Raw genomic sequence first — 107,324 nt, 5'->3', positions numbered from 1 at the left:
GTGAATTTTTTAAATTTACTTTATTCACAACACACACGCACACACACATACCACAATCACTGTGCGGCATCATGTCACTGAGCTGCATCGGGCCACATCACCTCATCCACATCGCAGGCTATATTGTGTCTTGCCAGGCACCGTGGGAAAAACGCCCTGGAATGGCGAATCCATCCTTGTAAGGCCTCCGCAGGGATGTCACCACAGGCCAGCTCCATTGCCCTTAGGAGGTTCTTTCTAGTGTATGGTTGTCTGTCATAAACCTTCCATCTCCACGATGAGAAGAACTCCTCTATAGGGTTCAGGAAAGGGGAGTAGGGTGGCAGACAGACGTTTAAAAAGTGGTTACTGTTGGTGGTGAAGCACTCTCTGATTTGGTTTGTTCTGTGGAAGCGGACATTGTCCCAAATGATCACATAAATGTGATGTGCGGGCCCAGGATGGTGTTGTTGGCGGTCCAGGAGGATGTCTTTTAGCTCCTCTAGGAAGGTGAGGAGATGTGGTCACAGCATTAGCAACAACTGTCTTCAATTTTGAGTGGTTGTGTGTAATGAAAGACGACTGGTGTGTTCATTGTGTTCAGTCAGTGCTGACTGTGGCAAGCATTTGGCATCACATGAGCTTTCATTTGAGAATATGAGAAGAGTTCTTTTGCAACTTGTGTTTTAGCAAGGAAAAATGCGTTTAGATTTATGAGAACGGAGGATTGTGTTTTGTGAATTGTGTCTTCATGTGAAATGCATTTATGATGTTGGAAAATGATGGCTAGATTTAGTAAATGTGTTTAGACAACTGGTCATTTGGTTTAGAGGATTGACTTTTGTGTTTTAGCATTTGAGAAAAACTGTTATGTCAGGGTGGAGAACAGGTCCATGGTTTTCTTTATACATCGTTGCCATCTAGTGGAGTATCAAGTTATTACTGTAATATAACTGAAATAAATGGGATCTTTGGGATCTTTATAATACACAAATCAAATAATAATACTCCAAACTGGTTTATTCTTTCTTAATTTTACCTTTTAAGTATCTGTAGTGAAATCAGCTGACACTTATCTTGAAAATGGGGAATAATTGTTAACATTTAGAGATTCACTGGTTCTATTTTTTTGGGCAGATACTGATTTCCACATTTACATTCTTGAAAATTTCTGATCTGTCGATACCCATATTGTCTGATAATGTTTTATCTTAAAGATCTGTAACCAAAACAATGGTCTTTAAAATACTGATTCCCAAATAAAAAATGTTCAAATGAAAATTCTCTTTTTGCTTCAGTGTAACTGACAAAGCACGAACTGGACAGGAGGTGTACATTTATCGTCAATAAAAATAAAATAAAATAACAAAACTTTTTGTTCTTTTTTTCAGCTATTAACTGAATCATGTTAAATATTGGCCAGTCCTGATCAACTTTTAACGTGTTTGTTGATGTGAGAGCCTAAAGAGTTGATTTGTATTGTTTAGACCCTTAAAGGTCCAATAGTTATTTCACAGTGAAATAATCACAAAACTGGCTTGGGGGTTGTCAATTTTTCTCATTTTAAGAAGACCAAAGCGGGGTAGGGCCCAATCCCAAAACACCCATTTCCTTTTTTTTTTCCACCTTAGCGCCTTTCAATTGTGCAATCCCGTCCTGAAGCGCAAGTGCAAAGGGTGCCCTGATTCTGAAGTGCAGAAGTTGGCCACGTTCCATTTGCACCCTTGATCCACACTTTGCCCAACTCCGCATCGATGTGGACTTGGGCGAAGGGTATTACCCACAATCCATAGCTGCAAGGAGATTTTGAGAAGGAGGAAAAAAGGCTCAAGTGCCTTTCTGATTTTCAAATGAAAAAAGTTTATTTTAAGAAGATTATTGCCATTCATTGATCCTCTTGAGTGTTTTATACTAAAATTTAATGTGAACAACAATGAATATAACTTTTCTCAAGAAATTGTTTGATTGCTTGAAAGTTGTCAAATGTTTTTTTTTAGGAAAAACAGTGACTGGCATGCTTTGCAGTCGATGATGCAATGCTCACGCTCCCAATTCAGCAATTATTTGCTGAATTTGTGTACTATGCACTTGAAGGCTTACTGAGCACTTCCTCAAAGTGCCTTTGTTGAAGACCGTAGGGTGCAGTTCAAGGATTGGGTCGTATTCTTTGTTTACAGTCAGTCCCGCCTCCATACTTCCTGTTTCCAGATTCAATCATATGGGTGCCAACTTGGTTGCCAAGTGTGTGCCAACATTTGTAAACTGACACAGGGCCGGCATAAAGCGCCATAGTTGTCGAAGGAACTGAAGCCAGTAAAAGGAGTGACCCATAAGTTATTATTTTAAGGCTAAAAAGCCACCACATCCCTTTTGTTTTAATCTAATATCTGGCGACCAGCTCAGTGCCTAGTGGTGCGGGTGCCAGCCCTGAGACTGGGAGGTCAGGGTTCAAATCCTGGTCAGGTCACACCAAAGGCCCAATCCCAACACTCGCACTTGCACCCTCGCGCACTTCAATTGCGCATTCCCGGACAGGGGTGCGAGTGCGTAGGGTGTCCCTAATCTCAAGTGCGGAAGTTGACCATGCCCCCATTGCACCCTTAATTTGCACTTCACCCAAGTCTGCAGCGATGCAGACCTTGGGCAAGGGTATTTCCCACAAGTCATTGCTGCGGGAGAAAAGGCTCAAGCTCCCTTTCTGAAAATATACATTTTCTAATGAAATTAGTTAATTTTCGGATGATTGGTTGATGCTCTGAATGTTTTAGTCAAAGCAGCAATGAAGTAAAATGTATTTCAAATAATTGCTTTGATTTTTGTTTTAAAGTTGTTAATAAAGGTTTTTGAAAAAAGTTTCACAGCAACCAGCATCCCGGCATGCGTTGCGATCGATGACGCAATGCTCCCCATCTCAATTTGGCAGTTATTTGCACACTTGTGTGCTACGCATTTGAACTCTACTGCACACCTTCTCCAAGTGCACTTTGCTGAAGACCGCAGGGCGCAGTGTGAGTATTGGTATTGGGCCAAAGACTTTGAAAAATGGGACACAACACCTCCCTGCTTGACACTCAGTATTAAGGGATTGGATTGGGGGTTAAATCACCAAATGTTTCCCGAGCGCAGCCACAGCTGCAGCTTACTGCTTACCACGGGCATGGGTCAATTGCAGAGAACAAATTTCATACACACATAAGTTTGTTTGTGAAAACTAATGGGACTTAAACTTTAACTTTCAAATCCGGTGAAAAAAACTGAAGGCTAATGTTTAGCTAACAATGCTAACAGTTGATTAGAAGTTTATCCGCGGGCAACAGAGGACGTTGTCGCCCTCTGCTGCCCGCTTATACAAAAGATGGATAAAGGAAGCTATAGAGATAAGGAGGTGTGGATGTGGGACCATGAACAGAGACGATGGAGTTTACTCATTGGAGGGGAGAGCGGGCAGCAGAGGGCTGTCACATTGAGGGTGTGGATGGCGGCAGACCAGTTGTGGAGGGCCCTCTACTGCCCGCAGATAAACAGAGAAGGAAGTGACGCGCCACCATCAGCGTCAGCCTGAAGAAGCCGGCAGCCGTCGGCGAAACTGTAGCTACAAAACAGGTAAACAAAACTGTTTCTGTGTTTAAAAAGAACGAAAGCATGGAATTAGAACCACGACACAGCAAGAACACACCTAAGACTTATTAAAGAAGTTTGATTTAATTAATTCACACAGTGTGAATATTTTGTTTTTAAAAAAAAGTAAGTTTTTTTTTTTATTAGGATCGTGCCCAAGTCTTCATTTTCCCTGCCCTTACTCCCTGGCTCTTTGTGCTGTGTTGTTTTTGTTCTGTTTAGATTATTTGTAGCTTTTACTTCATTCAGTCTTTTAGTTCTAGCTTCATCTTAGTTGACTGTGCTATATATTAATCCTTCTTCTTCTTCTTCCTTTCCGGTTAAATGGCGGGTGGCAACCAACTTAAGATGCATTACCGCCACCTACTGTGCAGGAGTGTATATATTATCCTGTTCAGTTAGTCTGTGTTTTATCCTCTCTACTCAGTTAACTAGTCACACCTGGTCGTCATTGTAATCAGTAATCATCACACCTGGTCCCTGTCTCCACTCACCTCCTCTGTCTATTTAAACCCAGCTCTGTCCATTCCTCTTTGTTGGTTCCTTGTGTTTGTTTGCATCCCTGTGTTTTGCTCCTCATGTTTTTGTCGTCCTGTTCCTGCTCCATACCACAGCGTCTAAACAGTTTTACTTTTTGAACCATACCTGGTTGCCTCAGGATTAACCTGCATTTTGGGTCCTACTACAACTTCCATTCCATGACACTAACAAGAACTAGATCAATTGCATTTCTTGCAGAAATGCTGTTAGAATGCTGGATAGCTTAAACTGTTAGCTGAATCAGCTTATTAGCTGAACTGAAGCTGAAATTAAGCAAAACTGTCAAAATGAGCTGAATGTATTGAAAGATGTAGAAGCAAAAAGCACCAACCTAGTAAAGCACAAAAAGTAAGTGAATAATAGAGAAAAATAATCCTAAACATCAGAAAACGGAAATCTGTGAACACTGTATGACAAGAAACTTTTAACTGTCTGAAGCCGATCAGAGGAGAAAATCTCTTTCCTTTAACATGGGTTTCAATGAGACAGAATCAGGGTCTCTCCTCCTTCTGAGGCTTGTAGAGAAAGAACCGTAACACATGCAGATAAAATGAAACCCATTCTGAAAAGCTGATAAAAATCCTACTTTTTGAGACATAATTTGTTTCGGTACTCCAAACGGTCTGGGTGTTGGAAAGAGTTGTTTCCAGAAAATGTGAAGGTCAAAAGTTAGAGTGCGGAATTTTCAGTTTAGAGTGGTGAGAGACATTTTTTTTTATTTAAATATTCTCAAACAAATGAACCGTACGACCACAATGTTTGGAGTACATTCATGATTTATAGCTCAAAACAAAGGTATATCCGTTAGCTGCAAGCCAGTGTGTGTCTCATTTCAATCGGACTTACGGTTTTCTCAGGACAATGCCAGAAATGAAGCAAGGGAGGGTCATTGCTTCTTTCTCTGCCCATTATAATTTTTGTCATTTTTTCTGAAAATCTCAAGCCGTACCTCAACTTCTACCTGTGATTTCAGAAAAACTGTAATAGATATGTAAAAGATTTTTTAAACGGAGGACACCAGGTGGTTAAAAGAGGTTTGCCTCGACCAGAGCGGAGAAACAAGCGTCTGGTCTGAACTGAGGAGCAGCGAGCAGCGGCCGAATTTCGTGAGCACTTTGCGGCGCTTTGGCGGCCGTTGTGTCCCCGGCGTCACGCTTCTACTAGAGACGGTGCAGGCGTCAACCTGCGATCTCTGGTTCTGCAGCCATCAGACACTTTGGCTTTTCCTGCATTTGGCAAATAAAGTCAGCGGGAGTTTCAACTACCATCCTGTTTACACACGCAGCTCTGTGGCTCATCTGAATTTCCTTCAGTGACACAGGGATGGTTATACCATGAGACACCCGCTCCCTTTTGCTCAGTGCACCGTTATGCCGTTATTATCACGATGGAGAGGATACACAACAGAGAAGTTGAGAAACTATGAGGTGTAAAAAAAACTGCTTTTTAGGAAAATGTCTGTGAGAATGAGGAGAGCAAGAGATCTGAGTTATATCCTACAACAGAGCTATTTGGATCACCACACCATATCTGTCTTAATGTCGCTATATTGAGACTTTTAGAATTTATTGTACATATCAAAGCAATTTGGGCCATTTTAATTTTACTACTTAATAACTTTAACACATAAAATACTTTTTATTTTCCTCCCCTTTAGTCATATATATATATATATATATATATATATATATATTTATATATATATATATATATATATATATATATATATATATGTATATATCTTTTGGATGTTGTGGGGAAAATGAACACCACTGTGGCGTGATGACGTCATCAATAAGTAAATTTGCACGTGAAGTTATCTGTCTACATCTAGCAACTTTTGGGGGAACTTCAGCTACTTTCAGTAAAAAAAACAGTTGGCAACACTGGTTTTACAACCCTTTGAGGTGCTTCACACACACATTTACATGTGTCACACAACCTCCCTCTCAGCCGTCAACCTCCTCTAGGGAGGCACCGCAGAGCCGCTCAGACTCCATTACCCAACATCCCTAGCGCCAGGCTTCCGTTTCACGTCACCCGCCAAACCTATATAAGGAAGTGCCGCACAACGCCGGCTCACTCAGTCATCGTTCTCACCGAACTACACCTAGAGTCTTAACCAGATCAGCTCAGATCACGAAGCCTGTTCAGATCAGACCAACCAGATCAGACCAGCCAGATCTCAGAATCCTGCCTGCTCGTACAGATCAGCTTCAGACCAGGAGTCGCCGTGTTCAGCTGTGTCATCATACAGCTGCGCACCCGGCTCCCAGATTAAACAGCGTGTCCATTCAACCCGGCGTCAGTCACTCCGCGCTTGGGTTAAAAGCCACGCCACATCCAAACTCTCGCCCCGCTCGAGTCACCCCGTTACAGGATGACTGAGTCCACAGTTAACCCAGCGGAGTTTGATAACCTGCGTACTCAGGTCAACCGGATGGAAGTCACAGTGGAACGCCTGGCCGCCAAGGTGGATTCCATCGCCACGGTGGTTCTCCAGCTCTCTGCTGCGCAGCAGCAGCAGACCTCCAGAGACCGAGACCAACCTGTATTCAGCCTCCCGGAGAAATGGGATGGAACGCATGGCTCACCTGAAGGACTGTTAGCCATGTTAGCCATGACGTTCGAATGTCAGCCACACCGATATGCCACACCCCGCTCCCGGGTGGCAATGCTGGTCTCCCTCCTCACTGGCCGAGCTCAGGAGTGGGCAGCCGCCATGTACAATAAGAAATCGGAAGTCTGCAATGACTATGATATGTTCGTGAACGAACTCAGGAGGGTTTTCGTTCCCCCCAGTGGCGAGACGTCAACGGAGACGCAACTCCTCCAGCTCCGGCAAGGAAACCAGACGGTAGCGCAGTACACGTCTCGGTTCCGGACCAAGGCGGCCAAGCTGAGATGGGGAGACGACGCGCTAAAGGCGATCTACCTGGAGGGGCTCTCCTCCCGCATCAGAGACGGGATGATCGGACGGGAGACCCCCGGGACCCTGGACGAGGCAGCCGACCTCGCTCTCCAAATGGATTTGCGCCTCTTGACGCGCCGACCTGCTGAGCCCGCGGCAGCGGCAACCAACGATCGGTCCCGCTCAGTCAGCCCACTCACTGATGAGCCCATGCAGCTGGGACACTTAAACCCAGAGGAGAGGGAGAGGCGCTATAAGGAGGGGCTATGCGCCAATTGCGGCGCACCGGGACATCGGCGCTTCTCTTGTCCTTCCCGGCCGGGAAACGCCGTCTCCAAGTAGGCAGCAGCAGAGGGGTCCTACTTGGGTCGGCCGGAACCCCCTCGACCCGCACCATGCTCCCAGTAACACTTCATCTCGCCCAGGGGCCCGTTGAGCTGGAGGCGCTTTTGGATTCTGGAGCAGCGGACTGTTTCATGGATAAGGATCTGGCGGCCCGCCTACACATTCCCCTGTCCGCTCTCCACCGAACCATTCCCGTTACCTCCGTGGATGGTACTCCTCTCCAGCCCTATCCCATCCACCAGGAGACGGTGGACCTCCGTATGGACGTACCTCCCCATTCTGAGACCCTCCGGTTCCTGATTATCACAGCCCCTTTATCTCCACTGATCCTGGGTCACTCCTGGTTCTTACGTCATAACCCCCAGATCTCCTGGTCAACTGGGCGGGTGCTCACCTGGGGAGCGGCTTGTCATTCCCATGTACCTTCTCAACCTGACTCTGAACCTGAACCCCCCAGATGTCGATGTCTCTCAGATCCCCTCCTGCTACCATGACCTGGCCCGGGTCTTCTCAAAGACACCTACCACCACCCTGCCTCCTCACCGACCATATGACCTGGAAATAAAGCTCCAGCCTGGCACAGTTCCACCCCGGGGTCGCCTGTACTCCTTATCCCCGGCTGAGACCCAGGCCATGGAGGCGTACATAACGGAGGCTCTCCAACAGGGGTTTATCCGACCCTCCACCTCGCCTGGAGCGGCGGGGTTCTTCTTCGTAATAAAGAAGGAGGGGGGTCTTCGACCCTGCATCGACTATAGGGGTCTGAATAAGATCACGGTCCGCGACCGTCACCCTCTGCCCTCGATGTCCACCGCCCTGGATGTAGTGTCCCAATCCGCCATATTCACCAAGTTGGACCTGCGCAGCACCTACAACTTGGTCAGGATAAAACAAGGCGAGGAGTGGAAAACCGCTTTCATCACCCCGACAGGCCACTGAGAGTACCCGGTCATGCCCTTTGGCTTGTGTAACAGTCCTGCGGTTTTCCAACGGCTAATCACTGACGTCCTGAGGGACATGCTGGGCCGGTGGGTGTTTGTTTACCTCGACGACATCCTGATCTACTCCCGAACCCTGAACGAACACATCACACACGTGCGAGCCGTTCTTTCCCGGCTGCTGGAGAACGGTCTCTACTGTAAACTGGAGAAATGTGCCTTCCATCAGGAGACCATCTCCTTCCTGGGTTTCGTCGTGTCGTCAAGAGGATTTTCAATGGACCCCCAGAAGGTCCAGGCTGTCACCCAATGGCCACAACCCACTTCCCTAAAACAGCTCCAGAGCTTCCTCGGATTCGCGAACTTCTACCGCCGCTTTATTCGCGGTTTCAGTTCCATCGCTGCGCCCCTCACTGCCTTAACCAAGTCATCCAACCAGACTCACCCTTTCCGTTTCACTCCTGAGGCCACACAGGCATTCCACACCCTGGTGCTCCGATTCACGACCGCTCCCCTCCTCGTTCATCCGGACACAACAAAGCCATTCATCGTGGAAGTGGATGCGTCCGAGGCGGGTGCAGGGGCGGTCCTATCTCAACGCGGTCCAGACTCCAAACTCCACCCCTGTGCCTATTTCTCCAGGAAATTCACACCAACCCAGAGGAATTACGGGGTGGGGGACAGGGAGCTCCTGGCTATTAAATGGGCGCAGGAGGAGTGGAGGCAGTGGCTATTGGGTGCCCAGGACCCGTTTACCATATGGACAGACCACCAAAACCTAATTCATATCCAGAATGCTCGCCAACTCAACCCCCGTCAAGCCCGGTGGGCTCTGTTTTTCGAATCCTACCACTTTCATCTGGCCTATCGCCCTGGTTCTAAGAATCTGAAGGTGGACGCCCTTTCCCGCCATCACGCCCAATCTGCACCCGTCAAGGAACCACCGCCTATTTTACCTGCCCAGAGGTTCGTTGCAGCCCTTCACTGGCCAGTGGAGGACGCCATCCGAGCTGCTCTACCCACCGAGCCCGCACCGGCTGACACACCCTCCAACCGACTGTATGTGCCATCCACCTGCCGGTCTGAGGCCCTAGCATGGGGACATGCTTCCCGTTTGGCTGGCCACCAGGGGGAGACCCGCACCCTCCAGTTCCTACGTCGGGCCCTGTGGTGGCCCTCCATGGCTAAGGATGTCCATGAATACGTGGCTGCATGTTCCACCTGCGCCCGTTCCAAGACTCCGAACCAACCCCCGGCTGGCGACCTCCACCCTCTTCCTGTTCCCCACAGACCCTGGTCCCACATAGGCCTGGACTTCGTCACGGGGTTGCCTCCCGTCAACCAGCTCGACACCGTCCTGACCATCGTGGACAGGTTTTCCAAGGCGGTCCACCTGGTGGCTCTTTCCGGCCTGCCCACCGCTAAGCAGACGGCCGAAGTCCTTCTGGAGCAGGTGGTCCGTCTCCATGGGTTCCCTCAGGACATTGTCTCGGATAGAGGGCCCCAATTCATGTCCAGGTTCTGGAAAGCCTTATGCCGGCTGGTTGGTGCCAGTAGCAGCCTCTCGTCTGGCTACCATCCCCAGACCAATGGACAGACTGAACGCGCCAATCAGCAGCTCGGGCGGTACCTGCGCTGCTGGCCAAAGCATCTCTTGTGGGCGGAGATGTCCCATAACCTCCACGTCTCCTCGGCTACTGGTCTTTCCCCGTTCGAGCTGTGTAATGGTTACCAGCCCCCTCTGTTCCCTCACCAGGAACCGGAGACGGAGGTTCCTGCGGCCCAGCTCCTAGTTCGACATTGCCGTCTCGCTTGGATCCGTGCTCGGGCTGCCATCACACGAGCTAACACGGAGTACTCACGCCAGCATAAGCGCCGCCACCGGCCTGGTCCGACCTTTCAGCCGGGCGATAACGTGTGGGTGTCTACTCGTAACATGCGTCTGCCCGCCGGCTCCAAGAAACTCAGCCCACGGTTTCTGGGTCCTTACCCCGTGGAAAGGGTCATTAACCCCGTGGCTTACCGCATCCGCCTGCCCAGGTCTCTCAAGGTTCACCCCGTCTTCCACGTTTCCCAGCTGAGACCGGTTAGGACCTCTCCTCTCGCTCCCCCCCCCCCTGTGCCCGCTTCACCGCCTCGTGGGGTGTGCGGCGATGGTGTTTATGCTGTGCGCCGCCTGCTGGATGCTCGTCGCCGTGGCAGGGGATGGCAATACCTGGTGGACTGGGCGGATTACGGACCGGAGGAGCGCTCATGGGAACCGTCGAGGGTCATCTTGGACCCCTCTCTCATAACGTACTTCTGGGCTCGCCGCTCTGGGACTTCTGGGGCCGTCCCTCGGGTGGGGGGTCCTGTCACACAACCTCCCTCTCAGCCGTCAACCTCCTCTAGGGAGGCACCGCAGAGCTGCTCAGACTCCATTACCCAACATCCCTAGCGCCAGTCTTCCGTTTCACGTCACCCGCCAAACCTATATGGAAGTGCCGCACAACGCCGGCTCACTCAGTCATCGTTCTCACCGAACTTAACCTAGAGTCTTAACCAGATCAGCTCAGATCACGAAGCCTGTTCAGATCAGACCAACCAGATCAGACCAGCCAGATCTCAGAATCCTGCCTGCTCGTACAGATCAGCTTCAGACCAGGAGTCGCCGTGTTCAGCTGTGTCATCATACAGCTGCGCACCCGGCTCCCAGATTAAACAGCGTGTCCATTCAACCCGGCGTCAGTCACTCCGCGCTTGGGTTAAAAGCCACGCCACATCCAAACTCTCGCCCCGCTCTAGTCACCCCGTTACAACATGCTGGTGAGGATGAGCTATGGTGTAGCCAGCTGCCCTTCATGGGGCTCACTGACAGAGGTGAGGCTGCTGAACACCGGCGCCACTGGTCCCTGTGACCACCATCAGCAGGCAAGGTGGGTTAAAAGTCTTGCCCAAGGACACAACAGCAGCATTCTCTGGTCTGAGCCAGGAAAAAACTTGCAACCTTCCAATTACTGGACAACCCGCTTTGACTCCTGAGCAATTATTGTCCCAAAGTTACTTTAGAAATAAAGTTGTATTTGCTTACAAAATCAAATCTACAAAACATTTAAAAATGGAATTGTTAAATATCTTATACCACAAAACATCTACCAAATAATAAGTTTCGTCTTTTGATAATGTAGGCAACTAAAAAGCACATTTTTGGTCTCATATAAATAAGGGAGTTCTGAAATGTGTTCAGACTGGCAGGAGGTGTGTTAAACTCTTTAGTTGTCCTAAACAAAATAGCAGATAATCCAGAAGCTGATTTTCTTGCAGGAGTTCAGTTTCCTCGATCAGTCAGCCTGGAGGATTTCACCATCTGTTCAGAACCAAGTTTGTGGGATATTCAAGTCAATCATCCACCATCATGAGTTTGTTTAATTTTAAAATATTGCAAATTTCTATTCATATCAATGAGGTTTAAATTTGCTGTCACATAAGAAAATATGTATTTCAGACTGTTGATCATTAAAGTGCAATCATTAACTTCTCCAGATTTGGGACTTACTTCTCTTTCCATTGCTCCCATAGATTTTAGCTCAAATGTCCTTGTCCAAAACATGCGCTAGACCCCTGCCCCCTTTCATTTTCAAATCTGCTCCAACCCTCATAAATCAGTGTAACTGTGTCCTGCTCAAGAGCTGGAGGGACCAAATACTGACCTAAAGGATCAGAGCAAAGCCTTTGAGTGGGTAGCTAATTCCTCCTTTAGCCCTCATCAGCTGTCCTCTGGGCGAGGCTGCAAGAGTGAGCGACAAGTTCAAACTGCACCCATCTGGCAAAAATATTCAAAATTAGGAGATAAAATGGGTGAGAACAATATGATAACAACAACATTTTATTATTTAACTATACGTTTTTTTTTCCCTTCAAAGTTATTATTGTTGAGGTAGAAACTGTCCCAACTTCAGATTGCACGGCCCTCTGCTGACCAGAAACCACACTTACCTGCATTACGGCTGTTAGCTGTTTACTGCAGTGAGAACTATAATAACAATAAATAAATAAGGATAAACAGGCACACTATAGACTTAATGACGTAAACCCCCACACATGCAGCAGTCAGCCAAATATAAAAATAGCTGTTTGTAATTTTGAAACAAAACCTGTTCTACACAGTGTTGTCTCTTATGTAAGCTTTCAGGCTTTTTACTTTATTTTTCTTATACTTTATGCTGCTACATTTTGCAAGACAATGCAAACTAAATATCATTCTTAAAGAAAGACACTCTGCAGAAAAAGAAGATCTTCTGGTTTTCCTTTTATCAACACCTTAAGAAATTGCATTAACTAACAAAGAAATGCATGGAATATCTTGTTGGAAGCATGTATTTATTACAACTCTAAGCAGTAAAAGCTATAAAAGGGATGCCCCTGTTACTTACACTGCCTGTGACTCTGTTGCCCCGTTGCCCCAATTGAGCAGTAATACACGATAAATTGACACGAGGCCCGATTTCATCTTGACGTGCAGGCTGATGTGCTTCTGTTTAGATTGGTAGCCTAACCTATCTGTTAGCCTTAATGGAGCCCAATATATAGATAAGTGTGTCTTGCCACAAGAATCAATATCAATGTGGCCTCTGATGGTTTTTGAGTTGAAGTGCTTTGTTTTCTGCCCCTGCCCCGAAACAAAGAGCCTGGCGCCTTCTATTAACAATTCCCAGTCAACCTTGAGACAGAACTGGAGAGTGGAGGCAAAGATATAAAGATGGAGAGGTGGTGAAGGGTGGCAGCGTTGGTACTCAAGCGTTAGATTTGGTGGAGGGTAGAAAGCCTCATCAATGGGGCACGAACACAAGCTTTGCGGTAGAAGAATGTGATGGAGTGCAACGAAACAGAGACGGTGTAGAAAGGGACAAAATGATCTTTTAATGATGTCATCAGAAATAGACATTTTAGAAAGAGCACGCGATTCCAAAGAGCAAATATAAACTTGGCCAAAGTAATGTTTTTTCATATTCGTCATTAACGCTGAAGAGACTGATGAAGATAAAAGCAAAATCACTTCGTATTTCAGCTATACCTGGTCAGTGTGGAGCACGATGCAAGGTGAGAAACAAGATTTTACATTTACCTCTACATTTTCAATTTCTTTATAAACACCTTTTCTATTTTTGCTAGAAAAAGTCCTTTTCTCTTTCAGATGAGTCTAACCAGAATAACCATCTAAACTCTGATCATGATGAAGCATTTTATGTACATACCTCTTTTCAGCAAAACTGCTTGGGCTATACAACAAAAACAAAAGCTTCATAACTTTAATGGACAGGACGTTTATGTCTCTCATCTGGTCAGGGAACACCTTGGGATTCCTCAGAGGAGCTGGCCCAAGTGGCTGGGAAGAGGGAAGTCTGGGCCTCCCTGCCTAGGCTGCTGCCCCTGCAACCTGTCCCCGGACAAGCGGAGGAAAATGGATGGATGGATGGACAGATAGACGGAGGGATGGACGGATAGGTGGGTGGATGGATGGATGGATGGATGGATGGATGGACAAAAACCAATCAGATAAAACACATTTTTGCACAATCTTTATACCCGTACTCAAAGGATTTTCACATGAAATAACTAATTCCTATCTCAGCAGTTTTCGTATTATGTCTTCATCAATAAAATCAAACAAAATCCTGATGTTACATTTACGGCACGGTACAAAAGAATGTACAGCTGTTTTACTTTTGTTCTAGGAGCTAGGACACTGATGCTTCAGGATCAGAAGTTTGGGGGAGTGTTGCTGGCTCCAACGATGAAAAATTCCCTGTATTGATGCTTGACAGTGAAGGATTTGAGTGACTGGAATCAATTTGTATGGTTTCCGTGGCAACCGCTGACACCATAGAGCACTCGTACCCTCTGTTGTGTTTGGACAACGTTCCTGGGTCTTCAGATGAAGGGCTGGTGCCTGACAATCAAATAATATCAGAAATTATACAAATGGTTAGGAAGTAGGCTGAAATGTTTCATGTCATATAGAACAGATAAAAGAAGTATGGCACTTGTTTCTGAAGAGCAGGATGGACAGGCAGCTCTCCTTGGACATCCCAGCACCGGAATGGTCTTTCCTTCCATCTTGGTTTCTGACATGGTGCAGTACTGTTGATGCCAACAACAACCCAGTAATTTTTAAAGCTCACATTCAATAGTTTTTTTTTTTCAATAAATCTGCAGTGTCTACCATAAATAAATTCCTTGTGAGTTGTTCTCTGTGGGAAAAAAAAGCTCTGGCGCTCCTGTTTTCAGGAGGAGGTAGGTTGAAGGTGAGGGAGCAGAAAACAGCAAGAATATTTGGACTCTTTATGTCCTGGTATTTGGACATCGCCCCAGATTGGCAAACATCAACACCACTCTTCGACTGCCTCCACAAATAACACATGCCTGAAGGAATGCTGCCATGTTGTAGAGTTGCTTATGCTAACAGTTAGCTTCTACTGGTCGAGTCGTAGTCTGCTCTCTCCTGGATGTTAAAGCAACCAAAGCCTTCCCAGGTCATGAGCCAAGATGTGTGAGTCCATGAATGATCATCTACAGCGTGACATAGAGCTGCGTGACTTTTTTCCATCGGAAGCTATAGCAGGAAAGAGGGGTAGAAGACTGCCAACTTTTGAAATTTTGAAAGCGTGATAGCAGGAGTGGGGGTTGGTTGTTGATTCTTCAGTGTGAGATGTTGGAGGTGTGGAGTGAGTGCATGTGAAGAGGGTCAAATGCGTGTGCCTCATGTTCAATGCGTGAGTGTTGGCAGCTCTCTGATGGCCATGTTGAAATTCAGCCTTCACGTTAAACTCAGAGATTGATCCTATTTCCAAAATAACAAGTAAAAAAAAAAAGGTTTCTCAGTAAAGTTGGTCTAATTTTATGTTAAATATTTGCACATCAACATTAACTTGCTGCCCATGCTATGCATCAGACAATGAGAGAGTGGGATATGAGTGTGATATGATCCTCAGATTGCATATTATAAAGCTGGATTAAATTATTCTCACCTGAGGAATACTAGTAGTGGTGGTCTCCAACATGCTGGCCTCTGCCACACTAGTCTCACTGATGTTGTCCACGGGGGACTGCTTATGTATGCATGTTCTGGTTCTGTGAAAGACACACACACACACACACACACACACACACACACACACACACACACACACACACACACACACACACACACACGTGAAAGTACCCCTTTTAAACCTTACATAGATATTAAGGGGGTTGTTTTAAGTTCAAACAAATCATTTAGTATTTGTGCATCTAAGACTCAGGTCTGGCAGAAATCTTAGATATTGTGTCTGACACACTAATGCAAAAGTGATGGCAGTACAGAGTTTTATTCAAATGAATACTGAAAGTGCCTTAATATTTGAGAGTTTGGGGTTGTTTAGCAGGTCAGAAACCCATTTTAAGACAGAACAGTCCAGACAATTCACTCTTTAGCTAGTCAGTGCAATCTGATTTGGTACAATTCCAAAGTGGATTACTGTTATCTTTAAACAATTTCAAGTTAAACGTTTGGATCATCATAAAGTTGTATTGTCAGGTTATTTCAGATGAAAATGTAAGAAATTCCTGCTGGATCATGCCTCAGAAACTTTGCACTTAACTGCTGCTCTTTTTATTTCAAGCATAAAAAAAATTACAAGTAAGAAAATAACCATGCAATGGAAATGCGACATTGTTGTAGAGGTTCATACAAGACATGTAGCACACTGCTATGAAATGTTGAAGACTGAAGATTGTTTAAGAAAACAGCTTATCATATTTGGACTTGGCTGAACTCAGACTAGCCATTAGCTTGTCAGTCCTGAAAGTCATAATCTCTATTTCTCCAACCTGAAGCTGTTCAGGAGCTACAGTCAGGTCCATAAATATTAGGACATCGACACAAAAGTGCTATCATTTTTGGCTCTATACACCACCACAATGGATACCAAATGAAATGAACAAGATGTGCTTTAACTGCAGACTGTCAGCTTTTATTTGAGGGTATTTACATCCAAATCAGGTGAACGGTGTAGGAATTACTACAGTTGGCAGATGTGCCTCCCTCTTGTTAAGGGACCAAAAGTAATGGGACAGAATAAGAACCATAAATCAAACTTATACATTTCAATACTTGGTTGCAAATCCTTTGCAGTCAATTACAGCCTGAAGTCTGGAACACATCACCAGACGTTGGGTTTCATCGCTGGTGATGCTCTGCCAGGCCTCTACTGCAACAGTCTTCAGTTCCTGCTTGTTCCTGGGGCATTTTCCCTTCAGTTTTGTCTTCAGCAAGAGAAATGCATGCTCAGTCGGATTCAGGTCAGGTGATTGACTTGGCCATTGCAAAACAGTCCACTTCTTTACCTTCAAAAACTCTTTGGTTGCTTTTGCAGTATGCTTTGGGTCATTGTCCATCTGCACTGTGAAGCGCCGTCCAATGAGTTCTGAGGCATTTTGCTGAATATGAGCAGATAATATTGCCGAAACACTTCAGAATTCATCGTGCTGCTTTTGTCAGCAGTCACATCATCAATAAATACAAGAGAACCAGTTCCACTGGCAGCCATACATGCCCACGCCATGACACTTCCAGCACCATGCTTCACTGATGAGGTGGTATGCATTTTCTTCTCCTCCCATCACTCTGGTACTAGTTGATCTTGGTCTCATCTGTCCGTAGGATGTTGTTCCAGAACTGTGAAGGCTTTTTTAGATGTTGTTTGGCAAACTCTAATCTGGCCTTCCTGTTTTGGGGGCTCACCAATGGTTTACATCTTGTGGTGAACCCTCTGTATTCACACTGGTGGAGTCTTCTCTTGATTGTTGACTTTGACACAGATACACCTACCTCCTGGAGCGTGTTCTTGGTCTGGCCAACTGTTGTGAAGGGTGTTCTCCTCACCAGGGAAAGGATTCTTCGGTCATTCACCACAATTGTTTTCCATGGTTTTCCAGGTCTTTTGGTGTTGCTGAGCTCACCGGTGCGTTCCTTCTTTTTGAGAATGTTCCAAACTGTTGTTTTGGCCACGCCTAATGTTTTCGCTATCTCTCTGATAGGTTTCTTTTGTTTTTTCAGCCTAATGATGGCTTGCTTCACTGATAGTGACAGCTCTTTGGATCTCATCTTGACAGTTGACAGCAACAGATTCCAAATGCAAATAGTACACCTGAAATGAAATCTGGACCTTTTATCTGTTCATTGTAATTGGGATAATGAGGGAATAACACACACCTGGCCAGGGGAGGATTAAGGTGTACAGGGGCCCATAGGCTACACTTGTTCGGAACCAAAAATGCTTGATCGAAGCGAAATATTCATCCTATATTCTTATCTGCAGATATTTATAAAAATGTTAATCTAATTAATCATAGGGTATTTGTGAAATATCCTAACCCTAACCATGATTTACCAATATTTTCTGGCATTTTCATCGATTTCACCCCAGCAGCCAGGATCCGGGTTTAAGTTAGCATCCACCATCAGCGTCACCTGGCTAGGACCTTCTGCCAGGTTCCCATCAGAAACTACTTGAAGCAGATCTGCCTCTGCCCCCAAGTGGACAATATCAGCTTCTCTGTGACTGCTCGTTCCCTCCTTTGAGCTAACAGCATGAACCTCTGCCGCTCCAGCTAGCATTGCTCCGTCGCCTTCATGTGAACGTCTTCCTTTTCTATAACCTGCTGTTGGGTCCAGAAGCAGGTTTAAAATATCCTGACAATTTTGGGATTTTCTGCTGAAGATTTTTGTGCTTTTGTTCTTTGATTCTCTCCATTTTTCTTTTCTGAGCGCCACTATCATATTTTCTGTCTGACATTTTTTTCATTTTCCCTCGTTAAGTGCAGCAGCCTATGATACATGAATATGACGTGTCACGTGACACGTTACTTAACTCAAGACCGCTACAATGTTTACCCAGTCAGTCTCGCTTATGATTTTGTCGGCCAATACAGTTGAAGACTATGCTTGCATGCAAATTTAAATAAATCACATATTTTTAGCTGGCCAATGGGGGCCCCAGAACACACTAGTGGTGTGCATCTCTACCTGCCTCACGATTCGATCCGATTCCGATTATCTGCCTAACGATTCGATTTGACTCTGACATGCATCACGATTCTTCACACAAAAATTTTCATTACTTAATAAAAGCAGTAGAATAGTTTTCAATTTCTTTTTGATTTCGAAATCCCTGAAAAACCAAACATTCATCTATTCACTATAGTGAGCAATAATTTTTAAAGTGTGCTGCCTATAATTACTTAAATAATATAAGAAATAATGTTTTGGTATAGCTTTAAGAAAGAATATTACTGAACTTAAAAATAGTAAACAAATACTGTGTTCAGTGATTCTTTCACATCAAGGATCCCAAAACCGAAATTAGCCCAGACATCCGATTTAAATGTAACGGGTACATCTTTGATTACTGGTAATGTTGGCCCTGTATCCCTGTCCAATTGCTTCTAGGACAACGCAGCGCATGCCATTGCAACTCTGCCCCCAGAAGTAATACCTCAAAGTTTTATTGTCCTCGCATAGACATAGACCAGGGGTCGGCAACCTGTTCCCATCAAAGAGCCATTATTACCCGTTTCCCACAGTAAAGAAAACACCGCAGCAGCCGCGGCGTTGTGGGCGGGGCCTACCCTCAGACAGCAGAGAGCTGCTTTAACCAATCACAACAGGTGACAGCAGCCAGTACCGGTCGCTCGTGTACGTCAAAGTTATCTGTCTTGAGAAGATAATCAATAAAATGATTTATATAAAGTGGATCCAGAAGTTGTAGCCCGTCTCTGCCTACAATATTTTGATATTTTTCACCCTGTTGGTGGTTTTACTGAGCAGGTGCCACTTTTGTCATACGTTTCTTTTTAAAACATGTTTAGACTGTTCAGAATACAAATCCAGGCTCTGTCACGTTTGATTGTTGTTATTAAACTTTGTAGGTGGGGAAGGTCAGAAAAGGATCTGATCAATCTGTTTTTCCCTCATTTACAGTGACGGAGATAATGGCGCAGTGCGCCTGGCTCTGGTGTTAATCAAGTTTAATTTGATCTCTTTGTAACAATTTTCACAAGAAAACAGAACAGTTAAAAACAGGGCTTGTGTTGACTGGATGGTTCCCGTATTTGACCGTTTATTTTGACGGAGAAAGAACAGAAAGAATTACCCCGACGCATGCAGACGAACTGACATTTTATTCGTTTCGCACAGATGTAGCTAAATCACTCAAGAAAAGATTCCCATCTGAACATCTGAGCTGGACATGGAGCTCAGTGCTTCTCACTGTCAGCGCGTATATATGGTGCACAGCGAGCTGAAGATGTGGAGAGGGACTTGGAGCACGTCGCAGAACCAGAGCGCATGCAGGAAGATTCCTCCGACTGAAGAGAGACTTGTCACTTAGAAAATGTTCCCTGATTATGAAACTTTGGCTGAATAGTGCTTGTTCCTGTCTCCAATGTGGCGACACATCCAGGAGCCTGTCTGAGGAGAAGCCCAGAATCTCACATCGTCTTCAGCTCAGCAAGCGCCTATGATTACGCACAAGTGTGACCCGTCAACCTGGTCTCACAGTAAGACCGGGTTGGAACTGTTCAGGTTTACGCAGAAAATCTTTACATAGAATTGGCATACAGATGTAAAATTAATGCAGTAAAATATAAAGCATTTTATTTAAACATCAATTCATTATTTTACAAGCACAGAGAGCCGCATCAGATGGATGGAAGAGCTGCATGCGGCTCCAGAGCCACGGGTTGCCAACCCCCGACATAGACATAGGGAGAGAATCTCATTATGTCACGTTGCTGCATCGATGCAGAATCATGCACGGCTGAATCGCGATGCATCTTAGAATCGATCATTTTTCCCACCTCTAGAACACACGTGGGCCCCTAGGCTTAAGCCATATCAAGCCTGTGCATTAATCTGGGCCTGCACCTGGCCATGGAACAGCTGACAAGCCAATTGTCCCATTACTTTTGGTCCCTTAACAAGTGGGAGGCACATATGCAAACTGTTTAATTCCTACACCATTCACCTGATTTGGATGTAAATACCCTCAAATAAAAGCTGACAGTCTGCAGTTAAAGCAGATCTTGTTCATTTCATTTGATATCCATTGCGGTGGTGTATAGAGCCAAAAATGTTAGCATTGTGTCGATGTCCCAATATTTATGGACCTGACTGTATCTCCATTCAATTATTCAGTCATTATTTGTAACTTTTACACAGAAACACAACAAAACGAACCCAAAAACGACTTAGAAGTCATCTTGGTTGTCAGATTTAAACTTGTGTACTATGTTTTGTTATTATTCATAAAGGCATTCTATAACTTTCATAACATATTTGTATTACATGAAAGCAGATGTAGCTGACATTGTTGTGTATTTCCTCAGTAACTATAACTTTCCTCCACCTGTTTGTAGGCAGCAGGCAACAAACACAACAAACAACACAGTCAAGTTCAGAAGGCAATTTATGGCGGTGCTATTGGCAACCATGTAGCGTTACCATGGGGGTCATACCTCACCAGCTTCATTTAGTGGCTGAGAAATGACCTATTTTTATGTGTAATTGCTGTAGAACAAGCCAAACCAACCATGTAATTGAAAGCGTGCCACTTCCACCAGGAAACCAAGAGTGTGAGTGCTGGGACACAGTAGGCTGAGGGGAGGGTGCGTTTCATGAGACAACAAAAAACAAAGCAGAGGTTGCCAGAAGACTTGTCCCTAAGCCAGCAAAACAAATAAGCTCCCTAAATACATCACAGGTGGAAATCAAACATAGGCGTCACAGCGTGTGGTTTAGGTATGCTCTTCACTCGGCTAATCAGGGCTGCATGTCAGTAGTTCTGTATGTGATCCGACTTCCTGCTGTCAGGCTGAGACCCACATTACATGGCTCCTGCCACCTTGTGTTTGATCGGCACCTCTAAACGCGGTGCACTCAGTCCTAAGAGCAGGGCCTCGCCGCTGCTGCTCCCACAGAAACTGAACTCAAGACAGCTTGTGTTCTGCATCATTACTGCACTGCAAACACCAGTATGTTGAGAATAAATGGGCCTTCTCAGATGATTTTAGCCATTATGGTGGAAACGTCAGGGAAATCCTCCTAATGTCCTTTCACAATTCTCAGATTTACCTTTTCAATCAATTCTGGATACAAGAAGTTCTGCATGGATCCAATCAAATGGTTCCTTTTTCAGATGTGTTAGCCTATAGTTTTAACAAAATGTTTGATAACATTTGGCTAAATTTGCCTTCCTTCTCACCTGAAACAGTAGGTGGCACAGGCAATGATGGAGAGTAGGAAAATGAGCACCACCAAGTTGCCTGCAATGAAAATATTCCTTCTCTTCTCCTTTTCGGCCCGCTGAAGCTCCAACCATTCCAGGTCACTGAACTGACAGCGCTCCCCCGTGTAGCCCGGCACACAGCTGCAGCAAGGAAAGAAGGGCATGTCTAAAGATTATCAAGTTTTAAGGTTGAATCTGATCAGAGGAAATTGTTTAGCTGAAGCAAATGTTGAAATAAATTAGAAATCTTTAAAAAATATCTGCTTTTGATCAGATGAGTTCAGAGGACTGTATGTAAGGTGATAATACATGTCACAGTGAGAAAATAAAATACAGGACAGTTTGAAGTAAAAATGAGTAAATTAAAAAAAAACAAATAGGAAGGTGGATTTAAAAACGTTCCAGCTTGTTCCATGAAAAGGCCCACTTATTAAAGCAACAAAGCGTTTTAACACTTAAAGCTACTGCTTCAAAACTGGTTTCAGTGATTCTTGAACTAGAAAGTGAAGCAGATTCACATCAAACAGCACTCTGCTGCCCTCTGCTGACCAGAAACTGCACTAAACTACTTTGGTGGTTAGGTTAGGCACACACAGAAGGTGGAGCAATGGCCAAGATGGACTTTACTGTCAGTAGCTCATTAAAATGATAGCAGTTAGCTTTTTTTAAAGTTCAACAATATTCATTAAAAAGAGCAAGAAGAAGAAGTTCTCTGAAAGTGAAAGGAAGAGAGTGATGTCTGGAGGTGAAGCAAAGAGCTAAAACCAGGGTGGCCTTCACTGTAATTCTGCTTTCAACCAGTAGGGGTAGAAATGGAAAACTTAATTGTCACTTCAATTAATTTGTGATGTTTATAGACTTGGATGCCTTCCTGCTGAGGTGTGCTGGCCAATCCAGAGAAGACCCAGGACAGACTGGAGGATCCATTCCTCAGCTGGCCTGGAAACACCTTGGATCCCACCCCCACCCCAGACTAGCAGGCCTAATGTAGCATGGAAATCTAGACAAAACCATGAGACATACTATATTTACTTTTTATACGCAAATCTCATCTCTCCTGCCATCTGTAATTTAACTAAAAGTAAAACATTTTGTACAACAAATTCTGCTTAAATAAAAAATAGCTTCATTGAAAATATTTGTGTATTCAACAAAATATTCTAAATTTCCATACAATAAATAATAGTGGGGTAGAAGAAGGGATTAGAAACAAAATGTATTTGTCTTAGTATTTTATATTTAGTGCTAAATAGTCAGTTTGAAAATCATGGCCTAAAATGTCTCATTGACTTTGATCAAAATCATATTTTTGCAAAAACAAATTAAAAGTAAATCATAACAATTTTAAAATCACTTTAACAAACCATTTTAAAAATTACACAAATGCATCATCTTTCCAATATGCACAAAGCCTGTATTATATATAGTTTAACTCTTAAACAACCAATGAGAAAAATGAACAACATTTGTTTATTAAAACTCAACTTTAACAGTTTTTTTAAATATGTTGCAAAAACTAAACGTTTCTGTTTCAGCCTGCCATCATGAACCATGAACCAACAGCGACATCTGGTGACGGTTTGCAGACATGCCACCACACAGAGATAATGGTGTTCATAGTGGAGTAGAGTCTGTAGATACTCCAGTATTTGGATTTCTTGTTTCTCCTTGTTGCTTTTTAGGGTGATGGTGGCACGGGAGCTAAGTACCCGCCCCGTAATCAGAAGGTTGCAGGTTCGAGCCCCGCTCAGTCTGTTGCTGTGTCTTTGGGCAACCTGACCTGCTGGTGAACCGGTGGCACCTGTGTATGCAGCTGTGGCTACAATGTAGCTCATCACCACCAGGGTGTGAATGTGTGTGTGAATGGGTGAATGACTGATTGAGCTGTAAAGCGCCTTGGGGGGTTCCAGTACTGAATAAATAACCTGCAGTTTGAAGGCCAAACAGAAAGAAAACATGAGGGCTTTATTTACTTGCAGGCAAAGGACTCCATTTCAGGGAAGTAAAAGCAGATGCCCTGGTACAGACAGTAGGCCGCATGGCTGGAGGGACACCTCTCCACAGAGTCACTGTTGTGGCGCCGGGTGGTTTCATCTACAGGACTTTGAGAGGTCACCCATGGTGATGTGGTCTCCAAACCTGAAGGTAATTTTATTACATTATACAACGTTTACCTAGAATGGAAGATGAAACACTCCTTCTGTCATGGGTGAGATGATAACAAATAAGCATAACAAATGTCTTCACAACGTCGTGGTTCTGTTAGTACGAGAAAATGAAAATGATGAGGATTCACCTTCACATGTCTGCCCATCGCCATAGTAACCAGTCCGACACTTGCAGAGAAACATCCCTTCAGTGTTCTGACATTCTGCATGCTTGTCACAGTTGTGCAATCCAAGTTGGCACTCATCAATGTCTGAGAAAATAAAAACAAAAACACGTGGATGTTTTACCTCTTCAGGAATCACAACATCAGATTTTAGATTTGCAAACAGGTTTTACTTTTTGGGTTCGGTAAACGTGCTCCAACATGGAGACTTTTTATGCTTTTATTGTTCATCATATCACAGTGTTAGTTAAGGTTTTGGTGTTTACTTTTGTTTCAATGTTTTTTAGGCTTTCTTATGTTTTTAATATTTGTTTAGCCCTCATAGTGATTTACTGAGTTTTTGTCTTGATCTTTTTGTACCGTTTTTCCATTGTTTTTCTTCCCAGCTTCCAATTCATTCAGCAGGCGTGCTAGGTAACCTCCCAACATTTAAGTGGATGTTCAAACCCTGCTGCTCAACTGGGAATCATCAGTTGTAATCAAAACTAATTACTAAACAAAATAGGCTCATCATAACATTTTGTGCAGGTTACAGTTCAGTTTAAAGCGGTCCTTCACTCATATGTTTAATACATTTGCAGAGGTCTATAGTAGGAATGAATACCTTGTAAGTCATTCTCTGGGGAGGAAAAGCTCTGGTTCACCTGTTTCAGCACAGAGGAGTCAGCTGGAGGAGAAAGTAGCTTCAGATGGCCGGATTTAAAGACTTATTTTCTGATAGTTGGACATCTAACCTCTGATTGGATAACAGCAACATGACTCTACTCTCACTGACTGTGTTTGATTTTACATCTCCACAAATAGCACAAGCCTGGAGGAGTGCTGATGTTTGGTGGAGTTGCTAATGCTAACAGTTAGCTTCTACTAGCCGGGACGTTCTCTGCTGTTTCCTGGGTGCTAAATCAGCAGCAGCCTTTCTCTTTGTGAGTCAAGATGGGTGAGTCCATGAATGTTATCTGACAGTGTGATGTAGATCTGTCAGGATTTAGAAATCCTAGAATTTCACCATCTATCAGAAATCTACTTCTACTGATTCTATCAGAAGTTAATGCAAGAAATAGCTGTAGGACGCAAAATTCACGTTCAGCCTGCACAACAAACTTAGAATTACCGATTATAATCAGAATTTTTAGGTAATTTATTTTTTTCAATGAAGGACTTCTTTAAACTATGGGATGCCTTTCTTCATTTAAACATTTAGTTTAAAAATGTTGGCTTGTTTTATTGAGGATGCCTTTTAAAAACTGAAAAACATTTATGGTTAAGCTTTAAAAACAACAAAAAATGAAACAAATACTGAAATTCTCCTCTAGAATGGGTGACATTTTGCAGCAAAAATGAAACTCAACAGATGTTAGATTTAATTTATGAATGAATCACTGGTTGTCTTTTTCAGGCATTTTACATGCAGGTAGATCCACACAGGTAACGTAAAAAAGGAAATGTTTTATTTGGCCTCAATAATGTGACAACATCCTCTGTTTTGAATTTAAATCCACTAGTTTACTGAAGGTTACACTCACCCTGGCAGTTCTGTCCATCTCCGGTAAAACCGTGTAGACACAAACAGAGAGGCTTGCCAGCATTTATTTGGCAACGAGCATTCACATCACAGTGGAGTGTGTGGCACAACTCTGACCAACGAGAGAAACAAACAAAAAAACTGTGAGATATGAAAAGATACTGAGTGGTGAGAACATCATAGTACTTGATATTACACTGATACCTGAAACCATCCTGTGTGTGAAGGGGTCGGGCTCTCTGCCTCCATCAGCATTAAAACCGGTCCCCTCCTCATTGGTTGCCAGTCCAGGTGTTGTCAGGTGCACGTTCTCATCACGTGTTCCACTGTGTCCCGATTCTGTACAAAAACACACGAGCATGTGCCGTAATTTAGATTTGCGTTCATGAAGGCGTTTGTATCTGAATCAGGTTACCTGCAGTTCCTTCGGAAACCTCTGCAAGTGAGCAACTTTTCCCATCAGGTGACAGGACGTAACGTGGCAGACAGGAGCAGTGTGCAGAGCCAAGTTTATTCTCACACACCTGAGCACAGCCTCCGTTCAGGTGCAGACAGACATCTGATCCTGAAGGAAGTGTTAGCAGGATGAGCTCATTTCTTCTAACTGACTTAGGGACTGTTCTTATCTACAGATTACTCATGGGAGGATACCACTCCAATATTAGAACCAGTTCTTTAATGACAGTAAACATGAATTTAGAGACTTTATATGACAGTTTAGAGATTACAAATAATCCACACTTTAGTTTAGATTAAAAAATACCTTTATTAGTATATTATAATAGTTGGCTTTGTGTTTTGGTACCTGGTTTAACAAGTGGATGAACCACTACTATGGATGCTGGCTGCACCATGTTTCCATGGATATGCTGCAATTTCTTCCCGGTGAGCTTGTGTACACTCCTCAGCTGCTGGTGTTCCCAATCAGAGATCCAGAGCCTGTCCTCAAATACTGCAAGGTCAAAAGGATGAGCTGGAAAAGTTGTCAAGAAGAAGTAAGAGTTACACGTTTATAAAGAACGGCACTCATTTTAAAGTAAATAAACATCTATAATAATAATTATACATTTTATTTAAAAGCGCCTTTCAGGACACCCAAGGTCACTTGGCAGGAAAAATGCATTGAGTAAAATACATTGACAATGATAAAACGCAATGAAGAAAAGAACAAAGAAAAAATCAGAGGTCACAGGCAGATTTGAACAGGTGTGTCTTGAGTCTGGATTTGAAGAGGGTGAAACTGCCAATATTTCTGATGTCTGGGGGGAGTGAGTTCCAGAGACGGGGAGCGGAACGGCTGAAAGCGCTGCTCCCCATGGTAGTGAGACGAGCAGAAGGAGCAGCAAGATGGAGGGAGGAAGATGATCTGAGGGACTGGGAGAGGGTGGCAATACTTATAAGGTCTGAAATATATGAAGGAGAGAGGTTGTGGATAGCCTTGAAGGCATGGAGGAGAATCTTGAGGATGGACCTGACTTTAACTGGAAGCCAGTAAAGCTGCTGGAGAACCGGGGTGATTCGGAGAAAGGAAGGGGTTCTGGTGATAATGTGGGCTGCTGAGTTCTAGACCAGTTGAAGTTTATGAAGGAGTTTGTAAGGGACACCAAAAAGAAGTGAATTCTGACTTTAAACTCTGAGATGATTGATGCAGTTTTCTAAATTGAACATGTTAGAATCTAAGTTTTACTTCCTAAAAAAACCATTACAGTACAACATTGTCCCTTTTCTTTGCTCTATTTCATTTGTCTAGTTTTTATGTTTCACACAAACCTCACCTACTTGGTTCTCTAACAGGACCCGTCGATCCGACCCATCAAAGGCAGCTGTCTCTACCAAACCACTCTTCTGGTCACACCAGAACAATCGACTGTCCGTAAAATCAATGGTCAGGCCGGTGGGCGACACAAGGTTTGTGCTTGCAATCACAGCACGGTTGCTCCCTCCCAGCGTGGAAGCTTCTATTACGGGCCGAGCTCCTACATCTGTCCAGAATAATTTACTTAAACAGAACAAAATAAATGAAAGAAGAAGAAGAAAAAAACTGTTTTAAGTTTAGGGGAAGCAGAGATTGAGCCGGAACACTGAATTATTTGTGTAAAAATGTAAATATCAGATTATCAGATGTTTGGATGTTAAATTTTCACTACAAAGTAACAATACAGGTGCTGGTTATAAAATGTATTTATATTTAGAAAATCATGACACGCTGATTTATTTCAGTAATTCCATTCAAAAAGTGAAACTTGTATTTTAGATTCAAACATTACATTTAGACTGACATATTTCAAATATTTATTTCTTTAATTTTGACGGTTGTAACTGACAACTGATGAAAAATCCCAGATTCAGAGAGTATCAGACTATTGTGACAAAGTTAAATGTTGAAGATCCCTGGTGCCACACTTTATTCAGCTAATCAACTCAAAACACCTGCAAAAGCCACAGTACAGTCTGCAGGCTATACAATCATGGGGAAGACTGCTGACCTGACACTTGTACTGACGACGACCATTGACACCTTGCACAAGGAGGGCAAGACACTAAAGATCATTGCTAAAGAGGCTGGCTGTCCAAGCGCATTAATAGAGAGGTGAAGGGAAGGACAAGATGTGGTAGAAATAAGTGTACAACAACAGAGATAAAAACACCCTGGAGAAGATTGTGAAAACAAACCCAATCTAAAATGTGGGGGAGATTCACGCAGAGTGGACTGCAGCTGGAGTCAGTGCTTCAAGAACCACCACACACAGACGTATGCAAGACAGGTTTCAGCTGTCGCATTCCTTGTGTCAAGCCACACACAAGCACCATGGACTCCCATCACCAGAGCAGTGCCACAGACAGATTGGCTCCATGCCACGCCACATTGCTGCTGTAATTCAAGCCATCAGAGCCTCAACTTAAGACTCAGTGCTGTACATGTTTATACTTCCCATGTTAGAAACGTTCAGCATTTCTAAAATATATATATATTTTTTTTGCATTGGTCTTTATTCTTTAATTCATATTCTTCTAATTTTCAGAGATACTGAATTTGAGATTTTCATTAGTTGTCAGTTATAGTTATCAAAAATGGCAGACTGATTGGTTCGGCGTCTGCAGTGATGCGGACGCTCAGCCGATCTGTCGTGGTGAAGAGGGAGCTGAGCCAGAAAGCCTGGCTCTCGATTTACCGGTCGATCTACGTCCCAATCCTCACCTATGCTCATGAGCTTTGGGTAATGACCGAAAGAACGATATCGCGGATACAAGCGGCCGAAATGAGTTTCCTCCGTAGGGTGGCCGGGCTCAGCCTTAGAGATAGGGTGAGGAGCTTGGACATTCGGGAGGGACTCGGAGTAGAACCGCTGCTCCTCCGGATCGAAAGGAGTCAGTTGAGGTGGTTTGGGCATCTGGTCAGGATGCCTCCTGGACGCCTCCCTGGGGAGGTGTTTCGGGCATGTCCTGCTGGCAGGAGGCTCCCGGGTCGACCCAGGACACGTTGGAGAGGTTACATCTACAATCTGGTCTGGGAACGCCTTGGGGTCCTGCCGGAGGAGCTGGTGACGGCGGCCGGGGAGACGACGGTCTGGAGCTCCCTAGTTGGGATGCTGCCCCCGCGACCCAGACCCAGATAAGCGGAGGAAGATGACCATGACGACGACATTTGAAATACATCAGTCTGTGTGTAATGAATGATTATAATATATGCCTTTATCTGAAGTGTGCATTAAGGAGAATTTTTGAATGAAGGTATTGTATATCTATTGTTTCTCCAAATGAATGAAAAACACAAAGTTCTTGTTTTTGTTGACGCCACATTAGAGGTTTGTAGCCAAACGTGTGCTGCTCATTTACATGAGTGTTTAACCATTTTGAGATTTAAGTTGTACAACATTGTACTAATTTAATTTTTGACAGTGGAACAAAAAGATCTCTGCTCACTTTGCTTGAGGATGAAGTGTGATTCCTCTTGGCTTCTGTAGCCCTTCTCTTACCACGGTTTCCTTTTGCAGTCCAGACAGACTACTGCTGTCAACGGTTGACTGGCTGGAGAGCAGAAGTAGATTTTCACACAAATGTGGCTCACGCATTAAATATTAATAACACATTTGAAACAACAATCACCCCAAATGATCATAAAACACCAGAAATTCTTCTATTCATCCCCTGATTATAATAACAAAATAAATAAAAAAAAATAACAGACAACAAAATGCTCATATATTCTGACTTTTCCAGATCAAGTCTCTATAACAGACACCACACACACACCCTTTGTCCGTCCAGTAAATTCTGCGGTGGATCCAGTCAATTGCTAAACCTTCTGGAGAGTCCAAACCACCAGAGATCAGAACTTCTCTTGCCCCGTCGTTCAGATCTACTCGCTCAATCGTCTTCAGGCTTGTACTAGCAAAGTATACCTACAAATATGATAAAAAGAGAAATGTATAACAGACCATTTCCAGTCCAAAAGAAACCACTAATGACCACTAGGTGTCACTGCATGTCTGCCTCCCCCTGGTGCGTGAGACCCAGGCTGTTTTACATCATCTGGTACATGCAAAAACGTTTAGTGGGAGAACTGGAGCCAGTGAACAGTTTTTACTTGATTCAGGACAGGATCATAATCCAAAGCTAAGATTGTTCCCCTGGGCTCCTTCACCAAGATCTGGTCTTCTGTTCCATCAGGATTCATTCTTCTCACATCTACTAGATCAGCAACTATCAGAAAGGGTGGTGGCCCTGAGGAACAAGAGCATGATGAATAAAATCCTCATGTTAGCTCTTTTTCATTTTTCCTACTGATTTTTCAGCAGCAGAGGGATGTAGTGAGGAAGTGTTTACTGTGGGCTCCTCTGCCTCAGCATGACTCACCAGTTGCAGTGCAGCGTTTGTCGTCTTGGTGGAGCTCATAGCCAGGCAGGCATCCACACAGCCACCTACCAGGGGTGACAGGGGAGCAGAGCTGACTGCAACCGCCCCTGTCTGCTGACGAGCAGCCTGCAACCACCCAACCCAGGGTTAACACTCAACTCAGCTTGTGTTCTGTGTTGTTATTTTAAAATGTTCACATGTCAGACAGTTAAAAACTAAGAAAAAATATTTATATGTGCTGGGGATTACTGATTAGGTCATCCTTATACCAAACCCTTAAAAATTTTTCCTTTAAGGCCAAATTAAATTACAATGTGAACAATATACTCAGTAACACGTCTGAGCCCAACTCATTACTATCCATAAAATTGGAAAATCTCATTCATTTCATCTGGAACAATAGTGAAATATACTTAAACACAATTTAGATTTTATCAATAACAACACTTACAAAGATGTTATAGTTAGGTTTAGATGTCAACATTTTCTTTGCATTTTACATAAATGTAGTTTTTGTAAATTATTTTACGTGTCACTTTGTTGAAAATCTCCATATAAATTTTGGTCAAAAATGGTATTGCTAAATTAAAGACAGGGATCCTCTTTACATTGAATTCAGTGTTGCACCAAAACACAAGAAGTTTTTTTCTTTTTGGAGGTTACTTCAACCTTTTCGGTCTCCCTGCCTTTAAAAACTTTTGGAATCATGACTGAAATTAAAAATGAAAATTCAGAACTAAGTTTCATTATTCAACAGCATAATGAGAAAAACTCATCAAACCTCCATGCTACTGATAGAGATGTCTAAAATATGATGTATCCATTCAATTTAAGAGGTTTATGTGAATAATCAGGAGAACAGCAAGTGAACTAAAACTGAAAGTTAAATAAAGTAAAGCAAGGGAAAGGAATCAAGAAAAAAAACGTTCTGGTTGATTTGCTGGAGTTGCTGACAATTAAAAATCGCGCCCACATTTTCAAAGTTAACACACAATTCTTTTCAATTAATTAATTAATTTATTTATTTATTTCCGTGTCCTGTCTGGCTGTGAAGCAAACAGAGTTGATGTCTGAATGCTGGTGACAAGCCTTACAGATTTACTCTCAGGTGGAACATCAAAGCTTCTGTTTTAATCTCACGCCTGATAAAACTTTATTGTTATTGTTTTTGAATGCTTTTTAATTCCGACCAGACACGGAGACAGAGGTGAAAGAGAAAGGAAGAGACAAAAGATGGTGGTGGGGTGGTGGTGGTGGGTGGGGGTGGGTCCACAAAAATAAATAATAATGAACAAGAGTCTGCTTCTATACCTGCAGAAAGAGAAAACAAAAAACAAAACAAACAAAGAATGGGACACAACAACAACACAACAAGATCAAGCTATCACTGCATCAACTTGATGAAGAACTATATAATCAACATTGTTTAACTGAACAATCACACGATAATAAATCACAGTGCATTTAGTGCCAACCATAGCCTTAAGACATGTGTTGAACGTGCCCAAGTCCATACTTATGAGAGCACCATGTGAGCACCTGTGTGTGTACACGCGCTTGTTTATGTAAGGTTTCTCTATAGGAGCGTCCAACAGAGAGTGTGAGGGACCACAGATCCGCACCCTAAAGATGTGCAGGAGACAGAGGGAGCTCCAAGTGCCAGAGATCCAGGAGCTGCCCCAGAGTACAGGAACCCCAGGGAGACTGCGATCAGAAAAACCCCTGCCCCCCTCGAGAGGCGCAGAGGACCGCCCCGGGGGGCCACAACCAGCAGCCGGCAGAGTCCCGGGAGATATTGGCGGCAAGCCCACAGGCCTGCCCGCAGCCTCCCACCCCCTAGCCGGCCGAGCCCGGGACCCAACGACCCGGGACCCAGGGGCGACCACCCCCGCCGGGGACCCAACAGAGCCCAGGGACCCAGACCCCACCAGGCAGCCACCGGGATTGGTCAGGCAGACGCCAAAAATCTTAAACTCCCTGACCCGGGAGCCACAACCCAGGCAGAGCAAGGCACCGCACTCCACACAGGTGTGGCAGGGAGAGGGGAGACGAAGATCTATATCATCAAAAGAAGTCCCGGGAGAAGGGAGGAGTCAAAGGGCCCACCTGACATATACAGTCATACACAAACACAGTCACACACTCCCTCCCTCATGCTCACACATACACATACAACGAAGGACTTACAAAAATGCACGCCAGACACCCCCTCATGCTCCCCATACACACCCTTTTCACTCTGGTCCCGGTACTGCTGCACATGGGGTACAACAATTACCGGTTCCCAGAGTTCGACCCTTTCTGCTGGGGTGCTGATGAGCAGGCTCCCCCGCCCAACGCTGAGCACAGCAACCCACCACCACAGACCCCAACCGGACGGCCGGATCTCCCTCCTAGCCTCCAGCCCCAGGAAGCCAAGCAACAACAGAGGTGTGTTAAGACCCCTGGTCTCCCTCCGCCTGCACCAATATGGTGTTAGTGAGTGTTGATGAGGTGTATTCCATGGCTGTGGTGAGCGGGCAGTGCGGGCATCGTCTGGCCTATACCACCACACCACCCCACTTGCACCCACAGCCCTCAGTGTCTAAGTGCAGTTTAAAATTGGAAGTGGGCACCGGCACTTGGGATGAGGCTGAGAAATCCCCCTGCCAACTGCCGTTGGATGTGGTCACTCCCAAGGCCCTAAGTGTGTGTTTGCGTGGAATGTCGTTAGTGGAAGTGTTTAAGGTGCAAATAAAATTGGGGGGCAGGTTGCCACAGGAATGCGGAAATGGGGTCCATACCCGCACTCCCTGACTTGTCCAACCCCCAAGGTCCTATGTGCTTGTTTGTGTGATGATGTGAGGGAGCAGGAGGAGAGAAATGTGTGGGGATGGGGAGGAATGGCTGGTTGGGCTTAGCCCTCCAGGGAGCCAGCTCCCCCACTGGCCCCAATAGGCACCTCTGTTGTCAAAATGCCACCCAGGGCATGGAGGCCCCAGCCCATCCTGCCAGGGCCCAAAGCAGCAGCATCACAGAGCCTCACAGAGTCCGAGGGCACCAACCCAGCCCCACCCCAGCAGAATATTTACACCCATCCCTGCATTTGCACAACTTACAGATTATATAAGACATAGGACATCCAGGTAAGGTTGGGTCCTCCCCTCCTGGACTTCCCCCTCCCCGTGGCGGGACAGCAGAGGAGCCAAGGTCTACCTGAGGCCCCTGAACCCGAGCCAGGCACTGCTGCATGTTCCTGCCTTCTTCCTGGCAGCATACATGTCAGGACCCGACCCCAAATGCCCCGCGCAGATCCCCACACGGGGCCGGCCACCCCCACACCCCGAGCCCCCAGGCCCCCACCCAGACCCGCCCAGGGGCAATGCAGCTGCCGGGCAGTGACCCATGGCCACCGCCAAGACCTCCAAGGGGCCCCACTCACAACTGCAAGTAGTCCCCCTCCCTCCCCCAACACACACACCCCCCCACACCCACACCCCGAGGCAACCCAAGCACCTCCAGAGGGGTCAACAGCCCACCAGTCCCAGACACCCCCAGTGAACCCACCTCCAGGGAACATCTGGATACTCCAAACTCAGACCCTCCACCCCCTCACCCACATCATCCCGCAGGACAATATCAATGGTCCCCTGTCATCGCTATGTGATGGAACCGATCAAAGGAGCCCAGAGAGATTGATTTGAAGTGGAAGCAGAGGCTGTATCAAGTGTAATATGATCTAACCAAAGATTTCTATACTGGTTGATACAAAGAGTATCTCTATTTTTCCAATTTAAGAGGATAGTTTTCTTAGCGATGTATATGGCAGTTAGAACCACGTGAACCAAAGATGTTTCAATCGGGACATCGTCCAGGTTTCCCAGTACAAAAAGAGAGGGGCTGGTTGGGATAAGACATTTCAGAGACTTTGACAGGTCTTCAAATACTCTACCCCAAAATTCCTGGACAGGTGGACAGGACCACAGTGCGTGAATGTAATTGTCAGGAACGTTGTTTGTGCAGTGTGTACAGGTGTCAGACGACACAAACCCCATCCGATGACCTATATAGTGTACTCTGTGTAGAATTTTGTACTGAATTAATTGTAAATTGGGGTGTCTGATCATTTTAAAAGTTTTTAAACAAGTTTGGGACCAGAAGTTCTAGTGAAAGCTGACTGATTTATCCACCTCCCATTTTTCAATAGAGATTGCTATTCTATCGTCTATTTTGGACAGTGTCTTATATACTTTAGACAGTAGTTTGGGGGGTTTGAGGTTTGAGCTTATAAAAGTCATATACCCTTGGTGGTGTTTGGAATTCTATTTTATTGAGCTTAAATTTTTGTTTGACTACAGATTTAATTTGGTGATATTCTAAAAAGCTATTCTTGTCTATTCGAAATTGGGAGACTATTCTATCAAATGGGATGAAGTCCAATCCTTCATATATGTGTTCCAGGTATAGGATTCCTTTATTTTTCCAGTCCGGAAGGTTCATCATTTTGTTATTTTGCAAAATATCAGGATTATTCCAGATAGGTGTGCGTCTGCATGGTACTAGTGAAGACTCTGTCATTTTAAGATACTCCCACCATGCTGTCAGAGAGGTGCTGATACTAATACTTTTGAAGACTTCATGTTTTCTTATGCTTGAGCTAATACATGGTAAGTCTGAAAGCTCTATAATATTGCAAAGTCTCTGTTCTATGTCTAACTAGGACTCATCTAGTGGGTTATTTTGCAACCATCTTGGTATATATTGCAGCCTGTTGGCTAAGAAATAATAATAAAAGTTGGGTAGATCCAGTCCTCCTTTGTCTTTGGTCTTCTGAAGCGTTTTTAAGCTTCAGAATTCTGGTCTGTCTGAATTATATGAAGGATGATTTTCTTCATGACAAATTTATAATGTTTTTTTGATAATGAGCAGGATTAAAGTTCAGAAGAAAAGGGCCTTTGTAATTGGTTGCTCATACCAGTGCATGCTTGTCCATCCTCTTGCAAAACAGATCCCTCAGGGCAAACACAGACAGGACCATTTTCTGTTTCCAGACATCCATGACCACATTTTGTTGCATTGCCTTCACATGGTTTTATTTCTGTTTCAAAGGGAGGAAAGCATTGCTGTTTAGAAACAGTTCAAACACGTGTAAAACCAGGAACTAAATTAAAATCTGTGAAGTTAAAGGGTGTTTTGAGCAAACTGCCCTTGTGTGGTATAGATAGGGAAAGTAATGCCACAAGTCCAGGACTTTCCCAGGCTATTTTAGGGCCTTGTTGCCAGCAGGTGAGTCAGAAGGACATCAAGCTTCTTAGGTTCTGCTCTGGTAAAATCCTTTTATGAAGTCAGGTCTAATCCCACACAAACAGTAGAAAGTGTGATGAGAAGCTTTCTTAGTGAGAGTGATGTAATGCTAGCTCACATGAGAATGGATACTTGTGTTGGTCTAGAGCAGGGCTACTCAAATGTAATGGTCCGAGGGCCACTCAACAAAATGAACTTAAAGCGTGAGGTCTGTTCCAGGGGGGCGGGCCTGGCCCGCAGGCCGCCTATTGAGCACCGCTGGTCAAGAGGGATGACAAGGGTCAACTGATGCAGGCGAGGCATGAGGATCATTGTTCCAGTCTTCCCTGACACTTTTTCATCAGAACAACATCAGCCATCACGTCCATGATGTAACTGTATTATAATATTAGTGAATCACAAAACCTTAATTCGTGACAACAAGAAACTTCTATGAGACAAATCAACATAAAACAAACAGTGCCTTTCTAATGAAGATTGAGACTACGAATAACCCAGTTAATCCCTCTTTCTAGTAATCTCTGCCACCACTTCTATTGTTGCTCAGTCACATGTTTGTTCTGCACTGGACCTTGGCAAAGGGCTGCTAAATAGCTTCGGCAGACAAAGCTGCTGACAAGATATGTTCCTCCTGCAAATGTCACCTCATCATCTAATCCATCGTGCCTGCAGACCTTTTCTATTGTCTTGGCTTCCAAGGAGTGGGATTAGATGAGAAGAGATTAGGATTAGAGCCATACTTATTTAGAAGATGGTCAGTTTTATCAGCTAGCAGCGGTACATACACACAAATCTGTTTATATTTTTGTCTGAGTTCTGCAAATTTGACTCTAAAAGTGAAAGTTTAGCGTAGATTTCTATACTGAGTCAGATTGTAGTCACGGACATCTGCAGCATGTTTAGAAACGTGTGCAACACATATGAGCAGGCAATGGTGCAGACACAAGAAGCTTCTTCATGACAGATCAGCAGGGAGTTTGGGAATTGTGCTGATTAATAGTAAAACATAGAATAAATCCACAAAAATGACTGAGCCCCATCTATTTTCAAAGTATCTCAAAATTTTTTTTATGATTACAACTCTAAGATAAAAAAAACACAATGAATGTGTTTCAGTATTTCCAAATATGCACTTTGGCACTAACACAATTTGAATGCTTGTGTGAACAAGTCAGACTGTCTGAGTTTTCTGTTCACTAAAAAATCAACGTTTTGTTCTACTTGCAGACAACAAATCTGCACAAAAACACACTGAAACCCCATCCGCCTGCATAGAATCCAAAGAAAACCTGTGCATAGGACCAAGTGAAACAGGGTTATGATCTGGTATAAAGCGTTTTATCATATTTGTAATCGATTCCACACAAATTCATCACTTTATCTATTCAGAGGATTGAAATAATGAATATTTATTATTGGTTTTTGTTTTCCCCTTTTTAACATTGCAAGGTTTCAGCCTGAGAGCTTGGAAGCGTGTGAAACAAGCATGACAAAGTGACAAAGAGACAAAGAGTTTTGGCCCGAGTAACCGAACACACAACTGGTTCCTCACAAATTTCTAGTCAGTCTGGATGCCTGTGACCCAGGCTTTATAGGTCCTCATAGGTCAAATAGTATGCAGTAGACAGAACATTACAAAGGATCTTGTTGGACAGAGTGGTGGTCGCTATGGTGATCAAAACCCCTTTTAGAAAAAAATTTGCATTTTTGTGATAAATTTTAATCTGTCTTTGTAGAAAACAGATTCAATTCATATGTGTGGAGTTAAAAAAGGTCCACGGTTTAACATGTCAAACATCCTGTAACTGGTAAGGTCATAATGGTGTAATCATCCTATTAAATGCATTAATGTAAGAATTCTATTGCCTGCCATTAATTAATCAAATTTTCCTTCATTTTCTTTAATCACCAAGTTTGCTTAGAAATAGTTTCTTTTTTTTCTTTTAATATCATCATCACTCAGTTAATTGTGGAGTTTAATATGCAGGCTGAACATGAAAACAATCTTCTATCCTTATTTCCTGCATTAGCCGCCTAGAGACAGAGAAATGCTTGAATTAGAAAAGCCAGTCATTTCTACATCACATAGCAAATTAGCATTCATGGGCGCACCCATCTTGACTCACAACAGGAAAAGCTATTGTTAATTTAGTGTCCAGGAGAGAGTAGAGCATGTCTCAGCTAGTAGAAGCTAACCAGTAGCATTAGCAACTACACAACATGGCAGAGCTCTTTCAGACTGGTGTTACTTGTGGAGATAAAACATCAACAATTCAGAGTAAATGGAGTCAGTGGTAGAGTTACTGCTGTTGGCCAATCAGAGGTGAAATGTCCAAATATCAGGAAATAGAACTCTAAATCCTGCCGTGTTCTGCGCCCCTCTCCTCTGACACATTTCTGTACTTCGTAAAACAGGACCACCAGAGCATTTTTCCCGCAGAGATCGACTCAGAAGGCCTTCGTTTATACTAGAGACCACTGCACATGCATAAAAAAATCAAATTAACTTGGTCTTTAATATCCAGCAAGCTTCTAGCTTCATAGCTTTGTACTTGTAATGACACACATACAAAACAGGATGACCATATTAATCAAAGTGTATGATATACTCTACCACGGCACGTCTTCTTGTCTGATAGGAGGGCGTATCCCTTGGGACAGGTACAGAAATATGAGCCTGGGATGTTTTCACAACCAAGAGAGCAGCCGTGGTTCCAGTGAGCACATTCATTTACATCTAGAGAACACACACACACACACACACACACACACACACACACACACACACACACACACACACGGGACATTTTAGTTCATAGGAAACAGCTGCTACACTTTTTTAATACATGTTATGCTCCCATTTTACTACTAACTTAAAATTCTAGATCAAATAGAAATGAAAACAAAGTGATTAACATCCTGTCGATGATGCTTTACCAACCTTCACAATAGGCGCCATGCATACTGAGAGTGAAACCCTCTCTGCAGCGACAAACCCCTCGCTCTGCATGGGAACATACATTCTCACAGTTCCCACTTTCTTCATCACAGCCTGTTTCAAAATAAAACAGTTTCACCTCATTAGAACATTTCATCTAGAATAAGTGAGCTAGTTGTAGTTCAATTGAAAGAAATCTTGAAAGATCATAATTGGATTATAACCTGAAATTTGAGATAAAGGGTCTATGGTTGGTTGAGTGAGGGGATGGACCACCTTGAGTTCAACGGGAGGTTTTGCAAGTTCTTTCAAATTGACGTCCGCTGCTTGTCCACCAAAAAATTTGTTTATGTGTTTTATAGATGCAGAGTCAGTGTAGTACATGTGCTCCAGAAAAACAGATATTCCAAGTGACTGAGACCTAACAGAAATATGTCAGATTAATTATGAGTTGTATGCTTGTACCAGCTATAGTCCTGAAAAAATAACTTCTCATCAGAAGATTTCAGTTTTCTTACTGCAGCGAGTGGTCCATGATGTGCAGGGCCTTTCCGTTGTAGTCACAAGAAGCAATAGCACTTTCTCCTTGTGGACCAAACTGAGCCCAGAACAGTCTTTTGTCTTGTCGGTCAATCGTCAGGGCTTTGATTTGCTTTGGCATCATCATCAAAGTTGTTTTTAATTGTCCTGTGAGGTCAGAACGCTGGATGCTTGAATTTATCCCACCCGACACCCAAAACAAAAACCTGCAAAATATGTGAAAATTCATTTAATCGTTTTTTTCTTTCTTTGTCTTCAATCCTCCAAGGTGTGAAATCTGAAAATCTTCTAGCCTCAAATGTATTTAACAACATTCTGTCTCATTTACATTATTCAAAAACGACAGAAATAAAGTCACAGAAAAGCTATTGCATTTCTACCTTTGGCATCTTGTACGAACTTAATTGAGTAATACATACAATACAGAATGACCTGGATCAGAAACACCTGTGGTATTTAGGAGTGTGTGTGTTATTTTGCACCCATGTGCTGGACAAGCTTAGTGAGTGATGTATCTTTTTTATTTTGAAGAAGAAGAAGACAAAGAAGAAGACGAAGACGAAGAAGACGAAGAAGAAGACGAAGACGAAGAAGAAGACGAGAAGAAAACGAAGAAGACAAAGACGAAAAAGAAGACGAAGAAGACGAAAATGAAGACGAAGAAGAAGACGAGAAGAAGACGAAGAAGACGAAGACGAAAAAGAAGACGAAGAAGACGAAAATGAAGACGAAGAAGACGAAGACGAAGAAGAAGACGAAGACGAAGAAGACGAAGAAGAAGACGAAGACGAAGAAGATGAAGAAGAAGATGAAGACGAAGAAGACGAAGACGAAGAAGACGAAGACGAAGAAGACGAAGAAGACGAAGACGAAGAAGACGAAGACAAAGAAGACGAAGAAGACGAAGACAAAGAAGACGAAGAAGACGAAGACGAAGAAGACGAAGAAGACGACGAAGACGAAGAAGACGAAGAAGAAGACAAAGAAGACGAAGACAAAGAAGACGAAGACAAAGAAGACGAAGAAGAAGAAGAAGAAGAAGAAGAAGAAGACGAAGAAGACGAAGAAGAAGACGAAGAAGACGACGAAGAAGAAGAAGAAGACGAAGAAGACGAAGACAAAGAAGACAAAGAAGAAGAAGACGAAGAAGAAGAAGAAGAAGAAGAAGACAAAGAAGACGAAGACAAAGAAGACAAAGACGAAGAAGACGAAGAAGATGAAGAAGAAGAAGACGAAGAAGACGAAGAAGACAAAGAAGACAAAGAAGAAGAAGACGAAGAAGAAGAAGAAGAAGAAGACGAAGAAGAAGAAGAAGAAGACAAAGAAGACGAAGACAAAGAAGACAAAGACGAAGAAGACGAAGAAGATGAAGAAGAAGAAGACGAAGAAGACGAAGAAGACGAAGAAGAAGAAGAAGACGAAGAAGAAGAAGAAGAAGAAGAAGAAGAAGAAGACAAAGAAGATGAAGAAGAAGAAGACGAAGACAAAGAAGAAGACGAAGACGAAGACAAAGAAGAAGAAGAAGACGAAGAAGACGAAGAAGAAGAAGATGAAGACGAAGAAGACGAAGAAGAAGAAGACAAAGAAGACAAAGACGAAGAAGACGAAGAAGATGAAGATGAAGAAGAAGAAGAAGAAGAAGAAGAAGACGAAGACGAAGAAGAAGAAGAAGAAGACGAAGAAGAAGAAGAAGACGAAGAAGAAATTATTTCTACAATAGCAGTCTGCAAGCAGAGCTGTAGAAATCTGTCATTTAAACTGATTGGATTGATCCACCTTGCTGAATAAGAACATGCACTGATATGTGTTCATTATTTACCTCTTTGTAGGATCAACATTTATGAAACCTGGTTGGGTCAAATGTCTTAAAATAGTTCTTTCATTTTTGCCACTAAGTTCCATTTTCTTTATGGCTCTCTTCTCGCTGCTCGTCCAGTACACTTTGTTCCAGATCCAGTCCACTGCAAGGCCTGAGATGTGTTTGTCAAATGAATATAGTTTCTGTAAAACATTAAAAGGTGATTAGTTGTAGCATCCAAGTCCTATAGATTCTTACTAGGACTGGAGGTTAAAGATCCCTATCTTTCAGCACAACAATTGAATGAGACTGTTATCTTGGTGGAGTGAGCTTTGCCTTCAGTTGTGTGCCCCGACCTCATTAGGTGTTTCGGCCACTTATCACAAGACACCCTCTGCCAGGGTTGGCCCGCCCCTGGTTGATCAGACCCGTGTGTGTGTGTCGCACGGAAGCACCACATCATCGTTAGACAGCCCAAATTGCATCCTTACGTTTCAGCCACAACCAGTGACTACTCTGTTCAACTGCAGTGGTGAGCTCTTTGATCGCCCTATGTTGGGCCTGGCCTCTGATCTCTATTTCCTTCATACTAAAGGAAACATCATTTTTTTCTTTAGTTATACTAGTTACACTAGTTCTGGTCTATACAAAACATGTTCATGATGTTCTCTCAAAATAAAACGCGTCTAAATCTTGACAGCTTCAGTACCTTCCAGAACGAGCTCCCTCCTACAGATGAAAGGTGGTCTTACGCTCATTTCCCTGTTTTCGACATCACAAACAGGGCTTTTTTTTTAAACAGCTTGTTTCAGGTACATTAGCCATGTTTCCACTACAAAAGTCCCTGGAAATTTGTGGAAGAGAAATAACTGTCCGGGAGATATGATGGCTCGGTCCTCTCAGCCGCTTTGTCTTCGCACAAAATCAACCTTTTCAAGAATTTGCTAAGTCGTTAGCACAGTGCTACTGCTTTGGCAGTGAGTGATGTCACTTATCAGTGCCACAAGGCTTCCACAGACATTAATACCATTTAAAGCTTTATTTTGTTGGAGTATGTCGTAACTTAAGCAAGTCTGTGGTCTAGAAGAACGAACAAAAACGTGGTCTTCAATGACCTGAAGTTTTTACATTTTTACAGTATTCTGTTAGACAAATCCCCGTGAATGACATAGTTGAGGGTGATTTCCCTTGCATGTTTTGGTGTTAGGAGTTTATTAATGAAGATTTAAGAGCAGCACGAATACTGCTTATTTGCTTTTCCTTCCTTTCCAATTCACTCTTCCAATTTTACAACTGGCAGATGTTTTGGACGATGTCTGCTGACGTCATTTCCTCATTGTTATAAAAACTTGTGAACATAGGCAAGGGCTGAAATGTAGACAACCCGGTAAATCAAAAGCTTTGACTTCAGGCTCAGCTTTACCACAACAGACCAGAGCAAAGCTTTGATTTACTACATTCAATAGTCATTCACAGACGGGGGAGATTCATTCCCAACCATGAGGATGGGGGCATTATATATATATATATATATATATATATATATATATATATATATATATATATATATATATATATGTGTGTGTGTGTGTGTGTGTGTGTGTGTGTGTATATGTATATATGTATATATGTATATGTATATATGTATATATATATATATATATATATATATATATATATATATATATATATATATATATATATATATGTATATATGTATATATGTATATATATATATATACATATACATATACATACATATATACATATATATACATATATACATATACATATATATATATGTGTGTGTGTGTGTGTGTGTTTGTTTTGTTTTTAACCTTTTTGCAAAATCAGCTGGAGGAAATACCATCAGAAGATGTTTCATTTTGCAACATTTATTTATGAAATGTTCTTAAAACAGATCTGATTTTGAGTCAGATATATTTTTCTGAGTGATTCCAATGACTTCCCCGATTGGTTATTTTAGACAGAGTTAATGTAAGATACAAGTCATCTCTGAAATCATCTCTGTGCAGCAGTCTGTTGGCTGTCTAAAACAAAACTCTTTCTTACAAGTGAGCAGATTTAATCTCTGCAGCCTAATCACCTGTCTGTGTGCTCCTTTCATCGATGCTTTGTAGATGACTCCTGTGTGCTTGTCAGCCCAGTAAAATCTCTCTTCTTTGAAATGAAAGTCCAACAGGATTGAGCTTCCCACACCAGCAAAGAGCCTTCTATGGTTCCTCCCATCGAGGCCCATCCGGTGAATTGATTTACCGTGGCCAAAAATCAGGAAAGGCTGCAGATCTTAATCAAAATCACATGAAGTTTTTTAAAGTTAATTTTAAAGCTGTTAAACTTTACATATTTTAATACTGCCATTTTTAATCATTTTTAAACATGGCGTGTATGTATAGAGCTCTGTTAATGGGTTTCACTGTAAAACCTGCATCACTTATTGTCTTATTAATTTAATCTCACATGCCTAAAATAAGTGAAGTAGTCACTGCTTATGACTAAAGATTTTAAATGTCTGAAGATTTAAGATAAATTTATAGATTTTAAGATAAATGACTGAAGATTTTAAATGTCAAAAGGAAATAAAAATGGTATAAAAAGCATCTTGTTTGTCACAACAGCGTTTTTATTTATTTATTTATTTATTTATTTTGCATCATTACTAACAAAACAAATACAAGTGCAGCTGCCCTTTATTTAATTTGCAAACTGCTCTCCCACATGAATGTTCCCGTGAATGAACACGTAACTATGGCAGCACTTAATGTTTCCTCGTCTTGCTTTGCTTCATTCTGCCATTAGTGTTAAATAAGTGTCTGATTAGAAACCTATTTGCCAATGAGATGGGGTGAAGTCTGAGGCCGCCACAGCTGTTTCTAGGTAAAATGTGGTCCCCTAGCAACAAATAGCTTTTGTGTTAGCCATTCTTTCTGCAGTGAATGGGGAAAAAGGCAGCAGCGGTTTTTCTTCCTCTGTTGGGTTTATGCGTTAGCGCACTCATTGAAGATCCTGCTAATTAGTTAAAATCGACAGAAGACTGTCCTAAAATGTCAACAACCCCTAAAACATAAAGTGGCAACAAATCTGAGCTGTTTCTTTATGGTTAAACTAATAAAACATTTTCAGGTCAGTCACACCAATAACAGCGCTGTCTTGTGCTCGCGTACACTCTTAACTCAGTGGAATGATGAAAACAATGAGTAACTCCAGGCAAACAACATAATCTGTGTCTGCTGTGGGATTCTCCAGAGTATGACCTTGGGTTCCGAGCTGTCTGAATAATTTCTGATAAATCATTGAGTCAGACGTTACGGCAACCATAACAGGTCACAAGCCAGTGATTCCTGGTCCCAAGTCTGCATAAATGCAGAGGGTTGAAAGTCAGAAGTTCTCAAGATATTCAACGTTACTTTAGATGTAGCTCACTCACTGAAGACTTTGGGATGTTTGATGGCCATTTCCTGGTCAGCTTGTTGTAGTGGAAAACTTTCCTGTCATCGTTTATAATATGATGCGGAAATGTTTGAGGTTTAGTCTTATCGTACGATTCAGATATTTCTTAGGTCTAGGTTCATTTGCTCCAAAACCAGAAATCATTATTAGATTTAACTCTTGTATTGTTGTACTAGACCTTTTCATGCCTCTCTTCACCCAACCACCTAACCATGCTCACCTGTGCCTGTCTAGTTATCTCCAGCTGTGATTTCATGATTTAAACTCTGAAGCCAATGACTGCTGGAAAAAAAGCTGTGGTCCTGACCAAAACGGTCCAGTCTCTGATTTTTTCCTCCTTTCATTACTAATTTAGCAGTCATTAACTGAAGGTGAGATTGGTGGCCATAATCAGGCTTAAGTTTGGTTCTGGAAGCATGACATATTTTGCCTCAACACGGTTCAGTTTTAAACCCATTTGAGAATCTTTGAGAAGTCTCTAAGAACGCTAGAACTGTCATTTTGTTGTGTGTGTTTGTGGTAAAATAATGTTTCCACATTCTGTTTGTTCTGTATCAGAATTTAATAGTTTAATTCAAATTCAAATGTAAGGAAGCACTTTTTCTGCACAGTACTGTTGCTCTTGGCAGCATTTGACAGCCAAATTCCAATTTCCTTGATTGAGTCTTTTCATTATTACTGTTGTTGAACCCTTCTCTCTGCCTGATCTACTATTGTAGGTGTCTGTTGTGGCTCAACCAATCTATGTGCTGATGACATGAAGCCAATTGTTTGTGTTTCAGCATCTGTAATCAGATTACATTTCTATGGCATTCCACTAAGATCATTTGAGCTCTTGCAGTCATACTACTTTGCAAAAAGAGATGGGAGAATTGATCAGGTCTGGACTCACCCACACAGCTGCTGTTAGCTCCTGCTCCTGATAGCTGCTCTCCCCAACATGTTGTCCCACTTACCAAGCTTCCAGCACTTTGCATCCAAAAGTACACAACTGCTGTTAATATCATTGTATCCAGATTACTCCAGCACTCCAGTCCAGTTGCACGTGTTCACTTAGTTTAAGGCATTGCCTTTATCAAGGCTGGTCCACATAGGTTTGTAAAAGTGGAGTAATTTGTTCCTCTGGATTCTCAGCATCCTTGTTAATCTCTCGAACCTGTTGAGACTGTTTTGGTTTGCATATCAGGAGATGCCACTCTTGAGGGACACAGCCCAGTTGAAAAGTACATCCATTCCAAAACTCTTGAAGCAGAGCTCAACCAAACTAGCAGAAAGTGTGTGGAGTCCCTCTCCAACCACGTTGAGTCCTCTGACTGCCAGTCTGTTTTGGAAGCAAAGACTGAAATTCTTGACGCCCCAGTGATAAATTTTGCACATGCTAGTCCTCTAGCATTGAAACAGGATCTTCTCAAAGCTGCAGCTGAACTGGGGGAAAAAAAGGACCCAACAATGTATTAGCCTTACTCCCCACCCACTGCCCTATGTCCCAGATGAATGCTGTTGGATGTTTGCTGTTGTGCCTGGGAGAGAGATTGGGGAAAACTGTAGTCATTGGTGACCCCACTTTAACACTTATTTAATTAATAGGCTAACTGGATACTCTGATATTAGAATATCTGTGTACTTTACAGAAGCCACGCACTCCATAAACACTGTCTGAGTATGAATGAAGTGAGACTATCTCCTGTTGGGGTCCGTCTGGCTCCAGGAGAATGGATTGAATGAGTAATTTGCAGAGAACATTGGAAGGGTTTGACAGATTATCTCTAAATTGTTTGTCCTGTTCTTGCCCAGAAGAACAACTAACAGAGGCCAGAAAGAAAATTCTATTCTTTCGCTCCATGACTGGGATATTGTTAGAGCATCAAATCTACGGACGAGCAGAAGATTTACGAGGCTGAGAATGTTTGCTTGTTCTCACTATGAAAGGTCATTGACCTATTCCCACTATTTTACCCCCAACAAATAACAATAAAAGTGTTAGCATTCGCTGTCACTCCCTGAATGCTGAGTGGACAAGAGTCCGACTTTAGTTTGAATTGAGTGCATCTGTAGGATATGGTAGCAGTGGGCTTAGCATGTGTAATATGTTTGTTTTTCTGCTTGAAGAAGCTTTTCAGTGTGGTTGAGATCAGCTTCAACTGTGGCTCCAGTTCCTCTATCACAGGTACAGGAAACCAAACAACACAGCTACTTGCAACAGAAAACCTAGTGGTAGCAAAATATAAGGATGTTCTTAATGCTTCTTCAGAAAAATAAAGAATGGTGAATGGTCTGTATTTGTATAGCACCTACTTGGAGTTCTACACCCTCCTCCCAAGGCACTTCACAACACAGTAATTAATTTGCCCAGTCACACACACATTTACACACTGGTGATGATGAGCTACAATGTAGCCACAACTGCCCTGGGTCACACTGAAGTAGGCGAGTCTGCCGTACACAGGCGCCACCGGCCCCTCTGACCACCACCAGCAGGCACGGTGGGTTAACACACCAGAAGTGTCATATCTCACTGCTTGTGATATTTGCGCTTGTAAATAACCATATTTATTGTATGTGTGCATTTATATAAAGAACAATGTATTCAAAATCAACAGTGGAGTAAAATGCATAATGCACTGCTTGCATGTCCTGCTATGCAAATTAAAATTTTGGAGCTGTTGAAGGATGGGGATAAAATTTGGGTTTGGTACAGTCAGGCAAGCTCTTAGTTCTGGTACAGAGGCCGCCATGGAAGCTAGAATAGATAGTAGGTGTAGAAGAATGGCCAGAAATTCCTGTAAGACTGCAGTTAGTAATAAGCACTTCCATCTCAGACTAGCCCTTGCCTTGTACACAAACACTAGTTTTCTAATCAGAGGCTGTTCCAGAATGCTTGTTGAAATCCTGAAAAGTTTTTACAAAATAAATGTTTTATGTTGAGAAAGCATGCAATAAGTTCACAAATGTTGAAATGAATTCATATTTTAAACAAATAAAGACATGTATTTACAAATAATCACATTGGGTGGCAACATTTGCCAAATGAGCCACCTGCTGTATTCTATCAAACACAAAGACAGTATATTTCATATCTAATAAGGCAACAGTTTTCTTGGTCCTTAAAGCAAAAACACTGTGAAAAAGAAGAGGAATATTCTGGTTCTTCTCTGAAAAAAACCCAACAATATTCATTTCTGACACTTTGTAGCTTTGGCATGAAAACAGCATGAAACATGTGATCTTTTACTGAAGTGTGTTTTGTACAGAACCATTTGAAATCAAGCCGTACAGCAAAAGCCATTTCAGTATTAAATGTAAGGCTGATGAACATGACAAGCATGAAAACATTACCTTGGAAACTAACAAATTTCGTCAGAGTGTTTTATGTTGACACTTTTCAAAATAGTCTTATAAATACTTTAAAACAATAGTTCTGTCAGAATCACTGCTGTTGGCCCGGTACTAGAAAATGTTCATGTTGACAAATAGTTAGGGTTTCTCCAGTGTTCAGAAAGGCAGCTTTACTACAAAAGTGTTAATGTATAGGCCATACATTTTGAAGTCAGCACAGATATTCAGACCTCGAACTATCACTCTTATAGGTCATCTGGGAGTCGATGCTCGACCGGGAACACAGCAACAATCGCTCTGATTCATTAGTTGGTCTTCTTGCCCATAGCTCAGTAGGATTTGGGTTTAAAGTTCTTTGTTTCATTGTAATTGTCTCAAATTTGACATAACTCTCTTTTTCTAGCTCCTGTTCATCCAAGGCAGAGTTCTGCCCTTTGCAGTAAAGAGCAATAATCTTGTAGACCAGCAGAGCAATAAGAGGCAGAGCCAAAGCACAGGCTATACCACTTACGATCAAGAACAGCTGGTTTTGACCACTGTCTTCGGTGTAGAAATCAATGCAAGGGTCCTTCCCAGCTGAACTTCCTTTTGCTACTAAACAAACCGAGTACCTCATTCCAGGTGAAAGCCCATCAAGGAGCACTTTTCCCCTCCCAGCTTTGGTTTCCACCGTCCTTTTGGTGTCATCCTGTTCACCGTATGGTGAATACACAACTGTAAGTGGAGCATCGTTTAGTAATCCACCTGCAGTCCACAGCAGCACTGCACTGTCAGCTGTTTCCTCTATGATCTGTAAGTTGTTAATAGATTGTGATGCATCGCTTTTCCTGCTCTTCTCATCTGCTGCAAGTTTTTTCCCATTACTCCCTTGTTGATTTTTAATTAGCTTCAGAGAGCCCTTCTGTAAATCACTGCCAGAGGCTGAGTTGGGGGGCTTCTGGACGGCAGAAACAGTGGAAAATCTTGGTAAGACTGTGGTCATGATGAATGGTGTATTCGAAATATCACTTGGGGAAGTGAGCGTTGTGTCTGGAGTTGGTCGAGTTCCGCCACCGAACCGTATTGGTGGGGCAGTGGTGATGATGGTCCCTGCTACTGATAGAGAAATGGTTGCTTTTGCAGTGCCAGCATCATTCTTTGCTTTGCAGCTGTAGTCACCTGCATCTTTGAACTCTATCCCATGCAAGCTCATGATGGACCACTTTATGCCTTCCCCAGGTGACTCCTGAACTACAAAGGAAAGCATAAACACAAGTTAGGTCTTGTTGGATAAAATGGTCATGTCATTAAGCATTTCTGACTAGGAGATTAAATGTAAAACCAAACATTTTCATACTTGTGTTATTGACCGGTGAGCCATCTGACTTTGCCCAGTAAAGAACTGGTGTAGGTGCTCCTGTGGCATCACATCGTAAGAGAACATTACTGCCCAAAGCGGATGTTATCTTTGTTGCAGACGTCATCACAGATGGTTTCACACAGTTTTCAAGCTCGGCACGCTGAAACAAGACGCCTGACAAATTTTCCGGTGCTGCACACGTCAAGAATAGATCCATCAAAACCACAGGTGTGTCGGCCATTTTGGACATCTCAATCAGCTTGGAGATTTTACAGTTACAAAACCATGGGTTGTCCTGAAGGCCTGAAAACGAAACATTTAACAAGATTTATTAGTTTGTTGCCACTTTAAACAAGTATACAGTTATAACGTTTGGCCAGAACAAGAGTGAAAACTACGACTGTTTTCTAGATCATTAAAAATGTCTGCAATCATTCTTGTGCTGCAAAGGCATGTTTTGATAAATGTATAAACTAAAGCATGTAAATGTATAAACTAAAGCAGATGGGAAACTATGTGAATTCTTACTAACAGATAAATTACTTTTTCTTGTTTTAGTTAAGGAAAAAAAAAAGAGGTAATAATGTGGAACTCCAACCTACTGTAAACACCTGATGAACACAAACACGTGTCCTGGTGCACGCTAAGCCCATTAGCCAGATTAATTTGTCTTAACAGTAACAAAGCACCTAAGCTGCCTCTGGCCTTCCCATCATTGGTGGGAACACAGTTTCTATTTGCTCCACTGTTAGCAAAAACGTTATCACTAACAACCCAAGTACAATAAAAGCAAAAGCTTTGCCTGTGAAACTTCAAACTTTGTTGTTTTAATAGTACTTTTTAGATATTTTTGAAATTATTAGAAATAGTTTAATATAAAGGACTAATTTATTTTTATGATTAACAGAGAAGTACTTCAGGACTCTCTGAAGAATTGTTTCTTTAAGAAATTGTTTTGTATTTTCCTACTGCTTAACCACATTTCCCTTTCTTGTACAACTAGACACAGCTAGCTTGGTTAGCACAGACATGCTAGCGTGTCTTTAATGGCTTATTAACCTTTAAATGTGTCACACAGACACAAAGAATATTTGTTACTTCACTGTGACTCCAAAATACATTTGATGAATAATCACAGCAGATATCCTTTCCCTTAGTGATATTCGCCAGCTCCTCCAAAGGATTCTCAAGGGATTCCCCAGGGAATTCCAACCCAGAGAGAAAATATAATCCCTTCAACAGTGTCAGGTTTTGTTCCGGAAAGGCCACCTAATGATAAGTGCCCAGTAAACCACCAGAGAAAAGAAACCAGGAGTTATTCAAATTAGACATCTGAACTAACTCAGTGATTTATTTTGAAGTGGAGCAGCACCAAGACTCACTTGGATGATGGAGCTCCTCAAGTACCTGGACACCCTAATAGGAAGCCTAGGTAAGCTGTTTGGTCAGGATCTTGTTCCTTGCATCATGTGAGGGTTGGAACATAGACGGATGAGTAAATCACAAGTTTGGGCTTTCAGCCCAGCGTTTTTTCACCACTAAAAAGTGAGGCAATACCCTCATTACTACAAACCTGCTCCTGATCAATCCGTACTTTTTCCTACCATTTACATTAAAGTGACAATGTGTAGCTTTAACCATTAATCTCTGGAAATATCCATCGAAATATTGTTATAAATGACTTAAAAGATGTCAAGTATTTGAAAAATATTGGCTGTTCTAAAATACATGGGAATGGGTCTAAATGTGTTTCTCAGTGTCAAGGCGCTTGGCCTTGCTAGACATCGCCTTGCTTATGAAGACACTGTCCTTCCTTGGTAAAAAAAAATGGTTAAATGGAACAGACTTGCATCATGTGACCGCAGCGTTCGCGTATCATCACATGACACAGAAGATAACGTTATATTTTATACATATAAGTTTAAATATAAATATATTATGAGCCTTTTATTTTTAAAATAGTGTATATATTTGTTAAATTAAATATAAATGGTAAATGGCCTGTATTTGATATAGCGCCTTCTAGAGTTCTTGAAACCCCCCAAGGCGCTTTACAACACAATCAGTCATTCACCCATTCACACACACATTCACACACTGGTGGGGATGAGCTACGATGTAGCCACAGCTGCCCTGGGGCGCACTGACAGAGGCGAGGCTGCCGAGCACTGGCGCCACCAGTCCCTCCGACCACCACCAGCAGGCAACGTGGGTTAAGTGTCTTGCCCAAGGACACAACGACAGCGACAGACTGAGCGGGGCTCGAACCTGCAACCTTCCGATTATGGGGCGAGCACTTAACTCCTGTGCCACCGTCGCCCCCAAATATAAAAGCGAGTTTCTACCTGCTAGCCACCGAAGCTACAACTAACCAACCATAGCTAACTGTTTTGGATGTAAAAACATGTCAGATATCAGCCCAATAGCAACAATTAGTTGACTTACATTGAAACTTGAAATTTGCCCCCAATGTAGCTGCCGGCTTCTGAGCTGCCATCCTTTTTTAAATACAGCACTGTATTCTGGGAAATTTTTTGACCAGGGCTAGGCTACAAGACACCTCCCATGTATCCTTACTCAGCTAGCTAAACGGCTAACAAACGGAGAACAGACGCCTGGGTAGAACATGAACAATGGAACACGTCTTGGTGGTCCTGATGACGTATCACCTAGGCAACCGGGGCGGGACCAAGACATCAAGACAAGGTTCCTTGGCATTGAGAAACACCATAAGACTCTGGGCGATGGAATCGGATGATCTTGTCATTTTGCTGGAGGGTGCACTACCAAGGATTTTTGACCCTAATGGCCATCCATTGGTAAGGTCTTACTTGAACACAAAAATAATGCCTGCTGGCAATGATTTAGGTATGTACTGCCCCCTATCGCCAGGCAACATACACACTGTCGCTTTAAGATGGGAGAAATGTAAATCTGCAAACATGGTGGTTGTCTCCTAAGTTGGGGTCGATCGGTTTCTATTTATTTACGCCAAAAAGATCAATTCAAGGTGTTTTTATATATCTTTTACAAATGTCTACTAAAGCCCTGGTTTCTACATCATCATGGAAGTGCACAGACGCATTGGCCTTGCTTGTTCAGCTTTAACTTGGTGTCAGTTATCTTATTTTGTTTGTTAAGCCAATCTAATGCAGTCCAACCAAAAATCATTTCTAATGAGTGGGGTTAGTGTTAGAGGCTGTCAGATGCTGGCCTTATACTGTATAAATGTATGAGCCACATCAATTTGTAGGCTCAATTGGATGTGTGTGTGTGTGTGTGGGGGGGGGGGGGGGGGGGGGGGGGGGTAGTCTTACACTAGCATTTGTCATACATATTTTGACATTTGCCCTGTACCATATCATGAGCTCTGAAATCTTAAAGATGGTACTCCAGGATAAGAAATGTATTTGCCATACATGTGGACATTAGTTTGGTATTTGACTAAACCCTTACTTTTGAAGGACTTTCAGGAAAGGAAGTTGCTAAAAAAAATTGTACATGGGTCCAGAAGGCTGATTTCTGTCTATGAACCTGTTCCAAAAATCTCCTTGGACCTCTAGAGCCCCAAGGGCTGGTTCTAGAGATGGTCCCTATGTCTGGAGGTCTGGTTTCCTGTTCAAAAGGGTCTGGCATTCAACATGCATTAACATTGGGCATTGTATGACAAATCCCCATTGATATTTCCTACATTTTCTTGATCCTGGCTTTTACTTTTACCCAAGTTCCTCCTTGAGCTCCAGGGACCAAGAGACCAGATCGTAACCTGATTTCCAGGTTTTGGGTGATGATCACTGGAGTTAGGGTTAAGGGATGTCCATAATCTGTTTTTGTACATTTGTGGAAACATCTTCTGTGTTGGTAATGAGCCTGAATCAAGATCTTTTCTATTGTTACACTGGTTTAGGGCAGACTTAACAGGCAACATTTATGCAAAACTTCTCATATATTTGCTAAATCTCTGGTCATCCTGGCTTGTTAAGATGGTACAGTGGTGTGAAAAAATATTTGGCCCCTTCCTGATTTCTTATTCTTTTGCATGTTTGTCACACAAAATATTTCTGATCATCAAACACGTTTAACCATTAGTCAAAGATAACACAAGTAAACACAAAATGCAGTTTTGAAATGATGGTTTTTCTTATTTAAATGGTAAATGGCCTGTATTTGATATAGCACCTTTTAGAGTCCTGGAACCCCCCAAGACGCTTTACAACACAATCAGTCATTCACCCATTCGCACACACATTCACACACTGGTGGGGATGAGCTACAATGTAGCCACAGCTGCCCTGGGGCGCACTGGCGGAGGCGAGGCTGCCGAGCACTGGCGCCACCGGTCCCTCCGACCACCACCAGCAGGCAACGTGGGTTAAGTGTCTTGCCCAAGGACACAATGACAGCGACAGACTGAGCGGGGCTCGAGCCTGCAACCTTCCGATTGCGGGGCGAGCACTTAACTCCTGTGCCACCGTCGCCCCATCCCATTTAGGGAGAGAACAAAATCCAAACAGACATTGCCCTGTGTGAAAACAACACATTCTCACTCCCACCGCGTCAAAAACAAACGCTTGGTCAGCCACCCTCCACGTCAGACCCCAGACGCCAAAAGTGCCCTTTTCCGTTACTTATGTGCGAAACGGGGTTTTTCCCTTTTGTAACTGCAGATCCCAATGCAGCGTAAAACTGACGTGATTAAATATCCGCTGATGCGGCACAGAACAAGCACATTTAACCGCACCTAAACCTTAACGTTTCACTATTTATAGTCTTCCCCTCTCCCTCATCCTAACCTTAACCCTCTTGCTACCTAAAACGTTACTCTCACTGTGATCAAGCGTGTTTCCCATGCATTCTGACTGTGAATACTCGTATTTGCCGCCCAAGGGGAACATTAGAACATACCATCTGGCGAGGGGGAGGTTACAAATACCCTCTAATTTTAACCTCCACCATGGTAGTTGAAACCTCCCCCTCGCGTTGGCTCGGTCCAAACTCGACCAATGATGAGGCGGCTCCCGCCGTTCACTTCATAGAGCTGGCTTTTAGAGCGATCGACACATCACTAACGTGTTCGCTAGCAAGATGGTAAAGGTTAGGATAGGGGTGAGGGGAAGGTTAAATAAGAGGATAAGGTTAAGGAGAGGTGCAATGAGCTTGTTTGGTGCCCTGGCTGCGGGCATCCCATCACGTCAGTTTTACGCTGCATTGGGATCTGCAGTCAAATAAGGGAAAAATCCCTTTTTGCACATAAGTAACGAAAAAGGGCACTTTTGGTGTCAGGGGTCTGACGTGGAGGGTGGCTGACCAAGCGTTTGTTTTTGACGTGCTGGGAGTGAGAATGTGTTGGTGAAAAAGTAATCGCCCCCTTGTTAAAAAATAACCCAACTGTGGTGTTTCATACCTGAGTTCAATTTCTGTAGCCACCCCCAAGCCTGATTACTGCCACACCTGTTTCAATCAAGAAATCACTTAAATATGAGCTGCCTGACACAGAGAAGTAGGCCAAAAGCACCTCAAAAATTTGAAATCATGCCAAGATCCAAAGAAATTCAAGAACAAATGAGAACCAAAGTAATTGAGATCTCTCAGTCTGGTAAAGGTTATAAAGCCATTTATTAAAGCTTTGGGACTCCAGCAAACCACAGTGAGAGCCATTATCCACAAATGGCAACAACATGGATCATTGGTGAACCTTCCCAGGAGTGGGCGGCCGACCAAAATTACCCCAAGAGCGCAGAGACAACTCATCCGAGAGGTCACTAAAGACCCCAGGACAACTTCTAAAGAATGGCAGGCCTCACTTGCCTCAGTTAAGGTCAGTGTTCACGACTCCACCATAAGAAAGAGACTGGGCAAAAATGGCCTGCATGGCAGATTTCAGACGCAAACCACTGTTAAGCAAAAAGAACATTAGGACTCGTCTCAATTTTGCTAAGAAACATCTCAATGATTGCCAAGACTTTTGGGAAAATACCTTGTGGACTGATGAGACAAAGGTAGAACTTTTTGGAAGACAAATGTCCCGTTACATCTGGCGTAGAAGTAACACAGCATTTCAGACAAAGAACAGCATACCATCAGAAAAATATGGTGGTGGTAGTGTAATGGTCTGGGATTGTTTTGCTGCTACAGGAACTGGAAGGCTTGCTGTGAGAAATGGAACCATGAATTCTACTGTCTACCAAAACATCCTGAAGGAGAATGTCCGGCCATCTGTTCATCAACTAAAGCTGAAGCGATCTTGGCTGCTGCAGCTGGACAATGACCCAAAACACACCAGCAAATCCACCTCTGAATGGCTGAAGAACAACAAAATGAAGACTTTGGAGTGGCCTAGTCAAAGTCCTGACCTGAATCCTATTGAGATGCTATGGCATGACCTTAAAAAGGCGGTTCATGCTAGAAAACCCTCAAATAAAGCTAAATTACAATATTTCTGCAAACATGAGTGGGCCAAAATTCCTCCAGAGCGCTCTAAAAGACTCGTAGCAAGTTATCGCAAATGCTTGATTGCAGTTATTGCTGCTAAGGGAGGCCCAACCAGTTATTAGGTTCAGGGGGCGATTACTTTTTCACACAGGGCAATGTAGGTTTGGATTTCGTTCTCTCCCTAAATAATAAAAACCATCATTTCAAAACTGCATTTTGTGTTTACTTGTGTTATCTTTGACTAATGGTTAAACGTGTTTGATGATCAGAAACATTTTGTGGGACAAACATGCAAAAGAATAAAAAATCAGGAAGGGGCCAAATAGTTTTTCACACCACTGTATAGTTGTTAAACTTCCCATTGTATCCAAGCGTTTTACTCTTTCTTTGGTAACTTTTCAATGTGTAATTATGACATCAAAACACTGTTTATTCTTAGATAATTTAAATATTGTCTGGCAGCCACAATCACACAGGATTTCCTGAGGTGACTGCACATAACCCATAGTGTCCTGGAGTGCCCCTAATATCCTATAAAAGCAATCCGGACAGAACATCTTCTTACCTAACACAACTTTTTGAGAGGCATTAGAGGTGGTTGGAACACCATTAAACGGTGGCCAGATATCCATTAGATCAGAGGGCAGGGTGGTTAATTTGTTGCTGGACAGGTCCAAGTAGGTGATGTTTAGGAGGTGGGGGATTGCCTCAATGGGAACATTAGTGAGTCTGTTGTTGTGAAGATCCAGTGTCCTCAGTCTTGGCATTTCTTTAAGGGACTCCCAAGGGAAAACAGAAATCATATTTCCATCCAATCTCAACTCATGGAGCACTTTTAGGTTGTAAAAGCTTCCTGTATCCACTGAGGTGACAGAATTGTAAGTAATCCAGAGGTATCGTAGCTCCACCAGATAGTAGAAAGCTTCTGTTGGGATTCGGCGCACCGCAGTTTTCTCTACACGAAGTTTGATTGTATCGACGGGGACGTTAACAGGGATGTCAGACATGTCTGGGTCATTGCAGAGCACAGATCTGAAAGTCAAAGATAAAAAGTTGAAGGTATTATGATAATGTTTATGTCAAAATCTAGTTTATGTTAACTCAACATGGCTTTATAAGTGGTTTGATTACTCATAGACCTTTTCTTGTCCATCTTTTGTAGCTATTGTGATGTGAGAGGCTTTAACTGACACAACTCTGTCCACCCAAAGGTCACTTCCCAGATGCCAAGGTCACAGATAATCTTTGTCATTGTAAACTCTGAGGGAGGATCTTGTGAACTCAGAAGGGAAACAATGAATGGTCCTCCCAAGGGTATGCTTACAAAATAATTACAACTGACTCCTACAAAAAATTACCCTTCAGTAGGAATTTTCAACCTTTAAACAACTCCTAATGTTTGTATTACATTATGTACTTGGCATAATTTGAGGACTGTTACTAATGCAAGGTATTTAGGTAGTCATTAATCAAACTACTTTTTTAATCTAGTACAAAACAGAATCACTCATTTCTCACAAACATTGCACTATGAACACCAAGTTGATAGATTGCTTAATTAAAAATAAAAAACATTTTTTAAATAAAAACAATACATTAAAATAATAATAATAATAATGCATTGAAAAATGTCATAGAAATTATATAATAATAAGAAGATATAATAAAAAGAAGAAAAGTAGTGTTGCAATTCAAGTAAAAATTTGAATTAATATTTTTGTGACATTTTACCTTTATGAAAAAGAAGCTCATTTTACCAACAACTCTTCCAAATTAGGACACACACCAACTTATTTTGCACATGCGAGTAAGAATGTGTCTAATTGCTCCTTATTTAGTGAGCAAAAGGTAGTTGTAAAGCCATTATGCTTTACTTTCTGTTAATTTAGAACAGATTAACTAATCAGAGTGCTTCTGTGTTTAAGGCTGTGCTTATTCAGATGGGTCTTTGATTGTCTTCTTATAAGTCAGTATTCAGCTTTTGAGTTAAATTAAAAAAGAAAACTACTTTGAAATGTTATTTTGAATAATACGTAGCTGACAGTTCTACAGTTTCATACACAAATATGTGGTGTATTTATAAGATAAGGATTTAAAAAATTGTGTATATTTTGGGGAGAGTTAGGTCATTTGAAGCACACATTACCTTGTTCCTGGTCCATCTGTACGTCCATGGAAGACACAAGTACACTGGGACGGACAGAAGGCGACAGCTGTACCGAAGCAGCACAAGAATACATGAAGACAGAGAAGTTGATGCATGATGTCAACCGATGCACCCAAAAAGCTCATATCCTGGAGATATCAGGAAAAAAGACATATGTAATCACTGAAAGCCAGAAGAATTCTTTCCAGAAATTAAATGGAAAGTGAGAGTAATGAAAAGAGTCTGTAAAGTCCATAAGAAACAGGACTCAGGCTGAGGATCCAACCACAGTCCAGGTGACCTGTGGGATTGGCCCTGGGGTTGGGGATTAGTGAGGGATTTCCTGGGTGTGACAGGATCACTGAAGCTCAGTAGCAGGCAACATTAGTCTTTTAGAGATGGTTCTCCATTTTTCACCTGCTCACAACAGCAGCTCATCCAGGTTCCATCTTGTCTCTGAGACATGCTGTTAATTGGTTAAGTTTGAGAGATTTAAATTCACGTGAGCCAGCCATGCTTTTCCTAATCCCGTAAATTTGCAACGTCTCCACTCTCCATAAAAACTATGCACACTCAGTTTGTCTAAGTGCTCATAGTTGCAAACCACACCTGGAGATTTACATCATTGTTTTTATATGCAAATGTATAACATTTAATCCACCACTCAAAAAAAAGCTTAAGATTTTGTATTTCTTACATTAAAAGGTGAAGGATTTATTGCAAATGTCAAAATGCAGATGCATTTTTGAACTGGAGAGTACATTTAGGAACTGAGACATGAGTTCTGTCTGGCACCAGGGTGCAGAATTTAATCTAGGAAATGATTTATTACCTGGCTGAGAGGATCAGCAGCCTTGGGAAATGATCCAAACTCAACCTGCCCACTGGTGACAAACTCAGAGTAGATTAAACCATTCATTTACTCAGCCCAGAAGTCTACTTTGTGTTTTCTTCTTGTTGTTATTTTGCATTACATCAAGGAAGTACATAAATATACCATCAAATATTTTGTTTGGATTATTGCTCACAAACTTATAATTTTACAATTTAGCAAAAAATCCAGTTGATTTAAGCATTTTCATTGTGTTGTCTACCATCTGTATGGTCTAAAGTAGTGTTGCCCAGTTTTTTTTTGGATGACCCCTTGCCTGTGTCCAAGATGAGAAAGAACCCCCGACCCCAATTTGTACATGCATACACACATTTACAAACATTATACAGACATTCAGAATTGTACTTTTATGTAGAGGTTTGGTTAAACTGTAGGGCATGTAGTTGGTATTTTGTAAATGTAATTTTTGCAAATAAAATCTTGCTAGCCTTGCAGCCTTAGCACAGACAAAAATGTGGGTACCTCCTTAGGGGTCCCAGACCCCAATTTGGGAACTACTGCTCTAATGAAAGCAGTCCTGTCTTTGCTTTCCTCCAAAATTAGATGGAATTTGTTTTGGATATCAAAGATTGAATAAAAGTAGAATACATTCTCAGTAAGCTAAATAAAAATTTTCTTACAAACATCTCAGAATTTTGAATGTACCTAATTTTTTAAAGCATTTTCCCTGATTTATACGACCATTTTTACAGTTTAATATGAGAATGAAAAAAAAATTTAATATATTAAATAGCATTATATAGTCAGATAAATGAATCCCAACACAATGTCATAAATATAATGCAACATTTGAATAATTTTGCATTGGTCAGCATGATTACATACATAATAATATAAAATAATGATATCAACTCTAGTGAAATATGAACATCGAGAAAATAATAAAGGTACAAAGTAAATCAACCATGCTACCCCACATCTTGGTGCCTGTAATTTGTGGTTAGCCTCCCTCCACCTATGTGTGTGTGTGTGTGTGTGTGTGGGGGGGGGGGGGGTCCTGACTGAGGTTTGCACTTATGCAACTACAGTTCAGACTACCCACCCTTTTAAGAGTCCCTGGAGGGGGTACTGGAGAACCAAATCCTAGTATAGCTCCAGAAAGATCTCCTGTCAGTGCGCTCACAGATACGCGTTTACTCCAGAGAGCACGCTCTGACAAATCCTTAAGAATATTGTAGAAATGTTCTTTTATCTAACGCATCTCAAGTAAAATCACAAGCTGTTTTGTAAGGACAACAATACAAAATAATTAAATTTTATTATAAATAATACTAATTAATTAAAAATGATTAAAAACTTAATAAAAATGGAAAGAGAAAAAATTGTGATTACCAAAAACACAACAACCATTCTCCAATGTCAGATTCCTGTCGGTTGTTTTAGCACCAGTTATGTGACACAACTGTTTTTCCACTGTAATATTTATTTATTGAGTGAAATCATTTGTGAATGAGGAACCTATGTGGATGACTGAGACCTCCAGTGTTGCGGTCCCCCTGTTCTACAACTAGGAATTTTATAAAAATAACAAAAAATTACAATTTAGGAACATTTCCACGCAAAGGTACAAAATGATGAATACCACACAATGCATAAAATAGTTCCTACGCACGATATACGCACTGATCTGTTCGTAAGTAAGGCTGATAAATGAGGCCCCTGGAGAAGACTGGACTTTTGAACCTTAATAAAAGAATCATATTCTGTTTTGTACAAAGATCTTTTCACTTTACAGATTAATTACAATCATAGACCAATGAATGTTTTATCTAAAGTAAATTTAATAAGACTTGATTGCTTGACAGTAGTAATAAATATAAATTACTATTTATTGTTAAATGTAATTTATAAATATCCATTAAAATGTAAACAAAACGGGAATTAAAAAAGACATTTTGGCAGCACAGAGAACTTGTTAAACACATTCAGCATTTATTATAATAATTGTAGGCAGACAGGAGACAGAGCTGGTGGAGGTTCTCATTCATCGAAGGATGGCTGAAGACTTTCCAGGAACAGAGATGTCTCTATTCTGCCAGATGAGCTGATAGGTTACAGGTGTGTGAGGACATCCTTGCTCTTATAGCCAGATGACAGGAGTTATCAGTTGATCAGCCAGGCTAATAATGAGATGCAGAAAGAAAACAAATCCAGGACAGTGTCCAATAATAATAATAATAATAATAATGATGATGATGATGATCTGTGGTGTTGCTCACCTTATGTGCTCTTATAGAATCTTGACGTGTGCCTGCCTCATGATGTAGTGTCCATATTTTGCTGAGTGTCCTGCAATAATGCAGGTTATCAGTTAATTTACTTTTAATAGCAAAAAAACGCAAAATATTTAATGTAAAAGTTATTGACCAGGTGAATTAGCTCACATGTCACCAAGTGTCACAGGACCAGAATCAGTAGCTGCCTTCATGATGTCATGATGTAATCTAGCTCCAAGCTCACAGCAGCAACACACGTGTGGCAATAAGCTATGAAACAAAAGGATAAGCGAGTACACCACTATCTGTATCTGTATCTGTTCAACCACCTAAATGATCTGTATCTGTCTGTACTCGGAGTGGACGTGGCCTAACCCGGAAGTGGGTGTGGTTTAACTGGAAGTGGGTGTGGCTTACATCAATACATTTTTTTAAGTCTGAAATTGATATGGATTGATCAGAAGTTGCTATGTGTATTGTTTATTTGAAAACTATTTACAGAGCAGCCTCAGAATTGAGATTAAATATTTTTGATCACAATAGTAAAGAAACTTTTACAGAACAATTGTTTCAATAAAATCATAACATTAATATTTAAGTGCATGAATACATGCAGAGAGAGAGAGAGAGAGAGAGAGACAGAGAGAGAGACAGAGAGAGAGACAGAGAGAGAGAGAGAGAGAGAGAGAGAGAGAGAGAGAGAGAGAGAGAGAGAGAGAGAGAGAGAGGACGATTTTGCAGCAAGTGACCCGGCTGACCACAGTACAAGCAGAGACCTAGGGAACGGCGTCTAGCATTCTCCTCAGGGGTTAATTGCGCTCGTCCAATTTGCATAGGTTCCTCGAGGTGAACTGGAGGGGAGTGTTGTTGGTGGGCGTGGTGAGATCGTTGCGGTGGGGCAGCAACAGGGGATGGTCTGAAGGTCTGCATTTTGTGTCTCTCCTTGAGGCATTTCTCAGTGTAAGTGGCTAGCTGGACCAGGGACTCAAGGTTCTCCGGTTCTTGGCAAAATGCTAATTGATCCTTGATTCTATCATTAAGTGCCTGAGAAAAGGCGGCCCTAAGGGAAGGCTCATCTAATGTGGAAATGGATGCAAGAGTGCGAAATTCGATGGCGAATTCTAAAACCGATTGTTTACCTTGCTGGAGGCCCCATATTTGTTTATCTATTTCTGCTGGTGATTCAAACTGATCAAAGAGTTGTTTGAATTTGGCTAGGAACGTTGGGAGCAGTCCCTGTAAAAAAACTAGCTTGCCGACTCCTAGCCTCGGCCCATTGTAGGGCTCTACCTCGTAACAGCCCAATGATGTAGGAAATCTTTACTGCATCATTAACAAAAGTGTCAGGTAATCTATCAAAAGCCAACTGACAGAGTAGCAGAAAACAGCGGCATTTACCTGGTTCGCCGGAGAACGTTTCTGGTTGAGGTGATTCAGTAACCCGGAAACTGACCCCATGTTGCTGAACCGGAAGCGAAGCTGGAGGCGAAGCTACAGAAGTAGCGGCAGGAGGCGGTGTAAGTCTCTTGCTTACCTGTCGTATGACGGTGTAAAGCTGGAATAAACATTGATTAATAACTGACAACTGATCAAGGGCTGAACGGATGGAACCGTCATGCTGGGATAAGGTGTTTGCTAGAGCTGCGGGGAGTGATTCTTCAGTGAGGGTGTTCGTTTGGCCGGTTGATTCTGTCATGTTGTGGGTAATGTACTTCACCCAGGACATGAAGAATCACATGAGAAGAGGTAAGTAAAAATACAAATGTTTTATTTTAAAGGAGAAAAGGAAAAAATTTAGAACTAAAGGCGCTGCTTCTGAAAACAGGAACAGGATGGAACCAGAATCTACGAAGACAAAAAAAAGGTGAGCGAGGCCAGAGCCAGAGAACCAGGAGAATATGAATCCGTATCTGAAAGTTCTTACGGTCCACAGCCAGGATTTGAGCGGAGGCGAACTGGGAGAGGCTGGAATGGGTGAGGTGGTTCTGAGCGTGGGCAGGCAGGCAGGTGTGGAGAAAGGAGGCCAGAGGATCCTTGAATGGTGGGACGTGAGACAACTCCAGGCAAGGTAGGTGGTGCAGAACAGGATACTAGGACAGGATACACAAAAATCATTAGACCAGGATCACAGGAACCAAAGACAGATTCTAGGCTAGATGCTATTCATATGAGAGTATCAACCGGCACTGGGGTTGAGTCACACCACTCCTTAAATCCTCTGAACCTCCGATTAGTGGAAACTCCCAACAGCTGTGACGGATGCCACGCCCACCTGCAAACACAGAGCTGACACACCTGACCAGTAGGTGGAGGCAAACCGTGACAGTGCCCCCCCCAAGGGACTCCACCTGGCGGCCTAGCAGAGGAGGAGGAGGCGGAGGAGGATGAATCAAGGGAGGCCTTGAAGTCCTCGATTAGGGAGGCATCCTCTATCTAAGATCCAGGAATCCACTGCCGGTGCTCGGGACCGTACCCCTCCCAGTCCACCAGGAACTGCCGGCCGAACATCCAGGATGCGATGCACCCGGTAGCCGAGACCCCTGTCAGCGAGGCGGACAGGTGGAGGCGGAGCATCAGGGGGGCACAGAGGACTGGACACCACCGCCTTGAGGAGGGAGACATGGAAAACTGGATGTACCTTCATGGATGGAGGCAGTTCCAACCGGACAGAGACAGGACCCAGGACCTCAGCCACATTTAAAGGTCCAAGGAAGCGAGGAGAGGACTTCCTGTTGGACCCACGGACCCTGATGTCCCGGGAGGAGAGCCAGACTATCTGATCTCGAGTGTAGGTGGGTGCCGGCCGTCTGTGACGGTCTGCAATCCGGCGGTTGAGCTCAGCAGTGCGTTGGAGCACTGCTCGGGTCAGAGACCATGTGCGGCGGGCCTGGCGCAAAAACTGAGGAACTGAGGTGGAGGAAGCAGAGTCGGAGGGAAACAGAGGGGGTTGGTATCCTAGCGAGACTTCAAATGGAGACTGACCTGTGGATGATGAGGTGTGGGAATTGTGCGCATATTCCACCCATGGCAGCTGTGAACTCCATCCGGCAGGATTGGAAGTGCAGATGCAACGCAGCATAGCCTCCAGTTCTTGGTTAATGTGTTTCACCTGTCCATTAGTCTGTGTATGGAAGCCGGAAGTGAGACAAACCTTAGCTCCCAGGTGATTGGCGAAGTCAATCTATATGCAAGAAATGAACTGGGGGCCACGGTCAGACAGGATCTCGCTGGGCAGTCCATGAAGCCGGAAGAGATGTGTAATGAGTAGGTTGGCTGTCTCGGTGAATGATGGAAGGGATTTAAGAGGAACAAGATGACATGCTATAGAAAAACGGTTGACAATAGTGAGAATGACAGAGAACCCCTTAGACATGGGGAGACCAGTTACAAAGTCCAGAGCAAAATGTGACCATGGACGATGGGGAACAGGCAGAGGCTGGAGGAGACCCTGAGGAGACTGATTACTGGCTTTGAATCTGGCACATACCTGACAGGCACTGATGTACTCCTTCACATCACGGTACATGGAGGGCCACCAGAATGTCCTCCTGATGAGACTAATAGTCCTGCCAAGACATGGGTGAATGGAAAACCTGGCGGTGTGGGCCCAGTGTATAAGAGCACCATGGGTACTAGTAGGGACATAGACCTTATTAGGGGGACCGGTACCTGGATCGGGTTCCTGCTGCTGGGCTTCCAGGACCTTGTTGGTTATATCCCAAGTTATGGAGCCGACTGTGCAGGAGGCAGGTAAGATGGTGGGTGATTCCACCTCTCTGTCTGAGGCATACTGTCGAGAGAGAGCGTCAGGTTTGACGTTTTTCGAACTGGGTCTGTAAGAAATGATAAAATTAAATCGAGAGAAAAACAGTGACCATCGAGATTGGCGGGGATTCAGTCTCTTAGCCTCTTTTAAGTCAAAAGCCAGCTTGAACAAGTGAGTCTTCAGCTGCTTTTTGAAGGAGACCACTGAGTCCACTGATCTCAGGCTCAGGGGGAGAGAGTTCCAGAGTCTGGGGGCCACAGCAGCAAATGATGTGTCACCTTTGGTCTTTAGCCTGGTGCGCTGCACAACCAGTAGGCTTTGATCACTGGACCTCAGGGACCTGCTGGGGGTGTAGGGACTGAGAAGATCACCAATGATGGTGCTTGTCCATGTAAGGCCCTATAGACCAGAACCAGGATCTTGAAATGAACCCTGAAGTTGACTGGCAGCCAGTGAAGCTGGAGGTGAAGCGGGGTGATGTGGGTGTGTTTGGAGGACTTGGTCAGAAGCCGAGCACAGGCATTCTGAACCACCTGTAGACGGTTCAGGGAGGTTCTGCTCAGACACGTGAAAAGAGAGTTACAGTAGTCTAAGTGTGAGGAGATGAAGGTGTGGATAACTGTCTCAAGTTCAGAGCGGGACAGAATGGGACTCAGCTCAGCAATGTTCCTGAGATGGAAGAAGGAAGAGCGAACAAGAGAACTGACACGAGAATCCAGGGTGAGAGCTGGGTCAAAGGTCACACCAAGATTCCTGACAGAGAGTTTGGTGTGAGAAGCAGTCTGACCCCCCGTTAGCCCCACTGACTTGCATTCATTTTTTCGTTCTTCTGGGGACTCAAGAGCCAACCGGAAAGGGAGGAGACTTAGGCTCCCTACAGTGATCTTTCCTCTGAAGTAAAAGTTAAACCTGCACACTTTGCAGTCTGGTTATAACGAGACAGCTATTACGTCGGACCATTTCAGACGTTTTATAGGGCTTACAGATTGATACTCTGTCCCCATTTCTGTGTTAGCAGCAGAGGTGGAAAGTAACGAGTTACATTTACTCACGTTACTATAATTGAGTAGCTTTTTGTTGTGTATTTATACTTTTTAAGTCATTTTAAAAATCTGTACTTTTACTTTTACTTGAGTAAGTTTTTTTTTAAAACAATTGTAATTTGCTACATTTTAAATCATATCCGTTACTGAGTACTAATAAATTATAGGCTTAATAAATTAAAAAAAAAACATTACGAGTAGCAGCGTCGGAACAGAAAGAGACTCCTGCATGAGCACCGCGTCTAAACCGTGGGGGGTGTGGGTGTAAACTTCTGGTCAGAAACATCAGTTAAGTTCCTATGATCCACTCGCTGTTTACCTCCTCTCTCCCTCTTCTCATGGGTTGGAACGAGGCCCCCACAATGGAGCTCTGAAATTGAGTCAAACCCGGAAGTGAAATAAACTGCAGTTCCACCCTCATCCACTGGGGGCTGGTGTCAGAAACGAGCAAATCCTCATTGACTCCCATGTTAAAAATACCAATTTCACAGCAGAAATAAACATGTTTACAGGCTGGTACCAAAACATGTTTTTTGTTTAAATTATCTAGTTTACACTCATGACAACTCTGAGGGGGTGAATTGTTTTCTCACTCTTCTGTTTAAGTGTATTAAAAGCCTAAAATTCTGTATAATTAATGAGCATCAGACCCACGTGACCACAGAGCTAGCTCCGTGGAAAGGCCTCAGTAGAGCCTCGGCCTCGCCTGGAAACAGTTCTGGGATTTTGAGTCTCTGTGTTTGTGTATTCTTTTTTGGATATTTTTTGTGCAATTGTTGGACAAAATGACTTGCTGTGGCATTAATTGCACTAATAAATCGTCCAAGGAGTCTCCACTTCATTTTTTTCGGTAAGTAAAATTATATTTATGTATTTTAGGTCACTGCTGAGCTGAGCTTAGATTTTAACATGTACTGTTTAACCATGAAATTTAAATGTAATAGGGTAAAACCCAGTGCATTTAACATAATGCTGTACTTTAGAAAATGGGTTGAAATATAACATGTTGGTGGAGCTGGGTTCCGACTATTGGCTTGTGGAGCTCTCGGGAGACCGATGTTTTCCACCCTTATCCCCTCCCTGCAGCCCGGTCCATCTCTGTTTGATCGCGGCTTCTGTTTGCTGCGCACGGGCTGACGGCTGGTTCTCCCAGCAGCTCGGCGCATCTGTCGCGGCTTCTGTTAGCTGCGCGGGCTGACGGCTGGTTCTTATGGCAAGCCAGAACCGCCAAAATACGCCACTTCTCCCCGCAGCTCGGCGCATGTCTGTCTGATCGTGGCTTCTGTGTGCTGAGCGGGCTGATGGCTTGTGGAGCTCTGGGATGGAAACCATTCCACCCGGTTCTCCCCAGCGGCAGCTCTGCGCATCTCAGATCGCAGCGGCGCTTGTCTGCTGTGCGGCTGCCGGCTTGTGGAGCTCTCGGGAGACCTCTGTGTTCCACCCGGTTTTACCCAGCGGTCAGCCTGGCGTATCTCTGACTCAGAAACTCTGGTGTTGTGCACAGTTAACTCCGGTTGTAGCTAGGTTGCTACCTCCATTAGCTTAGCTCCCACCTCCGCATTAGCTTTGGGTTAGCTTCAGGTTAGCTTGTAGCTAGTTCGACCGGGTGTCGTCAGTCGATCCCAGCCTTACAGCCCCACCCTCAGCTCCTCCTCTCTTCCCTTTTATGGAATTGTCTGGTCTTGACGGAACCTGTGACATGGTCAAAATGGCGGTGGTGGCCACCTCCCATTTTAGCTCAAAAACTTGTTATTGGAGTCTATGGAAACCCATTGTCCATATATTTATGTCAATGGTTGGAACGTGCACCTTCACGCACCGGTGTGACGTCATCAGAATTCTGCTCGGTTCCGTAGCCAGACTCGGTTCCGTGTTTGAAATGTGTTTACGCTCTACACGGAAGCGGCAAAATACTGTTTAGCGCTCATAACAAGCAGATTATCAGCGCTTTGCTCATAAAACAGAAGACCTGCCGTTCTCTGTGATTTAAAACATCCTGATACTGTTCAGGTGTAAACATTGTGCTCCATCCCTGTGTTTGAACTCAGAAGTTGCTTCTTGATGCCACAGCTATGTGATGATTTATCTTGTTTCTTTATTTTACTCCAGAATAAGAGATTAAATTATTACTAAAGCAGTTCAGTGTAGTTAAATTAGTCATTCAAAAGATTCTAACATGCTGCTGTGTGTGTGTGTGTGTGTGTGTGTGTGTGTGTGTGTGTGTGTGTGTGTGTGTGTGTGTGTGTTACACATATAGGACTGCATGAGACAGCATGGTTTCATCAAATCCATGCATCCTATATCTTGGCTGAAATAATGGCTCAGGAGAATAACTTATATTTCATAAATAATGATGTCTCTGCAGTGTTTATGATAATGTTTTATCTTATCTTTGGTCTGGGAGGTGTAACTTATCATGATACAAGCCTTTTAAAACATGTTAAAGTGTTACAAGAGGAGATAAATGCATGAATTTAAAGTTCATGTTTGGAGACCAACCTTCACAGTTTGGAGGCTCACGCTGGTGAGGAGACACTATTAGTTCTAGTAACACCTGGGCTCCCAAGGCCTATTCTGACAGGACGGACGTTACGGGACCCTTAAGGATTCCAGTTGGATGATTGGAGGATTATTTAGGAGGATTGGAATGAACAAACTGATTTCAGTGGTGAAGGGTTAAATGAGTGAGTGAACCCACTACCAAGGATGAACTCTGCTAACTTTAAAAATCAGCTGCTCTAAATAAGCATGAAGGTTAGAGAGGAGCTCTAGGATGGACATGGATAAAGGATCCTGTCTCTGCTGTTTGCGGATGATGTGGTCCTCCTAGCTTCATCAAGCTCTGACCTTCAACTCTTGCTGGATGGGTTTGCGGTCGAGTGTAGAGCAGCTGGGAGGAGGAACAGCATCTCCTAATCCTAGGCCATTGTTATCAAATGGAAAAGGGTGGCTTTCCAACTCTGGGTAAGGAAGGAGGTTCTGCTTCAAGTGGAGACGTATCAAGGGTCTTGTTCTTCAGAGCGGGGGATTGATAGGTGGATTGCAATAGCATATGCAGTGAATCGGACGCTGATCCAGTCTGTCATATTGAAGAAGGAGCTGAGCCAGAAGGCAAGACTCTCAATTTACTGGTCGATCTACATACCAACCCTCACGGACATGAGCTTTGGTTAATGACCAAAAGAGAAGATTGCGGGTACAAGCGGCCAAAATTAGTTTCCTCTGGAGGGTGGCCAGGCTAAGCTGTAGAGATGGGTGAGGGGGACATTCGGGAGGGACTTTGAGTAGAGCCACTGCTCCTCCTCAATAAGAGGAGCCAGCTGAGGTGGCTTGGGTATCTTATCAGGATGCCGCCTGGACGACTTCTTGGGGTAGTGTTTCAGGCATGTCCTGCTGGCAGGAAGCCCACGGTTTTACCCAGGATACGTAATGCATCTCCAATCTCGCCCGGAATGCCTTGGGGTCTTGCCGGATGAGGTATTGTTTTCCTCCAGTTAGGCCCTCTGATTCCAGAGCAGCCCAGTAAGATGGACCAATAAGAATTGTGTGGTACGTCATAAAGGCTGTGTCATGTGGGACCAGTTGGGATGAAAACTAAATCTATTATCAACATTTAATTTACATTTTGACAGAAATTTAACATAATTACTGAGAATCTCCCATTAGCTTTGAAAAAAAAACTTTTATGTTACAATTTAGATGCTGCATTACCTTGTATACCCAATGGCAACTGAACCTGCTGAATAATTCTGTTGCTACACGTAACACTTCAGAATAGTTAAAGGATTTCTATGGTGTGTTGTCTTTCTGTCTCTTTTGTTTATTGTCTTCTCTCCAGTTAACAACAGCTTTTATTCTGAAAGACTAATAAAAGAGGAGGGAGACATCTAGTGGTCCCATCTGTGTGACGTGATGAGTTTTCTGCTTACAGTAATTTCGTCTTTGTAATAAAAATAACATTATAATGGTGGACTAGATATTTTACCATTCTTATTTCAGAGATCTCATCGCTTTTTGATTCAAGGTCCACATGTTAATTAAACAACACAAGAGGCCTGCCGCATTTATTAACAAGTACACAAGTGAATTTTATTTATGCAAGCAAATTTGATCATACAGTTCAAATAAGCCACTTCAAGCTGTTGGCACATGAATGTACAAAACAGATTCGATTTAAAGCCTGCTATTAAGCATCCATAGTGAAAGTACAAAAGACAAGGAAGAAACTGAGAGCATTTTTTTTATCATTACAGAGTAAATCATGTTGGTACAAGAACCAGCTTCAAGACATGGTTGAAAGCTCATCACAAACTAAATAGACACAACTCAAGGACTACAGTCTCTAATATCAGTAGCAGAAAGCGTGGGAATTTTAGTACTGCACATAGAAACAAAGGTCTGCTCCAGCATGACAAGTCAAAGTAGCAAAAATAAAGAAGTGAAATAAAGTCATTTTTCTGTCAATAAGACTATACGGATGAATGTCCATGCCACAAAAAACATCTAAATTCACAGTCCTTACTAACAGTACAGTTATCCAACTTTCAGTTGAACACCAATGCGCTTACATCAAGAGAGAGAGCACAGAAAAAGGTCAAATAAGTGCATGAAACTAGGTTTGAGAACTAGTGGATGACAAGAAAAATAGGAAAGAAAAACACCAGGCAATGCAGTGACAGGCCACCTCATATGGCATACAGATGTTTAGGCAATAAAGTCATTGTCATGGACTAAAAAATACTGCAGCACACACGATTATCATAATTCCACCAAAGAGTGCCAACACAACTTTGTTTTTTCATGTTATTTTCAGGCTTTCTTTTCACTTGAGATGATTAGATGCAAATTGGACCCATTTTTTTTTCCATTATGATCTCATGATTTCAAACATCAGTGCAAAACATAAAGGTATGCTTTGATAAATAGATACAGTGCAGAGTCCTGCATACACAGGAGTTTAGTTTTTATAGAGTTCCACTTTTCAGAAATTATAGTTTGTTTATGCAAACATGTGCATCCGTGCCTCGTGATTCAAAGACAATAGAATCAATGTAAAATTCCTTTATATGGTAAGTTTATCAACTTTTACTCCAGTTGCTTCGACGGTTTCTTTGAAATCCATTATAACTCAATAATCCCTGTTTAACAGGCTAGCTATGTCTAGCAATTACTTGTTTTCCAAGAATGTACAATTAATTATTTAGTCATCTCTCCATCGCGTAACTTCAAATAGAAAGGCAGAAATGAGTAATTTTCATGTGAAAGTGGTCTTAATCCCTGGGAATACTGGCATAGGATTACAATTCTTCATAGTTGTGAGATTTAAAACATCTTTTAACTAATCCACTCGTTCACATACAGCACACACAGCTCTCGAGCAGGACACCTCCGGACACACTACATGATAAATGTGCTTAAAAACCCTTTAAAGCCCCTGTTGCCCCCTCAGAAATCAGCAAAGAAATAAATTACGAATGCAAAAAACAAAAGATGACAGTATCAAATAAAAAGACAAGAATTATACACAAATTTTTCAGAAAATTAAAAAAGCTGAAATATAACTGCTACCTTTAATTCTACAAACTACACTAAAACTACTATCAGCACTAAACAACTCGTATTTAAGAATGATACAACTGCCATAACGATAATTGTAAAACCATTCATGAGAGAGGTAAAGGGGCTTTTTTCATTTGAAATGCTGCTTGTGAGTAAGGAGCTTTGTGTGATGCACCCGCAGACCAAGTTTTCATATGATGCACCAGTTACATCAGCAGTGTCGAGGGCCCTAGGCGCCATCTCTGCCCCCCCTCAGGAGGGTACAGTAGAGAGAGAGAGAGAGAGAGAGAGAGAAAGAGAGAGAGAGACCGATAGAAAGCGAGAGGAGAGACAGAGGAAGAGAGGCCGGAGTGGCAGGGCCAGGCCTGGTCTTTATGTGTAGGCATTCAGACGCTCCTTGGAGCGAGTGGAGTGGATGTCATGGAGCTCCTGCTCCTCCTTCGACTTGATATCTTCATACTTCTGCATTCGGCAAGCGTCCTTCACGTAGGCCCAGTTGGCAGAAAGCACCATCAAGTAGTGGATCTGTAGGGTGAATGCAATACAATAAAAAAGTTGACTAACACTGATTTACCAGCTTTATATTTAACCCTGTAGGTCTTTTAAGGGACAATTCCAGGAGTCCACCAGGTGGCAGCATAAAGTCAAACATGGTTTTGGAGTGTGACATTGCCATGGTATCTAAAATTATAATGAATGTATCGTGCTCTAATAACTGAGGTTGTAACACGATTCTCATTTTCTCAAGGGATTGTAGTTTCATTGCGACGCCGCTCTTTTTATTTTTAATGTACACTTGAGATACAAATGAGATTCAAACACTAATAATCTCAACCTTATTTTGTTTTTCTCTTAACTCCACCTCACCTTATCGGATTTAATTTGTCGTGCTTTCAGAGGTGTTTTTTTGTTTGTTTGTTTAAAGCTTTAACAACTTTCTAGGATGCACCACAGCATCTTTTCTCTGTAAATATCCAGACAGAGGAGATAAACAAATATAAAAGAAAGACACAAAACAACAAAAGTCTTGCTACAGTTTGTTGCACCATCATTCCTGACAAGCAACCACTTTCTCTTTCTCAGAAAATGGCCCCTCACAAATTACTGAGTGATTTGCAACAATCTCTAAGCCTTTCTTCTTCCTGTTTCCATGACAACCGCCTGACATGCCCGCCGCCTCCGAAAGAGGGAGGGAGACAAACCCTGTCTCTTTCACTGCACCAAAATGCCTTCTCTCCTATCTACAGCTTTTCTCCCACAAACACAAGCAGCTACAATGAAAAAATGTCAAGTTTCACAGCAACACGCATTTCAGTTACATGCCATTAACCAACGCTAATTACATGGATTCTGCTAGTGAAGGTTTTCATTTGTAATGTTTTGAAATGGACCTTGAGTGGTGTTTTGTGTTTGGTGTGTTTCTGGTGGCTCACCATAGCAATAACAGCAGCTCCTGCTCCAGCGAGGGCGCAGATGAACAGGTGGAACGTCATGTCCAGCTGTGCCAAACAAATCAATAACACAGCGTTTTCACAGGGCTCCCTGGAAATCTTGTTACAGAAAAATGTTTAGCAGGATGTAAAATGTGAACATTAAACCCCTCCGTGAGCAAACTCTGACTCACTGAATATCTGGGAAAATTTTCAGAAAAAAATTGATGTGATGATTTCAGTCTGTCACTAAATGCATTCAGTTAAAGCAAACAATTCCGTGTTTTCCCTCTTTCAGGAATTTTGTTAGGCTGGCAACGCATCCAATATGTGCCCAAATATTGTCTAGCCACGACCCAAAGACAGAGCTCAGTCCTAGGGTGGAATCTAATGTCTTTCATACTGTCTCTGCATGCAAGTGGACAGCGCTGGGACCAGTCAGAGCAGCAAACATGACTTATTCATCACTACAGAAATCAGTCAACTGGGCAGTCCGTCATTAGCAGAAACAAATACATCTATACATACTTTCCTACATAAAGGACTTAAGTACCTCTATCTGCTTGTCTCAAGGAAAAGCCCAAGTCTACCTTGGTCTAAAGTAGATGTCAAAGCTGCTTTAAATAAGCGCCGTTCCCAATGCACATGCCATCTCTGCAGTTTAACCTTGGTTTCACACAGGAGGCATCGGCAGCAGAACGGTTTACTAGTGAACTTCAAAGCAGTCTTTTTCACACCGGGAGAGTCTCGGCAGCGGCACGGCTTCCTCACTGTGATCTTTGCTGGACTCGCAAGATTACAAGATCCCTCAAGACTTCTGGTTATGGTTTGTTTATGCAATCCACCATTCGCTGCGTCGCTGCTGGTTTGAAACGGTCCATTGTCTATAATAGATTCTATTTGAAGCAGTGACATTCTGCTGTCGTTCCACGCCGCTGATGCTTTCAGTGTGAAAACGGGGTTACTCTGTCACAACTCTAGCTTTGTGAAGCGCCTCGTGATTTTTATCTTGAGAGGCGCTATATAAAAGATCGTCTTCTTCTCCTAGCGTGAAGTCCGCCTACCAAACATAGAGCGCCGTGACTGGCAAACACCAAACTGCTCGGGCCAACGGTAGACCTGCTGAGGCTACAATGGAGCGGTTCATCCAGCCTTAATCACAGAATTATGGGCTTAAGGTGCAATACCTTTTTCCATCTCTAGTTGGTGCCCTCTGAGAAATACATCTGGGAATTAAAAGAAACTAAGTTGTGCATGTGTTATGTAACAATTGCCAAACATTTATCACGTTGGGACTAAATTTCACTTTGTGACATTTTGTCACAATCCATCATCACATGGATTTATTTTTTGTTCAAGTAATTTTCAGGTTTACGTTACTATAAATCCCCCCGACCTGCAATAGCTGCAGAGCTGACTTAGTAATGTCAGCTGATTCCACTAAAGAAAAAGAAGAGAAGAAACAATCTTTTATATGGCGCCTCACAAGGCGCTTAAACCAAGTAAATGTGTATTACTCTTCACATTTAAGCAACTAGGTTTATTGGAACCAGTTGACATGGTTAAGTAAATTAAAAATTTCATTTCTTAGAGTGTATTTACAATCCCACACGGGGATGAGTAAAAAGATAATAATTTACTGCATCTATCATTTTTTGTAACTTGACCTAAGCTACACCCACACATGCTTATCTCATATAAACTGTGAATTGATCTATATTGTATTTGTGTGCAAGGCATGTCTTAATTATTCAACCATACATTAGAAAGCCATCAATATTTCTTTACTAAACATTCAAAATGTAGTAAGTATAGAACATGGGTATTCAGTTCTGGTCCTGGAGGTCTGATATCCAGCAGTAGCTCAGGTGGTAGAGCGGGTTGCCTCATGATTCGGAGGGTCATGGGTGTGATTCCAGCTCCCGCCAGGGGTATCCTGCTGTTGTGTCCTTGGGCAAGACACTTCACCCAACTTGCCTGTGTTAGTGGTGGTCAGAGGGGCCGACGGCGCCAAATGGCAGCCTCGCCTCCGTCAGACCTCCCCAGGGCGGCTGTGGCTACAAGTAGCTTACCATCACTAGCAGTGTGTGAATGTGAGAGTGTGTGAAAGCGTCTTTGGGTGTCTTGAAAAGCGCTATATAAGTTCTATGCATTATTATTATTATTATTATTATTATTATTATTATTATTATTATATCCAGCATGTTTTACTGGTTTCTCTGATTCAGCACACTTGATCCACCTGTGCAGCAGCTCATCAGGTTCTGCAGAAGCATGTTAATCACCTGCTGATTGAAGTCAGGTGTGTTGAAACAGAGTTAAAACTAAAAACATGCTGGATACCGGAGCGCCAGGCCCAGAATTGAAAGCCCCTGGTATAAAAGAACGTAGAAGTGTAGTACTTTTCCTATACCTCATTGGATTCACACATGTTGAAGAATTTTTCTGATCCAGTACAGACAGTTTTGGCTTCAGCAATTGGCACCACACCTGAAATAAAATGGAGAGAAATGTGGTAGCAGGGTTATATGCATTAAGTACTGTTATTTATACCAGGTCTGCATCCAGGCAAGTGATGGTCTGATTAATGAAAACAAAGAACCAACACAAAGGATTGATTTGATGGACCTTAATTTTTGGCTTAGTGGTATTTTTCTTCTTTGGTTTCAGAGTGCAGACTTACCGCAGAGTAAATACTGACTCAGGGCTTCTACTTTTCAGGCCCTTGACTTTTGAAAATTGCTCCAGGGCTTATGGAATATACTCTGACTTCTTTTATACTCTGTTTTCTAGTGGATTCAATAAGAACAAGACAGGTATTTTTTCCTTCCTTGACTATGTCTTTCTTTTAATGCAAGTTATTTCAGTATCAATAAAAAAATGAGTAATAAGCCTGGAGTTAGAGCTTCATTCATCTGAGCTTGTTTACAGATCAAACACCCGATTCTCCATCATGAGGAGTGGTAAGGTGGGAGGGCCTTTTGATAACAGACATATCCATATTTTGGACAGCGAAGATTGATAGTCAAGAGAAGAGTAAAAAATCTTTGTCAAATGAAAAAATAAAAATGTTAAACAAAGGAGGAGGTTCCAGGTTTCTACTTTCCAGAACTATCATTACAGGCTTGAACTGGATTGTTTCATAGCAACATGCTATTTCAGGAATGTGATCCAATCCTTCATCTGATTAGAAAAAAAAACTCTGTCAAGGAACCCAAAAAAGTTTAAATTCAATCTTAATCTAAACGTATTTATGATTTTGTGTTCAGTTACAAACTTCTATGAAAACATTTTACTATTTTATTTTTATTCTTGGGTATGTTTGGTTTGAACTCATTTTGTTCTTACCCACAAACTGCTTTAATGAGTTGTTTTTTTTGTTTGTTTGTTTTTTTTGCCGTTAATGCCTTGCATACTTTCCCTGCCTGTTTGCTAAACTGTTTGTTTTTGACCTTTAAAGCACCTTGAAATGTCCCTCTGCTCGGCAGATGCTTTATAAACAAAATCAAAAAGAGTTACACTGAATTATTCCCATCGTTTAAGACAACACAGCAGTGGCAGCTCGTCCACACGGCGCTGCCATCCCTTATGTGGAGGAAGAAAGAATAAAATACTATACAAAATTTGTATGTACATATGCTTACATACAAATTAAGCAACACATAAGCCCCATTCCCATCTGTACCGGGTCGGCCCGGGCCGGGTAGCCCCAGTCGGCCCCAGCCTGGCCCGGTTGATTCCACACATCCTTGTCTTAAGCCCATGTGGGCTGATTCTACCCACCAATCAGAGGCTTGCTCTAATGGAAGGTGTGAATTTCTTGTCAGCAGTGGGTGTGTTGGCCCTGGTCGGCCTGAAGCAGTACCCCTCGGGAAGAGGGCCGGAGAATGAGCCTTGGTTGGCCCGGGAAAATTCCAGGCCACCCAGATATGTAAACAACCTACGCTACCCGGCCCGGGCCGACCCGGTACAGGTGGGAATGGGGCTATAGTAAGTATGTAGAGAGAGAGAGAGAGAGAGAGAGAGAGAGAGAGAGAGAGAGAGAGAGAGAGAGAGAGAGAGAGAGAGAGAGAGAGAGACAAAGAGAGAGACAGAGACAAGAGAGAGAGAGAGAGAGAGAGAGAGAGAGAGAGAGAGGAGAGGACAGAGAGAGAGAGAGACAGAGAGAGAGAGAGGACAGACAGAGAGAGAGAGAGAGAGAGAGAGAGAGAGAGAGAGAGAGACAGAGAGAGAGAGAGAGAGAGAGAGAGAGACAGAGAGAGAGAGAGAGAGAGAGTCTACAAGTGATCTAAATTACTTACACATCGTTTGAGAAATCAAACCTGTAGTTTTTGTAGCAAGTTGTGATTATTTGTTCACATTTTATATGAATGTAATGTTTAAAACAAGAACTCTAATTCAATTTATGTGTGGTCTTACTGCCACCTACTGGTGGCACTGAATATTACGCTTTGAGTTGCACACATTGACCAATTGTGACAGAAAAAACTGGAAAACAAACTATGGAGAAAAAAATAAAATGTCAATACGGATAAAAATGGAAATTATGGTATTCGGGTGTTCTTAAATGTGTTTACAGTCGGTCTGTGTATTTATTTGAGTTTTATTATTATAGGCTAATTAATCTGTAAATGTGATAATGAACTTAATCTGTAAAACTGATTATTTGGAGAAGGGAAACTAATGACTGTTCTGGAGTTAAGGTCTTTTTCCAGCTGTTCATTAGAAGACATATAATAGACTAAGAAGGGAAATATTTCACATAAAGCCCCAAGAATTCTTCTCACCAGCCACCACTGCAACACAGTTTGATTTTTTTACATTTCGTAGACCTCTTTCAATGTCCCATGCCTTAAACCATGTTTAGAAATCTTTACTGTTATTACATCCCTCTGTGTTGCATTTAAAAGCCTCAAGTGCAATTGTGGAAAAATGTTTAGATCTCTTGCTCTGTGAGTTGGGAAAGCTGCGGCAGTTCAGGTGGTCCAACCAACCCTTGAGAGGACTTCAGGAGTCACACGGTTATTTAAAGAGTGCTAAAGCTAGAGGACAAGGAAATATAGAATATTATTCCTCACCATACTGACGTGGGTCCAGGCAGAGTGTGGCCCCCTCCAAAAAAGTAGAATTTTGGCAAATGTTCCAGATGTTGAAATATATAAAGACGGGAATGGAGGTAAAAGCCGTCACTCCGAGCCAAGCCAGCATGAAGATGTAAGTCAGCATGATGAACTGAAAGAGAAAGTGAGGACGATAGGTCAGGAACTGTGAGTGTGATCCTTTGGGTCACATCTCTTCTAAACCTCCCCACCTGCCAGCTTGTTTCTGTCAGAGTGTGTTTTACGGATCTGACGGCCTGCTGAAGGCTTTGTAAAGCGCTGTGCTTAAAAAAGCAACTTTCCATACTGTCATGGTAGGCAAACAAAGTATTTTAATTGTTTTTTGTACATTTACCTTAAACTCAACATAAATATTGTGTCCAAATCAAACATCAGAACATGAAGAATATATATTTTTTGTTTTTTGCCCAGATTTTGAGTTTCTTGTTGCATTCTCTGAAGTGTGTAAGTCAGTGAGCAAGTTATTGTTAAATTCCGGTCATCTAGCTTTATGTTATTAAGCTTTACAGAGATTGACTCACACATATCTGATGCAACAGAGATTCCTGCTTTTAATCAATTTAACAGCATCTTCAGGGCAAGTTTTTGTTGGCCATGATGTTTTCTCTTTTTATTGAAATCATGTCGGGTCACTGAGTATAAGTGGTGTCAAAACTAGAAATGCATTTTTTCTACAAAAATATAAAGATTTTCAGCCACTACTTGTACAATTCAGTCATGTTTGTAATGCATATTTTCAAAAAGTAATTATATGTTATTGTTTTTTTCAGCTAAATTAAGTATGTTGAAGAATGACATCAGCAGCAATTGACAGAATGTGGAAACTACAGAAATGTTTACAACCTTTAAGGGAATACTTTAAAAAGACCTGATGACAAAAGTCTGCAAAAGCCAAGTGATTCCTGAAGCATTAACGCATAAGCAGAAACTACACAGAGAGCATGTCATGGCTTATATTCTTAAGTTCATGGTTGCTACATGAAGTTGTTTTGCACAAACATCCTCTCATATAGTTTTATTCTTGTCAGTTTCAACACCTTCCAGAATGAGCCGTTTCAGGGCTGTCACTTTAGGAAAACAAACTGGAGCTGGCCATACCCACATCTCCCCCGCTTAGGCTGCTATATCCTAAGAAGCTCGAATATCTGGGAGGGGCTCAGAGTAGAGCCACCAGTAGCAGCAATCTTTTGCATTCGGGAAGTGGTTCTATTCTATTCTGGGACCTTTTTCAAAAGGCTTGCTTTAAGCACGATATTCCTAAAACCAAACACTCAAAGCCGATGGGTGATTTTTTTATTCTTTCTTTATTTATTTATTTACTTCGGAGTGTTTATTGAGGTATTAGACCCACATCGCAGCACAAAAGGATGATTAAATATGAGTTGTTTAGAATATGTTCCATTTAAACTTAATTATTTTAAATTAATATGGAGTAAAACAGCAGTTGTACCCAGGCGCTGACGCAGCGTCCACAGGTGGTGATTTTGAAGTCTCCATACAGGTCTTTAATGGCTCCACTGGTGAAGAATCCCTCCACCATCAGCAGGATGCCATAAACAAAGAACGCCGAAGCAATGCCGTAGATCACATACTTGATGATATCAATCCTGCAGAATGAGAGGCAATTTTTGGGTTTACACATATATATATACACACACACACACACACACACACACACACACACACACACACACACACACACACACACACAAACAAGCATGTAAATTTACAATTATCCAGCTTTAATCATCTGATATTTTTTTACACACATGGTGAAGACATCCAGTGCATCCACAGGACTCCTCACTACTTCAAAGTAGTTCTGGAGGATGGTGACGGTCCCTGACAGAGCTTCATGTCCACAGCCACAGAACAGAGCTACGCCCGCATACAGCAAGATGGTGGCGATGAGGGAAGGATACGGGATCCCGCCCAGGCATTTAATGCAGCAATCAAGACAGCCTTGAACACAGAAAGATTAATGAATTACTTTCCACCAAAAAGAACAAAACTGGGCAAAATATTTTGCTTCTTTTGCTGAATTTTTAATTATTAAACCCATTTTTACCAGAGAGAAAATTATCATCAAGTTGTTGATTGTTTTAAAACTTTTGTGTTTAAAAAATGAAAAATTTAGTTTTCTGACTTCACAAATAATCTGTAGATTTAATCACTTTAAATATTCTGCTCTGCAGATGCTGATGTTTAATTTAAAATGTACAGAAAAATGTTGACCTTTGACCTACAGCTAACAGGGATCTCAAAAAGATGTATTGCTGTTCCTTTCCACCTTTTATCTCCCTTGGCCACAGTCTGTAAAGACCATTGAATATGATTGTCTCCATGGTTATGAGTCTGTATTTTGTCTTTGTGTTTTTGTTTGCATGTTTGGGGGCTTCTGAATCAATTATGTCTCAAAAGAACAAACATCAGCTACCTTGATTCTGTGCAAGAACAAAGCAAGTCCAAACTATTTAGCATTTTTAAGTAAAAAGAACACTGAATCTGTTGGGAAAGCTACAAAAGAAAACATAAAGAGAGATAGTATCATTTTTGTGTTGGGCATCTACACCAACACCTATGCTAAATGTGCCAATGTGGTCCCTTTTATCCTCCACATAACGACTAAATAAGCCTCAGTTGTGCTGTAGAGTATCTTTTTAATGTGACCCTTTCAGTTTAGTCAGTTGTAAAGCATAAATATTTGAAATGCTTTGGGATATTCTCAGCACCTTTTATTTACAGCTATTTCATTGTCTTGTTTTGCAAATCAGCAGTCTGAGCGATATCTCCCCTGCTTCTGACTCTCCTGCAGACCTGAGCAGAATACTGAGTAGCTGCTCTGCCTGGCAGGCTGTGCTGAGCTCTCTCACGCCCAGTGCAGCTCCGACCGACCGTCGCTCAGGCTTCATCCTCTGCATCATCACTGATGTAATCCAGTGCCAGCCGTCTTTTCAGCCACACATTTAATCTAGACATGTAACTACTGATGATGCACGCGATGATCCATGCAGCTTTAACTCTCAGAAACAACACTTAAGTAGAGGTGGTGTTCAGATTTCCTCAGCAGGCGGCTTCTTCTGTCTCAGACTAGAAGATGATGTCTGTTTTAAAAGTCTTTAGGGAATAATCAGCGCAGGATCTGGTCTGATGGGTTTTTATTTCCATTTTATTGATGTGAATTAGAAACAACCAGCAGGTTTAACAGAAGTGTGTCAAAATTATGTACCTGATTTCATCCATCATCAAGTGTGATGACTGAAAATAAACTGAACTGTTGAGAATGATTTAAAAGTTTTTTTTTGCAAAACTCTCAAATAAGCAACACGCAATCCATTTGTTTTAAATGACTTGAAGGCCATAGCTCATGATCCATTTGTTTCTACATCTGCTCTCATTCTGCTGTTTGCCCAGAAAATAAAAAATCCTTCCAATATTTATGTTATTTTATATTATGTTGTGTTGTGCTGTGTGGGCTTTTTTTCTGTCATAGTTGTTCCTGTGTGACTTTATCAAGAGTTCTTCTGTTGTGATAAACTGAATTTACCTTGATAAGAGCTGAAAAACACCAATGCTATTCATGGCTTCGAAGGAAAATGTTCAGATAAAACTCACATTTTGAGTTTTCAGTTCAAAAAAGTATTACTGATCGTGTTCGAGGTGAAAAAGCTCATTCTGGTCATCTGAACATGTTCATTCAACTTACTTCTTTGCAAAGAGTTCTGGCTCTGAGATGCAAATGCACTTTTCTATCAGAGAAGCAAGCTGAACCACAACATGTCATCATCACCATCATCATCATCATCATCATCATCATTGTTTTATTTATAGAGCACCTTCCAGCTCCAGGCCACCCCAAAGTGCTTAACACGACAGTCATAAAACATAATAGCAACCATCCATCACAAAAAAATCAGGCACCAATAAAACAACAGCAAAAAGCAATAAACAGAATAACAACAATACAAATACACAAAGCCAGAGAATATTGTATTATAATATTATATTATTACTTTAGTCAATCATTTACATGCAAATACACATTTCCTGTTTTTTTACCATAAAATTGAATTATTGTCACAAGATGATTTTTCAACTGCCTGGTTTATTCTGAGTCATCCAGATGTTTGACACCCCTAAAAATCGTGGATCTGTCAAATGATCTGAGCTTCATAGATGCTAGTTCGTTGGCCCTTTGGCGTATCAAAAGTTATTTCAACACATAAAGCCTCCACCAGTACAACTGTTTGCACATTCCCAAAGACAGGGATTCTGCCAGCAACTCTTTTCCTCAGACTCTTTATCTGGAGCTACCTTATCATTTCAGGACGTCAGCTTTATTGATTCAGTGGTGTTTACTGACAAGATGAGCGTGAGAGATAGAAAAGAGTCCCATTTACTTTCCGTGTTCTGGGTCAGAATCAACGGGCCGGTCATGTGGGACACACACACACACACACACACACACACACACACACACACACACACACACACACACACACACGAGTAAAACATAGATTTTGTGTTAATTGTTATTCTGGGTCCTGAGAACTTTCAGACGTGGCAGCGGGAAGTGTTTCCTGGTAGGACGAGCTTGTTAGTGATGAACAAACTCAGATAATTCCATCTTACATTTGCATCTTCGCTGACAAGCAGATGAGATCTGATTGTGTGAAGACAATATGTAAAGTTCTGAATGCATAAATCAGTTTTGGTGGTCTCAGTAGAGGTTTTATTGCACTTTACAATCTCATTTCACCAATCTGAGCCGACAGTTTCCTGTTTTTTTTTATTTCCCCAAAACTATCATGTTATTTGGCATTACACCATGCTGATCCAAACCGATTATTACATTTGTCGAGCTATAATTAAAATCTATCCATTTCTTGACTGACGGGAGGTGTTGTTACTATGGAAACTGTTGAACAAAGTTACAGAGCGTTCGTGCAACATGACTGATGTTTTATTGATCATCTGCTCTTAATTTTGTGGAAGAAAAATATTTTAGTCTCAGCAAAGACCTAAAAAACAAGATGAGAAGATCATTTCAAATGCAAAATAAAAAATAAAAAGCCTCTTTAGGACATCTTGGTGAGTGTTGGTGTAACAAGTTACATTTGAAAATGAGCCGTTATTGATGCTTGATGGCGATAGGTGCAGACTCCGAGAGCAAACTGTGTGCTTGATCCATAATTTACACGAGGCACAATACAGCAGTGCTCAAGCCTCTCACATGAAATATTTGCGCTTTTTGCTCAGCTAAACATCACTTGTGAAAAAATAGAAAATAAATAAAAAGTGCATGTACCAAGGGCCATATATATATATATATATATATATATATATATATATATATATATATATATATATATATAAGTTTTTGGTCATTTAAAGGACGTTTCTGGGTTAAAGTTATAAATAAATACCCTTCTGGATTGCTCCCTGGATGACATTTTTTGTCCTAATTGATATGCTAATGGCTAGTACAACTGTGGCAAAAACTATTGTGTGCTGCACCAGTCCATGATAGGTTATAGCTTGTTTGTGCAACGTTATTCCATTTCCTGGTTATTTAAATTCTGTCGATTTACACATGAAAAATCCACCAGCAGCAGTAAAATACCGTAAATCCTCTAATACAGGCCCGGGCCTGTATTTGACTGAAACTCATCACGCTCCAGGCCTTTATTGGAAGGAGGGCCGGTATTAGAGGCATGCCTCTATTTCTATTTGAGCAAAATGAACTAATGGTTCGCTGGAGTTTTTGACAATTAAAATTGCGCCCACATTTTCAAAGTTAAACACATTTCTTTTAACAATGGTAGTTTCTGCTTCAGCCCTCTCCCCCCTCCCCCTGTGCAGCGGCCGCAAACTCACTGATGTGCCTGCAGCCTCTCGGAGTTCCTGCTGCTCTAAACATTAAAATAATTATTTCATTTTCTGTTCCTCACTTCTGATTACCTTCAATGGTGTCTGGTTGTTGCAACCACCAGGTACAAAAACTAACTTGTTTTTATTTGACTATTTTTCTGTCCTGTCTGTTTACTATCTTCCTGCATCTCCTCTCAATCCTAAAGAAAAACTGCTACCTGGGTTCAAATATATTCACCTATGAGTTAACTTTGAACTGCAGTTCTAAAAGATCTACCGACCGCAAAAACAGCGGAGTGCGCACTGCTTGGTGTCCGCGTGATCGGTGCATCACCGGATGACAAGGTGATGCGCCCCGCTCCACAGCCAAACACATCAGGCGCAAATAAAAGACAGAAAACATCAAAGGAAATGAACCGACATGAACGATCGCGTGTTAAATGTGGCGACACCTGATTGTTACTGTGGCCGTGCTCAGGAGGCAGATTACCAACTGCAAAAACAGCGGAGTACTCCGTGCTTGGCGGGCGCATCAGTGATCTGTGCGTCACCGGAGGACAAGCTGATGTGCCCCGCTCCACAGAATGCAGCGAAACACATCAGGCGCAAACAAAAGACAGAAATCTTTAAAGGAAATGAATCGACATGAACGATCGCGTGTTAAATGTGGCGACACCTGATTGTTACTGTGGCCGTGCTCAGGAGGCAGATCTACCGCAAAAACAGCGGAGTGCTCCGTGCTTGGCGGGCGCATCAGTGATCGGTGCGTCACCTGAGGACAAGCTGATGTGGCCCGCTCCACAGCATGCAGCGAAACACATCAGGCGCAAATAAAAGACAGAAATCTTTAAAGGAAATGAACCGACATGAACGATCGCGTGTCAGTACCGACGCTCTGGCACAGCCTCCTCTTCGTCTCTGCACGGTTAAAGTTACCCTCGCGGTCTATCACTGGCAAATCAAAAGTGAGACGATGACACAACCGCCCCCTGTACTTGCTTGTTACCACATTCCACCCGGCCACAATAAGAGGCCGGCCTTTATTCACCTCCGCCGACACCGGCCAAAATTGGAGACCCGGCCTTTAATTGAATACCGGCCTGTATTAGAGGATTTACGGTACTTATGCCACATCCAGGCGGACTCCAACAGGATTTTGTAAATATTTCTGCCTAAATAACAGTTTCATACAAAATGTAATCCTTAGAGTAAAATGGTGTAAAGGTTTATAAAGTAATGTTTACATAAAATGCTGGAAAGTTTTAAATATTCTATTAAATTGTTGGTGGATGTATACCCGAGCATCCCCTAATTGGGGGACAATGATGATTTCTCTGCTATAAATGGGTGCGCCCAAGATTAGCCACACCATAAACTCATGACTTTTGTTGTACACCAGCTGTACATATTTCCACACCAGCTCAAGCGGACACTGTTTTATAAACCTTTCCAAGCCCCTCAGTTCACCCTTATTAAAGGTGCAGTATGTAAGAATATAGTGAGATTTTTACAGTGAGAAAAAAGAAAATAGTCTAATGTTTCAGTCATTTTGGAAGGAAGGTTATACTGAAACATATTTTATACCCAGCTGGCTGTGGGGATTGTCAGTTTTTCTCCTTTCAAAACAAAGAAAGGAGGGACGTAACTACTATTGACCATCGGTGAGTGTAGGGTTGCCGTGTCTCTTCCAAGCTGATACTGCAGCGCCGACAATTGTAATTTGACAACGGCCAACAAAACGCTCCAGAGTTGCTTAGCGTGGTTGCAGAAAACCAATTTTACCACAGGATGTAATTGTTACCTCATTTCTACATACTGCACATTTAAATAATTTTTGCAGAAACCCTAAAATGGTTCTTCATTGAAAATTGTTTTTATATTGTTATTTCTGATTATAATTGTCGATCTGAGTTGTTCATGCAGATTGAACATGAAAACAGTCTCCTACACCTATTTGCTGCTGATAGAAATAGACGATGAAACATTAGGGTTTAAAAATCCTGTCAGATCTACGTCACACTGTCAATTAAAGCCTGACTTGTACTTCTCCATCAGCTCTGCAAGGGAGAGACGCAAACGCATTGACAGAGATGTTTTGCTCTCATCCTTGGCCATCACCTGGGGAGTGTTGCAAAGTAATTCCCCGCCAGGGCGTAGCACTTTTCTGTGGTATCACGCCACCATCACACTCATGTATCCGAGCCACGATTGTGTTTTTACTAATGTGTTTACATGTGAGACTTTATAACACAGACAAATTTGTCCTTCGTTCTCCTCCGCTTCTTCATGCGGTCACCATCTGTAAACCATGCTAGTCTAAACCCACGTTTCTCATCATTTCTCTCCACGAATAAAACATTTGCTCCGTATTTTTGTACTCCTTCAGTCATGGGTGAATAAATGTTCATATTTTCTGACTTTTTCCACGATACATTCTAAAATCTGTTCTGTGTCTGCTGCTAAATATCTTTTTACTTTTTAAAGGAAAAATGGCGGTGCTGTTGACAAATTTACAGGAAGTGGCATCCACTAGCTTGCGGTCTTCGTCACTTTTGACAGGTATTTAAAATTTTGGACATGTCTCCATCACCCTCTGTGAGCCTGTTGGAGAGCCCTTGCGCCAACACGTAATTTTTTCGTGTCTCCGCACCGACGCAGAAGGAGACGTATAAATCAGGCTAACTCATCAACCACCACTGACGACAAAAGTCATAATTTTAAATCCAACCATTTACTTTTTTACTGTGTCGGCGTTGGAACGAGCCCTCGCACCGTGGGAACAAACATCGCCGATCTTCATCCGCGTTCGTCACACGTCACGTGACAAGGAAGCATCCATGTGTTAGGAGATTGTTTTGGCTATAGTAGAAGCTAACCGTTAGCATTAGCAACTCCACCACACAGAAGAACTCATCCAGGCTTGACGTTGAAGAGCAAAGAGAGTCAGTGGTTGAGTCACGTTACTGTAATCCAATCAGAGATGAGATGTCCAGTTATCAGGGAAGAAGACTCCAAACGCTGCTGTCAGAAGCTCAGCTCTGATGTGGCTCTTTTCCTGAAATTGGCACACCAGAGCTTTTCCCCCAGAGTACAACTTACAAGGCATCTTCTCCTACTAGCTACCACTGCAAATGTGTTAAACCTATGAGTAACGTAAAAATGATCCCAGGATGAACCAAAGAATCATACAGTAGATTATTTCTGGTATAAAATTTTTTAAAGATATCAAATCAAACATAAAATTTAGGAGATCAGTGGTATTTCGAGTCCACAAAAGTCTAGTTTGGACTTAGCTGCAGTGTGAGTAGCTGTTAGCTCATTAGTTAGGGGGTATAAACCAAGGCTCTCCTCCCCTGATCTTTGAGATCCCCTGTTCAGCATGTTTTAGTTGTTTTGCTGCTCCGTCACACCTGCTTTTAAATAGTAGGTGGTTAACAGGCTCCTGCAGAGCTGCTGAACAGGTGATTCAACCTTTGAATCAGGTGTGTTGGAGCAGGGAAACAACTAACACATGCTGGACATGGGACAAGGGCTGGACAGCCCTGTTGTAACCTCAGAAAGATATCTACAATAGGCAAAAATGTATTTATTTACATCTTTTACACAGAAACACACCTCAAATATCTGATTATATTTTTAAACTTAGATTGTTTCTGTAGAGGGCAAAATGGTTTTCGGTCTGTCCTGATTACTCAGATTTTAATGTGTGTGACAACAGTTTTTATGTTTATAATTGTTTTATGTGTGTTTTTATCCTGTTTTAACGTGTTTGTTTTCATATTTTCTGTTCTCGCTGCTGCTTCTTGGTCAGGTCATCGTCGTAAATGAGAAAGGGTTCTCTGTCGACTCCCCTGGTTAAATAATAATCAGATAAACAAATAATATTTTAAAAAAGAAATCTTTCTGTTTAGATTGCACTTGACATATTCACAACATGACATATTTAGCACTACTTTGTCCAACTGAAATCTGGCAGCACAGATGACAATTATTCACCTTTAACAAAAAGCAACTTCAGGATCTAAGAAGTGTTGGGGATTTAAATATTTCATCATCGCTGATAACAAGAGGAGGGAGGGCTTTGACCCCAAACACTAAGGACCAATCACCAGAAGGCATCTCCCTAATACAAAGAGAAAGGCGGACCCCCCTCCTAAGGCCTCACCCACCTCCCACCTCTCCTCCATCTGTCAGTGTCACATTCACCGGACGAAGGGAACCCTCTGGTTCTCTGTGACCCACTCAAATTTCACGTGCTCCAATATGCTCCTCGCTAAATGGAGACCACCAAAGCAAAGATGGCTCTGGAGGTCAGCCGGGGTTAATTAATATATGAAGCCACAACACCTGTAAATTAAGTTGCGCTTGCACAAATTAAAGATGACAAAATGTCAACATTAATTGGACATTTTTAAGCTATTATGACTACTTTGTGTCTAAAGCTATTTTTAATATCTTGCTCAGTTTCTGCACAGTTTTTATTGTTTTTAGTTTGCAGAATGACATTCTGATGCCATCACATGTAGCTGTTGCTACTGGTTTTATTTAATAAAAAGAATAATGCATTTTCAGTTTTGTTGCGCGCTGAAGGCAAAGCCGCATTGTCTTCCAGTAATGTGTTGAATTCTTGTTCAAGCCCCTAATCCAACGTGCCATCTTCAGGCACCTTTTTAGTGTGTCGGGTTTTAAGCGGATTTTAAGCTTTTAGCGTGTAATTCTACAGCATTAAGTGCCACACAAAATGATTAGGGTCAGAGTTGAAGTCGAGTGCATGAAGTTGTTCATCAGAGCTGCACGGCGTGAAATGACACGCGATGAGCCACACATGACTGGGAGTGTTACTCGTCATGATGCCTGGCTGCTGATTCATGTGTTTGTGTCAAATTACTGAAGAACGATAAACAAATATCCTCATTGTGTCAGAATGATTTAGTCAAATGAAAACACCAGAAAAGTGGCTAAAAAAGATTTCATTCAAAAGTAAAATCTGAATATTTTCTCTCAGGCTTGCAAAGACAGTTTAGCACCCTGATTATTTAAACTAAGATTTTACTTTAAACATTATTCTCTTTCAGGAAGTTGATACCGCATAAAATTAATTTCTACTTGATGATGATTTATGTTCATTATTTGATGACGCAACAGCTAAAATAAACATGTTTTGAAGTCGTGTTAGAATTGCAGCATGTGCGTGTGCTGTAACAATATAAAAACGTATTAAAATAAAATTAAAAATAAAATCAAATATATATTTTATGTTAATCTGATCAGATTTAAATTCCCGTGAGCGGCAGTTTTCTCTTAGAGGAGTTTTGGGTGGGGCGGAGGGGAGGCAGAGAGGGAGAGTTGGGGGGATGGTGCGTTTGTGTCGGTACGGGGCGTGTACTCATCTCGATGCTTTTCTTGTTCCTTTAAATGCAAGCCCCCACCGCCCACCCCCACCTCCTGTAGCATGCACGCTTTTTCCCATCTCCCCCTTCTTCCCTGCCTGTGCATGTTTAATCAACCAGTATGGTTGCCATGTCAACGTCAGCACAAAATCTGAGACTAGAGCAAGTACTTCAGAGCTGTGACCCACTTACTGTATGTCAACAAATTCAGTGGGACAATGGTGAATGAGACACATTATACACACACATAACCCCACGGGGCAAAAAGAGACGTTACAGGCCAGGACCAAAGACTCAGCCAGTGATTTCCTCTCTTTCTTTTCTGCTGGAAGAGTCCGATCAACCCTGCGTGCCTGCAGTGCGGACAAGTCTTTAGTCCAAGTTCACTCAGGGAACCGAAGGGGAAACGTCAAAATACTCAACACAACGTTCCTGCATTTCTACGGCATTAGAAATGCCCTTTCTAGGGTGAAATGAGCTTAAAAGTCTTGTTTGCCAACAATCTGAGCAGCCAGCATGAAGGAATGCAGGGATTTAGGTCACAACACTGAAACAAGGGGCCACAACAAACAGTTGTTTTCAGATTTTAGATTTTGCTTAGTTTGTGTTTCTAAATGTGCTTCAATCAAAACAACATCAACAAACAACTTTAAAATTAAGTGCATTCATTTGATTTCATAACCTTTAAACATCCTTGCTAAAAGCTTGCAGGAATCCTTAATACTAAATAGTTTTAAGGTTCACAATTACAAACACTTGTAAACTGTGCATACATTTAATTAAACAGAGGTTCATTCTTTCAAGAACGACAATGAATTCCCCTGAAACTAAAAGTCCCAACAAATGTCTGAGGAACAATTGGTGGAAGTCGTTTGACTTCTTCAGGGCAGGGCAGGTTGCGATGCAAAATAATGAGACAGAACAGTTATGTGTGATCAGAGCTACTGCAGGCTGACTTTTCATCAGCTGATGGCGGTATATTAAAAATATTGGTCCAATATTTCAGCCTGACATATCAGCCCTCCAACATGTCCCTAATCCAGACTTCGTCTTCGTCTTCGTCTTCCTCCGCTTATCCGGGTCCGGGTCGCGGGGGCAGCATCCCAACTAGGGAGCTCCAGGCCGTCCTCTCCCCGGCCTTGTCCACCAGCTCCTCCGGCAGGACCCCAAGGCGTTCCCGGACCAGACTGGAGATGTAACCTCTCCAACGTGTCCTGGGTCGACCCGGGGGCCTTCTGCCGGACGGACATGCCCGAAACACCTCCCCGGGGAGGCATCCAGGAGGCATCCTGACCAGATGCCCAAACCACCTCAACTGGCTCCTTTCGATCCGGAGGAGCAGCGGTTCTACTCCGAGTCCCTCCCGAATGTCCGACAAAGACGAAGACTTTACAACAAGTATTCATCAGTTGGATATTCAATGCAGCCTCTTAGAAACTCAGAAGGCCTAAAGCTATCCCAAACTGACATTCATTGAGAGAGCTAATGATTGCATCACCACCATATTTAGCAAACTGTTGAAAAAAATCCAACAAAATCCCAAAATATAAACCCTGTAGTTATATAATCGGTTTGTTCCACCATGTTGTTTGACAGGAATTTCTTATTTTAGTCTATAGAAACATCAATGGGATGCTCGATTGGTGACTTCCTGCCAAGTGAGAGGGCTGATCAAACCTATCAAACAGAAGGACAAGCTGTGTCTTGCAGACTAGATTGTTGGCTCAGGAAGTGCTAACAGGTGTGCTTTTCTCTGTTTTTCCATCGAATGGCAATTAGAGCACCATGTGTGAACTATATGCAGAAATGTGTTTGGTTGATTAGTCGACACTTTTACCCATCATTTGCTCATTTGCAGAAGTTCTCAGCAAAATTAATCGTTTCTGTGTTCAATTCAGTGAAACTTCTTGTTCAGCTGCAGGGCGTTGGTTTGCACCCTGTTGTGCTTGGCCACTTTTCTACGCAGAGTGCTCTTCTACATTTGGCGAGCATTTGAAGTGAGTGGTGCCCACCTGGTGCATCTGACTCATAATCTGAGATTTGCAGCCTCACAAGAGGAAGACAGAAGGGTAATATCGTGCTGCGAGTGCACTCGGTGACACCTGCAACTCCTCAGAAATGGAGGCACATACTGATTTGCTTTTAACTTGGATTGTGTCTACAGCATAATTTATCTGCGTTGAAATAAAATAAAAAATACATTTTCAGTGTTAAATTTGATTTTAAAATTTATATTTCAAAACTGCTATCTTCTAAAGAAATTGTGTTACAACAATCACAAAAACACCTGTGGACTAACAAATTGTTCTGATATTTCTGGTGAACGCAGCTCGTTTGAATTTAATGCCAGCTCTTTTGTATTTGTTTTTTAAGAAGAAATGAACAAAGCAGATCTTTTTCTAATTCGGATGATTAGAATTTCGACCAAAAGCTTGAATCAAACTGATATGAAAGAGAAGCTGAAAAGGTGGCTTCTGCGTTTGTTTGTTCATTTATTTTTTTAATAAAAAAGTTTTTTTTGGGGGGGGGGGGGGGGGGTGTCCAAAAAGGAATCCGTTAATTAAATTATTCAACAGGAAAAGCACAAAGAAGTAGAGGCCATTGTGATCATTGTTTTAATTTTTCCCAACAAAATTATAATTATACTTCAGCTGTAAAATGTTCAGAGTTAATTCAAAGCATGGTTTAGAAAATCAAATTGTTAGAAATGAATCTCATCTCATTTTGCGTTCACTTTTTATTTTGTAGTCCTTTTTCCATGCCTATTTTCTGTGCACAAACATGATTTTCTACCACTGAAAACATCTAAATTGTCAAAACTGTGTATCAATCTGATGTTGCTGCACACACAGAAAATATTTTTTGACGTGTCTAATGAGGGATCAAAACTGTGTTTGTTTTTTTGTCATTCATGAAGCCCTTCATGGCTACAACCATAATAGGGTGGTAGTAAACACACAAGTAAACACCAATCATAACTTTTATATAAGATTCAACTAAAATTTAATAGTTAAAAGAAAAAAATATTTATTAAAAGAACTAAACACAAGTCAAACATAAGAACAGGTAAAGTGGATCTTTTAATAACTTTATGTAATACAATTACATAGAATAACATGGAATTAAATAGCATAAAGTCAGCCATTTTGGCTGATCCTTTTTTCAGTGCAGTTTCTTCCAATGTTGAACAGAAAAGTAAACAATAATAAATAAAGATGTAACCAGGGAAGGACTTTTTTCTATCTTTAGTTTTAAAAATGGTAACACTTTACAATAAGGGTCCCATTATTACCATTACTTTGTGCATTATTAAGCATTGATAAACAAAGGATCCTTTTATTAATGGTTCTGATATTAACTAAGGATATTATTTAATATCAGCATTAAAATTAAGCAGTAACATGAATAAAGGAACCCTTATTGTAAAGCATTACCAAAATACACTGAAAAAAATCCAAAGTCTGACTAGTGCCTAACAAAGGGGGAAACTGCCTGCCAAAACTGAAACCAACGCTGAAATGACGATTGCAGTACCCCCCTCATCCACTAGGGACTGGTTCCTGAAAGGAGCAAGTTCCCATTGACTTCCATGTTGTAAAGGCTCCCCTGCAGGAATAAACATGCTTACAGCCTGGGACCAAAAACATTTTATGTTTAATAGGTCTAGTTTTCCGCCATGACAACTCTGGGGGTGGGGGTTGTGACTCATTTGTTGAGCTGTATTTAAAGCTTCCATCCTTATTAATAGGTAGCAGATGAGCCATCAGTGCTAGCGCTAGCAGCTTGGCCCCTGCTTGCTCCATGAAAGACCTCAGCCTCATACTAAAAGTGTTAAAGCCTAGAAGGTAGCAGAGTCACACAACAGCAGTTTTCTCTATGAAAGCGCATGCCAACCTCTGTTAGCTCTTAGCTACATTGGCTCAAAGTTGTTTGGGTGTCTATCATCTGCCCCCACTCTCACAGCCCCGCTCTCAGCTCTATTTTTGTGTGTTCTGGGAGTGACGACACGCGTGACGTGGCCAAGATGGCAGTGGTGGGAAGCGCCCACTGGGCTTCAATTCAGCTCTAGAAACCCACAGTTGACAGCGCAGAGGGTGTATCCCTATATAGAGTCTATGTGCCAGACATGTGTAGACCAGACATGTAGAAATGCATGTGTCACAGCATCTTCCAGTTGGGTTTGCATCTGTGTTTTTAAAATAACGCTGGGAATTTCAGTAGCTATGTCTATGTACAGACCAACATATGGCAGCCAAGAGGCAGACCAAAATCTGTTGAACATTTTCCTTCGCCGACTCTTTTCTTTATATTATGCTCCTCTGTCTGAATCTTTTGCTGTCCCTGCATATTTATTTCTGCTAGCTCCCATACGCCCAAACTCACTGAAGTGTCCCTGTGTTACTGAATTATCAGCACCAGGCTGAAGAGAGAGTAACTAATGACTACACTCAGCCACTTCCATGGTAACCGCTTCAGCTCGTGTGTGTCTGGATGCTGAGGTGCAGAGAGGAGGAGAGGAAAACACAAACATATGACGAAGCCGCTGTCACATGAAATGCATTTGAGGAGGCAGAAACATATGTTTTTGACATGACAGCAGCATCCTCCACTAAGAAAATAAGCCCTCATTTCTTTTCCTGCTTTCAACCTTGTGCTGAACCATTCATGCAGAATTGAAAAGTGGTGGGGGTGTGAAGTATAAATAGCAGTTCTACTTTACGCAAATAAAAGCTTGTCCCCTTTTGAAGTGAGCAAAAGCTAAACCTGCTTTAAACCCACACTGAGTGCTGCTGCAGAGATGCACCTTCTGCACATTTTGACACAAAGAACAAGAACCTGGGAGCCGATGGAGAATGAGTGCAGAAGCTGGCTTTAATTCTCCTCTCCATGTTTTTTATCTCAGCTGTCACGACAACCACAAAAGCCTTATCAAGCAAACAAAGGCAGCACAACCATCGCTGAAGCAGTTCACACCCCTCTGGCTGCCCAAACACACACAGACGTGCCTTTTAAAGTAGAGTGCTGATAGTCGGTGAACAAAGGAATTACCACAAACATCTGCTGCCCTATTCAAACCTGGAATGGCTAACATTTGTGCAAAGATACATCTGACACAGATAAAATAAACCAATGTCAAATTCACTTCAAAAATCTAATAGAACATGCATTTCTTACCTTTCTGGGTCTGCCCCTCATCCATCTCTTCTTCCATCTTTACTAATTCTGTTTTAAAGCTACTAAACTTTAAAGGTGAAAATTTTCTGTTTGGTTTAAAGGCTTTAAGCCTTGCTTATGATAAAAATAATCCACAAAGCGCCTTAATCTTTCCTTTTTGCCTCACTTTCCCACTCTGTGAGGGCTCCTACTGAAGGCTGAGATTGGCTGTCAGCTGTGGTTTCTGTCAAGCGTCTGGATGATGCAAGGGATCACTGAGTCGTTGTGGTGCTGTCCATTGTGAGCTACTGTGGCAAGCACTGAAACCCTCCTTGGACGAGGAATAGGAGGAGGAGGAGGAAAAGGGGGCTGGATTGAGCAGAAGGTGGTCTGTACGGAAGGCAGCTAAGCAGAGAGGAGAGCATGTCAGAAAGGGTAAATATACAATTACTAGTTAGTGGAAAATATAAAACACAGAGACAAGTTTTGAGTAGGTTTGGATGTTGTGTAGACGCTAGACAGTAGGGTTCTGTTTGGATCAACAAAACATGCTCCTGGACAGAAGGGTTAAACCCATTATCACCAACCCCCACTCCCAACACAGGACTCTACTGCATCAAGTCATTCCCTCCTATGAGGGCGGGGGGGGGGGGGGGGGGGGTGTAGTTGATTTTGAAATAGGATTCTCCAAATCTTATTAGTCACAGTTGATTCAATTATACAAACAAGGAGTCTTAAACATCCATAAAGTGCAGACACTGCAGAGGCATGCTGTATCTTGGGTGACTTTATTTAAAACTTTTAGAAAATGCACGTTTTGCTTAGCAGAAACTTTTTTGTACAAGAAAGCATGTCAAGGTCCATGATGGATTTGATTTAGTTGTGTGGCAGATAAAAGTGTCATAAAACATTAATGCCACGCTTCTTGTATACTGTTTAGCCATCTCCATTCAGCTACATCAGACTCAGTCATCCTGTCAGACTGGTCGGCTGGATTCGGGAGTTGAGTTTGTAGGGAGCGTAGTTTCACAGACACGGAAGTGAGAGCGTCGGTGAAACGCCGGCTCACGCTTTAATCTAGGAAACCCCCAAGCGTTCGAGCGTCAACAAAGTGACACAGAAATGTTGGGCTTTCCAGAAATAAGATAACTTACTATGAGCTGATAGTTTGTGGGATGGATCGGTAGGTTGGAAACTCTGATCATGAATCTGAAGAAACGATGACTGAGTGGTGAGCTGGAAAGGCGACTTCCGTTTATAGCCGCGGTTTGTGACATGGAGGGAATCCCCGCGAGGGGCATGCTGGGAGTTGTGGTCCTTAGTGGAGGCCAGCTAGCTGGGAGAGGCTGGCCTGGGAACTTGGGTTCTGACTTGGGTTCTCCTGAAGTCCCAGGGCGGCCCCGGCGGTCCCAGAAGTCCGAGATAAGGGCAGGGTCCAGGATGGAGCGGGCCGGTTCCCAGGAGCGTTCCTCGGGGCCGTAGTCCGCCCAGTCCACGAGGTATTGCCACCCCCGACCTCTGCAACGGGCGTCCAGGATGCGCCGGATGGTGTAGATTGGCTCACCATCGAGGAAGCGGGCAGGCGGAGGCGCCGGAGCCGGAATTAGGGAGGACTCCACTTAGGGCTTGAGTCGGGAGATGTGGAAGGTGGGATGAATGCGGAGAGTAGCCGGCAACCGCAGCCGGTACGAGACTGGGTTGATGACCTTCTGTACTGTGTAAGGCCCGAGGAACCGGGGAGCGAGGTTTTTGGATTTAGCACGGAAGCGGAGATCCGCGGTGGACACCCAGACCTTATCTCCAGGGACATAGGAGGGACCAGGACGGTGTCTGCGGAGATGTTGGCGAGCGTAACGGGCTTTAGCTCGAGTGATGGAAGCCTGTGCTTTGATCCAGGCATTCTTGCAGCATCTCACTAGTGACTGTGCGGCCGGTACAGCAACTTTGGGCTCCTGGTGGGCGAAGACCGGGGGCTGGTAGCCATAGCAGACCTCGAAAGGAGACATATGAGTGGTTGAAGAGGTGTGGAGATTGTGGGACAGCTCAGCCCAGAGGAGGTACTTAGGCCATTGGGAGGGTTGGGCCGAGACGAAGCACCGGAGGTACCGACCCAGCTGTTGGTTAGCCCGCTCAGTCTGACCATTGGTCTGCGGGTGATAGCCTGAGGATAGGCTGACCGATGCTCCCATGAGGTGGCAAAAGGCTTTCCAGAAACGGGCCGCAAACTGGGGAACCCGGTCGGAGACCACATCGACAGGGAAGCCGTGGAGGCGCACCACGTTCTCCAGAAATAGTTCTGCCATGCGTCGGGCTGAAGGGAGACCCGGGAGGGTGATGAAGTGGACAGCCTTTGAAAACCGGTCAGTGACTGTGAGGACTGTGTTGAGGTTGTTGACCGGGGGAGTCCTGTGATGAAATCCAGGCCCACATGAGACCAAGGACGGCTGGGCACCGGAAGAGGTCTGAGGACACCAACAGGGGCCTGGCTGGGTGTCTTGGAGCGGGCGCAGATGTCACAGGCGCTAGTGTATTCCTTTACATCCCTTGCCATGCATGGCTACCAGACCGCTCGTTGGAGGAACTTCAGGGTTAGAGAGGAACCCGCGTGGCCCGACAGGTGTGACGAGTGGGACCGGGAGAGGGCCTCGCTACGACAGGACCTAGGGACATAGAGACGACCAGTGGGGGTCTCTGGTGGTGCGGGGTCGTCCCGGAGGGTGTTCTGGATGGCCTTCTCCAACGGCCACTTCAGATGGGCCAGGAAACGGTGCTCTGGGAGAATCGGTGCCGGCACGGATGTTGGCGTGGAGTGGGTGAACTGGCGAGAGAGGGCATCAGCCTTCCGGTTCTTTGTTCCAGGGCGGTAGGCGAGATGGAACTGATAGGGCTCGAAGAAGAGGGCCCAGCGGGCCTGGCGAGGATTGAGCTGCTTGGCGGATCGAATGTGAGTCAGGTTCTGGCGGGTCCATGGTTATGCCCTGATCCGATATCATGAAACCCAAGAACAAGATGGTCCGCTGGTGGAATGAGCATTTCTCGGGTTTGCAGTACAGGTTGTTGTCCAGGAGCCGGGTCAGAACGGCACGAACATGGTGGAGGTGTTCGGCCTCGGACTTGGAATAAATTAGGATATCATCCAAGTAGGCAAACACCCACCAGCCCAGCATATCGCAGACATCATTTATGAGGCGCTGAAATACGGCGGGGCTATTGCACAACCCGAAGGGCATGACCAGGTACTCCCAATGGACGGTGAGTGTGATGAAGGCGGTTTTCCACTCATCCCCAGCTTTGATGCGGACCAGATTGTAGGCGCTTCGGAGGTCCAGTTTAGTGAAGATGCGCGCCTGGGAAATGGAGTCCAGAGCCGTAGTGAGGAGTGGCAGGGGGTGACGATCCCTGACAGAGATCTTGTTTAGACCCCGGTAGTCTATACAGGGACGGAGGTCACTTTCCTTCTTCTTCACGAAGAAGAAGTCTGCAGCACCCGGAGAAGAGGAGGGTTGAATGAAACCTTGTCGGAGGGCCTGGTTGATATATTCCTCCACAGCTCTGGATTCGGAAGGAGAGAGAGAGAAAAGACGTCCAAGGGGCGGACTGGTTCCTGGCTGCAGCTTGATCTCCATGTCATATGGGCGGTGAGGCGGCAGTGTGGTGGCGCGTAGCTTGTCAAAGACTGTGGCCAGGTCCCGATAGGGCAGTGGCACGTTGGACGGTAGAGGTCCGGGACCACCAGCCGGGTGATCAGCCATGGGTATAGGTGGAGAGAGGTGGGCCTGGCACTGGGTCCCCCAGCCTAAAAGGCGGTTCTGGGACCAGGAAATCTGGGGATAGTGGAGACGGAGCCAGGGGAACCCCAGGATCAGAGGAGAAGAGGGAGCAGAGATAGTAAGGAAATTGAGGGTTTCCCGGTGGCCTTGGAGGATCATCTGGAGCGACTGGGTTCGGTCTCAGACAGGATAGGGCTGGAGGGGTCTGCCGTCCACTGAGGTTTCGGAACAACCCGTTTCAGGGGAGTCAGGGGGATCCATAGGCGTCTAGCCAGATCCACATCTATGAAGTTGTCCGAGGCCCCCGAGTCCACTAGAGCATGTACCTGATGTGAGGTCTCACCATGACAGAGGGTGACGGGAAGGAGGAGTCGGTGGGAAGAGACAGGGGCAGAGGGTGGCCCTGGCTGAGCTACCCCTATGCTCAGTGGGTTCCTTCGTTTCCCGGCCGTAATGGACAGTCCAGGCGCCGGTGGTCGGGAGAGCCGCAAAAGGCACAGAGACCCTCGCGCCACCGTCGCTGTCTCTCCTCCGGGGGAAGGTGGCCTAGCTGCATAGGCTCCTCAGTAGAAGTGGGTCCGGGGGCTGGCGTTGGCGAACGAGGAGGTGGTCCAGGAGCTCTGAATGGGCGATTGGAGGACCTGGGTCGAACCAGAACCCGCTGGTCGATGCGCAGCGCCAGATCAGCAACATCATCCAGGGTCTGGGGCAGTTCTTTTCCCGCCATCTCGTCGCGGATGTAGGGCGCCAACCCCTCTAAGAAGACAGCCCGAAGGGCAGAGTCATCCCACTGCAATTTGGCAGCAATGGTGCGAAACTCTGACGCATAGGCGCACACCGAGCGTTCCCGCTGGCGGAGCTTTAGGAGACGTGCTTCAGCCCCCACTTCACTACTGGGTGGAACGAATGTCTTCCTGAGGGCGGCCACAAAAGCAGCATAGTCATTGCAGGCAGGGGATTTGGAATTATAAAGAGCAGCGGCCCACTCCTGAGCGCGTCCAGAAAGCAGGGAGGTGAGGTGCGCAGCCCGAGAGCGGGCAGTGGGGAAGCGTCCTGGTTGGCACTCGAACTGCATGTCGAGGGAGGCGAGCAGACCATAAGGGCTCCCAACCTCTCCATTCCACCTCTCAGGCAGGCAGAACTGCGGCTCCTCCTTAGGTGGAGTGAGGGCTTGCTGCTGAAGAGAATTGATGGATGCGGATAATTGAAGGGTGAGGTCGGTCAGAGAGTTCACCTTGGTGTTGAGCCAGTCGACCAAGGCGTGAAGCTGAACAATCTCATTTTTCATTCGCTCAAACTCCGCTGGGTTTACGGACTCAGTCATCCTGTCAGACTGGTCGGCTGGATTCGGGAGTTGAGTTTGTAGGGAGCGTGGTTTCACAGACGCGGAAGTGAGAACGTCGGTGAAATGCCGGCTCACCCTTTAATCTAGGAAACCCCCGAGCGTTCGAGCGTCAACGAAGTGACACGGAAATGTCTTTCCAGAAGTAAGATAACTTACTTTGAGCTGATAGTTCGTGGGAATCATCGGTAGGTTGGAAACTCTGATCATGAATCTGAAGAAACGATGACTGAGTGGTGAGCTGGAAAGGCGACTTCCGTTTATGGCCGCGTTTTGTGACGTGGAGGGAATCCCCGCGAGGGGCATGCTGGGAGTTGTGGTCCTTAGTGGAGGCCGGCTAGCTGGGAGAGGCTGGCCTGGGAACTTGGGTTCTGACACATCCCATAGTTGATTACTGCGGGTAGAATCATGAGGTAGGAGGGTCCGGATAGTAATGTCATTTATATTCCTATAAACAAGTATTCCGAAAGGTCGGGGGAAAAGCATGAGGAAGAGATTGTTCAGTAGGTTGTTCAACTTGTTGAACTGTTGTGTTTTTGTTTAACATTTAAGTTCAACAGCCGTTGAACGAAACAGCCTGTGTCAGCCCGACAGAAGACACACTGATGGATGGATGATCAGGTAGATTCTGAGAAACCTCATGAAGATCCACTCACAGAAAAGACTGGTGATTGTTTAATAAAAGTGTGTTTAGAGTAGACCCAACTCACAAAAGTCATGTTTACTGTAATTATGCTACTTTTTCAGAAAGAATTTGATTATTTATTTATATGAAAGTTTAATGGTTTATTAATATTTTATTACCCTTTGTTGTCATTTTGGCTCTTCAACATATTGTCCAGCCGAATGGTCTTGCTTCCTCGGCCCAGAGCCAGTTTTCTGTTGAGCTGAGCGCTCCATTGAACTGGTATTTGTGAGGGAGTTTTCAGATTTTCTCCATGCACTCGTGGGATCTCTTTCACCTTGCAGAGGAGTTGAGGTGTAGTTCTCGTGTGACTTGAACTCTGAAAAAAAACTGCAAGACAAAGTTTCTTTCTAATTGAGTGCAGTTTTTCATGCATCTCAAACATTTCTCAGGCCAGTCTCAGTTTGTTTTCAATTAAGTTTTCATATAATGCAGTAATAAATGTATACCTGTGCGCCAAAATGCCAAACGCATTATCCAAAGTCCTACATGCCTGGAACAACTAATGGCTGAAGATGCTCTTGGCTGCTGTCATGTGTGTTTAGTTTGGCTTCGTAATCTTCTGAGTTGAAATGCATCATCTCCACCGAAGAAATAGGGAAATATCATTGTCACCTTACTTGGCAGTCGTTCACTTGGTGGCAAACCTTTTTTCTGCTTCAGAGCTTAAAAGGAACTCTGGCTATGAGGACGTGTATGCCCTGATAAGCCATAAGTTTTCTGTTGTACCAAACTACGTTGTTAGAGACACACAAAATATTGCTGTTTATTTATAAATTTCTAATATTTCGTAAATTTTTTGACATAAGTAGGATGCCATGTTTTCTGCATGCAATGCACTCTGGGGGCGATAACGTATGTTGGTTGTACTTGGAAGAATAGTTATTGATGCTAGTGTTTGTTTACGTGCTCACCGTATTAATAATGAAGTAAAATGCTGCATTGTGCTGCTTTTGGATGTAATTTCCAGTCAGAGAGCAACAAGGGGAGTGATGTGAGTTTACACAGCTTTCCCACTGGCAAGAAGAGGAGAAAGCAGAGGGAAGATGTCTGTGGACGGACACAACTTCCCAAAGATCCGCGGCTGTGTTCCCGACATTTACCTCCTGATGCTTTTGAGGCTTATAGTCGACCACAACTACTTAAAGAGCTCACCAGAGCAGCTGGGTGTAAGAGAAGGCGGAAACTAAATGCTTTACCAACCATTTTCCCACACAAGGAGCCTAAACGCCCTCGGAGAGACAAGAGACGCTGGACGCTCTCCTGAGCCGACAACCCGCTCCTGCAGCTGCCGCTTCTGTCATGTTGAGCTTACCATCGGACACGCCACTCTTCATGGATGAAGCTGAACATTCACCTCTCCCATCAGTAAAACAAGCAGGAAGTATAGCAATACAGTGTTCTCCAAATAAATAATATCTGCAACAATGAATAAAGTGATTAATGATTAAATTCACTGAATATCCTAATCATCTATAAAGCGCACGACAGCTCTGGATGCTAAAATTCTCCAAAATCATTCATAATTGAATAAGTTTGATCACACAATAGCTTACCGTTAACTTCTGCTGACAAAAATGTGAGCTCTTGACAACAAACACTATCCCTCTCGGATCCGTAAGGTGGATTCTATATTCCCTATGGAATCCCACGCCTTATGGCTCATTAATTAAAATGTAATAATCTCATTTCATTACAACGGAGACACATTTGCTGCACATGCACCACCGGTTTTGTCCTGCACTCGCTTTCTCCCGCCCTTCTTGCTCTTCATTTTCACGCTCGTTTTGTGAAACATCGTCAGTGACGTCCTCATTAATGTTTCACTCTGGTTCAAATTGAAAAGGCTGAACAGATGACATGTTGATGTCGCTGAACAGTCACTACAGGGTTGCAAAGCTGGCCGGTGCAACCGAGGTACAACCATGTGACGTCACTACCCAGAGTGCAGTGCGACACTAACAACAATGGCGACCTACAAGTTAAACAATTTTTAACAAATTTTATGGAAATGAAGACATGAAGAAGTTTTTTACACCACTTTAATATAACTGATACTAACATATATCTTTTAAGAACCACAAGTTTTTGTAACCTGGGTTCCTTTTAACACAGCTGCTGACGATTCCAGCCCCACAGGCACCCTCATATACATCCAAAACTTATTTGTGTATTTAGATTAGAACTGGAGTGGGGAGCAGCCCTATATTTGAAAGATCCAGGTTTCTCAGCAGCCATACATGACTGTAGGCCCACTGTTGCCTGGTGTTTACAACAATTGTGCATGACTATTGAATAAAAAATAAGTAGAACTCTGGCAATATTATATATTTCATCTATTTTTTTATGTCTTACAGAAATATTCCTGTCTTTTTATTTGTTACTTCTGCTGCAGAGAGGCTGTAACAAAGTACAGTAACAAGTCCTGTATCAAGTCACTAAACATTTAGCCATAGTGACTTCAGGAGCTGGAGAAGCCACTTTTTTTTGTTTACGCCTGAGGCTGACCCTTCGTGAGTTTATTTAAAAAAAAAGTACTTTTTTCTATTCATCCAGAAACATCCAAAGGCATCATTGAAGCTAAAAGCTGAATACATAATGTAATTAAAGTTAACAGAAATTATGTGATGCTTTCTCATTGATCCAAGAAATGCTCCGCCTCAATCATGTCATGGGCAGTTTTCTGTATTTGTTTTAAAGCAGGAATGTCACATAGACCTATCCATCCATCCATCCATCCATCCATTGTCTGAACCCGCTTGTCCATATATGGTCGCAGGGGGGCTGGTGTCCATCTCCAGCGGTCAATGGGCAATCAGGCGGGGCACACCCTGGACACAGAGCCAGTCCATCACAGGGCAACACAGAGACACACAGGACAAACAACCATGCACACACTCACACTTAAGGACAATTTGGACAGACCAATCAACCTAACAGTCATGTTTTTGGACTGTGGGAGGAAGCCGGAGTACCCGGAGAGAACCCACGCATGCACAGGGAGAACATGCAAACTTCATGCAGAAAGACCCCAGGCCGGGAAGTGAACCCAGAACCTTCTCTAGCTGCAAGGCAACAGCTCTAACCACTGCGTCACTGCGCAGCCCTGGCCTGCCACATTGACACTGAACAAAAATATAAATGCAACACTTTTGTTTTTGCTCCCATTTTACATGAGCTCAACTCAAACATATGAAACTTTTTCTACATGCACAAAAGACCCATGACTCTCAAATATTGTTCTGAAATCTGTGCATGTGTGTTAGTGAGCATGTTTTCTTTACCAAGATAATCCATCCCACCTGTGGTAAATCAAGGCATTGATTTAAATCTCACAATAAATGCCAAAAAAAAAACTCAGAGAGATAATAGTTTAAATTTAGAAATAAATGTTTAGCAACTAGCCAAACAGCAGAGCTCATTGGATACTGAATCATGCAATCAAAGTCTCTGGAACATAAAGGGGGAAGATGGAAATGCACTCATAATCAATGGTGCAGAAGTCTCCAAAGTAGACAAACATATCAGGATGTCAGGACGGCTACAACCACAAATCGGGACAATTGAATGTTTTGGATTGTCTTGATCCAATTTTAAAGACAAACAAATGGGCTGCCTGTTCAATGTGATGTGCAGCCAATCAGAAAGCAAGGTGATGGAAGGTGACAGAAGCTATAAGGACGGAGGGGAGGAGAACGCGGCAGGTTTCTGAGGTTTATTTCCTGATATTAAGACATCTTGCCTCTAAATGGCTGACAGCAACACGACTCTACTACTGACTTAGCTTTGTAATGCTGATGTTTTATCTCCACAAATAACAAAAGCCTGGAGGAGTTCTGCCATGTGGTGGAGTTGCTAATGCTAATGTTAGCTTCTACTTGTCAAGACAGGCTCTGCTCTCTCCTGGACACTAAACAGACAACAGCTTTCCTTGTCGTGAACCAGGATGGATGAGTCCATGAATGCTGATTTGACATTTGTGATTGGCTTTGAAATCCACCTTCTATTTTCCGACAACACTTAATGCAGGAAATATGAGTAGAACTTTCTCATTCAGCCTGCATGTATGTTGATGTGACTAATCATATTTCATAAATAACAAGTGAATGGTTTCTCAGTTAATTTGCCATTTAAAATCCTGCCGTGTGAACTGGGCTTAAGTCTGAATGAAATTCATGTAAATTAATCAGTGTTCCAAACTTCACATGTGCTCAAGAGCTTTGGGTTATGAATGAAACAACAAGATTTTAAATAAAGGAAGCTGAAATGAGCTCCTGCCACTGGGGTCCTAGGTTCAGCCTCACACATAAATTGAGTATCTCAGAAATTCAAATGGTCCTTCACATTAAGTGGAAGTGTTTCAGGTATGTCATGTTTGCAGGAGATCCACGGGTTAACCAAGACACTCTGGAGAGATTATATTTCTAGGGGCTGAGGACAAAAGTGGATGTGGAGAGGCACTCTGGGCTTCCCTGCTGGGGCTGCTACACCGGGACATGTACAAAAGGTATAAAAAAGTAAATATGAGAAACAATTGGTAAATTTCAATGAAACTCGACTAAAAATACAAGACGCCTTAAAAATAGAGCTCGTGATCGTGACATCATCACCATCGTAGCCACCCCATTGGCGCCCTACGAGTCCTTACTGTTGCTTGTTACTATTGTAAACAGCCCACCCAGTCTCGTTCTTGCGGCTTAAATTGATCTTATAACCCATTTGATCTGTCATATTACACAGCCATGGTAAATCATTTATGTGTTGTGCAACACGTGATGGCCAGGGGAATAAAGGTGGAAATTCCACTATCAAGTTTTTGTTATCCCCTCCTTCACATTTCTACCATCTCCTGCTGGGGTAGTAGCATAAATGGGGCTCGTCCAGGATTTTTAAATTTATAGACCATGAAGGAACAAGAAAAATCCCTTGGTGGTGGTTTTAATGGTGTTTTATTTGTTTTTGAGATTTTAAAGCAACATATGGCTGTGGATGACCTGTGAGCGCTTCTGGAGACCCTGCCCCTGTTCGAAGATTTTTCCTGCATTTGCAGAATGCACACACACACACAGCACACACAACACACACACACCGGTAAGCTAATGTGGGCCCATTGACAACACAATTTCTGTCATGGTTCTGCTGTCTTCTTGTTTTGCTCCTCCAAGTGTTTTGCAGGTGGGCATGTCAGAGAGTCACAGCTGCAGCTGATTTCCCATCAGCATGGCCAGTGGATTTAAGGAGCGGTGTTGCCACACTTCAGCGCCGGTTGATACTCTCTCGTGGGGTAACCTCTAGCCACGCCCTGTCCTGTCAGATTAGTTCTGAAATCGTGTTTCAGACTTGTGCATATGCTGCCTTCCTTGTCCACCACAGTTCATGTCCTAGATCCTCGTCGCTGTTCTTACCTGCCTGGAGTGTGCTGTCACCTCAACGTCGCTTAACTCCTGTGGCCGCCCGCTCTCCACCTGCCCTGGATCATCCACAGCCACCAACTGCTCTTCTCCACCGGACATTTCCCTGCACAAACCTGACTTGCCTCCCGATTCAGTCATTATTAAAACTCAGAACCGTAAGACCACTCCACTTTCATTATCTAGTTTATTTCTTGGTTCTCTGTTTCCTGTTCTCACCTCGGTTTACTCTTCTGTTTTAGACCCGGAGTCTCATCCTGTCCTGTTTGGAACAGCGCCCTTAGTTTTTCTTTTTTAGTTTCTTTTACAACAAACATTTTTTTATTTTCTTACCTTAGTCTCCGTGTGTGATTCTTTAATGTGGGTAAAGAAACTTCCACCCATCATGACAGAATCAACCGGCCATAAGACAAATCCCACGACTGAATCACTTCCGCCATTATTAGTTGACACCTTAGCACAGCATGAAAGATCCATCCAGTCCGCACTTGAACAATTAACCCTCACAAATCAACACTTAATCCATATCGATGCAGTCAATCGTCAGCTGGAGAGTCAGCTTAGCTTGTTACCTCATAATGCAGTCACTCCTGCAGCACCGTCCCTGCCGTCACTTCCAGTTCCGCCGCCTCGGGTCATTTCCGGATTGCAGAGTCTCCAACACCGGACACCTTCTCTGGTGAGCCCGGCAAATGCCGGAGTTTTTTGTTACTAGGCCAGCTGACTTTTGAAAGATCGCCCGATACGCCGCTAGCCTGGTTTCCTACTTGGTCCCCTTGCCAAATTTTTGTCTGAATTCAATCTAATATTCGATACTCCAGAGAACCCCACAGAATTGGCCAAACAGATCTTGAGTTTACGCCAGGGAAAACTCTCAGTAGCTGAGTTCGCCATTGAATTCAGAACCCCGGCCTCAATTTTCACTCTTGATGATGCCTCTCTTAGAGCTGCTTTTTCACAGGCTCTAACTGATGGCATCCATGACCAATTAGCCTACTGTCAGGATTCTGAGAACCTTGAAGCCCTCATAGACTTAGCCACCCGAATCGAGAAACGCCTAAGGAATAGACAAAAGCCCCTCCAGTATTTGCCACCAGCCCCAGTTCCTGATCATCCCACAAGAACCCCAGAGCTGAATTCCCCACAAGCTATTTCTGTTGAGCCCACACAGATTGGGCGAGCCCAGCTAACCCCTGAAGAGAAGCAGAGACGCAGGTCAGCTGGTCTCTGCCTTTATTGTGGTCAAGCTGGCCACATAATCTTGTTTTGCCCCGTTTGGCCAAAAGATCAAGCCCACCAGCAGTTCCGGGGTTACTGGTGGGTGGCACCTCAAGTCACAAACCCCTGAGTTCAATAACCTGTACCATTTCATTTAATCAAATAACTTTTCCCACCACTGCTTTATTGGACTCAGGTTGTGAACGCAACATGTTGGATCAGATGGTCGTGCAGCAGCTGGACATTCCCACAGTGCCCCGTGCCACGCCTCTACGTGCATCCTCTCTGGACAGAAACTCACTCACCACCATCACCCACCAAACCGTTCCCATCAATCTACTGGTCTCTGGTAACCACAGTGAAATCATTTCCTTTTTTGTTTTTCCCTCTCCTCAGTCACCTGTCGTCCTGGGCCATGAATGGCTGACAATCCACAACCCTCAGATCGACTGGAGGTCAGGAAACATCACCACCTGGAGTAGTTTCTGTTTGTCACAATGCATGTTATCTGCTTCCATCCCTGTAAAAAAACCCATGTCCAAGACCTCGGAGCCACCCGATCTGTCTGGAATTCCCCCTGAGTACCACGACCTTCTGCAGGTTTTCAGCAAGGACCACACTTCATCTCTACCACCCCACAAACCTTTTGACATGTGTATTGACCTTCTTCCCGACGCCACCTTACCCTCCAGCAGGTTGTACCATCTTTCTAAACCAGAACGGGAATCAATGACCAATTACATTTCAGAGTCCCTTTCCGCTGGTATCGTCAGACCATCCACTTCACCTCTGTGAGCCGGATTCTTCTTCATCTCCAAGAAGGAT

At 43.0% G+C, this 107,324-nt stretch overlaps 3 protein-coding genes across 3 annotated transcripts; all 3 read right to left on the bottom strand.

The window, feature by feature from the left end:
- Nucleotides 1-13,207: 13,207 nt before the first annotated feature.
- Nucleotides 13,208-46,683, bottom strand: egf (epidermal growth factor). The gene is made up of 23 exons (XM_054739277.2): nt 45,272-46,683; nt 43,016-43,215; nt 40,930-41,111; nt 39,089-39,316; nt 38,795-38,991; nt 38,574-38,684; nt 38,247-38,369; nt 35,304-35,426; nt 30,350-30,475; nt 30,081-30,217; nt 29,747-29,895; nt 29,417-29,521; nt 27,268-27,491; nt 26,298-26,465; nt 25,908-26,057; nt 25,697-25,831; nt 25,494-25,604; nt 23,935-24,057; nt 23,612-23,777; nt 21,615-21,779; nt 15,339-15,441; nt 14,355-14,451; nt 13,208-14,260 (listed from the first exon to the last, which is right to left on the bottom strand). Exons 1-23 carry the CDS (start codon nt 45,384-45,386, stop codon nt 14,049-14,051), a joined length of 3,450 nt encoding a protein of 1,149 aa, XP_054595252.1. The 5' UTR covers nt 45,387-46,683; the 3' UTR covers nt 13,208-14,048.
- Nucleotides 46,684-46,915: 232 nt separating this feature from the next.
- lrit3a (info leucine-rich repeat, immunoglobulin-like and transmembrane domains 3a) lies at nt 46,916-60,234 on the bottom strand. The gene is made up of 4 exons (XM_070554922.1): nt 57,633-60,234; nt 56,052-56,518; nt 49,052-49,357; nt 46,916-48,945 (listed from the first exon to the last, which is right to left on the bottom strand). The coding sequence occupies exons 1-4, from the start codon at nt 57,776-57,778 to the stop codon at nt 47,927-47,929; spliced, it is 1,938 nt and encodes a 645-aa protein (XP_070411023.1). The 5' UTR covers nt 57,779-60,234; the 3' UTR covers nt 46,916-47,926.
- An 11,031-nt stretch (nt 60,235-71,265) lies between these two features.
- Nucleotides 71,266-94,353, bottom strand: gpm6aa (glycoprotein M6Aa). Its single transcript, XM_015950627.3, has 7 exons — nt 94,095-94,353; nt 79,428-79,620; nt 79,109-79,265; nt 77,617-77,770; nt 74,952-75,028; nt 72,542-72,607; nt 71,266-71,633 (listed from the first exon to the last, which is right to left on the bottom strand). The coding sequence occupies exons 1-7, from the start codon at nt 94,129-94,131 to the stop codon at nt 71,481-71,483; spliced, it is 837 nt and encodes a 278-aa protein (XP_015806113.1). The 5' UTR covers nt 94,132-94,353; the 3' UTR covers nt 71,266-71,480.
- Between the last annotated feature and the right edge of the window lie 12,971 nt (nt 94,354-107,324).

This window comes from Nothobranchius furzeri, chromosome 1 (genome assembly GCF_043380555.1).
Source record: "Nothobranchius furzeri strain GRZ-AD chromosome 1, NfurGRZ-RIMD1, whole genome shotgun sequence".
Lineage (NCBI taxonomy): Eukaryota > Metazoa > Chordata > Actinopteri > Cyprinodontiformes > Nothobranchiidae > Nothobranchius > Nothobranchius furzeri.
This window is presented reverse-complemented; position numbering and strand designations above follow the sequence as displayed.

Excerpts from the sequence above, each read along its gene's own strand:
- gpm6aa (XM_015950627.3), bottom strand. The coding sequence starts at position 94,131 with ATGGAAGAAGAGATGGATGAGGGGCAGACCCAGAAAG. Across the intron at positions 79,621-94,094 it reads TGAGGGGCAGACCCAGAAAG|GCTGTCTTGATTGCTGCATT; the intron begins GTAAGAAATGCA and ends TCTGTGTTCAAG. Across the intron at positions 79,266-79,427 it reads GCACTGGATGTCTTCACCAT|GATTGATATCATCAAGTATG; the intron begins GTGTGTAAAAAA and ends CTCATTCTGCAG.
- lrit3a (XM_070554922.1), bottom strand. The coding sequence starts at position 57,778 with ATGAGCTTTTTGGGTGCATCGGTTGACATCATGCATCAACTTCTCTGT. Across the intron at positions 49,358-56,051 it reads CTCTCAAAAAGTTGTGTTAG|GCCTTCAGGACAACCCATGG; the intron begins GTAAGAAGATGT and ends TTTCGTTTTCAG. Across the intron at positions 48,946-49,051 it reads CTCACCGGTCAATAACACAA|TTCAGGAGTCACCTGGGGAA; the intron begins GTATGAAAATGT and ends TTTCCTTTGTAG.
- egf (XM_054739277.2), bottom strand. The coding sequence starts at position 45,386 with ATGATATTAACAGCAGTTGTGTACTTTTGGATGCAAAGTGCTGGAAGC. Across the intron at positions 38,370-38,573 it reads GCATGGCGCCTATTGTGAAG|ATGTAAATGAATGTGCTCAC; the intron begins GTTGGTAAAGCA and ends TGTGTTCTCTAG. Across the intron at positions 30,476-35,303 it reads GGATGGACAAGCATGCACTG|GCTGCTCGTCAGCAGACAGG; the intron begins GTATGAGCAACC and ends GGGTGGTTGCAG.